Source organism: Equus przewalskii, chromosome 6, assembly GCF_037783145.1.
Source record: "Equus przewalskii isolate Varuska chromosome 6, EquPr2, whole genome shotgun sequence".
Taxonomy (NCBI): Eukaryota; Metazoa; Chordata; class Mammalia; order Perissodactyla; family Equidae; genus Equus; species Equus przewalskii.
The window spans coordinates 36943806-37087984 of record NC_091836.1 but is presented as its reverse complement, the minus strand read 5'-3'; the positions used below and the strand labels follow the sequence as shown (position 1 = coordinate 37087984).

Below are 144179 nucleotides of genomic sequence, written 5' to 3'. Positions count from 1 at the left end.
GCCCCAAATATTTGACATAACAGTAAGAACTTGATAAGTTGTCCTAAGTGAGTGATATAGAAAAATTACAAAATTTTCTTCTCCCTCAAAAAACCTAGAATTTATTGGAGACTTACAACTTAGCTGTAGAAAATGTCATTATGAAATAAAATGTTAAATCATACCTATGAACAGTAACTGCAATATGTATTTATTCATTTGTTATTTCTTTTATTCACTCATTTATCCATGAATTCATCCATTTAGCCAAAAAGTCCTTGCTGGATACTTTCTATGCACTAACTTCTCTTGAGTACTGGGGTTTCAAAGATGAAAAAGGTATTATTTCTGCCTTCAATGACATCACACTTAGTAGGGAAAAGAAGATGTATAAAGAGTTTAAAAAAGAGAGAAGTAAATATCGCAGACCATATATGTAAGCATCACCTCCTCACTCTCAATCAGCCTCCTCCCCATATAGACAGAATCCATCAAGGGAGAACTTGTATGTATAGACTTACAAATTATTATGTTCTTTCTTCCTAGAGGTTCTTTTTAGGTGGTAGAAGTTTGGTGTCAAAAACACCAAACATTTGGTTTATATTTACATTGGCTTATGTGAACAAGAGAAGAGGAGGTATAAGAAAATTGACTGACATATTTATTTTAGGAGTATGTATTTTCATCTTTTCCAGGTGTGTTTCCTGCTGCTTTTATGGTGAGACTGCCAATCATTCAAATTAAAAAACAAAACAAAAACATGCATTGTATTTCTCGTATAGCTTTCTATAAACCTAATTGAGAACTCACTTTGCAACAGAAAAAAATGGTATTGGCTGACTAAAAGTAGAAGTTAGAGGGAAAGAGAAAGAAAAGGTGTTATAAGATAGGGTAATTTTAGCTCCAAGTAAAAGTAACCCCAACGCAATATGTCTTAAGCACCAGTAGTCTAGATGTAGGGTAAGTTTAGCAATTCCATATCATGCTTGAGAAGCCAGGTTCTTTGCATCTCTCAGCTCTGCCCTTCCACGTATGGCTTCATCCTCTGGCTATTGTCATTGTGGCTGCATCAGGCCCAGGCATAACGTTTGAACCCAGCAACATCCAAGGGAAGAGGAGAGAGTGGTCTCTCTTTTCTGTGGCTGTGTCTTAAAAAAACAAAAATCCTCTAAAATTTCTCAAAAGGCATTCTCTCAAATCCCTGTGCTCAGAATTGCATCACACATCTATTCTTGGACCCATAATCATGGCAACAGAGATAGGGTTACATTTGGGAAACTCAGACTCCCTCTTGTAGCCATGATCAGAGTCAGACTCTCCTGAGGCACATGGTTGCCTAGACTTGGGAAAGCACCATTCTTTTAAGGAAGAAGAGGGAAGTGGATGCCAGGTAGCCTGGGCTGACTACATAATTTCTGGGGCCAGTGAAAAATTCAGGGAAGTCACCCTCTCTAACCTATGGCAGTGGGGCAAACCCCAAGGAGCCATCACCTTGCACTGGCATTGGACTACCTGAGATGTCACCCCCCATCCCCTTCAATGGGTTATCAAACACCCGGTGGCATTGCCAGCTCAGGGCAGGGATGGTCTCCACCTTGCTCCACCCCAAAAGGCTGCAGAGTACATGTCCAAACCTGACCCTCCCACATCCACATCCAAGACCCAACTCGGGGCAGAAGGCAAGGCTGACAGTGAAACTTCCCCCAACCCCAACTTGGAGAGCAGAGAGTATCAGGAGTCATCGGTCAGGGAGAACCAAGGAACAGGGAGCAGACAGCTGAGAACCCAACCCAGGAAAATTAGGAGGCAGCTGGAGGCAGGAATGTAGGAGCCAAAACTCCATGTCTTGGTGCATCCTCCATTGTCCCAGCTACTCTACTTCAAAGCACAAATTAAGAGAAAATTGTTAAGTTTTAAGATGGTGACTGTAGAGTATTAAACCCAAATGTGAACAAGGCCCTGTGTAATTGCTCTGGTTGCGTACCCATAAAGCTGACCTTAGGGGTAATCAGCCAACAGTTGTGTCAGACGTCAGGGATTTGGGAAGCTTGTGGGAAAACACCAGCAGCCAGGCAAAGAGGGGAGGCTTTGAGAAGAGACTGAACACTGAGGAGGCTGGGAAACTGGTGTATGATATTTACAGCTACCCTCATTGCCAACCAAAGGCTGAGAGGGAAAAGTGGCTTACCAAGATTTAGAGGGAGGTAACACAGCTAATCACATTTGTAAAATGAGGCGGAGCAGCTAGAATGCCCTGGAAATGCATAGAAGACTATTTGGACTCTGCATTTCCTCTCTGTTGTGACCTGGTACAATCCAGAAAAGAAAAAACAGATCATGCTATTGAGCCAAAATAGGTAAAAAGAAGGAGAAACGATTGCCAGCTCATAAGGAGAGAAAGAATTCTCTATTCAAAGAAAATTATTAATGCACTTCCAATATCCTGCCAAATATTGAAAACGTTCAATGCAATTTTGTATCAGGCACAGCAATATACAGTAATTCCTCCCATGCAGGCTTTGCCTGCTACGTCTGCATGAGAGAGATTAGTCATGTCCTACAGAGAGGGGGATTCTCAAGGTTTCAGTTTTAATCTGGTGGGCATGGAATGCTCTGAAATGTTTCCCCTGAGTTCTTAATGATGTGCTGTTACACACTTTCTATGTTAGAAAGTACTTGAGAGATACAAACACTACCCCTTTGCATTCCATATTTATAGGGTCCATCATAAAAAGAGGGAGCCCAACTCTTCTCAAGGGAACTCACATTCCAAGAGATTTGTGTTTGGCAAGGTCTATGGTCAAGCTGGGGTTACAGAATGAGATTCCAATCCCATTCTCATACCTCAGTCTGAGACTTGACCCTTAACTGAAAAAGATCTGAAATAAAGTATTTTTGCTTAACCTATAATAATAAGTAAAAAGAAAAACTTAGAGTAATTGAATGCCAGAAGGAAATACACTAATGCTTTAGCTGTGTGTGATGGAGCCACGGGTGATTTTTATTTTTCCTTTGCTTTATCTATTGTTCTTGTTTCTATAATAAGACTTAATTATTATTACTGTTATTATTATTATTATTTTGCTGAGGAAGATTCACCTTCAGCTAACATCTGTTGCCAATCTTCCTCTGTTTTGTATGTGAGCCACTGCCACAGCATGGCCACTACAGACAAGTGGTATAGGTCCACTCCTGGGGCTAAACTCAGGCTGCTGAAGCAGAGTGTGCTGAACTTAACTACTAGGCCACCAGGGCAGGCCCAAGAATGAGTTATTTTTAGTAGGAAAACCTTATATACATATATGTACATAGACATACATATATACACACAGCACATATATACACGCATACATATACTCACGTATTTATACACATATATATTTATACATGTACATACATACAAAATATGCACACACACACACACACACTTTTGCAAAATAAAACAAGCATTTTTATTTGTTTTCAGAAAAGTTAACTCAAAATAGTCAAGACATATGAAGCATCATAGAATCTAAGACTGACATGTGTTTTCTCCCCCAGCACCTACCAAGTGTCTTGCATGTTGTAATTACGCACTTTTTATGGAAGGAAGGAGGAAAGGAAGGAAAGAAGGAAGGGGGGTTGGGAGGCAGGAAGGGAGGTAAGGAGGAAAGAAGGGAGGGAGGTTACTCTCTTTTACTTTAACAGAGGATTAGGAAACACTTTAAACCACAGTACAGAGTTTAGAAAATCTCTAACATGGATGAAGTTGGGTTTTTTTTGTTTGTTTATTTGTTTATTTGTTTTCCAATGTGTAGTTTTTCTCAGCCCCCACCACTGCGTGGACGTGACTGTGGAAGGAACACTGCCTATGCTGTGAGAAGTTAGCACCTAGGCAGCTGGCAAGACGTGCAAGCAATAACTGACATTTGGACATAAATATAAAGCAAAATAAACAGACAAAGATTCCACTATCCCATCATCAGAATACATATTTACCCAGGGCCTAATCTTATTCAACACATACAGAAATTTCTATCAGCTTGTTTACCTAAGTAACACTCTCGGGGGTGGGGGAGCACAACACAACAGAACAGTTTTACACAAAGTGGGTCAAGATTGGGACTTCAGTAGCCCCAGAGAGAATCTCTAGCCTTGCAGTTTTTATCTGGACAAATTTATCTCCTTAGTGCCTCTTAATCCAGCATTAGCTGAGGTTACTGTTAGGGGAAGTAACAATGGAACTTGTAAGCCTGTGACCAGAGTAAAAGCCTTTCCTTCTCTGGGGTTTTCCGAGGAGGCTGAGACAGCACTGAAGATGCAGGACAAGGTGGGGAGACCTGAGGGGGACCGGGTGAAGAAAGCAAGGAGGAAGGGGCTGGGGGTGTTGAAAACTGACTGGCTTTCTTAAAATAAAAGGGAGACTGGGGTTCATTCTCAGCTTCAGGAAAACCATTAGTAGCAGGTCAAGGGACTTCCCCTTTACAGAGATTTCCAGAAAGACTTTTGAAGCAGTTTGTTTGGTGTGTATGTCTAGGTTAAAGGCAGAGGGCAGGGATGGGGGACAAAAGCAGGATGCTCTTGAAACAAATGGATACCCACCATGTAGAATTTCAAAATCCCAAGCAGTGACTTTAGGGAGAAGTGGGTTGTTTTTGGCATTGCCCCTCAGAGGAAAAATCCCAGCTCTAACACCTCCCATCTGGCTTCACACTGGGAATGCCACCTGCCAGTTCCCTCTTTTGCTTCTTCAAGCCTATAGATAAGATGGAGAGAGAGTTCTGAAGAGATGGCAAGATTTTCCTTAAAGTTTCAGATAACTGAATTTTCACACTTGCTAAACTGGGGGGAAAAAAGAAGAAAAGGAAGAGGAAGAGGGAAAAGATACTATTACTTCCAGCTGCCCTCCTCAGATCAAGGCACTATGGTCCACCTCACATCAACTGTTAGAACTAAGATTGTGCATGGATAGAAGTTATAAGTAATCAATTCACATTCCAGAATGGCTGATTTGATGATCATATCTAAATAAGCATTGACGATATTCTCACAAAGATTTCCTGAGATCCTTTAGGAATCTGCCTATGCCATTGGGCTCACGTGGGCCTATCTTAGCCAAATATTTTGGGGACTGAGGAAAGTGCAAAGTGAAGTGTTTATTTTAGCTATTACCAGTGTTCTGTTTGTTAATATCATCTAATGGTCCTTTGTTCTCTGTCCTCCAAATAGGGTGGAGTAAGGCTTTTACAGATTGCAGGAGACTCGCCTATGCTGCGTTGAGCACTCCTGCCGTAATTTTCCCCTCCATGTAGCACATGTCCCATCGCTGCTGTTCTTTGATTATGGATCTTAACCAACTATATAGGTCTGAGCAAATTCTTAGAACAAAGAACTGGGTCTTGGAATAACTGGTTTGAAGCTGCAAACACATATCAAGAGTGCCCTTTGTTATTTACTAGTGAAACTGGCCCCTGAACTAGCTGTAGTATCAATTCGATGTAAACACAAGTATTAGATAGCCCAAGCCCTGGCCAGAAAGAAGCGAAAGAATATGAAGGCAATATCATAACTGGAACACATCCACAATTCTCAATTTTGGCTGAACATTATTACAACCTGAAGATCTTTTAAAACATATCTATACCCTATCTTTACCCCTAAACAATTTTATTTAATTGCTTTGGGGTGGGATCAGAGACTAAAGAGCAGCCAGATTGGAAATCTCAGTTATGACCCTAGATAAGTAATGATGCAACATCAGTGAAAAGCAAAGGATGATGACTGCATACATTTTATGATGTATAAACTCCTGTAATGGGGTTGAGCTGCTAAGATGTTTTTCTTACAAGTCACTTCTCAATTATTCATGCAGATCAAAGGGCCAGTGAACCAGAAAATATGAGAGTTGATAAACAAAACAGCAATAAAATCTAAATTTGACTTGAGTAGTCAAATTCACAATTCAGAAGAAAACAAATGAACATTGGGCATATACCAGACACTGAGTTAAGAGCTGTATGGGATGCAGATGAATGAGTAAAATATAGCCACTATTTTAAAGAAGGTCAAATTCATTCATTCATGCTTGCACTAAGAATTGAGTTCTGTTCTAGGCATAAGATTAAAAGTGGTGAGGACAACAGAGACATTCCTTGGTATTGTGAAGTTTGCATTCTATTAGAATAAGAATAAAACAAATGTAATGCTGGGTCACATGTATGATCCATCCATTCTTGGAACAGTGGTACTAAGGTACACTGAGGAGCACAGCTCCTTCATTTCTCAGGTTTAGAAATGGTAGCACAAAGAGGTAAAATGGCTAACCAATTATGCTAACAGTGGGGCCACGTCTGGAGTCCAGATTAGTTCAAGCTGGTCGGTTCCACATCCCATCCTCTACTGTGGCTTTCTTTATATCCCTTTCCTCTGTCTCTGTTCCAGATAACCATTTTATATGCTATGTAGGGAGGTGTAATTTGTTGCCCTTCCTAATTCCAATTCCAAGAAATTTACCATAGTTACCCTGTAACTAGCCTTGCCTTTCTACCATGAAGAATCACACATCTTTTTTTTCAATGGAGATATAACTGACATACAACATCGTGTGAGTTTTAGGTATAGAATGTGCTGATTTGATACATTTTCATATTGTAATACAATTTACCATTATAACATTAGCTAAGTCTTCCATCATGTCACATAATTGTTATTATTATTATTATTTTTTGTTTGGTGAAGACTCTTAAGATCTAGTCTCCTAGCAACTTTGAAGTATATAATATGGTATTTTTGACTATAATCACAATGGTGTGCCTTAGATCTCCAGAACTTATTCATCTTCTCACTGCAATTTTGTACCCTTTGACTAACAGGTCCCAATTCCCCTATATATTTCACATCTTCTTTATCCATTTATCCATTGACAGACACTTAGGTTGTTTCTATATCTTGGCAACTGTGAAAAATGCTGCGATAAACATGGGACTGCAGGTATCTTTTTGACATCCTAGTTTCCTTTACTTTGGTTATATACCCAAAAGTAGGATTGCTGGATCATATGATAGTTCTATTTTTAACTTAAAATTTTATTTTAAAATTTTAACTGTTGTCCATACTGCCAGAATCAATTTACATTCCCACTAACAAAGCACAAGGGTTTCCTTTTCTCCACATCCTCACCAACACTTGTTACCTCTTGTCTTCTTGAAAACAGACATTCTAACAGATGTGAGGTGATACCTCATTGTGGCTTTTATTTACATTTCCCTGATAGTTAGCGATGTGGAGCATTTTTCATGTACCTGTTGGCCATTTGATGTCTTCTTTGGAAAAATGTCTATTCAGTTCCTCTGCTCATTTTTTATTGGATTGTTTGGTTTCTGTTATTGAGTCATATGTGTTCTTTATATATTTTGGATATTATATAATCAGATAAATGGATTGCAAATATTTTTTCTCATTCTGTAAGTTGACTTTTCATTTTGCTGTTTTTTTCTTTTGCTATGTAGAAGCTTTTTAGTTTGATGTAGTCCTACTTGTTGATTTTTGCTTTTGTTGCTTGTGTTTTTGGTGTCATATCCAAAAAGATGTTGCCAAGACTAATGTCAAGGATCTTTTTCCCCAAGTTTTCTTCTAGGAGGTTTACAATTTCAGATATTACATTCAAATCTTTAATACATCTTGACTAATTTTTGTGAGTTGTATAAGATAGGGGTCCAATTTCATTTTTCTGATGATATGATCTTATATATAAAAAATCCTAAAGCTCAACCAAAAAACAGTTGGAGTAAATCAACAAATTCAGTAAAGTTGCAGGGTAGAAAATCAACATACAGAAATCAGTTGTGTTTCTATACACTAATAATGAAATACCTGAAAGAGGAATAAAGAAAACAGTCCTATTCCCAATAGCATCAAAAACAATACAACATTTAGGAAGAAATTTAACCAAGGAAGTAAAAGATCAGTACAATGAAAACTGTATGTCTTTGATGAAAAAAATTGAAGAAGACACAGACAAATGGAAATATATCCCTTGTACACGGATGGGAAGAATGAACATGGTTAAAATGTCCATATTACCCACATCTATCTATAGATTCAAAGTAATCCCTTTAAAAATTCCAATGGTACTTTTTGCAAAAATAGAAAAAAAATTCTAAAATTTATATGGAACCACAGAAGACCTTGAATAGCCAAAGCAATCCTGAGAAAGCAAAATAAAGCCAGAGGCATCACACTCCCTGATTTCAAGCTATACTACAAAGCTATAGTAATCAAAACAGTATTATACTGGCATAAAAATATTCACATGGACCAATGGAACACAGTCGAGAACCCAGAAATAAACTCCCACATATATTGTCCACTAATGTTTTACAAGGGAGCCAAGAATATTCAATGGGAAAAGATAGTTCCTTCAACAAACGGTGTTGGGGAAACTGGATAATCACACATCTTTTCAGTATATCTCATATATAATGAGCGACAGTAAAAAAGTAGTATTTCTCAACCTTGGCTGCACATTGAAATCACCTGGGAGAGCTGTAAAAAAAATAATTAACATTGCTATATCTTAGTTTCTTATATTTAAAATGGAAAAATAATAAATCTCATAGACATAATGTAGAGTAAGAGAATGTATGTAAAAGTGCTGAGAAATGTGCTTGACGTAATTTTAAAAAGCGCTATATATTGTCATTTTCAGTGAAATTAATTTTATAATTATGTTGTCCATTGTGAAAGGCAATGCCTTCTTTCATCTGTCCTAAATTTCAAATTTCTACAGGCAGTTTTTCCTGGAACCTCTCCCCACTGCACTTCCCCCACCCACTACCACACACAAATACTCATAAAACAACCCCATATCACAGACACAAATACACACAGTAGCCCAGCATCCTAGACCATGGTAACACATTGCTCATGACATTTGCATTTTTATTAGCTGTTACTAGGCATCCCAACTGTAGTGATGGCCCCAGTATCAGAAACATCCCAATTGGTCATGTATTTCAGATTTTCAGAATTGAGGTACTTAGAGATTACCACATTACAACAGTCAGTTTCCATCATTTTCCAAGAACAAAGTCACCTTCCAGCTAGCCAAGTTTGGGAAAAAGAAGCAGAAAAGCTGATAACACATCTCTATCCCTCCTCCTAAATTCCTCCCTCCTCTGGTGTGTGCAGAGACTCTCATGGCCTCCACTACACACTTCGAGACGACTCGATGCACCTGTCTCAACTTTCTCTGCATGTACAGACTGTTCCATTTCCTCAGCCCCTGATCAGGTACTTTCCTTTCACTTCCTTCTGATTATGACCCACTACCATTCCCTCTGCCTGGGATTTTGCCACTGATTCACATTTTTTAATTAATTGAGTACCTTTTGTAGGTTTTATATAATCTTGAAAAGAAAATGCTGGTGATTGGTACAGAGTCTGGTGAGAAACCACTATCCTTTTCTAATACTGAAGAGTCCCAAAAGACTTAGCATCTCTCATTAATTTCTTTCCAAGCCAAATACTTTTCACTCATTCTTTTAGTCAATTTTCTTTTCCATCTGTCTATTCTTTCACAGGCAAGCTCATCATCGGTTCTGTTATGCTTGTCACTTGATGAAATAATAAGCATTAGAAAGAGAGATAGCATGGCCTATGGAAAACTGCGACTCAGAGGCCCTTCTAGTCCTACCACTGCTATTTTCACTAGCTGTGCAAATTTGAGTGACTCAGCTTGTCTTTCTGGAGCTCACTGGTAAAACTGGTAGATTAGAATAGATGACTTTTAAATTTGCTTCTAACACCCAGGAGTACCTTAGGAGTCAATTTATCAATTACCTGGTATTTCATAAGATCTAATATTTCAAGTCCTTTTCTTTGCGGTGAGAGAAATACAACGAAGAAGGCTCCTGTCCTCAAGGTACTTACAATTTAGTTGCAAAAATAGATCTATACATGAAAACTGAATTGATTAAATCTCATTCCTCTTTACTAGTTTAATCCCACTACTGCCCACCCTTCTCACTTATTACCACTAAAAACTCCAGAGAAAATACAAAAACCAAGTCGCTGGAGACTCTGGAGTTTTAAAAAAATGGGTGGATTGTGGAGTGAAATCAAAACTGAAGAAGAACAACAGGATGAGTTTCCTCTTTGTTTTTTGTTTTCTGGTTTTTCTCTCTTGCAGTTTTGCCCCAAGTTCCCAAACATGGAGGCAGTGGTGGTAGTGTGGTTGAGTAAAATTTCAATAGAAATTCTGTCTTTCTGGCCAAAGGAAACAGAAAACAAAAAGTCCGGGGTGCTAAAGAGTACAAGAGAATCCTAGCGGAGAGAAGCTGTCCCTTAACTCTGTGTATGAATCCACACAAGGATCAGGCAGCATTGCAAAATCTTTGAGAACAGAACCAAGATTTGAACCACTGCCCACAGAAAGTGAAACAGATCTTGAATTGAACATTGCTGAATTGACTGCCTGCTAAAACAAGCAAACAACCACAGCAAAAACGAAAATTCTCTACAGAACTGGCTGGCAGACTGCAGCCTGCAGGCCAAATCTGGCCAAGCACCTTTTTCATAAATAAAATTTTGGTTGAACACAGCTATATCCATTTATTTATGTATCATTTTATGGCTGCTTTTGCTCTACAGTAGCAGAGCTAAGAAGTCACATGGAGACTGCACAGCCAACAACCTAAAATATTTACTTACTGTGCCTGAATGAAAGTGTCTGCCAACCCCTGCGCTAGCAGATTATAACAGCACCCAGGGTTTTCAGGACATAACAGTCACAATGTCAAGGATAAAATAAAATACTTCTTGACATACAAAGAACCAGGAAAATGTGACCAATTCTGAAGAGAAAGTAAAATCAACAGATGCCCCGGATATTGGAACTCTTAGACAAAGATTTTAAAGCAGCTTTTAGAACTGTGCTCTATGAAGTGAAGGAAAAGATTCTTTAAATGAATAAAAAGATAGGAGTTTTCAGTCCAGAAATAGAAACTATGAAAGGAACAAAGTGGAAATTTTAGAACTAAGAAAATACAGTATCTGAAATTTAAAAAAATCATCAGATGGGTGCACTAGAAGAAAGGAAATGACAGAGGAACTTGTGAACTGCAAGTTAGTAAACCTGAAGGCAGATCAATAAAAATAATTCCATCTAAACAATAAAAATAAAGGATATTAAAACAAAATTAACAGAGATCTACTATACAATGGGAAAAGGCCTCGCATCCATGATATTGGAGTCCCAGAAGGAGAAGGGAAAGAGATTAGTTTAAAATAATTTTGACGATATAATGGCCAAAAACTTTCCAAATTTGGTGAAAGACATGAATTTACAAATCAAAGAAACTCAGCAAAACCCAAAATAGGATACAATAAAAAGAAAGAAAGAAAAATCCAAACATAATATAATCACACAGCTGAAAATTAAAGATAAAGAAAAAAATATTGTACAAACCCAGAGATAAATGCCACATTACATATAAAGGAACAATGATTCAAACGATGACAGATTTCTCAGTAGAAGTCATGGAGGTCAGAAGACAGCCTGAAAGAAAAGGACTATCAGTCTGGAATACTAGATCCAGTGAAGACATTCTTCATGAATGAGGGTGAAATAAAAGTACTTTCAAATACAAACAAAGACTTGTTTTAAAAGAGATGCTAAAAGAAGTTCTTCATGTGGAAGGAAAATGATGAAAGAAAAAAACTAGAACTTCAGGAGTAAAGGAAAAGCATCAGAAATAGTAAACACCAGAGCAAATATAATAGACTACTTCTTTTCTCTTAAGACTGTCAAAAGTAAAATTACAACATTGATAGATATTTCAATGTATTCACCGCAATAATAATGACAACTACAACATAAGGGGAGAAGGGCAAGTGGACCAATACTGTAAGGTTTCCATATTTTATGAGAAGTGGTAAAACTAACTCTGAGTTGAATATGAAAATTCAGGTATCCCAAGTGCAAATACAGATAGATAGATGATAGATAGATAGATAGATAGATAGATAGCTCCACAATGCGAAACATAAAAGGAATATTTAAAAATATTCAAATAAAAAAGCAAACAAAGGAAAATAGGAGAAGAAAAACAGAGAGAGCAAAGAGAAAATTAAGGATTAAATGGTAGAACGAAATTCAACTATTAGCTGTAATTATGTTAAATGCAAACAGTCAAACCACACCAATTAACAGATGTAGATTTCCAAATTTTATTTTTATTTATTTATTTGCTTGTGATTTTTTTATTGTATAAGTTTCATCTGTACAGCTTTATAATTTGACATCTGTATACTGGAGGGATGACACTCCCTGATTTCAAACTATACTACAAACTATAGTAATCAAGACAGCATGGTACCAGCACAAAAACAGACACATCGATCAATGGAACAAAATAGAGAGCCCAGAAATAAACCCATGCATATATGGTCAAGGAGCCAAGAATGCACAGTGGGAAAAGAGTAGTCTCTCCAATAAATAATGTTGAGAAGACTGGATAGCCATGTGCAAAAGAACGAAACTAGACCACTTCCTTATTCCACATACAAAAATAAACTCAAAATGGATTCAAGATTTGAATGTGAGACCTGAAACCATAAAACTCCTAGAAGAAAACAGGCAGTAAGCTCTTTGACAACAATTTTAGCAACACTGTTTTGGGTCTGTCTCCTCAGACAAGGGCAATAAAAGCAAAAATAAACAGATGAGACTACATCAAACTAAAAACCTTTTGCACAGTGAAGAAAATAATCAACAAAATGAAAAGGCAACCTACTAAATGGAAGAAGATATTTGCAAAGGATATATCCAATAAGGGATTAATGTTAAAAATATATAAAGAACTTATACAACTCAATAGCAAACAAAACAAATAATCTGATTAAAAAATGGCCAGAGGACCTGAGTAGACATTTTTCCAAAGAAGACATACAGTTGGCCAACAAGCACCTGAAAAAGATGCTCTACATCACTAATCATTAGATTTATTTTTTAAAAACAGACTCAGCTATAAGATATCTACAAAAATCTTACTGTAAGTATAGTGATATAGACATGTTAAAAGTTGAAAGATCTTAAAAAACACACTTCTAAATATTTAATGGCTCAAAGATGAAGTCTAAGAGTCTCAAGATAAATTAGAATATATATATAGTTATTGTCTATAAATCTATAAATTGGAATATATAAAAAATATATATATATACATATAGTTGCTGTTCTTGAGGAAGATTGGCCCTGAGCTAACACCTGTTGCCAATCTTCCTCTTTTTTGCTGAGGAAGTGTGGCCCTGAGCTAACACCTATACCCATCTTCCTCTATTTTTTTTTTGATGCTGCCACAGCATGGCTTGATGAGTGGTGTAGTTTGGCGCCTGGATCCAAACCTGCAAACTCGGGCTGTGGAAGTGGAGTGCATGAACTCAACCACTATGCCACCGGGCCATCCCCTCTAGAACATATTTTGAACTGAATGAAAATTAAAAAATACAACATAAAAAATCTGGGGGATGTTGTTAAAACAGTGCTCAGAGAGAAACATATAGCATTAGATACTTTATAGGAAAAGAAGAGTCTCAAATAAAAAATCCAAGCTTCTACCTTACAAAACTAGAAAAGAAAAGCAAACTCATATCAAGCAGAAGTAAGCAAATGTTACAGAAAATAGAAAAAAATCAAATTAAAATCAGAAAAACAAATGACAATATCAATGAAACCAAAGCTTTTTCTTTGTAAAGATAAATAAAATTGGTAAACCTTTTGACAGACCAAAAATCAAAACAGAGTAAACACATATTACTCATATTACCACAGTGGAACAGAAGATCCCCAGGTACAGCCCCATATACAGGAAAAGGATAATAACATCACACTGCAAAGAATGTAACCCTCCAAAATTTGACAACTCAGATGAAATGGACCAGTTTCTTGAAAGGCATAAATATCAAAATTCACATGAGAACAATTGATCGCTAGAATCTATTAAACAAATTGAATAAATCTATTAAATAAATTAAGTCATACTTACAATTCCTGAGGAGAAAATTACACACCCTTATATAATTCAGGGACAAATCCTTTTAAAAATCTAAGAAAAAAAATAACACCAATTTCACACAATCTCTTCTGGAAAATAGAAAAGGAAGAAACTTTTCCTTTCATCTTACGAGGTCAGGATAACCTTGATATCAAGATGAAACAAAAACAACAGAAGAAAAGAAAGCTAAACACCAATACCCCTCATGAACTTCTACATAAAAATTTTCAACAAAATATTAGCAAATCATGGTAATCAAGGCAGTCTGGTATTGACGGAAGAATACTCACATAGATAAATGGAACTCAATAGGCAATGCAGAAACAAACCCGTACAAATACCAACAAACGGTTTTTGGCAAAGGTAAAAAAGCCATTCAATGGAGAAATATAGTCTCTTTCAGCAAATGGTGTTGGAACAATTGGACTCCATTTACCAAAAAAAAAAAAAAAAAAAATACTAAAAAAACCCTCAACCTAAATTTCACATATTATACAAAAAAAAAAGAAAAAAAACACCTCGAAATGAATCATAGATCTAAATCTTTTAAAATAATAAAACTTTAAGAAGAAAACATGGGAGAATATTTATGTGATCTAGGGTTAGGCAAAGAGTTCTTAAAGTTGATACCAAAAGCACCATCCATAAAAGAAGAAACTGATAAGTTGGTAATTCTATCAAAATTTAAAATATGTTATATACAAAGAAAACTGTTGAGAAAATAAAAAGACAAGCTACGGTTTCAAAAAACATTTTCACATCTCTTGTTGGACACAAGACCTCTATCTAGAATACAAAAAGAATCTTGAGCAGACATTTAACCAAGGAGTAGATATGGATGGCAAATAAGCACATGAAAGGATGTTCAACGTCATTAACCATTAGGGAAATGTAAATTAAACCTATGCTGAGATACCACTACACATCTATTAGAATGACTAAAATTAAAAATGCTGGCAATCTTGAGGTCTTGTAAGGATGCAGTACAACTGAATCCAAAGCTGGTGGGAACGAAAAATAATACAGGCACTCTGGGAAATAGTTGGGCAATTTCTTGATCCAGCAATCACACTGTTAGGTATTTAATTCAGAAAAAATTAAAAATAAAAATAATGTTCACATAAATACCTGTACATGAATGTTCATAGCAGCTTTAGTTGTAATAACCAAGAACTGGCAACAGCTGAGAAGTCCTGGAGCTGAACTGTGGGACATCCATACAATGGAATGCTGCTTGGCAATAAAAGGAAGAAAGTTTTGATATGTGCAACAACCTGGATGGATCTCAAGGGACTTACACTAAGCAGAAAAAAGGCCAGTGTCCAAAGTCACATAATATATGATTCAATTGATATAACAATATCAAAATTACAGCAATGGAGAACAACAGCTCAGTGATCGCCTGGGCTTTAGGGCTGGAGGGAAATTGTAATTTCAAACCTGGTGGAACAATTTTGTATCCTGATTGTGGCAGTGGTTACATGAATCTATATAGGTGATGAAACTTCATGGAACCATACACACACATACAATTGCATGAAAAATCTGATAAAATCCAAATAAAGTCTGTAGTTTACTTAATAGTACTGTACTAATATCACTTTCTAGGTTTTAAGCATTGTGCTATGGTTATATAATTTATTATCATTGAACGAGGCTGAGTGAAAGATAAACGAATTCTCAGTAATATTTTTCCAACTTCTATATGATTCCAAAGTCTTTCACAACAAAGAACAATATTCAACCACTCCAATAAAATGACTTACTTCAGTATAAGTCTCACAACATATATGCAGGATCTGTATAATGAAAACTACAAAATTCCAATGAAAGTAAAACATCTAAATACAGGGAAAAATGTGTTCATGGATGAGAAGATTCAATACAGTTAAAAAGCCAATTCTACCAAAATTAATCTATAGTTTTAATGCAATCCCAATCAAAATCCCAGCTGAATTTATTTTCAACTAGAGATGTACAAGCCCATTCTAAATTTATGTGGACATATCTAATCCAATTTTTAAATGAATAACAAAGATGACTCACACTGTCCAAATTTAAGACCTGCTATACAGCCCCAGGAACCAAAACATTGTAGTATTGGTGAATGAATAGACAGAAAAAATGGAACAGAATGCAGAGTTCAGTTATAGATCCATATAAATATGGCAATTGATATTTTTGGCCTTTGACAGTTTTCATTTTACCTGAAAATTAGCCTTTTAACTCGAATTTTTTTAATAATGTATCAGGTGAAATTCACATAAGATTAACTATTTTAAAGGGAACAATTCAATGGCATTTAGCACATTAATAATACTGTGCAGCCACCATCTCTAATTCTAAAACATTTCCATTACTTCAAAGCAAAGCCCTTTACCCATTAAGGGATTTCTCCCCATTCCCACTTCCCATCCAAGCACCTGTCGGACGCCAATCTGCACTGCGTCCCTATGAATCTATTCTGAATGTGTGTCACACAAATGGAATTATACGTGTCGCCTTTTGTGTAAGGCTTAACTTAGGATAATGTTTTTGAGACTCATTCATGTTGGTGCACATATCAAGACTTCATTTCTTTTTATTAAGTTGAATAAAATTATACACATAGAAAATACAAGATATCAGTTGAAAAATCATTACAAACAATACGAAAATCAATGCGGTAGCTTGGTACAAAATAAATATATAGAAATAGACAGACTTGACATGTATAAACAACACCCAGTTAGAAGATAAAATGAAAGAGAGATTCACTTAAAACAGCAGCAGTAGCAAAACCAACAATAAGAACAACAAAAAATGCTAAAACAACTAAAAATAAACTCACCTCTGGCTACCCATTAGGATCATCACCTGGAGAGGTTAAGAAATAAACAACAATTATAACAAACAGTAGCCAGCCTCCAGATCTAAAAGTTCTAATTCTATTAATGCGACGTAGGAGATAGGTGGTATTTCTTTTATTGTGATAGAATATAAAATATGCAATTTCAAACATTTTTAAGTGTAGAATTAAGTGACCTCCTTTACATTCACAATGTTATGCAAGTACACCACTATTTACTCTCGAAACTTTTCATCACCCCAAACAGAAGCTCTCCAGGCGTTAAACAATAATTCCTCACTTCTCCCTCCCTTAGATGATGGTAATCTCTAATCTACTTTCTTTCTCTATGAATTTGCCTATTCTAGATTTGTTATACAAGTGAAATTCTACAATAGTTGTCTTTTTGTGTCTGGCTTATTTCACTTAGTATAATGTTCTCAAGGTTCATCCTTATTGTACCATGTATAAAAACGTCATTCCTTTTTTCTGGCTGAATAATATTTCATTGTACATATATATCATATTTTGTTTATACATCCTTCTGTTGAATACCTTTTGCTACTGTGAATAGTGCTGCAATGAACAGTCACATATGAGTATCTGTCTAAGCCCCTGTTTTGATTTCTGTTGGGTATATACCTACCAGTGGAATTACTGGATCTTAGAGTAGTTCTATTTAACTTTTTGAGGAACTGCTGAAGTTATTTCCACAGTGGCTCTACCATTTTACATTCACACAAATAATGCATGAGGGTTCCAATTCCTCCACATCCTCACCAACATTTGTTTTCCATTTTGGGGATTATAACCATCTATACTAGTTTGCTAGGGCTGCTCTATCAAAATAGCAAAAACTGTGTGGCTTAAACAACAGAAATTTATCTTCTCACAGTTCTGAAGGCCAGAAATCCAAGATCAAGGTGTCAGCAGATTTGGTCTCTTTGGAGGCCTCTCTCCTTGGCTTGCAGATGGCTGCCTTCTCTCTGTGTCCCAGGTGAACTTTCCTCTGTGCTCTCCCATCCCGGGTGCCTCTCTCTGTGCCCAAATTTCCTCTTCTTATAAAGACACTAGTCATATTGGATTAGAACCTATCCTAATAGCCTCACTTTAATTTAATTACCTCTTGAAAGGTCCTCTCTCCAAATATAGTCATATTCTCAGTACAAGGGATTAGGGCTTCAACATAGGAATTTTGGGAGGACATAATTCACCCATAACCCCCTCATAATGGGTGTGAGGTGGTATCTCAGTACAATTTCAAATTACATTTCCTTAATCACTAGTGATGTTGAGCATTTTTTCATGTGCTTATTGGCCATTAGTATTTCTTCTTTGGAGAAATGTCTATTCCTGTCCTTTGTCTACTTTTTAAATTGGATTGTTTGTCTTTTTTGTTTTTGAGTTATAGAAATTCTTTACATATTCTGGATAAATCCTTATCAGATATATGTTTGCAAATAATTTCCCCCATTCTACTGGTTGTCTTTTCACTTTCTTGATAATGTCCTTTGATGAACAACAGTTTTCAATTTTGATAAAATTCAGTTTATTTTTTCTTTTGTTAATCATGCATTTGGTGTCATATCTAAAAAATCCACTGCCAAATCCAAGGTCACAAACATTTACCCCTATTTTTTCTTCTAAGAGTTATATGGTTTTAGCTCTTATATGTAAGCTGTTTATCTGTTTTATGTTAATTTTTGTATGTGATATATAGACACACATGATGTATATGATGTGTGCATACGTATGTGTGTGTACATAAGTATATGTGTGTATATACGTACATGTATGTGTATATATTTGTGTGTGTGTTCATTCTCTAGCATGTAGAACCATCCAGTTCTCCCAGCAGCATTTCTGGAAGACATTATTCTTTCCCTATTCAATGGCGTTGGCACCTTTATTGGGATAAATCCCACTTGGTCATAGTGTGTAATATTGTTAACATACTGTTATATTTGCTTTCACTAGTATTTTGTTGAGAATTTTTGCATCTTTATTCAGAAGGGGCATTTGTCTGTAATTGTCTTTATTGGTGATGTCTTTATCTGCCTTTCATATAAGGATAATGCTGGCCTCATAGAACAAGTGAGGATGTGATTTCTCCTCTTCTATTTTTTGGAAAAATTTAAGAAGGATTGGTGATAATTCTACTTCAAATCACTGGTAGAGTTCACCAGTGAAGTCATTTGGTCTTGGACTTTTTTTGTTGGGAAGATATTTATTATTGATGTCATCTCCTTACTTTTTATAAATCTATTCATATTTCCTATTACTTCGTGAGTCAGTTTTGGTAATTTCTGTGTTTCTAAGAGTGTATTCATTTTGCCAAAGTTATCCAATTTATTGCCATACAATTGTTCATAGTATTCTCTTAAAATCCTTTCTAATTCTGTAAGATTGGTAATAATGTCTCCATTTTCATTTCTGATTTTAGCTATTTAAATCTTCTCTCTCCTTTTTCCTGGTCAGTCTAGCTAAAGTCTATCAATTTTGTTGATCTTTTCAAAGAACTAACTTTTGGTTTCATTGTAGTCCTTCTACTATTTTGTATTCTCTATTTCACTTGTCTCTACTCTAAGCCTTATTATTTCCTTCTGATAGTTTTGAATTTAATTTTCTCTTCTTTTTTAGTTTCTCAAAATATTACATTAGATTATTGGTTTGAGATCTTTCTTCCTCTTTAATGTAGGTATTTACAGCTATAAATTTCCCTCTGAGCACTGCTTTCTCTGCATCCTGTAAGTTTTAGTGTGTTCTGTTTTTATTTTCACTCATCTCTACATATTTTCTAATTCTTTTTGTGATTTCTTCTTTTACTAATTGGTTGTTTGAGTGTGGTTTTAATTTCCAGATATTTGTGAATTTTCTAGTTTTCCTTCTTTTATTGATTTCTAGCTTTATTCCATTGTGGTCAGAGAAGATGTTTAGAATGATTTTAATCTTTTAAAACTTATTGAGAATTGTTTTGTGGCTTAGCATATTTCTTCCTTTAATTCCGTCAATGTTTGCATCATACATTTTGAGGCTCCATTGTTTGGTGCGTATATGTTTATAATTGTTATATCTTCTTGATGAACTGACACTTTTATCAATATGTAATGTTCTTATTCATCTTTTGTAAAAGTTTTTGACTTAAAGTCTGATATTAGAATAGCCATACAAGCTCTCTTTTGGTTACTATTTGCATGGAATATTTTTTTCCATCCTTTCACTTCATCTTATTTGTGTTTTTGGAGGTAAGGGGCATCTATTCTCATTTGCATTGGAAAATTATAAAAAAGTACTTTTAAAATTATTGTTCACGTGTCTTTCTTTTTGCATTTTCGAAATATTCCATGATAAACTTATGCTACTTTTATGATCATAAATTGTTAACACAAATTCAAACAAGACAACTTCTATATTAGCATAGAGGAGGAAGAGTTAGTTCTAACAAATAATAAAATTCAAGTGAAAAATGAAAATAATTTCTCAAAGGTTAGTAATGTTTTTTGTCATGTGTGGAAATAGCCTATTAGTATTGTAGAAATTGAGAACGTTAGAGTATAATCTTAGATTTATGTAAACAGAAAATATTCATAGAGGAGTTAGATTTCATATGAGTCTGACAAAAGAAAAAAGGGAAGAAATTCCAGGTGTAGGGAAAAGATATGAGCAAAGACACAGATTGGGAATTAGAAGGAACATTTGGAGGGTACATGCAGACTGTGTGGTTTCTTTGTAAGATTACATCTCTGATTTTCTTTAAAGTATCTATTTTTTCTTAGGTATAGAAGTACAGTGGGATGATGTCTCTGGAGTATAGTCTACACTGAATCATTTATTTCTTTACTATTCTATAACAAGTAGCTCAGAGAGCTATTACCCTTTCATAACAAATTTCCCTTTCAATCTACCTTAGGCTTCATATAAAATTAAAAATTGGCGTACTGGTTGGGAATGCATGGTTAATATATACTTGATAATCTTTGGAAGGTCAAGGTTACCTGACAGACTCCAGGCTGGAGAAGGGTCAGAGGATCATGGACACTTACAATAGCATGTACTAAGTTGGATTACTCTTTCTTAGCCCCTCAACAGCTTTATTTCCAACTGCAAACCCTGGGAGGCTTATCTGAGTACAGAAACAAAGTCATGAATGATGCTGTCATCTTCAGAAGTCCTGACTCTGTGGAGAGGCAGCTTCAGCTAGATTGCGTAATGTCTAGCTGAATAAATTTTTCTTCTTATGATTATTTATTGTATCAAACCCTAAAACTTATGCATGTAGTTCATTTTGCATAAATTCCTGTGCTATGTGATATTCTCTTCTTTCCATAGATTTAACAAATACCTTTTTCCTTAGGGAACAGCATCTTTCTTTAGCCAACTTATTAACATAAAACTTTAATAAAATAAGATATTTTTATCCTGGCCTTTGGGTTTCAGCATGGCAAAGGCTGCTTACAGGCAGGAAAGAACCCAGACATAGATTATGACTTATAGAAGTCTCAGAAGATTCAGATTAACTCCAAACTGACCTTGTTTTCCTTCAGTTCTATCTTAGTGCTTCTCAGTGGTAGCCTTCAGCTTTCCCATTATTGTCTCATTTGCCTCTACATCAAAATAGCAGTCTAACTGTTAAGTCATGATGATATCAAAACACTGCCTTTTCTATCCCTGGAAAAGGCTTCACACACAAGGTGACATTTGATGAGGAGCTTGAAGCACAAGTTTAAAAATACCAAGAACTATATTTTATTGAGCACTTATTATATGCCAGGAACTAGATTCTCTCATTTAAGCCCCAGAGCAACTTGCAAGTATTATTAGTGTCCTCATTGTATAGATGAGGAACTGAGGCATAGACAGGTTAACTAAATTGCCTATAATCATTCAGCTAGAAAGCAGCCAAGCTGTACTTCACATTCAGCCAGCCAGGCTTTAGAATTCAAATTCTAGATAGAGTATTAAGAGTTTGAGGGACATTATGTATACAATGAAAGGAAAAATGGAGCTCAAAGATATCAGTATGTAGAGTCTTTGTGTTGAGCAAGACTGAGGATTTCAGTGCAACTCAAGTGTAAGTTATATTAAGAGAGAGGCTGCAGGCAAGATGAAAAGTTTTCTGGACAATAACTGGGAGAACAATGAGGATTTGGAAATATGCAGATAAGATTAACTTCTGAATGTTAAAATATGAAATAAATAGGTCATGGTTGAGATGTAAAACCATTTTAAATAGACTAATTCTTTCCAAGGTTAAGACTCGACTGTAGCCCGATTAAAGATATTAACTTATATTTTTAAAAAGTCAATCCAAATATTTTTTCAACAATAGAATTACACAGAGAGAAGAATAACAGAAGCAAACAGCTGCATTCTGTAACCAACACAGCTCAGTGGAGAGAGTATGTTTGACCCAAAAACACTCATCCGAATATCAGAAAATGATGAGACTGTTGGTAGAGTCACCAAACTAAGAAAATCAGTGAGTTGCATTTTTCATAGAAAGTTATCTTTTTTCCCAGTGCAATTTTATGCATAAAGTCAATATGCAATACAGACGAAAGTAGAGCTGTTTAGATAAGAAAGGCTTGGAGGACCTAGATCCCAAGGAATCCAGTTTCCTTTTACACCTATAATAATGATGTAATTACTTTTGCAACAAACTACATTTCTTTGTTGTAACTCAGTTCACTGTGAAACTTTCTGATTATGCATTTTCCTTTCACAAAGATTTGACTACAAGGATGCTATATGCTGAGCAGAAGACAGTCAGATTCTGTTCTTGGTGCCTGGGATGCATCTGCACAAAATATAGTCCATCTAATAGATATATTTCACATGTAAATTAACATATTAATATTCTAGTTTGTTCATTGGTCTTTTCTGAGTATAGTAAATTTGACTTAGTTTTATTTTCATGTACTCATAACTGCACCTCTAATCCTTGAAAACAGGAAGATGAGACCTTGCTCTAGGTCACTCTACACCAGATCATGGCTATCTCCTTCATATCAACACTTTGTGTGCCATGCTAAGAAATTTAAATTTAATCTGTGAGCAATAGAGAGCCAATATGTATTTTTTAAGTAAGGTATTTGCATATATCTATTTTATTAAGTATGTAGAACTATTAAATTGTGGCTAGAAAGAGGGTGGAGCGCATTCCATCTTCCTTCTATCCCACCTAACATCATTTGGCTGGAATCATGTGACAGGACCTTACGCTGACTATGTGCCCACACTATTTTGAGGGCTAGGGATACAGGAATGAACAAAACTGACAAAAATGTCTGTCCTCACGGTCCTTATATTCTAGAAGTGGCTACAGACAATAAAATTTTGTTGGAGCACAGCCACACCCATTAATTTAAATATTGCCTATGGCTGATTCCAAGCTACAATTTCAGAGTTGAATAGTTGCAGCAGAGACGATGTGGCCTGCAAGCTTCAAATAGTTACTATCTGGTCCTTTACAGAAAAGGTCTGTTGACCCTCGCTACATAATACTTCAGTTTGCAGAAAATGCAATGGAGTAAATAAAACAGAGAAAGGGGAAAGGATATGGGCGAATTGCTAATATATAAAATAACATAACGTAACATAATATATGCTGAATGAATGAATGTAGTGTTGAGGGAAAGCTCCACTAAGGTGTTATCTGAGCAAATACCAGTTGCCTTCCAAATCAATCAACGTGTTTTATGGCTAATCTTTCTGCAGATAATCTGTCCAATCCAATTCAATGATAAATTCTCTATATTGGTGCCGTATTACTTTGGACTTGTACAACTGCAATAGCACCGTGGCTTAGCTGTTCAATATCTATCTCTGTCCCCAGTGACCCATCCCACTCTATTTATCCAGATGAACATTGTAAAATTATTTCACTCCCTGCTCAAAAAGCTTCTACAACTTTTCATTAACTATAGGATGAAAGTCTAAAACGCCTTCTCAGCCACGTTTCAACATTCTTCAAAATCTGTCTCACAGTAACATTTCCAGAATTATTTATCTTTCTACCCCCTAAACCACAGTCAAACTGGACTCCTCATTGTTTCTCTACCATTTCTAAGGTTTCAGATTTACTTTGATGCCTGGCATGTCCTTTCTCTTCAAACCATGCAGGACACAATGAGAAGTATCAATTGAGCAGAAAATTGAAGGAGAAAAGTCGAGTGAAGTCTACAGAGATAGTCCCAGGGAAAGAGCAGTCCAGGCAGAGTGCATAGAAAGTGCAAAACTCAGTGGCAGAGGTGTGCCTGCTGTGTGTGAGGGGCAGCCAGGAGGCCAGTGTGGCTGGGGCATCAAGGTGAAGGGAGATTGGAAGGTTGGGTGAGAGAGGTAAGGGAAGAGACAGGGAAAAAGATGGTAAGAGCTTAGACTTGGATTCAGAGTGAGATGGGAGCCACTGAGGGTGTTGAGGGGCTTTGAATAGACAAAGATATGATCAGACTTCAGTTGTGAAAGTATCACTGGTGAGCCTGCCTGATGGCATAGTGGTTAAGTTCACATGCTTGGCTTCCATGGCCCGGGGTTCATGGGTTCTGATCCCCAGCACAGACCTACACACTGCTCATCAAGCCATGCTATGGTGGCATCCCACATACAAAATAGAGGAAGATTGGCACAGATGATAGCCCAGTGACAGTATTCCTCAAGCAAAAAGATGAAGATTGGCAACAGATGTTAGTTCAAGGCCAATCATCCTCACCAAAAAAAGAAAAGCAAAGCAAAGAAAAGAAAGGAACACTGCTGCAGTAGACTATTCAAGGACAGAGGTAAAGGAAGAGGACAAGTTAGGAGATTGTTGAAATAATGCATGCAAATGTTGTTAGCATCTTGGACCAGGTTGGTAACTGTGATAGAAAAATTGTTGGATTCTGGATAGTTTTGAAAGTAGACCCTACAGGGTTTTCTGGTGGAGTGGATATAAGGCATACAGAAAGAATGGGATCAAGGAGTTCAGAATTTTGGCCTAAGTAACCAGAACTACAGAGGTGACATTTACTGAGATGAGGGAAAGTGAAGGAGGAAAGAGGACTTTACAGGCTAAGTCTGAGGTGTCCTTTAGACCTTCAAGTAAACACATTTGCATAGGAATTTGGATATGTGAGTACTGAGATCAGGGCAGAGGTCCTGGCCAGAGCCAGAAATACATTGGTGCCTATGTATTCATATTCCTATCCTGGAGGTTTATAATTGTGGTGTGTAGGAGAGAGAGCTACTTATAATTATCTGAAATTAGACTCTAATTCAATTTTACATAGAAACAAAAAAGTATTTTGTGCACAGTTTTGATATATATTGAATTACCCTGGAACACACCTATTATGTAAATCAAAGAAACATTGCCCTTAGTTTTGTTCGGAATTTTCAAAAAGAATCATTCCCCATTTTGGAAAGTTATATTGCTGACAGCAATGCTGCTTGAAGTAATGAATCACCTACAATGAACCTATATGCTTTTGTACTCGGAGCTGTTGTTTTTAAGCCACTTTGACGTGTAGAAGCAAGGGTCTTGTTTCTAGACTCTAACGGCATTGTACCTCAGCACTCACGTAGTATAATCATAAGTATTTGTTTTGTTATATGATATTTTGATTTTTTAGTGTAGTTAGTATGTTATTATATATTAATTTTCTTTTATTTCTGTTTTATATCATGTCCAAGGCTTTCAAGTACTGATGGTTTTTCTCAACCACTGCCGCTTTCTGGAAAGTCCTCCTCTCCTTCTCTGCTAGAAACTGCGGTAAAGCATGCAGATGTGTGAATGGGTACATGCATTTTCTGGCCATAAAGTGGTCTTACAAAATATCTGTGATGGAGAGGAAGTGTTGCATTTCACGGGGGTGAAAACCTAGCGCGAGCCTGAACTCCCAGAGCGGCGCGTTCCAATTCCTCAGCACACAGCGCGGGAGGCCTCCAGCCTGCTCCTGGGAACCGCGCTGGACAGGGACCGATGACGAATGAGGCACACAGCTAATGAACCACACAATGGGCATTATCCAAACCATAAGGCTGGGCCGGTCTTGTGGGTTTTTGCTTTTGCTTCATTGATTTCAGCTTTAAGTAAATCTAAAAATGGCAAAATTAGCATTTCTCCAACCATTCTTCAAAGGCATAAATAAAAGGAACAGTTTACCTCTACCCTGTTCTCTGAGTTGAGCACAATTTATTTTTTAGCTCTTTTCTTCAATACCCCATCACTCCTCTCCTGTCAGCCCTGCTTTGGAAATAGCATTTGATATTTTTATTTTCCTTTGTTGTCGATTATAATTCACCAGCAGATGCCACAGGCCCCCTTGTTTCTTTAAACAGGAACCCGTAATTTGATAATGGATTCTCCAGGTTTCACCTTTTTTTCAGTGTCATATTTGGTGCTTTATTTCTCCTGCTTATGCACTGAAAGCCTAATGTACTTTCCCTGACAAATAAATTCATGGCTGCGGATTTGACATGTATTCAGAATGTACTTTCTTAAGCAAGGCTTAGCAAGCTCTCAAATCCTTTTTAGTCATTTGAGGTAACATTGCCTGTTTAGAAAAACTGGGGCTCAAGAAAGAAGGTTAATCCAAGGCCAGGAAGATCTGAAATGAAGTGAAACAAGCATGCAGACAGTTCACACCAAGGCAACGGAAACATGAGGGCTCAACCACCAGGTGGCCGTGAAAGAAAACAGCACATTCAGAACAAATTGTTGGCAAATCCATTTTACTCAGATCCAGAGCTCAGCATAGACTCTCTGTCTCTAATTGGGTAAAGTTTTAAAAATATCTATTCTTGGGCCTGAAATGTAGTTTCGAAATATGGCCGTGCAAATGCACTAGGAGAAGAGAGCTTTCAGTCGGCACAACAAGGCAAGTACAAGAGTGTGTTTGTGCTTGTGTGTGCATGTGTGCTGTGTGCGTATATGTGTACGCATGTCTGTGTTCATGTGTGTCTATGTGTTTTGTACACACATGTGTATGTGCATGTATACGTGTGTATGTGTGTATTATAGCAATTACAGGAATTTGGCTTTCAATCATGTCAAAACTGATTACATTTTTTACAAATTTTTGTCTCAAATTATTGCTTTTGTATAGGGACTGAAATATTATTTCATGCTTCGGGACCTTTGCACATATGGTCCCTTCTATCTAGAATGAAGTGACATTCATTCTTTAAATGACTAATCCCTACTCATTATTCAGGTTTTAGGAAATCTATAAATTTCTCAGAAAGAGTTTTATTAATTCCAATCTAAAATATAATGCCTCTTCTGTGCTCTTTTGTACAAATTTTTATTGTCTTGCAGCACTCTTATAGCAATTGGTGATGCTGATGCCTTTGATCATTTGTTAAATGTCAGTTTCTTCCACAAAACTTCAAGCATCATTGGGGCAGGGACTTCTTCTGCTGTGTTTATCACTCCCTCCTCATCACCCAGAACATCTAATAAATAGTATTTGTGATGCATAATGTAGGAGATCCAGAGGAATTAGGAATGGGGAAATGGGAATGAAAGTAAAAAATTATATTTTAGAGATAATTCTTTAACTTCCATATTTGCTTTTTTAAAATCTCTCCCTGAATACATTCAAGTTCAGATACAATAAGGGACTGATAATGTGGTATGATGACTTATTTTGTTTGTTTGATCTTTTGTGGACATTAGTTCCTGGGTTTCTTAACCTAACAGCCCAATTGCATTTCCTGTTAGCAACAACAGCACACACTTTCACTAACGCTGTCTGTGTAGAATGATCAGAGAATTTTTGATAGATTCCCACAACTCTGTCAATATAGATAACAATGCATTAAATATTTAAGCAACAAATGAATTTGCACCATATTAAATATTTTAATATTTATACACATAAGGAACCACATTTGTCAATGAGGGTTGATTAACCATTGAGATAGAGTTCTTTTCTGTGGAGTGGCTTTTTGTTTCTGATGTGAAGGAGGGCGTTTGAAGAGAGAAAATCTCATCTCTAGAGACTTATTACTACCTGTGGACCTTAATGAACATGGATCCAATTCCCATTTCCATTACTTCTTTGCCTGGGACTATGGATCAACCATGCAGTTCTGCCATTCTTCCAACTGTAAAATCAGGAAAACTCTGGGTTAATCCAAATATCTACCTTCTCCACTTCATAACCTGAGCTGCTAAGAACTGCTAGAGAAAAATAATGTAGACTGAGACCATGTTCAACAGAACAATTCAACACATTAGCTGGTATCCTGGTTACCTCTCCAGATCTTCCTAATCATCTTCTTTCATCCCCACAGCAACTTTTCTAAGCTTTCGTCAGTCTCTCTCATCACATAGTATTGGCCAGTGTTCTTAGTTGAAGATAACAGAAAACACTGCTTAATTTAAGTAAATAATATGTTGTTAAATCTAGAAATAATTCGTGGTATTTTTTGGGAGGGCTGAAGAACAGATTCTAGGCTAAGTTTCCAGGAATAACTCCCAGAATCACATCATGGACCTAGTCCATCAAAGGAGCTGCTGCCTCTTCCATGATTGGGGAGCTTTCAAATCAGAGACATATAACCTCAGTTGAGTCCAGAACTGTGCTGCTTCTGCTGCAATCCGTGTGGGAAAACTGGATGCTCTGTGTCCTGCCTCTTTCCCCACATAACTCTGTCCCAAATCAGTCTTTCATAGACCTAAAAACCTAAAACATATGTCTAATCCCTAACAGCAAGGGGAGCTGGGGGATGTAGTTTTGTGGGGGAGTCCTCCATTGCAGAAGTGGGATTTCTGCTATGAGAGACTATCAAAATACGAGAAGGGCCTTCACAATTTGAGAGGCTGCCTTAAATGACACATGTTCAAAATACTTGCCATAATGCCTTGTCTTGTAGTCAATATGCTCTCATCACTGCCCCTTCACAGATGTCCACTGAATTGCAGACAGGAAATGACATTTCCCAGAATGCCTTTCTCTCTGTGATACTGGCCATTTAGTATCTGCTGGTGGGGGGCACTCACGTGGGGTGAGTGGAGGGGAAGGAGAAGCCTTTACTCCCCGGAGGCACTAGCTGCCAATGTGCAGTTAGACACAGGATTTGCAGCTATTGCAGAACCACTCACCTTACTCATGTGGACCAAGATAGTTGATTGGATCTTTCTAAATGCTTTTGAGACTTCTAGAAGCGTCCATGCTGGCTCTTGAAAAGCTTGCCTTTTGTAATTGCGGGCTGAGATTTTTCACGTTGGTTACTTGACCTTCATTCCATCAGCATTTCCAATATTTGTGTAAACCACTAATTACTTGAAGTAAAATCCTTCATTCTTGGAATGAATAAAGTAACATTTGTTTTCCCGATTAAATCCAACTGATAGATTATCATTCCACCATCCACCCCCCCCCCAATAATTTCAACAATCCACAAGGAATAATCTCACTTCCCACTTATCAGAGAAGAAAACAGAGGTATACGGAAAAACTCCATGCCTCATGTCGATTATCATACGTGCATTTATATTCCATTTCAGCTCATTCTCTTTCATTGCAAAGGATGGGGTATTTCTCTTCCCTTTGAAGGTTAATTCTTCCATTAGTCCGTGATCCTCCAGACATTCTCTCTTCTGTATCTTTATTGTGAGTCTTCCTGCCTGGGATGTTCTTCCTCTGCCTCTTTAGCTGCTTTTTTCTATCATACAAATGTATAAAACCATCTCCCACGTTAAACATAAGCACGCAGACAACACACCACATTCAGCAGCACTCAGGGCAGCTAATTTGTGCTTTGAAAATAGCTCAAACACCTTAATGTTTTAAAACAAACAGGATTTACTTCCTATCATGCCACATGTCCGTTGCTAGTAGTCCCTAAGCTCTACTCATCCTAGTCTTTCAGAGACTGATGATGACAGAGGCGTCACCATTTTAATATGAGGCTTTGGGGTTTAATGCTGCAGACAAGGAGAGCGTGGAGATTCGTGCACTTATTCTAAATGATTCTGCCCAAAAGTAACATCTCATTTCCTGTTTTATTTTATGGCCAAAGAAGTCATTTGGCCATGTCTAAATTCAGGGGGAATCAGAGAGGGCAATCTGATTGTGGGCCTAGAATGGGAGAGGTTCTCAAAATATTGGTGAGTACTTCTAACCTCCCGCAAATGCCCACCCCTTCCTCACCCTACACAGGTGTCTCCCACGCTTCCTAGTAAATTGCTTCCAACAGTGGTCTGCAATGTACCACCTGCGTTTCCTTCCTGACAAACTACCATCTTGTCTTTTCTGGAGACAGAATTCTAGTTGGTAATAATTTCCTTTGAGAATTGTTAAAGTGTTGCTCCATTATATTCCAGAATCCAATGATGCGGTTGAGAAATTTGATGCGATTCTGCTTCTTGATCTGTTGTATATGATTTTTTTCTCTCCAATTTTTTTAAGGTTATTGTCTTTATTCCTAGTCTCCTAACATTTTGTGATATCAGTTTTTGTTTTTTCATAGTGTGAGTTTTCTTAAATTTATTGTTTTTGGTGCTTAGTGGCCCCTTTCAAGTTAAATTTTTAACAATTGTTGGATAATTTTCTTCTATCTGTTTTCTCAATTATCTAGTTCTCTAATTTTCTAGAATTCTTATTAGACTGATCCTTTAATCTAATTCTTTTTCCTCTTTTATAACTTCAATTCTGTCTTTTTATTCAATTTTCTGAGAAAGTTGCCTTTATCTTTTAACACTTCTGTGAAGATTTAATATCTTTCATAGTCTCCATTTCCAAGATTATTTATTCTACTGATGCTCCTTTTTATAGCATTTATTCTGATTTTATGACTGCAGTCTCTTCTTTTACATTTTGAGTATACTCCTGGGTACATAGTGATTCTGGTGAAGTTTTCTTTTGCTCTCTGCACTTTCTCTTGCATTTAATTTTTTTTCTGCACATTTTCTTTGTTTTTTGACCTTTATATTAGAAGATTTCTTTAAAATTTCATTTTAATCTTGGTAGTTAATTTCCTCAAAAGTGAAACGTTAAAATGTTTTGAGGAGGCTGTGTATGCACAGGCAGGTCTGGACAAGAGGTAGACATCATCACGGAATGATTGGGTAGGAATCTTAGAATTATATTAGGAAACCCACCGACTGTAAATAATGATAGATCTCTTCTCTTATGGTCAGGATTTCACCAGAGAGAAGTAGTCAGATCTCCTGCCTTGCTGATGTAACTCTGGCTGTCAGTGTCCTGGGAGTCTGTTTCATATCTATTCCTGCCTAACAATTAGCCCCCAAATTAGTAGCTTACAATAACAACACATTGTCTTACAGCTTCTGTGGTCTGGGTCTGGGTGCAGCCTAGCTGGGACTCTTGGATTTGGATCTCTCATGAGCAGATGAACAACCATCTGGTTTGCCCAGGACTCTTCTAGTCTTAGTCCTGAAAGTCTTGTAGCCCAAGAAACCCCTCAGTCCTGAGAAAACTAGGACATTTGGTCACCCTACAAGCCTTCTGTCATCTTAGAGCTCACTGGGAAGGCTATGTTTCTAGCTCACTTGCGTAGTTGTTGAAAGGATTCAGTTTCTCACGGGCTGTTGGATGGAAGCCTCCCTTAGTTTCTTTCTAAGGGGGCCTCTCCACAGAGCTTGCTTCATCAGACTGAGCAAGCAAGAAGTCAAAAAAGCACCAGCAAGAATGCGAGCAAGATAGAAGTTACAGGTTTTGTCAACTAATCATGGAGATGATATCCCCTCGCTTTGTCAAATCCTATTCATTTGAAGCAAGTCCTGAGGCCCAGCCCACACTCTAGAGAGGGAGTGACACGGGGCTTGGATAGTAGAAAGGGGAGAATATTGAGTGCCATGCCAGGAGCTGCCCACTGTGGAGTCTAGTCAAGGAGTGGAGCTGTGTGGGGAAGGGATGCAAGGGAGACTGCTATTTAATTCACATGATTTCAATATTGTCCTTCACTTGTAGCTATGTTCAGTGTCCCCAAAACAAAAATCTCTCTAATTCAACTCCTCCAGAGAGTAAAATACCAGTATTCTACAGAGGGCAGGGAGGTAGGGTCATCTGCTGTGTGGGGTGGGGGATAAGATTTAGGAATAAAATGCATCTTATACAGACTTTCAATAATCCTCCTGGTCATTGTCCCGCCAGTCACACTGCTTTCTGACCTGCTTTACCCTTCAACTCTCGAGCCTTTCCAGGGTTCTGAAACACAAATTAGCCTGCTTATTGTCACCGAGTAACCACCCACTCCAGAGGCACTGAGCTTTCAGCTTTCCCCTATAAGATCATCAGTTTTCTCTCATCCAACTATTTTCTGTCTGCATACCTATAAACCCATCTTTTGTCTTCTATTGTTCTCTATCTTGTTAACTTTGTGCTTGTGACCTTATGCTTTTATATCCCTTTTATTTCAAAATAATGATGTTTCAAAAGGAGGTGTGGAAAATCCTTGTTCAATCCACCAGGTTAAATGAGAATCCCTATTCCTTCCTTAAAATCTCTATAAGGCATCCTCCTTTTCAACTCCCACTGTCATAGTTTTCTTTACGCATGGCCAGTGCCTGGTCTAGTCACTAACAGATAATAGGTATTTAAAAGTAAATAGTTGGATGAAACCAAATCAATGTGACTCTCTTGAGCACATTGTGACCCAGAGTAATCAAGAAGAAATCTTGACATAGGAAACAAGCAAGCAAGCAAACCAAACAATGCCACTAATCTATTGTCCTCAAGTGTTAAGAAGAAAAATAAACAGGACATGGGAAACCTTGTAGAATGTTAGATCCATAAAGCCAAGGATGTTTGCCTGTTCTATCCACTGTTGAATCCTCTGTATCAACAACACCAACTGTCATATAGTAAGTGCTCAAGAAATGTTTGTCTCATGCATGGATGTGTAGTGACTGGAGTATTCTGTAAAATCAGAGGAACTGATGTGAAGTGACAACAGCTGGATTGCTTCAAGCAAGTCGTCATCCCACTGAGCCTCCATTTCTTTATCTCTAAAACATCAGCTATGATATTTGCCCAAAGATGAGGCTCTGCGGACGTTCTGGGATAACGTATGTCAATGCATATGGACAAATTCTCGTGCCTAGTATGTCTTAAAACATATATTTGTTTTCCTCTCCTAGTGAACAAAGATCACATTCAAAATGAACGGATACTGTTTCATACTTTCTAACTAAATACAAACTCAAAATACCTCAGATTACATGTCTTATTTTAGCCAAGCATGAGCAACAAATCTTTTCTTTCTTTAAGGATTGGGATGTGTGCAGCTGGGGAGAGGGAGCAGTCACCTGTAAGGATCTGAATGGTAAGTCTGACATGCCAAGTAGCAGTGGGAGATGGGACATTCCCTCACGCTGGCTAGAGGGTTGCAGAGAAATTTATTCTTTCCCTAGAATAAACGGTGATTTTTACGAAATTGGGGCCTATCGTTTCTTGCTGCCCATATAGGAAACTCGGTGCTCCTTGTATCCAAGACCCCGATGCAATTCCTTGGCACTCCCTACATGCCTCCACACTGACCACTGCTGACCTCAGCTGCATAAGTCAAAGTTGGAGCTAATAAAAGCTGGCAGAAACCTAAACTCTTAATTGAATCTCAAGGTCTTTATTGACTTTTTCCCCCATGTCCCTCCACCTTCCTTCTTTCTATCCCTCTTATTTTAGAAAGAAGTTTTTCATTAGTGAGTACAAAATATTTAGGTGTCTGGCATCTCCAGAGTAGATTGCCTTGTGCATTAGCTTGAAAGTTCGTTCCCAGCTTAATAGGCCTGAAGAGAAATGGACATACTTTGGCTAAACCAGGGAAGCTGATTGCTACCTAAATAACTGATTCATCTTCATAGCACATGGATATCAAAGATATTCAAGGGCAGAAACACCCAAGGTCATGCAAATTAGTTGTGGAGAAGAGCTTGACTAGAAGGTAATCTGAGATACAAACAGCCTTCATTTCCCAAACTGAAACTCATAATGAACACCTTAAGTAGTTGAAAGGCTTTAGAAAGACATCCAACCTCATCTAGGGCATGTGGGAACGAGGGGATGAATTCTGTGTAAAATGATGCATCCAATCAGAGGAATTACCAGCACAGAGGGAAATTATGGACTTCACACTTTCTCTTTAATTCTTTTGCTGATGGTTTTTCTTCTTTGTTTACCTTGTCAGACTCACCTTGATGCCAATAGACAGATGTTGATTCTTCAAAATGCTCAAGAAAGAAATGATGGATGATAAATTGAGAGGCATTAAACATCCATTATATATTTAGTTCCAAGATTGGGATGAGGCTAAACTCTAGAGGAAGTTGTGTATACTACCTCTTCAATAATCTCCTTTTAAAATTGAATACCAGTTTTCAGGGTTCACAGAAAGCATCCCATATAGATGAGGTCTCATCTCACAAGAGAAGACAGCTAGCTGCAAAGATCCTTAGCTCATACTATCTAACTCCTGGAAACTACTCATCCAACTTTGTCAGATAGTTGCTAACTATTAGTCATGACTAGTGATACATGTAAGATGCATGTAGGATATGTGATCACTTCTATTTAAAACTTTTGTTTACTTCTCTGGTATAAACAGGCTAGTAACCATCATCTGGTGATGCCACCCAATGGCTTTCCTTGCGGTCAAGATTGGGTGCCTCTTCAGTTTCTCAGTATCCAAGTCTGTTCCAGATAGAGGAGCATTTTCTGGACCCGGTATAAAGTCCCGAGAGTCCTTGATTTCCCTGGTATCATCTCAGACCAAGTGGGTAAGTTTGCCCAAGGAAGAAGATCCCAGAAAGTAGAACAAGCCAGAGCAACTCCTGAAGCCCAAGAGTATGAAGTTTTTCAGGAGGCAACATCAGCAAAAGCTTTTTCCATTTCCATTTTTCATAGATGGTCCCCTGCTGTGTCTACAGCCCAACATGTACTTAGGTTTTTCTATTTTGCTGGGAGCTCTGTTAGGCTAATTTGATATTTTAAAACTCTGTCACCACTGTTCTTATTTAATAAGTAACTAATCAGTTCTGCAGTCTGTTGTGCCCTGCTGTTACTAGCAAAGCTAAAATAAGACATTTTGATTAATTTTTCTGTTTTTGAGCAATATGTTCTGATAACTTCTAATATATTGACTCTAGGATATTTGAATGCACGTTCTGAGTCTAAAGTTGTGCCTTGTGGCAGGTGTTCAGTTATGAAGACAATGCATTTCTAGGATGAAAATGTCATCAGCATATAACATGCATGTAAAAACCTTTTCAAAACCCAGAGCGTGGATATCCAGAACATAGGACATGGGAAATATTTTACTGAGTAAACACCTCAACAACAAAACATGCTACAAAATTTCAGGAGATTTTCCTGAAGGGAAACAACTTCAAAATGTGTTGATGTTCCTGTTATAGTCATAGTTACTTCTCATATTCTCTAGAAAATTCTGTCACTTTGGAGCAAGTTATCCATTGATACTTTTTCCATTTTGAACTTGATGCATCACATATGGAAGACCTATCATAATTCTCTTATCCCCCTATTTTCAGAATACCTAAAGTAATAGAAAAAAATATATATTTGATTGGTGTGGGGATTATAATCATTTAATTTTGTAAAAGTTTTAGCTGTGGTTCCTTTTAGTATTCAACTTCACTACAGTCTTTAAACCTGTTTCATTTGTGGAAATATAATATGCATTCAAATGCTCAAAACTCCTGCATTGCACACAATGAGGTTAACATTGTTATAGATTATAAATAAGAATAATAATAATAATGGCTAAGATCTATTTAACACATTGTGCAGAAGCCTGTCGTGCAATATTTTGCAAGGCTAGATGACTCATTGGTTGACTCAAAATACCTGGTTGTTACATTGCCTGTTGAGTGGCACTAAATTTAACGTTCAATGAGATGAAAACGCATGATAATATATTGCATTAAATGGAGGAACACAAATCCTTGTTTAGGTTGCTCTTGCCCGAAGAAAGATCATTGTTAGAAATTATCTCTCAATCTCTCAGCTTCAGTAGACAAGAGACACTAAAATTGGGAAGAGACACATCTCAGGTAATGGAAGAGTTTGGGCCATCAGAGGCTTCAGAAGGATACTTTGAGGTAGTGTCACACCAACCTTCAAGTAGGACGTTCTTGAGTCACTAAAAATTAGTCACGATGCCTACAGACATGACATATACTCCTAGACTGACATACACACACACATACAAGGGGGTAGTTTAAGAAACACTGGGTGAAATAGATATATATTGCAGAACTTCTCATAACTCTTAAGGTACTCTTGTGAATCTTCAAAAAGTTGATAGACAGTTTTCATTTTAAACCAATTTCTTTCCCTCTTTCTCTGTGTTTGCAAGGCATCTGAATGACTAATTTTCTTTGGAATCTTACTCTGGGAAATGCTATGTTAGCACATTTGAGTATTATTCAGAATTAAACATATAATAGGATTTATTAGACACCTACTGATTTATTTATTTAGGATGAGACTGCATTTTGTTAAAAAAAATAATCAAATAGCTGAAAATGAATGATGGTGTAAAAGAGATTCTTCCTAATGAAAGAAGGGACTAGGACAAAAAAAAAAACAAAATGACAATGTGAACCTTACCTTCATGTTGCTCATAGAAATAATATCCAGCCTGTTATCTTGATGATTTTTATGAAGTCCACATGCGACGTATTATATAACACAGATTTATGAAATTTTAAGCAATGTGAAATTATTACTTATTCTTAGAAAGGCAGTTTGATATTAGTGATGCTTGAAGTTATAACATCAGAGCTAAAATGCCAGTACTACCAATGATCATGCAGTTGATTCTGGAAAGATAATATTACATATTACACAGGATTGATCTAAGAATTACGTGAGATGGTAGAAATGTGACTGTACTTGGTAAACCTTAAAGCACCGTGACAAGATTTCTCAAACTGAGGTTCACGGACATACACTCAAAGACCCACTCTAATCTTTGTTTTGTTTTGAGACGTATTTCAAAGATAATCTTACAAAATTTATTTTTTATAGAATGTAAAAATTTATTTTTACTCCACAAAACGATTTTACAATGATAATTTTCTATCAAAAGGCATTTTCAAAGTATCAGACCTTGTTTTCTTAAGTCCATGTTTCCCAAACTGAGATTCGTGGCTATATTCTTGAGGTCTGAGAGAAATAAATTTCTTTAAAATGGTTCTTGGAACACACAATTTTGAGAATCACTGCCCTATAACTAATACAAATATTACATTATCAATTGAAATTTTAAGAGCATCTGATGAGGATGCTTGTCACCAGGGAAAACAGCCTAACTTTCTCCATATTTCTTAAATGACTTTACAAAGCTGTTGCTTAGAAAATTTACTCTCAGAAATCATGCCTGGGATTTCACATGATTGTTAAACATACAACATGAGTAAAGTGTTCACTAATCAGAAGGAAAATGCCTGATGGGTCTGTAACTCAATAAACCATGATGCTTAGGATACTGTAACTTAATTTTAAAACAGTACTGAAGAAGCTCAGTACACAAGTGATGACTTAATAGCATCATCAATGAGAGAATTAACATTTTTTTCACAAATTCTAAATCAATTACCGCACTGTAGCAATGTGATCTTATGTTAAATGTCTAGCATTCCTCTGGTCTCAAAACCCTGGCAAACACCTGCAGTTTTCCCGTCCCCAGGTGGGACTTCTTCTTCATGAAGTACACAGGCAGAGTTCCAATTATGGTGATTACCAAGGTGCTCAGACTCCCTGGCACTGAGACATTAGTGAAGCAATGCTCTCTCCAGGTGGGCTTCTGTGTTTCCTCAGATCTGCCACTCCAGGTCTCTTTAGAGCAGGTGTGCTTCCCACAGCACACAGGCTATTCGCAGTAGGAGGGAAGGAGTCACAGAGGAGCCATGTCAACACCTTGCACAGGTGTGAGTGCCCTTGAGATCAGCCAATGACTTGCAGAATCTTTTAGAAGCTTCAATAATTCTAGCAGTAAAGGAGGGAATTCTTATACTATTAATATTTTACTAATATTATACTATTAATATTTAAATACTTAAAAATATTTAAATATTAATATTTAAAATTATCAGGTGTCACTCCTGATCTGAAGCTTTGGGTATCTTATGAATGGGTTCTATGATTCTGATATTACTCATGCACTGCATAACATATCAGTCAATGACGAACCACAGATACGATGGTGGTCCCGTTAGATTGGTACCATATAGCCTAGGTGTGTAGAAGGCTCTACTATCTAGGTTTGTGTAAGGACACTCTATGATGTTCGCACAATAATGGAATCACCTAATGATGCATTTCTCAGAATGTATCCCTGTCATTAAGTGATGCATAACTGTACATATATATTTTTTATTCTCTTTCTCATTAACAGTACACAACACAGTTCCCCTGAACTGCATAAGAGCAAATTATACAAGATTAACAGAGCCAATGATTTCTAGCTAATGATAACTATTTTCTTTGTAAGAAAAATTTATTGGGCTCCAAGGGACAGCATGTATTCAAAGCAGGTAAAACATCTGAATAAATACAAATATTAGCTAGATTTTGAAGTTTCTCTTGTTTCCATGCTGATTGTTCCCACTTTTCTGTTACAACTTTAGTGAGCCTAATGGGTTTATTTTTTGTGTGAAGGCTTACAGATTAAAGGACCTCCATAGTGGAAGAACAGATGATATTGCAATGATTTTAGACTCAATTCATTTTGAAATGTATCACCTTGAATAAGTATATTATCACAGCCATTGAAAACTAGGGCTAAACATTTATTGGGCACTTACTACAAGGCACGTTCTGGCTCAAGTACTTTGAATTTTACTCACACAATAAACTCAATTTCTAGATAAAGAAATTATGGTATTATTAGGTAAGAAAGTGTCAGAACTGGGTCCCAAACTTGAGCAATTAGGTTTCCATTGGTTTTCAGCAACAATAGTTTACACATAGCAGGATAGATTAGATTTTAAAACCAGTTTCTACTCTTGCTTTTACTCTAGTATTTTAAAAGGTGCTGGATCAAAGAAGAATGAGTATTGTACTCTGAAACTGAGAAGAAAACATGGATGTGAGTTTCAACAGTACCATTAATTGTATGATGTGGGGAAGTCATTTGACCCTCTGGGCTCCATTTTACTCATTTGAAAAATGAAAGGGTTGGGTTAAATCTTGGAGGGCAAATACATAGTTAACATGATGCTAATCCCCTAGTCTATATTCTTCTTATAAATCATTACCCACTCTTTTATACTGACTTTGAACATAGAATTACAATCTTCTTAACTTAGCTTTCCATGTAATCTCTTTTGATTGATTGAAGCCTGTATATGAGATAAAACCTAGCTCTCATCCCTGGACAATATGATATATAAGCCCTCTTCCAGTTCTAATATTTAATGGCTCTTTGTACTTAGTAATGTAATTATAGAATGGGCAGAAGGATTTGAGTGCATGCTTTAAAGTGGGGAAGAGTAGAGAGATCTGTGGATGGACTGGGAGGAAAAGAGACTGAGTACTAAGAAATAGGAAGACACCATCTGAGTCTTGAAACATATTTTCAAGGCTGACTCATGCCTATGTCTTGAGCAGTAGGAAGCCTTTCCCAATGAGAAGATTTACATCTCCATCTAGGCCTACTCAATTTCTCAGCATGAAGCCAGAACACTGAATTTATTACCAGTACAATGAATTATTTCATTTAATCACAGGCTTGAATCTTGCTGTTGCATCTTCTCTCTAATTGTTCCATTTCCTGTGTATGTGAATGAGTCCTTATCCAAAATCTCACATCCGCTTTCAGTCCAAATGCTACCCAAGAGCAGGAATGTTATCCTGTATTACATTTAGACAGCCACACGTACATGGATTCCTAATAAAGATTATTCAATGGCAATATAAGAAAGAAAGAAAAGGAGTCAGAGGAAGGAGAAGAAGAATTTTCATAGATGCATGATTCAAGATACTTTTGAGTTTAATGCATTGGAGAAGGCCTTACATATGATGAAAAATTTAACGGGTTTAAAATTCTAAAATGAATTATATGTGCTCTTATTGTTTTCTCTTTATTAGAACCCTTACCGCTCTGAAGAGAATCTTCTTATAAATTCCTTGCAGCTAATTTTTAAAAGCAAATGTGCCTCTATCTTGGATGAATCTCTCTTTGTGAGGTCAAGGGATAACTAGGATGAGGAATTGGGAAAAGGAGGCATATGTAAGACTGCTCAGATATGCCTGGAACCTTATGGAGACCAGAGTTTTCAGGAGTTTAGAAATAGCTTCTTTCTGAATGTATTGTCTTCTAGGTCTCAAAACAGTAGGCAGCTAGATAAAGATTCAGAGATTCGAGGTCATCATAACAATCAAATAAAAAACAAACAATACATGGTTTCTTTCAGGGAAGCTGAGAAAAGCAAATGGCATTAAAAAGAAAGGATGTCAGATTTGTTTTGGGATATTGTGGAGTAGTTTGTATTAGGTAAATCCATCAGCTGAGAATAACTATAATTAGTTATAGTTATATAGTTATTAGTTATAGTTATCTAATTAGGATTAGAAGGACCAGAGAGAAGGGACAATATTTAGCTGAGAAAAAATTTCTTTACTGTTTCTTCCACTTGGGGACTTTCCAAAGCATAGCATGAGGCACAAAGAGAAAAGAGAACACAACAGACAAAACCTTTTGGAAATGGCCTGGGACAGAGAAAAACTGTTAAGGATCATGGCTAAGAAGTTAGTCATGACTTGTGGAGCCAAGAACATGGTGAAAAGGACACTACAAAGATGTGAGATAAACATTCTGTGTGACTTTTGTTCTCAAAGCTCTGCTGTATCCTAGTTATATAGGAGTAAGGAAAACAAGAAGAAAGTGGTTGCCAGGAAGATAAAAAGCTAAGTAAATCTTTTGTCAGTGTAATAGAGCCGAGGAATCAAAAAATATAATTCAGAGTCCTTCATGGAGGATGATCTCTGGAAATATCCCCAGCTTTTATTGAAGATGCACGAAGTGTTAGGTCTTAGAATTAAAGGCAAACTAGAAATAAGCCCACTATCAAAAGCCTGAAATTTAGCATTTTATCATCTCAGTCTCTCAGTAAATAAAGTTGATGCACTTCTTCTCAAACTGCTAGTCAGAAGAAAATTACGTCCTCTCTGGAGGAAGAAACATCATTCAAAGGCTACACAATTTCCCATACATAATGTCCAATACATTATACAGGATGTAGGAACAAGTGACTAAAAACTAGTAAAAAGGAAAAAAGAATAATTTGAAGAGAATCATAAACATTCCTAAATATAGGAGTTATTTGACATAGACTTTAAAATAACTACCTTTAAAATATTCAACAAACCAATGGAAAGATATAGGATTCCCCCAGAGAACTATAATCTATGAAAAGTACACTGAAATAAAGCATTAGAAATAAAAATATAATTACTAAAATAAGACTTCAATAGATAGATATATCAGTAGATTAGACAAAATAAAAGAGAAGATTGTAAATCAGAAGATAGATAAGTAGAAAATATTCAGACAAAAGCACAGGGAATGGTAGAACCTTACAAGACACATCAAAAGTTTAACATATGTGTAATTGAAACAGAAAAAGGAGAAAAAGATACAATATTTGAAGAAATAGTTGCTGAGAATTGTTGAAAACTGATGAAAGAAATAAGGACACATATTTAAAGAATTCTATGAATTCCATACATAAAACTTACAAAATAAAACCACACCTAGGCATTTTATTGTTAAACTGCTGAATGCCAAAGGCAAATAAAACACACTGAAAACAGTCAGAGAAAAAGAGACGTATCACCCTCAATAAGTAAGAATAAGATCAACAATTTTCATTTAGCCAGAAATAAGTTATATTTATTATAAGGTTAAAAAAATTAATGGCCAATCTACAAGTCAGCAAGAACATCATTCAGTATCTTAAAGGTGACTTTCTGCTGCTTGATATGATGGAGTCACTGGCATAAGACTGGCTCCCCTGTTGTAAACAACTGTAAACTGGACAAAATATATGAGAACTGTTTGAAATTATTTGACAACACAAAGCACATAGACAATCCTTAAGAAAAAGGAAACTCATGAGTTGTGCCTGATGACTGCAATGATTCTTTACTTCAGCTCCATTTTCCAACTATAGCAAAGTGAGCTAGAATAAAACATGGTAGTCCTTAAGAGTTGAGAAAGCAAAAATCAGTATTCAGGGCAGCTGGTGAGTCTGGAATGTTCAAGGTGGCTCATTGAAAACTAGGGAGATGTATGGAGAGAAGTTTATAAAAGGAAGGCAAAGAATCAAGAATAAATCATTCTAATTCCCTACATTAACAAAATAAAAAGGAAAATCAAATAATCATATCAATAGATGCATGAAAGTCACTTGACTAAAGTCAATACTCGCATGAACTCTCAGAAAACTAAGAATAGAGGAGAATTTTCTCAGACTGACAAAGGATTACTCTGATAAACTTTCAGCTAACATTATACTTAGTGGTGGGTGACTAAATAATTTCTAGCTAAGATCAAGCAGAAGAAAAGCAGTAATTCTGCTTCAATAATTCTATTAATTATTATCATGGAGGTCCTAGATAATACAGTAAGGCAAGAAAAATAAATGAAGACACAAACACTTGGAAAGAAGTAACACACTTTCTACACGCAGATATTAAAACTTTTCCCTTTGAAATTAGAACCAAGACAAGGCTGTCAATTATTCCAATTTTTATTCATCACTGTAAGAGAGTTCCCACTGAGTGCATAAGGCATGGAAAGAAGGAAGGATGGGAACCAAAAATATAAAACAACAGTTATTCACAGATGTTATAATTGTAGATGTAAAAAATTGCAAAGTCAGCATAGATATAAACTACTACAATCAAGAAGTAAATTTATCAAGGGTTGGCTACAAGGTCAATATATAAAAGCAATTGTGTTTCTCTGTATAGAAACAAACAATTTGAAAGATTAAATTTAAAAATCTATTCTATTTATAACACCCAAGATGAAAATACACAGGAGACATTGGCTAAGAAGAGCCAAAGATAGTCTTGAAGAGGACTGCATCACTTACAACACAGGTTGTCAAGAGTTTCTACAGAACTCTTGAGATAATTAAGACAACACAATATTGCCTCAATTGTGGAAATATAGACTGGTTGATTAGAATATAAAGTCCTGAAACACACAGGCACAAGCACACACCCCCAACACATATAAGAATGTGGCTTAGAGCAAAGTTGTTATTGTAGAAAAATGTGGAAAGCATGATATGTTTCATAAGTGGTGCTGGATCAACTAGACATCTATTTGAGAAGAAAAATCTATTCCAGATGGATTATAAAATAAAGTATGAAATATAAAAAATAAAGATTCTTTATTTTAAAATAAAAATAAATTATATACCAAATACTGTTATAGCCAAAATATGAAATATAAATCAATAAAGCTCATAAGAAAATATCTTCATGAATTCAGGATAGGTGGTAAAGATTCCTTAAACAGAACACAAATGCACTAACAATAAATCTAAAGATTAATAAATTATACTACATTAAAAATAAGACCTTCAGATTATCAAAATAAGCCATTAACAGAGTGGCATTCAAGCTAAAGGGTGGGATAAGGCAATTGTAAAACCAGTCTGACAAAGGATTCACATTCAGAGTTTATGTGCAAAACACTTAAAAATCAAAAGAAAAAAGATAATCCAGAGCCAGCCTGGTGGCACAGTGGTTAAGTTTGCATGTTCCTCTTCGGCGGCCCAGGGTTCACCAGTTCAGATCCCGGGTGTGGACATGGCACCACTTGGCAAGCCATGCTGTGGCAGGCATCCCACATACAGTAGAGGAAGATGGGCACAGATGTTAGCTCAGGGCCAGTCTTCCTCAGCAAAAAGAGGAGGATTGGCAGCAGATGTCAGCTCAGGGCTAATCTTCCTCAAAAAAGAAGGAAGATAACCCAATAGAAAATGAGCAAATATTTGAACAGGTAATTCGTGAAAGAGTAAATCAAAGTTGCTAATTGACAAGAGATTTTCACATATTGAGGTATATGGGGTAACTGTTTGGGTTCAAAACTGATTTAGCTTGAACTAAAGAAGCCTGGCTTATGGCCTATCAAACACAGATGTACATCTGTTTAACGATTAAAGTGACGAATGCACTCTCTTAAGATAAGAATGCATACTTCCCCTCCTAGTCCTAATGGGAACACCCTATTGGTGACGCCTGTATTAGTACTTATAAAACAAGTTCCCTTTCCCAACACCAAGGTCATGTTGACCTGCCAATTTGCAACTAAATACCTCTTTGAAACTTTGAAGAAAATGCAACCTGGGTGTGTTTAACATACGTTCTTTGTTCTAAAAAGATATAAGACTGTAAAGAAAACCAAGTTTTTCTGGAATGCTGTCTTCTTTTCCAGAAAAGTCCTTCCTGGGTTATAATCCTCACTCTGGCTGGGCTAAAACTCACCTTACTTCTCTTATCTATAGTTATCGGTTATTTTGCATCGACACTAATTAATGTATAAAAAGATCATTTGCTTTATAAATCATCAAATGAATGTAAATTCCCACATTGCATTTCTACAATGCAATACCACTATAAGCCCACCAGAACGGCTAAAATAACAAAACAGGAAATGCTGTGTTTTAGAGAGTATGCGGGACCACCATAACTCTCATACAATGTTGCTTATGGTATAAATTGGTATCATTCATTCTGAAATACTTTTGGTACATAATCTTAACATATATCCCTGAAAAATACTATATGAACTAAAAGTGAATGTCCATAGTGCCATGTTTCATAACAATCAAAAAACAAATGAACAAAAAACCACAAATATGCATGAAATCTAGAGTGGATTTAAACAATGTGATATATTTATACACTAGAATAGGAACAATAGTAAAACTAAATCAACCACTACTAGAGTTATGAATTAATCACAAATATATTATTGAGTGAAAAAAGCAAAATATGGAAGAGAAAATTCATATCTATTACCATAAAAAAATACCATTATATAAAGTTGAAAAACAATACAAAATCCAGTATAACAAAATGGAAATTCTGTGGATCCACTCCCCAATGAAACTAGTGTATATTTTAAAAGCAAAACCATTTAAAGTCTCTGGAAATGATTCCAAGGACATATCACAAATGAAGAAACAGTTATTTTTAAAAAAATCAACTAAAATTCAGTAAGAATAGTGAGACTCTGTGTTATTTGAGCTGAAAGCCATTGCCTCTCTCTGCCTCCCAACTCAGCAAGATGGAAATGTCACTCCAGACTGGGTCAGACAAGAATACATGGCCGCCTCTCCCACAAGCTCCAAACTGGACATCTGTCTTCCTGGCCTGCTGGGACATCAGCATTTCTCGACCTTTCTCCAGTTATCTGTTCCAGGCACATTCAAGAAGTGAGGATTCTATTCTTCCACTCAGCCCCACTCATGGGATGGAGGCCCTATCTTTGGCATAGTTCCACTGAGAGTACTGGGGCCTTGACCACCCTACTTTTAAGGCAGTGATTCCACACTAGGAAAGATAAGCCAAGAAGAGCTGGGGCTACTGTCCCTTTTCCCACCAAACACCTGTATCCTAAAGTGAGAATGTCACTCAGAGAGAAGTGTAACATTGTTCCAACTACCAGCCCCAGGTCCCTAGCTCATAGATAGTGCCAGAGGGGAGGAGCAGGATGTAAAATAGATAGTTCTTAATCTCTTTACAAAAGATTTAATTTCATTTGCAACACAGTATAGAGAATTTCAAGCCTAAGAGCACATATCAACAGAGAATGCTATGGTAAAAGGCACTTAAGAGGAGATTGATTGATTCATTGGACATATAGGCTAGACTCTAGGCCAGATAGTTTGCCTAAAAGAACCTGGAAGAGAGAGTGGTGGGAAGAATCTACCTGGGGTCAAAACAAATCTTAAACATTCACCTCTGTAATTACCCTTTCAAAAGAGTCCAAATTTGATTGGTTCAGTCAGTGGAGCAATTTATGCCCCAGGGCACTGTTGAAAACAGTAGAATGTTCAGCCAGCAATCAGTGGTGCTTAACATCTGGGTGTGGTTAGGGAGTGGTTAAAGAGATAGTCAACCACTGTCATCAGGGTGACCATAAGCATAGCAGAGGCTGGGAACCCTAGGAGCAACATCAGAGGGATAACACTGTTAGGTGTGGAAGGTGAGAGAAGACTCCATTAAAATAATATAGTGTCAATGAAAATAATCCATAACCAATTTATAAATGAAAATTTGGGTGAGTTTATTCTGAGCTTAAATCTTAGGATTATAACCCAGGAGAGTCTTTCCACAAAGGAACAGAGCACCCCAAAGAAGTGGGGGTACACAGGGTGGTTACATACCCTCAAAGAGGGTGTTTCACATATGATTGAAATGTTCCTCCCACAATAGTCACAAGATTGCCCTGTCGGCACAGCACTTGATGGACACAGTAGATAGGTCTGCTGTCTCAGTGAATGCCGCGGGGTGGCAGGTGTGTTGCCTTGGGCTGGGGGGTCACAGATGAGCTCTGCAATCGGTTCCCAGCCTAAGGAAAGATGCTTAATCTTTAAGGAGATGCCAACATTGGGAGGGGGAGGGAAGTTGCACCTTTATCTCAAGGGCCTTTTGCTCTTGCCATAGGGAATCTCTAAAGCAGATATACAGTGCATGCTCAATGGCCTCGGTCAGGCCCTTTTGGAAAGACAAGGTCAGGCTGAATTAGGTTTACACAAAATGGCTTCCTCATATATTCCAATATATCCTATTACTTGCCATTTTTATTTGTCAATAGTCAGTAACTAAACAAATAAACAAGCATGTAACAGAACTATAAGAGGAGGCCTGGGGGGCAGTATATAGAGTTGTTATAATATATTATCTAAAATGTTCAGTTTTCAATAAACAATTACAAGGTATGCAAAGAAACAGGAATGTATTACCCATATACTGGGAAAAGACAAAACAAAACAGAAAACAGAAACTACCTGTGAGAGTGATCAGATGTTGGATTTAACAATAAAAGCCTTCAAAGTAGCCACTGTAATTAAGTTCAAAGAACTAAAAGAAAGCATGATTAAAGTAAAGAAAGATACGATGACAATGTTGTATCTAATAGAGAAAATTAATAAAGAGACAGAAGTTATAAAAAAGAATCAAATAAAAATTCTGAATCTGAAAGGTATAATAACTGAAAAGAATACTCACTAGAGAAACTCAATTGTGGATTTGATCTGATATAAGAAAGAATTAGTAAACTTCAAGCTAGATTAACAGAGATTATCCAACTCAAAGAACAGGGAGAGAAGAAGAAAACTGAGCAGAGCCTCAGAGAAACGTGGAGCACAATTAAGTGTACCAACGTACATGTAATGAGAGTAACAGAAAGAGAGGAGAGAGAGATAAATGCAGAAAAAATATTTGAAGAGATAATTGCTGAAAACGTCCCAAATTTATTGAAGAACAATAATGTACACATTCAGGAAACTTAACAACCTCAAAGCAAGATAAACGAAAAGAGATCTGCAGATACATCATAGTAAAAATGCTGAAAGCCAAAGGCAAGGAAAAGATCTTGAAAGCCACAACTCTACACTTACAAAGCAGGCTCAGTAAAATTAAGAGCTGACTTCTCAACAGTAACATTGGAGACCAGATGGTAGTTGAATAACATATTAAAAATGTTCAAGGAAATAATAACATAAAAAAGTAAAATGGTAGATGCAAATCTAACTATATCAATAATAACATTAAATGTGAATGTTTTAAACAATCTATCAAAAGGCAGAGACTGTCAGTCTGGATAAAAATGTAAGACCTAATTGTATGCTATTTAAAGGAGACACACTTCTGATTCAAAGATACAAGAGTAGATTGAAAGAAAGAGGATGAGAAAAGAAGTACAGTAGTCCCCCCTTATCCACGGAAGATACATTCCAAGACCCCTTCAATGGATGTCTGAAACCACAAAGTGTACCAAATATCATATATACTATGTCTATTTCTATACATACATACCTATGATAAAGTTTAATTTATAAATTAGGCACAGTAAGAGATTAGTAACAATAAGCAATAACAAAAAATAAAAATTATAACAAGATACTGTAATAAATGTTACCATAGATCTTAGGAACCTCAGCATATGATTTTTTTCTTTCTCTATTAAGTCAAGAACATTGGCTTTTTTCACTTAAAGGAAACACTTTACAGCTTTGGCATATCCAAATTGCCAGTATCACTTGCACTTTGTGGCCACTGTTAAGTAAAATAAAGGTTACTTGAACTGTGATACCACAATAGTCAATCTGATAACTGAGATGGCTACTAAGTGATGTATGGGTGGGTAGCATATACAGACTGGATATACTGGACAAAGGGATAATTCACATTCCAGGCAGAATGGAGTGAGATGGCATGAGATTTCACCTCACTACTCAGATGGTGCACAATTTAAAACGTATGGATTGTGTATTTCTGAAATTTTCCATTTAATATTTTTGGACCATGTTTGACTATAAAACTGTGGAAAGCAAAACTGTGAATAAGGGAGGAATTAGTGTATCATGCAAACATTGACAATAAGAAAACCAGAATGACTATCAACTAAATTAGACAAATATCAGAAAACATAAACTTTAAACAAAATGTTGCCAGAGATAATAGGGAACATTTAATAATGATAAAAGAGATAACACCTCAGGAAGATGTAACAGTTAGAAACATATATGCACTTAATAATAGAGAACCAAAATAAGTGATGCAAACATTGACAGACCGAAGGAAGAAATAGAAAGTTCTAAATAATCTTTGGAGACTTTAATACCTCATTTTCAAAACTGGATAGAACAAGTAGGCAGAAAATTAACAGGGAAACAGAAAGCTTGAACAACATTATAAACCAACCAACCCTAACAGATACCTATTGAACACTCCACCAAGAACAGCAGAATATACATTCTTCTCAAGTGTACATGGAACATTCTCTGGTATAGACCATATGGTAGGTCATACAAAAGGCTCAATAAACTTAAAAGGATAAAAATAATAGAAAATATGTTCTCCAACCATAATAGAATGAAATTAGAAATAAATAACAAAAAGAAATTTGGGAAGCTCAAAATATACAGAAATTAAACAACATGTCACGCAATAATGGATGGTCAAAGAGGAAAACAGAAGGGGAACTAGAAAATACACTTTGAGAGAAATGAAAATGAAGACACAGCATACAAAGACTTGTACTAAAATTTATATTGAAAGATTTATATTAAGAAAGAAGAAAGAAATCAAATCAATAATCTTCCTTCCACCTTATCACAATGGAAAAACAAGAGCAAACTAATCTTAAAGCAAACAGAAAGAAGGATATAATAAAGATTAGGATGGAAACAAATGAATTAAAGAATAGAAAAACAAAATAGATAAAATCAATAAAACCAAACATTGGTTCTTTGCAAAGATCAAGAAAATTGACAAATCTTTAGCTCTTCTGATCAGGAAAAAAAAGAAAGACTCAACGTGTATACATTAAACATATGCAAGTTTTTGCACATCAATTATACCTCAAGAAAGCTTAAAAAATAAGACGCAAGTTACTGGAAGCATAATTAAAAGAGGGACATTACTACCAACCTTAGAAAAATAAAAATAATTATAAAGGGACACAGGGATCCATTGTATGCCAATAAATTAGGTAATTTTGATGAAATGGTCAGATTCCTTGAAAAACATAAACTACCAAAACTAATTCAAGAAGAAACAGAAAATCTGAGTAGACCTATACTGAAGCAGCAATAAATATATAGTGATGACTAATAATGTATTTATACCAATGTTACTCTTCTACTTAAGTAAAAGGATGACAACAGTAACCCCACAGGAAAGGACTTCTTCCTTCAGACAAGATGAAGTATAGGAATTGGATTTACATTCCCAACTGAAACAACTAAAAACTGAATAAAAAATATATGGACACACAGCTGTCAACATATAGAGCATCAAGCACCAAAGCACAGTGATCCCTGAAAGATGAAAAAAAAAGATTAGCACTGCAATTGGCCCAAGCTTCCTTCCTGGAGAGAGTTTTCAGGCCACGGGACAGTAGAACCCAAGCAAAGCCTGTTCATTTATCTGAGCTAGGTAGATGAAACTGAAAGTCCTAGGATGTCAAGGAGGCTCGAATTTTCAGGGCAGAGTTTCAAAAGAGAAGAAATGAGCTCAGAACAGAAACTCTATAGATCTTCCCAGTATCCCTCTCAAGAATTCAGCTGAGTACTGATCTGTGCATAAGTGTGAGGAAATTATCGGAGACTAGGGAAAGAATCATGGGAAGGACGAGTAGAACAATTCATGGCACTCACACTGGGCTAAAGATAGAGTCTGTTTACATTAACCAGAATGCAAAATCGAATCATTCATGGGCTATTGTGTAGAGTACTCAGAAGGGTCATGCCTCAGTAGGGGGAAATAATTAGCCCACACTGATGCCAGATAGCAAATCTTAAAAAAAAAAAAAAATCCAAAAGATCAAACTGTTTCCAAGTAATTTAACTGCATCCCAGAATAAATCTCAAAGATATTTGTAAGTATACAAAAATATCTTGCATCTAACAAGGTAAAATTCATTCAACCAAATATTATTAGGTGTCAAAATTAGCAGGATATATGATCCATAAATAAGAGAAAAACATTCAATTGAGATGGAACCAGAATTACTAGAGAAGTTAGAATCAGTAGTGAAGGATCTTGAAATAGTGGTTATGACTATATTCTCCATACTCATAAAGTTAAATGGAAACATGGGAGATATAAAAGACTAAGTCAAACTTTTTGAAACAAAAATATAAAATGTCTGAAAGGAAATATGCACAAGATGGGATTAAAATCAGATTAGGTATTGTAAAAGAAAGGATTAGTGAACTTGGCCAGCATTAGAAACTATCCAAAATAAAACTCAGAGATAAAAAAAATCTGAAGAAATTAAAAAGCATCATTGAGCTGTGTGTCCAATCCACACAGCCTCATATACGTGTAATCAGAGTCCCTGAAAGGCAAGTGAGAAGATATTTGGAAAAATAACAGCTAAAACTTTTCCAAATTTCATGAGGAGGAGAAATATGCAGAATCAAAGTGTTCAGTGAACCCCATGCATAAGAAAACTACATTAAAGGAAGAAAATTACAGAAACTACATTCTGAAGAAAACTACATTAAAGAATATGAGAATAAAATTGCACAACACAAATGAAAAAGAGAAAATATTAAAAGCAGTGAAGAAAAAAAGAAATAGATTGCACAGAGGGAAAAATAAGCAAGTGGTGCCAGATTTCTTGTAGGAAAAAGTGCAAATGAGAAGACAGTGGAACAATTTCTTTAAAGAGTTGATAGAAAAACAAATATGTTAATCCAAAATCCTATACCCAGTGAAAATATCCTTTAGAGATAAGTGCAAAACAGAGAATTTTCATACATCCAAAGCTAAAAGAATTCTTCAGAAGAAGACTGCCACTACAAGAAATATAAAGGAAAGTACTATAAACAGGAAGAATCTAATACTAGATAGAAATATAGCAACAAAAAGCACCAAACCTGCATGAGTATATATATGATTTTTCTTATTATTTAAATATTTAAAGATATAATTGTTTAATAATAATAAAATTATATTGTAGAGCTTATAGCATATGGATAAGTAATACTTATAATAATAGCATAAAGGTCAAAGGGGAAAAATGAAAGTATACAACTGTAAAGTCCTGATACTGTATGTGAAGTGACATAATATCACTTAAAGGTGGACTTTGATAAGTTAAATCATATACTATAACTTCAAAGAAATCACTAAAATAAATGAATTATAGCTAATAAACAAAGAAAATAAAATTGAATCATAAAAAGATTCAATCAAAAAGAAGGCAGAGAAATAGAAAAGGGAAGCAAAGTACAAAGAGGACAAATAGTAAACAGATGGCAAGCTGATGGTCATAAACCTAACCACATCATAATCCCACTTAATATAAATAGACTAATTACTCCAATTAAAAGGCAAGGATTATCATTTTGGTTTTAAAATGTATAATCCAACTATATGTTGTCTACAAACACACTTTAAATATAAAGAAACAAATATATTAGAAAAAGAGGATAAAAAAAGTCAAAAGAAAGTGAAAGTGGCTACGTTAATATGAGACTAAGTAGACTTCAGAGCAAAAAATTTTACCAGGGATTAAGATGAAAATTTCATAATGAGAAAGGGTCAATTCATCAACAGGTAATAATACAAATTTTAAACATCTATGTGCCTAACAATGTAGTTTCAAAATACATGAAGCAAAAGCTAATAGGACTCTCTCAGAAAACTAGAAATAGAGGGGAATGTCCTCAGCTTGATAAAGAACATCTCCAAAAGCTCACAGCTAACATCATGTTTAGGTGGGAAACTAGAAGCTTTCTTGCTAAGATTAGGAAAAGTCGAAGATATCCCCTCTCACAAATCCTTTTCAACATCATACTGGAAGTCCTAGCTGATACAATAAGACAAGAAAATAAAATAAAAAGTATACACATTAGGAAGGGAGATTTAAAGCTATATTTGTTTACAGATGACATTATTGTCTATAGGTATACACTATGTTCATGGATAGGAAGACTCAATATTGTCAAAATATCAGTTCTTCTCAACTTCATCCATAGATTCAATGCAATCTCAAACAAAATCCAGGCAAGTTATTTGGTGGATGTGGACAAATGGATTCTAAAGATTATAGAGACAAAAGACCCAGAATAGCCAACGCAAAATTGAAGGAAAAAGAACAAGTTGGAAGATTGACACTACCTGACTTCAAGACTTACGATAAGGCTACAGTAGTCAAGAAAGTGTGGTTTTGGTCAAAGAATAGACAAATAGATCAATGAAACATAAAGAGAGTTCAAAAATAGACCTACATAAATATAGTCAACTGACCTTTGACAAAAGAGTAAAGGCTATACAATGAAGAAAAATGGTCTTCAACAAATGATGCTGGGACAACTGGACATACGTGTCTAGACACTACCTTACACCCTTCACAGAAATTAAATGAAAATGAATCATAGAGTTAAATGTAAAATCCCAAACTATAAAACTCCCAGAGGATAACACAGGAGAAAATTTAGATAACCTTGGGTTTGGAGATGATTTTTCAGATACAATACCAAAGGCACGATCCATGAAAGAAATATTTGATAAAATGGACTTCATTAAAGTTAAAAACTTCTGCTCTTTGAAGAATGCTGCCAATAGAATAAGACAAACCACAGAACTGGAAAAAAATATTTTCAAGGATATATCTGATAAAGGACTCACATAAAATATACAAAGAACGCTTAAAGCCCAACAATAAGAAAAGAAACATCCAAATTAAAAAACAGACAAAACATGTGAACAGACACTTCACTGAAGAAATATAGAGATGGCAAATAGTCATATAAAAAGATGCTCTACATCATATGTCATTAGAGAATTGCAGGTTAAAAGAACAATGAGATACCCCTACACACCTATCAGAATGGCAAAACTCCAAAACACTGATACCACCAAATTCTTGCAAGAATATGAAGCAACAGGAACTCTCATTCTTTTCTGATTTGAATAAAAACTTGAATGCCTACTTTGGACAGTTTTGCAGTTTCTTACAAAAATAAACATATGATCCAGCAATTGCACATCTTGGTATTTAGTCAAAGGAATTGAAAACTTATGTCCACACAAAACCTGCACACAGATGTTTATGGATTTTTATTCACAACCGACAAAACTAGCAAGCAACCAATGTGATTTAGTAGGTGAATGGATAAACTGTTACATCCATATAATGGAATTATATATTCAGTGCTAAAAAATGAGCTATCAAGACATGAAGGAACTGAAAATGCATATTACCAAGTGAAAGAAGCCAATCTTTAAAGTTTATGTACTATATGATTAGAATTCTATGACATTCTGGAAAAGATAAACCCATGGAGACAGTAAAATAGATTGGTGGTTGCCAATGGTTAAGGGGAAGGAGGAATAAATAGGTGGAGCCCAGAGTATTTTTAGGACATTAGAACTTTTCTGTATGATACTATAATTACTCTAATGGTGGATACATACCATTATATATCTGTGAAAGCCCATAGAATGTACAACACCAGGAGGGAACCTCTACGTAAGCTGTAGATTTTGGATGACAATGATGTGTTGATGTAGGTTCATTGATTTTAACAAATGTATCATTTTGGTGTGGGACATTGACAGTGGAGGAGGCTGGGAATGATGGGAGGATATGGAGGAATATGAGAACTCTCTGACTTTCTGCCTAATTTTGCTATGAACTTAAAACTTCTCTTAAAAACAAAAAAACTAATAGATCCTCAAGGAGAAATAGACTAATCCACAATTATTGTCAGATTTCAACATCCCTCCCTAAGTAATTATATCAATAACTGATAGAACCATTACATAGAAAATAAGAATCTAAGCACTTGAATATCAACCAATTTGACCTAATTGACACTCCACCCAAGAGGAGCAGAACACAAATTTTTTTCAAGTTTACAGTGAACATTTCCAAGAGAGACTATATCCTAATCCATAAAATAATTAAACAAATTTAACATATTTCAAGTCATACAAAGTATTTTCTCTAGCCATAATGGAATAAAATTATAAAATGAAAGCAGAAAAATCTTTGGAAAATCTTCAAATATTTGGAAACTAAATACTACACTTATAAATATTTGGAAACTAAACAGCACACTTCTAAATAGCCAATGGAGCAACAAAGAAATAAAAAGGAAAATTAGAAGTGATTTGAACTGAATGAAAATACATCAATTATATTTCTATATACTAGCAGTGAACAATCAGAAATTGAAATTAAAGCAATAAATACAACTTGCAATAGCTTCAAAAACATAAAATTGTTAGAAATAAATCCAATACAAGATATGCAAGAAGTGTACACTGAAAACTAAAATACAGTCTTGAGGGAAATTAAAGAAGAACCAAATAGATGGAGGGATAAACAATATTCATGAGCCAGAAGATTTGGTATTTTTAGAATACTAATTGCTCCCAAATTGATTCTATATATTAAATACCATATTAATCAAAATCCTATCGGGCTTCTTGGAAATTGAGAAGCTGATTTTAAAATAATTATTTAAATCGAATGACCCAGGATATCCAAAACAACTTTGAAAAAGAACAGAGTTGGATAATTTACACTACCTGACTTTAAGACACCATAATATTGGTATATCAATAGCACAGAATTGAAAGTTCAGAAATAGACCCACACATGTATGATCAATTAATCTTTTACAAGATGCAAACAACTTAGTCACAAAATGACTGCCTTTTCAATAAATGATGCTGGAATAATTGTATATCCATATGCAAAAATATAAAGTTTGATCCATATCTCACAACATATATAAAAATTAACTCAAGACAGATTATAGATCTAAATGTAAAACCTAAAACTCTTAAACATCTAGAAAAAAATGGAAGAAAACCATTACAACTTTGAGGTAGCCAAAGAATTCTTATATATAACATCAAAAGCACAATTTGTAAATGAAAGATTTATAAATTGGATTTTATCAAAATTAAGAACTCTCTCTTTGTAACACATTATTAAGAGAATGAAAATAAAAACTATAGACTAGGAGAAAATATTTGCATATCACATAAACAATAAAGACCTTGTATCCAGACTATGTAAAGAGTTCTCAAAATTCAATAATAAGAAAACAAACAACTCAATAAAAATAGCAAAGTATTTGAACAGACACTTTACCAAAGAAGATATACAGATCATAAATGTGTGCATGTAAATATGCTTAATCTCAGTAGTCAATGGAGAAATGTTTTTTAAGTCCACAATGACATACTCCTACACATCTCTTAGAGTGTCTAAAATTTAAAACACTGACCATACCAGATGTAGGAGAGGATGTGGTGTTACTGGAACTCTTATACACTGCTGATATAAATGTAAAATGGTACAAACACTTTGGAAAACGGCTCAATATTTTCTTTAAAAAGTTAAACATTCACCTAACATATGATCCAACCATTAAAATCCTAGGTGTTTACATAAGAGAAATGAAATCATATGTCCATGCAAAGACTTGTTGAACAATGTTCATATCAGCTTTAGATATAATTGACAAAATCTGAACACAAATCAAAAGTCCAACAAGAAGTGACTGGATTAACGGACTGGGGTAAACTGAATAATATATTAATACTCTTCAATAAAACAAATGGACAGGATGAGTACACAACGTGTAATTCCATTCATATAAACCAATAGAAACGTAAACAAATCTGTAGGAACAGCAAGCAGATCAATAGTTGCCTGGAGATGAGCAGGTGAAGAGAAGATGGGCAGAAGGGAAAGATTACAAAGGGGCTCAAGGATATTTTTGAAGTCATGGATATTTCATTATCTTGACTGTTGTGATAGTTTTGAGGGGTATGTATATGTTTGTCTCAACTTATCAAATTGTACATTTTAAGCTTGAGCAAGTTTTACGTATCAGTTATACCTCAATAAAGCTGTTTAAAGAGAAACAACAGTGGCAAACATATAAGTTTATCAGCAGAATTGCAGGCTTGGAATATTTTGTACCAAGTAAATTCAGGTAAGTAAATAAATATCTCTGAAAGAGCATGAATTGAAGTATTTGTTCTGTGATTTTGATACAAAAGAACAGATGCCATAGCACATACTGTTTCTCATTTTTAATAGTTATTTTAACCTTTAATAATGATTTTTAAAGTTTTTAATAAAACTTGAGGGAAGAATAAAGAGAGGCTGGGAAAAAAGCTTTATTTCTAATCCGAGATTTTTCTTATTTCTATTATGAAGTCACCATATTGATTCACAAATCTGGTTTGCCACTTTTAATTATGAAGCAAATGTGAGAAGTATTCAAGGGATATAGTTTTTCCTTCAACTTCACCATCATCCATACATTAGATCAACTTAACGTAAATAAGGAAAATCTAGCTGGTTGACTTGAGACAACTCTTAGATAATTTAGGCAATATTTTGAATGAACTAAAATCAAATCAATGATGTTTGACTACAGACTCCCTTTGCTCTATGTGCAAATGCACAAATAAAATGATATTCAGAATTTTTAACTAATTGGATTAACAAAACAAAAAGTAAAACACCAGATTGGAGGCATTTTGAGGTCCGAGCACAACTAAATGTCAGATGACTACTGCTCCCTGATGAATATCAATCCGCAGCCTAATTCTATTAGGAGCAATTCCCAGCACTCCCTGGGGCTGGCTGCCATAATCCATGTTACTCCTAGTGCTCAGTAGACTCTGTCGACTGGGAAACTCCCTGTCTCCTGCTGATCACTCTTACTCCTCTATTCTTCTGGCCCCCGCAAACCTCAACAAAAATCTTTACTTGTATAATAGAAATCAGTAAGAAATTTTTTTTTGACCAAGTTTACAATGATGTGGCCACTCCCAAAGATGAACAATGCTCCCAATATCTCAGGACGTAGGAGGAAACTGAGTACCTTTCTTTTCTACTATATGTTTCATATCAATAAAGAAGCAGGAATACAAGCCACAGAATAGAAGGGCCCTCCCTACACCAGGCCTCAGACCTGAAAAGAAACCTGAAACCTGAACCTGTTTCTGGCCCCTTTCCAACCACAGACCTTTCAGCGTTCTTTCATCCTAAACTGTGGAAGCAATGGAGCTCTCTCCTAGAGAGGAAACTCATAATCTTCCTTTGTTTATTTATTTTTTGAAGTGCCTTAAGGGAACTGAAAACACATGCAAATGGTTAAACTCCTACTGAGACTAAAATACCATTTCCACAGTTTATTAAGCATGATAATATCACACAGATTTTATTTTTAATTCATTTAAAGAGAGATTTTCATCCTCCTCCTTTCTTGCCTCTCTCTCCCTCTCTCTCTCTCACACACACATTTTATATTGCATGGATATCCTTATTATTTTGTTCTTACAGGACTGAAATTATACAAGTAGGACTCATAGCCAAGTTAGAGACTTAAAAATTGAAGAGAGAATGAAATAATTACAAGAATGATTCCTTTTAACCAGGAGTCTCTCATTTCTTTTTCTATCTCTTATAGAAAAGAAGGTTTGTGCAAGTGAATTCAAGCAAGCTAAACAAGTACAGTTAAATAAAGCGTTAAGCTCTAGCAATCACATATGAAGCATGTTTAAAGCTGATATTTCAGTACAATGTTTATGAATTGACCCAAACAGGCATGAATGACCACTGAAACAAAACTGAGCTGGTAGATTCCACCTCACAGTGCATTGGAATCATCGCGCAGCTGGAAGGACAGCCCAATCTGTGCACCGCATGCCTACCTTAGAGACGATCTCCATCTTCTAACGTGATTTATCAGTAAGTTTATCAGTACCAATTTCAATTTAGCTTTCCAAAATATTAAGCCATGTTATTTGTTTGTTTTAATTTGCTTTTGGTTTTGGTTTCCCTTGTTGTTGAACTAAAAGGCAGATGCCCACCACTTTTTGTATACTGTGCTGTCCTAGGCTCTGAAGCTTATGTTTAAGGTAAGCTTCAACTTTTCCAGATGAAATCATCAAAGCAGCATTCCGTGATGCCCAACAATCCCAGTCTCCATATTTCATCTTCTCTCATGGGTGAAAGGGCTTAGAACATCATCGTGAGGTGGTCACTACGTGGCAGGCCTATGAGTAGGCTATCTTTTCAGACTGGAATAGTTGTTTTTTCTTTCCTTTCAGGTCCCCTTGGTAATGCAGATCATTCATTGCCACCTGCTCAAGAAACTCAGAGGTCATAAAATGTTGAAAATCTAGATTCCTGTGGAAGAAACTTACGGAGGGGGAAGACAAGGGGCTATTCAACTGCCTAGGCCTTGATAGTTTAGCCCAGCATCAGATGTTACCTTTCATATGGGTCCTTAGAGAAAGGGACCCTTCCTGGTCCCTGGGTCATTGGTGCTGGTGCTTCCTAGTTTGGCTGTGCAGCTACAACAGACGACATGCAACACCAGGTATTTTCCACTCAAGGAACTTGGAAGTAGAAGGCAGAGCTCACAGAGGAAGTGTGTTGAAGAATATTGCAACCCAGGGATGCTGTTCTTCAATAGAAATCCTAGGACAATGTGTCAGCAAAGTGAGACAGAGAAGACCTCACATTATATGCTACAAATGTTCTCTAAAATAGAAACAAGATTCCAGCTCTCCATGTTCTACCATGAAGGTCATATGCTCCTTACCCAGAGAAGTCTGGTTTCCAAAAATAAGAGATAAGGTGCTGCTCTTAGGGACAGCTTCTAGTAGCACAAAATGCTCTGGGCTCTGGAGTCAGAGATAACTAAATTCAAATTATTACTATGCTTATGCTACATTCTATCTCTGATTTTGGACTGCTAAATCAATTAATCAATCTCTGTGAGTCTCTCTCTTCTCCTCTGTAACATTAGTAGAACGATAACCTGGAGGGTAGTTATGAGGAGAAAAGTAGCTAATATAGATTAAAGATCCCTTCTATAGTGCCTGTCTTTTGTAGTAGGCACTAAATAAATGTTAATTCTCCACCTTCCTAAACAAGTCGCTTTTCCTTTTCCTTTTAAAATTAAAGTTTCTGCTTTAATTATAACTTGGAGACTTTCTGGATCTAAAATCAAGCAAGAGTATAACCCTTCTGTCATCAGTCTCATTCCCAGAGTGCCATGCTTTTCCCAGCGTGTCTAACTCTAGTAGAGATCTGAAGTTAGGACAGTCTCCCAAGGAGAGATTAAACACTGCATTCATTATGGCAGCTGGAAGGCTGCATTATTGCTCTTCCAAGGGGAGAGCTTCATGGCTGTACTTAATGAATGCTAATAGTTTTCTTATCAGTGGGTAGCAATACAAACATTTTTGTGTATGGTAAGGTTAAAGTAAACCTTCAGAGTAGCTTTACAAAACTTGAAAGCTACTGATTAGTTCTTGACAAGCCTGGCTAATAACAGGAGCTCCAGGAAGGCTATATAGGTCTAGCTTAGCCAGAATACATTATTCTTCAGTGTTTTATGATTTCGCATCTGTCCTCTCAGAGCGGGGCTGTCACACAAATGCATGCAGCCTTTGTGCTTTTCTTAAACCTCAAGGCAGTTGTACTCTAACCAATGTAATCTGGTTGCCAAGTGACGAAACACCAGAAAGCTTTCCTAATCAGCAGAAAAAATGTTCACATACTTAATTTTGCTTTGCAAATAGATTCAGATTCAACTAACATTTACCAGGCACCTATTATTTAGGGAAAACATTGTTAGACTCATTCACGTATATATGCCAGTATCCCTTTAAGATTTGGCTTCTGAGGAAACTGGAACTTGGAGAGGATGTATGAGTCGCCCAAGGTCATTTTGTCAAACTTCTAGCTGACTCCAAGTCCAATGCACTCAACCCAGGCTGTTCACAGTGCATTTTAAGGGCCATCAGCCTGCTCCTTCAAGACATCTATGAGTGGGACATGGTAAACTGAGGCTGGGGAGCTCAAATTTAAACAGTTCCAAGAGATGATACTTCCTAAGAGCCTATATTCTTCAGATTTTGTAAAGATGAAGGCATACATGTCTCAAAGCTAAAAATGAGTTTTTTATATAGATAAACAATAAAGTCATATCAAACAATTTATATAAATTGTATACTGAAATAGATTTTAAATAATGTTCTCTAATGTGCAGTTATAATAATAACAGCTCAACAAAATAATTACACCTAATAGCCTTGGTCTTCCACAGTCTCTTTGACACCTCCTATGGGGGTTATGATTCAACCTGATAAAAGTTAGATAATTCATGTCAAAAAGCCCATTACTCCAAAAATCACCGAGCTAATTCACTTCAAATTTTGTAGCTTTTTTCATCTCCTCTTTCAAGAAAGAAATTAATAGGGGAAAAAATACTACTGGTGTGAAAAATCTTAGCTTCAGTTTCAAAAAGTGTTTCTACCTCTAGAAATTGAATAACTTTGGCGAAGTTACTCAGTTTCTCTGAAATAGTTCCTTTATTTTTCAAGTTTGAACGATGGCATCTACTTCCTAAGGATGTATTCTGCAAAAACATTGGTCAAATTTCAGTTTATGGCCTGGAAAACATCTGCCAACACCACACAATTAATGATTTTTCTTTTCTGTGGAGGGACAAATGAAATTAACAAATCATGACTGATTTCTATTATGTTAAAGTGAGTCACACCAAGACCTCAGCGTGGCTTTCCCAGAAGATAAATTCCACACTTTGCAACAAGTGGAACATGCAGTTCCTGCATAGTGCTTAATGTTGTTTCTTTGTAATCAAGGGCTCCGCCAGCTGACTGCCCTGAGATAAAGGGGAAGAAGTCATGAAGGAGCCCTGAGGCTGCCAATCATTTCTGTACCCAGGCAGATAATAATAGAAGTCAGGATATCTCATGGAGGAGCAGTCCCCTAGTTTGGACAAAGCTCAATGTCTGTACCCGCCCCGCCCCCACCAAAAAAAGTGGATGGCCTGGAAGTGCTTGGATGTTTGATAGAGAACAATCTCACAAGCAGAGGGACTGAAATCAATGTAAAATCTATGTAAAATCTAAATGTTGTTTAATCCTATTTTGTGCAGACAACAAAGAATCACAAGAAAAACACTTTGTTTCAACTCTTAGAGTCCCAAAATGTCTGCCTTATTGCTTGTTTTAGAACACCAAGAATACAAGAATCATCCGGAATTATGGCGTAAACTGAAAACAGAAGTAACGTGCGCACCTCCTAACTTAGTGAAGGCCGATAATTAGGCATTAAGGTAAAGGTAGTTGCTTTCTACTAATATGGAGGTGAGTGAACCCTTCTCAGGATAGATAGGTACCATCTAACTGGCCAGTCATTCTAGTTAAAAGGGGCTCTCACTATGTCACTAAGTCCTTAGCAGGAAGGGAGTTGAGCTTGCTGTAAGCTAGCCTAGAGCCAGCCCTAGTGGTTAAGATTCAGCATGCTTACCCCTGTGACCCAGGTTTCTTTCCTGATCAGGTAACCACACTGCCTGTCTGTTGGTTGTCATACTCTGGTGGCTGTGTGTTGCTGTGATGCTGAAAACTATGCCACTGGTATTTCAAATACCAGTAGGATCACCTGTGGTGGACTGGTTTCAGCAGTGATTCCAGACTAAGACAGACTAGGAAGAAAGAGTTGGTCACCCACTTTTGCCATGAAAACCATATGAAAAGCAGTGGAGCATTGGCTGATACAGTCAGAAGATGAGAGGATGGTGCAAAAAGACCAGGCAGGGTTCAGCTTTGCTGTACACATGGTCACTAGGAGTGAGAATCAATTCGACAGCACCTTCAAAACCTAGCCCAGAGGACGCACCACCAACTGCAACATGATCTGGGTGGATCTATTAAAGAGCTGGAATTTGTAGGGTGAAGACCTGCTGAAATTGCATTTATCCTTGTGACCACTAGGCGTCTCTGCCATGAACTCAGTAACCTCTAAAGTCAAAAGCACGTTCAAAAGCACCTCAACTATCTCAGAGGTCAACACGGGCTCGAAAGGACCTGACTGGACTGTCTGACTTAACTAATTCATTCTTTTATCTCTATTCTTTCTAAGGCATTCAAGCATAGGGGCATAGTTTTTCATGACCACGTGCAAAGATCATCAATGCAGCAGAACATACATCCACAGACAAAACATTACCTTGGAGAATGCCAGCAGTCGTCAACAGCTGCCTCCAAGTGACTTTGCCACTTTAAATAGCTCCCTCGCCTTCTTTGTGCTGTTGTTAGAGGCAGTTTGGTTAAATTCATAGGATAGTGAGGCTTCCAAGAATATAATCTGCCCTGCAAACCAATAGATTTAGAAGAAACGAAACTTCTGCTGGTAGATGACAGAGTCAGGGTGTCAACTCAATCCATTAGAAAAAGTTTGTGTTTTGAAGTCCTTCCATTCTACTTAAAAGATATGGAGTTGTCATATCCTGAACTCAACTCCACTCACGATCTTTTCTCTCTTAATGAATCAACCACTGTATTATTCTTAGAGGTGGAGTCATTTTGGAAGTGGAAGAAAATTATCCTTGTACGTGTCAAAGTTTGTCAAATATCTCAAAATCTCTGGGAATGAGGATGGCAGACATTAAATTTAAGACAAATATAGAAACTTGACAATAATGCCTCTTGAGTGGCGAATCTTTCACCTTCATAATCTGCCAAAACTCAAATTTTGGAGACCTGAAACCTGAGGACGTGACAATGAAAATAGACTTTACTTGCTGCAAGAGAAACTTCAGCTTCACCACCACCATCTCACTACCATCCTTAACTCCTCTTCTCTGCCCAACTTAACCCTCAAGAAAACAAACCCGGGTCAGCAGCATATGCTTGGGGTTAGATTGCCCAATTTGCTGAAGCCTCTGAGGTAGAAATTGTGTCTAGATTAGAATCTCCACCCTCTGTTTTCTATCTAACTGTCAAGGCGCTTCCTGTCTTTGTCCAGCAGTGCTCACAGAGCCCCTTTGAAGAGGACAACATCCCGACGCTGCTGAGAGCAGATAAACGCCTGTTGTTTTACCGGGCTGGGCGGGGGAGAGGGTGGAAACCTCTTTGCCGTGCACAAAGGCAGCCTGATAATAACAAATTGCCTTGTCAACCACAAGAGATACTTAGTTATTAATGGAAATAATAACAGATTATATCAGCTTGTGCACTGTAATCAAAAGGAAGATCAAAGGGAGCTAATATTACGAACCGTTAGCGGTGGAGACATGCTAATGAGATAAAAACCACTTTCATTTCCCCCGTCCCAAACGCACCAGTAGAATAATCATTGATAATAAATAGCATCATTTAAACTTGGACAATATATTTAATACCCACAGTCCAGCCACACCAGTGTGGCTTTTTCCTATTAGATAAAATTGTTTTCAATGTTAAAAAAATACTTAATTTCATTCCGCTGGTGTTAGAGGACTAGATGATTGCGAGCCATCGAACTAATCTCAGCTGCTTCAGGCTCAACTCCCCTTGCCTTTGGTTGTGATTGCAAACATTTGAGCAGAGAGCTATTCCAGTTCTTAATAATCCAGCAAGGATACAGAGCCTGACAAACCACTCTCTGATTTGTCATTAGGAGACTATTGCTATCGCAGTAGAGTACTTCTTGTATTTCCCCAATCTGCCCCACCATTAAGTCAGCCCTCTGTTACTTTGAAGCACTTTACAAATATTAGGGTGTGCCAAGGCCATTCTCAGGAGGTACACAGGTATTTCTATCACCTTTCCTCCTATAAAGAAAATGACAAAAGAGATCACTGACCATGAGTTATTTTATTCTTACAAAATCTTGATTTGATTTTCCACATTCAAATTATTAAATTTGCCTTACTCCACAACAAACACATAATATTTGGCTAATAATTTCTATGCGTTACCAAGGATACTTAATATTCCCAACTTTCTTTACAAAAAATGAAGGTAAGAATGACTAACATAAGAGGAACAGAGCTGGCTAAGAACTCATTCAGACATAAAATCTCAAAGTGCTGACAATACACTGACTTTACCTTCCAAAAAATAAAGAAACTGAAGCCCAGAGAGGTCAAAGGCAGAAGCCATTGATTTTAGCCCCTGGCTGCATCATTTGCTTACTTTATGAACTTAGAAATACAATGATTACATTTAATCTCAAAAATCTTTGTTTTCTAAATTTAAGGATAATAATTCTTATCCTTCTTTCATCAGAGCATAAAGACAGATTAAAAGATTTCCCTTTGTAAACTGTAAAACATGCTGTGTGAATATGAAGTTATGATGCAATATTGTATATCAATCATAACAGTAAACATGCTTCAAAAGTAGGGATTGTTTTTACTTTCAATAAAAAGTGGAGTAGAGATCTTCTGCAGGAGAAAAACAGAAATATTCCAGAAGACAGAACGCAAAAGTGTTCTCAAGGAGGGATGAAATCAGAGTGGAGGGAAGGGACATCAGCAGAAAACAAAAACAGATGGCTGCAGGGGTGAGAGCTATTCTTCCAGTCAGAGTTCCAGGGATGCTCTGAGTTCTACCCTGGCAGGTGTGGGGAGCATGACTGGGCTGTGGGTCAGAAAAACATTAATTATAAAGATTCCACTATATGAAATATTTGGACCATTTCCCTACGTTTTCTCCTCCTTCCCCCTCAATCTCTGTCCATCCAGTGAAACAAGCAACAATCTACTTGCCCCATAGAATAAAGTAGACATATCAAAAGGATGTGAAGGCCAAAGACAGAACAATTTGAACATTAAAATAATTATTGAAACAGATTATAACATATTGAGTAAAGTAGGAATGCATGAGCTTGCACTGATATGAATAAATAAGGAAATAAATAAGGGAGAAAGTGAAAGTCTACCACACAGTAAAATGTCAAATAATATTAATAAGTAAAAATACTTACCAATTAGCATTAGAGTGAAAAAACCTTGCAGATAACATCTTAACCATGTGATAAAATTAATATCACCAGTAATGAGGCACAGTGTCCCTGAGAATCTTCCAGTGGGGTCAACCAGCAGCCCTGTTGTGGTATGCCTACCAAAGTTTTACAACCTGAATCTGACCGTTAGGAGCTTCACACAAATCTAGATTGCAAGCTATTCTGTGACGTAACTGCTCCGTACTATTCCAAAGGGTCAAGGTCATAGAAAACAAGCAAAAGACTGAAAGTATTTTCCAAAGCGAAGGCTATCAAAGAAATTAGACAACAAACACACAGGAATTTGGATAGAATCATCAATCTGTCAAAAAGATTTTGAGGACAAACAGCAAAATTTGAATGGGTCTTTGAATTAGAAGGTAGTATTATCTCAGTGTTGATTTTCTGATTTGAATGATAACACCATGGCTTTCTAGGAGTGTATCCTTCTTTTTAGGAAATGCACACTGAAGCACCAAGATGTAATGAGGATCCACACTGGCAACTTACTCCCAAATGGTCAGGAAGGAGAAAGCAGCAATATGTATGAATAAATAGAGTAATAAGAGAAGTGTGTCAGTTTGTTAATGCTGGTTGGTGTGCCTGGACTGAATTGTGTCCCTCCGAAATTCCTATGTTGAAGCCCTCTCCCCCGGTACCTCCAAATGCAGCTGTATTTGGAGATGGGGCCTCTCAGAAAGTAATTAAGATTAACGAGGTCAGATGGGTGAGCTCTAATCCAATCTCACTGGTGTCCTGATGAGAGAATGTATGTTACTTAAAAATAATATTGACAATATATTCAAAAGAAAAATAATTAGTGTATAGAGGTTAGCAATCCAGAATAAAATCGCCTTATATTGGTATTTGAGGTAAATGTGGGGCACAACCAGCCTGCCTTCCCTGTGTCTACACACTCTAACACACCAGTCAACATGGCCTGTCCCCATTCATGGAACAATGAAGCACACAGCAGCATCTACTTTATGCAGAAATATACATCTGTAATTATTAACTTCAGATATTTTCAAAAATATATTATATCTGTAAAACAAGAACAGGCTACTACAGAAAAGGACCAATGGAAAAAAATAACAAAGTGTTGAAAATGTGAAATGTGATTGCTTAAATTAAAAACAAAAAAGTCAGTAGAAAGGCTGGAAGTTGAAGTAAAGAAAAATCTCCAGGATATAGAGCTAAAAGGAGACCCAAAAGAAAAGAGAAGATGGCAAAAATGAAATAATATTTAAGATACACAGAGTCAGTGTAGGATCTTCAAAGAGTTTGAGAAAAAGAGAGAATGGGAGGGAGGGAGGGAGAGAGGGAGAGAGAGAAAGAGAAAGAGAAGGGGAATAATGAAGAGCAAATGAATGGAGGAATGACGTTAATCAATGTAAAGGTAGAATATAATTTCCTAGGCTGGAGAGAGACGTCAATTTTTAATCATTTTAATTGCTTTAATTTTTATGTTTGAGTATTTTAAAATAAGCTATAGGCATTCTGACAAACCACCACTATGTATTTCACTATTTATTTCCAAAACAAGAGCATTTTTCAACATAGCCAAAAATTTATTACTCCTAGAAATGAATAATTTCTTCCTTTAATCTAATACCACATCAATATAAAATTTTTGCCAATTGTTCCAACACGTATGTCTATATCTCTTTCATCTAAATATCTATATCTCTCTATATCTATGTCAATTCTCATTTTTCATGGTAGTTATGCTCTATAAAGTCACCATGAACACTGACTTAGCAAACACTGAACTATTGCTTTTGCTGGAGCCTCTGGTCACAACATTTACCACCATTTGCATAGTATTGGTTTGTTTGCCAGTGTCCTTATAAAACAAGCCAGTCTCGGTAGTGTTTAAAACCTGCCTTTCTATACATAACTCTTTTTCTTTGTAACACTTAGAAGGTATTTTTGTAAGTTCTTCTGCTGCCTTCTGATCACAGAGCCTGCCTGTCCTGCAAGTTTAACATTTTTCACGCCACATTATCTTTTGAAAAGTGCAAGCCAGGCCATACTAGCTGAGAAGGGTTTTAGGTTTTCCTGACCCAGGGTAACATAGCTGCAAATATCTTTGATTCCTGGCCTCATTACAATGCTGCCCCCTCAACTTTTCTTATCTGTCATCATCTCATGAATCCACAAATTTAGCCACTTTTCCAGCGCTTCATCACACCCTATAGATGTTAACTTAAGCACTTTTCAGAGCAGCCTCATGTACAGATCCGTAAATTTCCTCTTCCTTTTTTGGATGTACCATATTTTTGATTCATTAACATTGAACTCACAACCAACAGCATTATAACTTATGCATGAATGGAACTCATCTAAGCCACGTTTTTGTTCGCTGTAAGGTACATCAGTCTTCCTGCATTTAGGACCCCAGACGGTACTCCAGTACTGCTCCTGGAAGCCATTTTAAACAGTAAAATCAGCATTTAAACAGCAAAATCATCAAAGAAAAAGCACAAAAATGTGAAAAACGTGACTTTAAATAGGAAGCAGAAAGGATGCTAGTCTATAGTGTAAGAGCTTAATGGGAAGGCAGGCACTGCCTTGTTTGACCTTAGCTGGGAAATGCCCGAAGGGCAACTCGAAGTTTCTGTTGCTCTGGTATAGCTGTGAATGAATCAGGAAGTGCTCCAACTATTGATTTGGGGGTTACAAAGAAATTTTGGCAAGTAGGTGAATTCACAAATATGAAATTTGCAAATAATGAGGATAGCCTGTGTGTGTCTATGTGTGTGTGTTTTTGCAAACTAGTTTGGCTCAAGCTTTGATATAGAATGGTGTTGCACACTTGATGAACTATATGATTTGAGTGTTACTGGACAACATTTACTCCTTTTGCAGCTCAAATTATGATATTTAATTTTGTAATTAATAACGTTTATAAAATATAGTGTTGTAAATACCATTTATTGGCTTTTTTAATGTTAAAATTAACTTAAAGACAAAACACGGATGATCTAACGACAGTATAAATGTTATAAACAGACAGTGTAAGCTCTCTCTCACAGAAATTGAATGATGGATGAGAAAGGTCAGTTAGAGAAAAGGTTAGGGATGCAACAGCTCTCATTTAGTCTAATTGGGAGTCAAGATAATTTTTATCGGGTAATCAATCAAAAAATATAAGCTAAACTACATTACAATAGTCTCCCATTTTCAGCAAAATCAGTTTAGATAATCTGACAAATCATCCATCTGAACCATTAAACATGCTGAATAAAATATACTTTTAAAAATATTTTTAAATGTATCAATAAGTAGGGAAGAAAATAAATACTTAGAGCCTGAAAACTAAATAAAAGAATCTAACAGAGGAAATCAGAACACTGAAGCTGACTTTTGCCTTAAAGTATTTGTTAAAACAGGTGAACTTGGGCTATACCATTTCAGCCAGGCAAGATACAGAGGAAAATGTACAGAGACTAGAGCCAAGGAAAGTGGGGACTATGAAGAAACATACCCAAAGGGCTGGACCTAGGCAGTTCTGGGTTTTGCTAAGCTTATACAATTTTTAAGTGTGCTTTTAAGAAAAAGAATACATATTTACAAATATAAGGTTGGTCCTACGCAAGTAAGGGAGTCTGAAACTTAAGCTTTATTGGCTTCATAAAAGAGCTTCCTCTAGCTTAAGTCTACGTAGTTTGGGAGAATTAGTGATAAACTACCAGAGGACTTCCTTGATAAACTATATTTTCTTGGTAAGTCATAATATCAAACTGCTCTCCTTAAAGGTGTGAGTGGTCAAAAAAAAAAAAGTTGAGCTGAGAATTTAGAAGGGTCCCAAGTTGGTAGTGTTTCCATTTACCTTGCAAAACCACCTTCAACCAATGTTAGCCACAACTAGGAGATGATATTTGAGTTCAAAAAAAGTGAAACAAAGATTAGAGCACAAAATGTGTAAAAGTAACTTCTTAAAATAGAAAGAAAAGAAAAATCAAAGAAACAGGAAAAGACATCACAGAAAGGAAATGTAAATAGCAAATAAATATATTAAAAGATTATTGATATTATTATAATTCAGGAAGATAAGAATTTAAGATTTATGCCACAACATGAATGAACCTTAAAAACATTCTGTTAAGTGAAATAAGCCAGTCACAAAAGAATGAATACTGTATGATTCCATTTATGTAAAATACCCCAAATCATCAAATGCATAGAGACAGAAAGTACAATAATGGTTTCCAGGGTCTGCAAGGAGGGAGGAACAGGGAGTTATTGTTTAATCTACATAGAGTGGGGAAATCAATAAAAGAACACTTAACTAAACTGGAGTTGGGAAGACTTGTAGGGAGAACTCTCACGCCCTATCATACATCATCAATTACACCAAACAGGAGGAGCTGAACACTTGCATCCTCAACAAGAACTAAAACTATTTTACTACTGAAGGAAGATTTCTCTCCCCACCCAGTCAATGAGAAAAGCTGCAGCTCGGCCAATGAGAAGGCCATGCTGCCCTGAACTGTTACTTTCCCCCAATGAACTTTCATTTAGAACAGCCCCTCCCTACTCCCCCTTTATCTCTATAAAGGCACTTCCCTTCCTTTGTTTTCTGTGTTTGCCTATGGATTGCTATAGCATGAATATCCCATATTGCTATTCCTGAATAAACTCATTTTGAGATAAAATAATAGGCAAATTTGCTTTTGAACTTGACAAGAGTTTTAGTTTTGGAAGATGAAAATAATTCTGAAGGAGGATAATGATGATGGTTCCACAAAAATGTGAATGTAATTAATATGCTTATAAGTGGTTAAGATGGTAAATTTTATGTTACATATGTTTTATCACAATTAAAAATTTTTTCATTAAAATTAAGATGAGATACCTTGATATTCTAACAGAAAGGCACACTATAAAATTTGGACAAAATTACTTGCAACAGGGAACTCATATACTTCTGATGGGAGTACAAACTGCTATGTCTACTTTGGAGAGTAATTTGCCATTATTTGGTAAAGAGGATGTAAATACCTTAGGATCCAAGAATTTTACTCCTGAAGCAACGTTTTTCCAACTACATGTCTGGATGTTTTTGTGGGTTGCAAAATTAATTGAACGGGTAATAACCCATATTTTCTTCTAAAGGATAGAATAGCAACATCACATGTATTGAGCATAGATACGGTTTAATTTGTGTGTGTGTATGCATATAATGGCATTGTGATATAAAATGTTTTACTTACTGTGAGTCATTTTGAGATGACTGAAAACATTGGCCCCAGAGAAGGGGTTAGAAAACTATGGTCTGGGGTCAAACCCAACCTGGGAACTGTTGTTGCATGACCCAGGGGCTAAGGATGTATTTTACATTTGTAAATGGTTGTAAAAATCCAATAAACAAAAAACAAGCAAGCATATGTGACAGAGACAATGTGTTGCCTGCAAAGCCTAAGATATTTACAATCTGGTTCTTTACAGAAAAAGTTTTTCAACTTCTGCCTTAGAGAAACTCTTGGATGTGTGGGCAAGGAGACATGCTCAAGAATATACAGTCAATCATAATTTGTTTTTGTAAACATTGGAAATAATTCAAATGAGCATGTATAACAGAATGGATATATACATTGTTTTAATCATATAAAGAAATTCTGAAGTTCATATAAAGAAATGAAGAATTTCTTTCACTTTAAGAAATAACGTATTCAAACTTTTCTAACATGTGGAAAGAAACAGATATCCAGATTCAGGAACCCCTGAGAGTTTCAAATAAAATAGACTAAAGAGACCTGCTGGAGACACATTACGATTAACATGTCAAAAGTTAAAGACAAAATGAGAATCTTACAAGTAGCAAGAGAAAAACAACTTGTTACATACAAGGGAACTCCCATAAGACGATGTGCAGATTTTTCATCAGAAACTTTGCGGGCCAAACAGATGAGGCATGATACATCCAAAGTGCTGAAAGAAGAACACCACCAATCAAGGATACTCCACCTGGTCAAGTTGTCCTTTAGAATTGAAGACAAGATAAAGAGTTTTCCAGAGAAGAAAAAAACTGAAGGACTTCATCACCACTAGACCAGCCTTGCAAGAAATATTAAAGGGACTTCTTCAACTGAAACAAAACTAATTAGTAATAGGAAAGCATATGAAAGTATGTCTTAGTGATAAAACTAAACATATCGCTAAAGTCAGAATACTCCAGTGTAACAGTGGTGAGTAAATCACTTATAAATGTAGTATAAAGATTAAAAGACAAAAGTAGTAAAAATAACTACAGCTACAATAATTTGTTAATGGACGCATAAGGTAAAAAGATGTAAATTATGACATCAAAAACATAAAATGTGGGGAGCAGGATGACTAAAAATATAGAGCTTTCATATACATTCAAACTTAAGTTCTTATGACCTTAAAATAGACTGTTATAAATGTAAGAAGTTGTATATAATCCTCATGGTAACCATAAGGCAAAAACCAATAATAGATACACAAAAGATAAAGAAAAAGGAATCTAAGCATACCACTACAGAATATCATCAAATCACAAAGAAAGAAGCAAAGAGAAGAAGAAAGGATCAAAGGAGTTATAAAACAGCCAGAAAATAATTAACAAAATGGCAATAGTAAGTCCATATCTAGCAATAATTACTTTAAAAATAAATGTCCTAAATTCTCCAATCAAAAGACATAGTGGCAGAATAGATTAAAAAACAAGACCCAACTATACGCTGCCTACAAGAGGTTCACTTCAGTTTTAAGGACACCCACAGACTTAAAGTGAAGGAATGGAAAAAGATATTCCATGCAAATGGAAACCCAATAAAAGCAGAGGTAGCTACATTTATATTAGACGCAATAGACTTGAAGCCAAAGAGTATAAGAGGAGACAAAGAAAAGATTCAACCCAAGAAGAGGATGTAACATTTTTAAATATCTATGCACCCAACAAAGAAATACCTAAGTGTATAAAGTAAATATTAACAGACCTGATGGGAGAAGTAGACAGCAATGCAAAAATAGGTGACGTCAATACCCCGCCTTCAACAACGGATACGTCATCCAGAAAAAAATCATAAGGAAGTAGAACTTAAATGTTCACATTAAAAAAAGGTAAATATGCAAGGTGATGGCTGTGTTAATTAACTAGATGGTGGGCATCCTTTCACAATGAATATATGTATATCAAACCCCCATGATGTACATTTTAAATATCTTCCAGTTTTATTTGTCAATTATACCTCAATAAAGTTGTAAAAAAAAAAGGTACTTCTATACAGTAGGAAAAATGAAAGAATTATAACCATCTAGGTGAAGCTCAGAGACAAGTTGAGCAGCAAACGCAAGCTGCAGAGAAATGCATTCAGGGTAAGTCCACGCACATAAAGTTCAAAAGCTGATACAGATTATATTATCTAGAAGCACAGATATTTGGTAGGATTACAAACCAAGCAGAGAAAGATAAACAATATATAGTGCAGAATAGGAGTTACTTCTGAAGGGATCAGAGAGGGTGTGGGATTGGGGAATGGACATACAGGAGATTTAAAAATTGTACATATACTTATACATTTCAGATATTTTCACACATTTTTTTCGGTTTTATTCATTATTCAGTAAAGAAGAGGTTCTAATAAAAAATATTAAAGTGATTATTGAGAAAATTTTAAGTCCAATAACTAACATTGGAAGAAGAAACAAGAGGTGTTTGAGGGAGGCTAATGCACACAGGCTAAAATTCTCATCTTTTACGCCAATGAAGGAATCTGATAAATTGAAATAAGAAGGAAAAAAATTATATTTGTAGGTGTGGCAAAAAGTTCTAGAACCAAAAGTAGAAAGAGTCAAAAGTGGTTATCTCAGAGCTATTAGACTAAGCATGGAGAAGTTTGGGCAGGAGAATTTTCTTTTCATTGTATACCTGTCTATTATTTTTTAAACCAACTTCATACTTTAATTTATATTTATATACACACACACATACACAGGTGTACAAATACAGTTATACAGTTGCTTTAAAGATATTATTACTGTTAAAATTTTCAAAGTAAAAAATGTATCTCTATATGGGCTTAGACGTAAAAAGAATCTATTACCTTCGATATTGACTGCTAACATTAAATCTTTAAACTTCTGGTGATCAGATCTTCATCTATGGAAGCAGATAAAGCTGCCTCTGGAGGTTCTCCCTGTGTCTGCTCATGGCCTGCTGGACCTCTCTGTTGACCTTTCTGGATGTGAATCCACTTCCTCCTGCCCGATGCCTCCTCCCCAACCCCCATTTCTGTGTGACCAAAACGTACAGTCCTCTAAGGCTCAAGTCAGCTGTTACTGCAACCACAATGGTTTTCCAGTTCTACCCCAGGGTGTTTAGACCCCCTCCTTCAAACTACAGAAGTCCACGTTCTTCCTCTTTTAGGAGATATTATACTTTCTATCTCAAAAACAAATAAAAGTGACAAACCAAAACAAAGCACCATTTATATAAATGTTTCATCTAGTTTTTTAGATGTTACACTACTTAAAGACTATGACGGTTGATTTTATCTGTCAACTTGACTGGGTCAGGAGTGCCCAGATCTTTGGGTCAACATTATTTCTGGGTGTGTCTGTGAGGGTGTTTCCAGGTGAGATTCGCATTTGAATCAGTGGCCTCAATGAAGCCCATGGCCCTCCCCAGTGTGCATGCAACTTATCTAATCTATTGACGGCCTGACTAGAACAAAGGCTGGGGAGAAGAGAACTAAGCCCTTGGCCTAACTGGTTGAATCAGGCCTAGTCTTCTGCACTAGAACTGCGATTTACACCATCAGCTCCCCTGGTTCACAGGATAGCTTTCCTGGGTCTCCAACTTGCAGGTGGTAAATCATGGGACTTCTCAGTCTCCACAATCACATGAGCCAGTCCTTATAATAAATCTCTCTCTCTCATTGTGCTTTAATAGGAACTTTTCCTTGGATAGAGAATGTTTAATGACTCTCTACCAGGAAAATTCAGAAGGATTCAACAAACCAAGATGAATGTGACCTGAACAAAGCTATCTGCAGCCCTTCCTTGGAGGACTAATCAGGCTCTGTATGACTTTTCCTTTGAGAGCAAAATCCAGTTGACATTTATATATCTGTTTCTTTGGGCATGTAGGCTACTCAGGATAGATTCACCAAAATTTAGTAAACCTTATTTCGAAAGCCATAACTGCTGAGGATTTTTAGGCTGCTTAATTTTAAAATGGCTTATGATGAGGATTTTTAGGCTGGTTAGTTTTAAAACTAGAGATGAGATTCAGGCTCCAAGGAGTGGAATTTGTTTGCCCCTTTGTTGGGAAACATTTACATTTCTAAGGGAAACCTCTATCTGTGAAGATGCCGCCCTCTCTGTGCCAGGAAGAAGGGGGGATGGTCTTATCTCTAGAGGCTCTTGGTCAATGCCAGAGGCAAGAACTTAAGTTGGTTGCTGTCTGGCAATCTCATGTAACTGGTTTAGGGTGGTGGTGTCTAACCTTTCTAACCTTTACTTAATCCGATTTGATTCTTGTCTAAAAGTCATGGGATCACTCAATGACCAGACCCCACCCGCACTGATACCATTTTAACTTTTTTCATGTTCTTTCCTTTGTCTTGTAAAGAGATGAATCATATACCTATGCCTTATAAAATTAGCCCTAACCCTCAACTCGGGGCAGCAGCAGGAGCTCTGACTGCCCGTGGGTCCTGTCCCCACGCACCAGCTCTGCCTGCCCATGGGTCCTGTCCCCATGCCAGCGGGGGCAGCAGAAGCGGCGGCAGCAGAAGCTCTGACTGCCCATGGGTCCTGTCCCCATGCTATTCTATACTATTCTCTAAATAAAAGAGCACTACTGCCAGATCTTGAGAGTCTAAGAAATCTTTCTTTCGACTCCTCGGCTCTCCGACCCCGCATCAATAACTATACAGAAATATGGTACACATACATACATACATGTTCACATGAACACAGAGTGATACACAGACACACAAACATATGTATTGATTCATATGTATATGTATATGAATACACATATGCATATATACACACACACGCTTGCAGAACTCTGTGTGTTTGGGTAAAATAGCAATCATTGTGCTTTAGTAGGAACCTTTCCATCAGTAGAGAATGTTTAATGACTCTTTCTCTACCAGGAAAGTTCAGAAAGATTAAATAAGTGAAGATGAATATGAATTGAACAAGGCTATCTGTGGCCCTTTCTTGGGCACAAGCTTTCCAATGACTTTTCCTTTGAGAGCAATATCCAGTTTATATATTTTAAACAATATTTATATCATAGTTGGAAAAAAGGTACAACAGAGAGTTCTCTTTCTTTGGAATTATTTTAGTGTAGTATCTTTTAATTTCACAGAAAGGAATACCTATATGTGAAAAACACAAAATAATATCAGTGAAAGAAAATATGGTGCTGACTACTCTCAAAAGAAAGAAAAATTATTTCTAATCTTTGAAAACAAGCTACAAAAAGTATTCCCAAATATTTATTTTTCCAAGCATCAAAAAACATGTTATATAATACATTTTGATAATTCACATCCATGAACAAATGACATAATATCTTCTTTCTTAAAAAGAAAAAGAATAAAAACACAAAACTTTCCTTTTACTCCACATCTTCTTCCAGCCACTGCTCCCCTGTGCCAGTGAAAGAACGCTCCTCCAAAGAACTATTTCAAAAGAAACTGCTGTGCTGATGTCTCTCCTTTCCTCTCTCCAATGAATTCCCATCAGATTTCACCCCACCTCTCTACGGAGCAGCCCCTTCAGGGTCACCAAGGATCTCAGGTAGGTGAATGCAGTGGTCACTTCTGAGTCGCTCCTCGTCTCCCTGGCCAATCCGCAGCCGTTGACCCAGCTGCTGACTCCAAACTTGGAAAGCATCTTCACCTGACTTCCAGGACCCGATTCTCTCTTATTCGTTCTCCTACAGCGTAGTCTCCTCCTTCCCACCTCCCCAACCTCCAACCTAGAGGCCCTCACATCTCATCCTTGAACTCCTCTTCATTTCACAAGAATACCCCCCGGCGAGCTCATCCTGTCTCATCAGCCCTGGGGAAGGGGGAGTATTTATGCCATTTCGCAAATGCTGTAATTTAGGACTTTTGTTTTTGGAGAGTATACATCTGCCAGCAAGCCATAGGAGGAAGGAGAATTTGTTCTATACCCCTCCGTGTAGAGTCTCCTCAGGGCTGCTGCTTCCCTAGGCTGGAGGCCACAGATCCAGCCAGGTGACCCCCTTCACACGGCAGCCCTCTGTGGGTTGTGGCAATAGCTTCTTTCCCTCATCCCTTTGGGTCTAAGGGAGATTGCAGCCCACATCATCACTAGCCTTAGTGTAATACACATCCTACCCATCCTTTGTAAATACCCTAATTTAAATACTTTCCGTATTATTCTGTCCCATCCTCACATTACCCAGGTTGAGTGTGGTAGAGTGCTGACTGGTGTGTCTATATTTGTGCATAAGTAATTAATTTTCGGTGTTGCATAATATTTCTCCTGTATGAAGTCACCAAAATTATCCACAGAACAGTTGTTAATGGACATTTTATTTTCCTTTTATTTTCTGATTGTAAATAATGCTGCTATAGCTATCCCTGTATATTATTCTCGTACATGTGCAAGGTTTTCTCTAAGATAAGCATGTGGTAGTACAATTGCTAGATTGTAGGATGTATGCAATCATCCTCCAACATTGATGATTCAAACTGCTTTTCAAATAGTTGTAGCTGATTACACTTCCGCCAGCAGTGTAATAGATTCCATATTTCTCTTCAATGTCACCAATATTGGAACTGGGAGACTAATCTTTGGTGGATATCTGTTTTCAAAATGGTTAACTTCTTATAGTTTGAATTAGCTTTTCTTTATTTTACTAATGCAGTTTAGCATTACTGACTATTTGAGTTTGATCTTCTAAGAACAACATTTTATATTCTTAGCTCACTTTTGTGTTGGGGTGCTTGCCTTTTAAAAACTTACTCTGAGAAATTACTTACAAGTTCTAGATATGAATCATTTGTCACTGACATGTGTGGAAAATATTTCTTCTTAGTTTTTGACTTACCTTTTCACTCTCTTTACAGTATATTTTGATCAAAAGAAGTTCTTACCCTTGAATGTAGTTAATTTATCAATGTTCTCTCAGGCTTAGTGTTTTAGGAAATTGCTTACAATACCCTATCTATATGAGATCATTAAAATATCCCCTATGTTTGTCTCCTAAATTTTTACAGCTTTGCCTTTTACGTTGCAGTCCTCAGTTCATCTGGATTAAAAAAATAATTAAATATTCCATCTCTGGATGCAATCTCATCATATTTTAAGTTCTGCATTGTCATCGCCATCATATTTTAGGTTTTCATATAAGCATAGGTCTGTTTCTCTATTCTCTTCCATTGGCCAACTTGTCTATATTCTTAATAGATCTTGATGAATTGTAGGGGGAAAAACCACTATTTTTCTTCTTCAGAATTAAGTCTTGGCACTTCATTTTTCAAATAAATTTTAGAATCACCTTGTAGGTTTCATAAAAATCTTGCAGGTTTTTTTGGTTGGAATTGAATTTAATCTATGAGTCAGTATGAGGTGAAGTTATATTTTTATGATATTGCCTTTTTCTATTAATGTATCTCTCCCCTTGCTTAGGACTTCATGAATACCTTTTACTAAGATTTATGATTTCCTATATCACAATAATCTCAAATATATTTATTAGATTTACTCTTAGTTTTCTTACCTTTTGTAATTTTTTTTCTTAATATGAAATGACATATGGATGATTATTTTGCTGTTAAATGTAAATATGCCAAAATTGCCCCATTATTTTATTAATTCAAATTATCTGTTTTCTGTTTTTTTGTTTTGTTTTAGTTTTCTTTGACAATCATACCATTTAAAAATAATGGCAGCTGTTTTTCCCCCTTTTAACTCCTAACTTTTTAAATGGTTTCTTTTGTATATTAAAAGGTTTTTACAGTGTTAAATAGAAGTGATAACACTGGGCATTCTTATCTTCTTCCTGCATTTCAAGAGAATGTTTTCAATGTTTCACCACCAAATGTGATTTTTTTAAAAAAAAAATTTAAAAAGTAAATACCTTTAATCAATTAATTCTTAGTTGCTAATTTTTTTAAAATCATGAATTGATGTTGATTTTGTCTCATGTTTTTGTTCATCTTTTGAAATCATCATGTGGTTTTTCTCCTATCATCTATGAATCTGGTCAATAGTATTGATAGAATGTCTAAAGTGGAGTTGGCATTGCATTCTTCATGGCCGAGTGGTTTAGTTTGTGCCCTCTGCTTCAGTGGCCCAGGGTTTCCGTGGTTTGGATCCTGGGCGTGGATATGGCACAGCTTATCAGGCCATAATGAGGTGGCATCCCACATAGCACAACCAGAGGCACTCACAACTAGAATATACAACTACGTACTAGGGGGCTTTGGGGAGAAGAAGAAGGAAAAAAAACACAAAAAGAAGATTGGCAGCATATTAGCCCAGGTGCCAATCTAAAAAAAGAAAAAGCCAACTTCCTTTCTTTTATGCAATGCTATATTTGGTTTGCTAATATTGTGTTGAGGATTTTTGAATCTATGTTGTTGAATGAGATTGGTCTGTAAGTTTTTTTTTTTCCTTAAGTGATGTTTTTCCAGGCTTTGAAATTTATCTCAGAAAATAGATGTTCTCTTTTTTCCTGTTCTTTAAAGAATTTGAAACTAATTAGAATTATCAGTATTTTCTTTTGTGGGAAGGTTTTTTCCTATTCTTGATCAATGTATTTGCATTCACATTTTATTTAGTCTCAACTTATTTTGGTAATTTTCTATTAAGAATTTTCCCATTGTATCCACATTTTCTATTTTTTGCACATAGCTCTGCATAATATTATTTGTCTATAATTTCTGCTACATTTGTCCTGAAGGCCCTTTTAAAAATTTCTACTACTGGTCATTTATGTCTTCTTTCTTTATCTCGTGATCAGTCCTGCTGGACTTCGCAAAGGGCCAAATCTTGGCTATGTAAGCCATATCTATTTTATCCTTATTTTCAATTTTGTTAATTTCTGGCATTTTGTTTTTCAATAATTTTATTGAGGTCATAATGGTTTATAACATAGCGTAATTTCAGGTGTACATTATTATTTATCAGTTTCTGTATAGACTGTGTTGTGCTCACTGCCAATAGTCTAATTTTTACTTGTCACCATACGTATGTGCGCCTTTACCCCTTTCACCCACTCTACAACCCCCTTCCCCTCTGGTAACCATTAATCTGTTCTCTTTATCCATGTGTTTGTTTGTCTTCTACATATGAATAAAATCATGCTGTGTTTGTCTTTCTCTGTCTGGCTTGTTTTACTTAACATCATACCTCATGGTCCATCCATATTGTTGCAAATGGGATGATTTCTTCTTTTTCATGACTGAGTAGTATTCCTTTGTGTATATATATACCACATCTTCTTTATCCTTTTGTCTGTTGATGGGCACTTGGGTTGCTTCCATATCTTGGCTATTGTGAATAATGCTGCCATCAACATAGGGGTGCATAAATCTCTTTGAATTGTTGATTTCCAGTTCTTTGGATAAATACTCAGTAGTGGGATAGCTGGATCATATTGTATTTCTATTTTTATTTTATTTATTGTTTTTGCTGAGGAAGATTCACCCTAAGCTAACATTTGTTGCCAATCTTCCTCTTTTTTCTTGGAGAAGATTCTCCCTGAGCTAATATATGTGCCAATCTTCCTCTGTTTTCTACATGGGTCACCACCACATCATGGCACCTGAGGAGTGGTATAGGTCCATGTACAGGAACCGAACCTGGGCTGCCAAAGTAGAGTGTGCTAAACTTAACCACTGGGCCATGGGGCCAGGCCCTATTTTTAATTTTTTGAGAAATCTCCATACTGTTTTCCATAGTGGCTGAACGAGTTTGCGTTCCCACCAGCATGGTATGAGGGTTCCCTTTTCTCCACATCTTCTCCAACGTTTGTTATTTTTTGTCTTGTTGATTATAGCCATTCTGACAGGTATGAGGTGATATCTCATTGTAGTTTTGATTTGCTTTTCCCTAATGATTAGTGATGTTGAACATCTTTTCATGTGCCTGTTGCCCATCAGCATATCTTCTTTGGAAAAATGTCTGTTCATATCCTCTGACCATTTTTGATCAGGTTGTTTTTTGTTGTTGAGTTGTATGAGTTCTTTACATATTTTGGAAATTAACCCCTTGTTGGATATATGATTTGCAAATATTTTCTCCCATCTGGTGGGTTGTCTTTTCATTTTGTTCCTGGGTTCCTTTGCCTTGCAGAAGCTTTCTAGTCTGATGTAGTCACATTTGTTTATTTTTCCTTTGGTTTCCCTTGTCTGAGTAGACAAGATATTCAAAAAGATGCTGATAAGACTGATTTCAAAGAGTGTACTGCCTATATTTTCTTCCAGGAGTTTTATGGTTTCAGTTCTTACTTTCAAGTCTTCAATATATTCTGAATTAATTTTTGTGTATGGTGTAAGATAATGGTCTACTTTCATTCTGCTGCATGTGGCTGTCTAGTTTTTCCAACACCAATTATTGAGGAGACTTTCATTTCTCTATTGTATGTTTTTTGGCTCCTTTGTAGAAGATTAGCTGTCCATAGGTGTGGGGTTTTATTTCTGGGCTTTCAATTCTGTTCCATTGATATGTGTGTCTGTTTTTCTCCTGGTACCATGCTGTCTTGATTACTGTAGCTTTGTAGTATATTTTGAAGTCAGGGATTGTGATGCCTCCAACTTCTTTTTCTTCAGGATTGCTTTGGCTATTCAGGGTCTTTTGTTGTTCCATATAAATTTAAGGATTCTTTGTTCTAGTTCCATGAAAAATGTCACTGGGATTCTGATTAGTTTGCATTGAATCTGCTTTCTGTAATTTGGACATTTTAACTATCGTTATTCTTCCAAAGAACATGGAATATCTTTCCATTTCTTTATGTCATCATCAATTTTTTTCAATAATGTCTTATAGTTTTCATTGTATAGGTCTTTCACTTCCATGGTTAAATTTATTCCTAAATATTTTGTTCTTTTGGTTGTGATTGTAAATGGAATTGTGTTCTTGTCTTCTCTTTATGTTAGTTCATTATTAGAGTATAGAATGCAACTGATGTTTGTAAGTTGATTTTGTACCAACTTTTCTGTAGTTGTTGATTGCTTCTAATAGTTTTCAATTTTGGATTCTTTATGGTTTTCCATATATAAAATCATGTTGTCTGCAAACAGTGAGAGTTTCACTTCTTTCTTTCCAATTTGGATCTCTTGTATTTCTTTTTCTTGCCTAATTGCTCTGGCAAAAACCTCCAGTACTATACTGAATAAAAGTGGTGAGAGTGGACACCTTTGTCTTGTTCCTGTGCTCAGAGGGATGGCTTTCAATTTTTCCCTGTTGAATATGATGTTGGCTGTGGGTTTGTCATATATGACCTTTATTATGTTAAGGTACTTTCCTTCTATAGCCATTTTATCTAGAGTTTTTATCATAAATTGCTGTTGGATCTTTTCAAATACTTTATCTGTGTCTGTTGAGATGATCATGTGATTTTCATTCCTGATTTAGTTAATGTGGTGTATCACATTGAGTAATTTGCAGACGTTGAACCATCCTTGCATCCCTGGTATAAATCCCAATGATCATGGTCTATGATCCTTTTAATATATTGCTGTATTTGGTTTGCCAATATTTTGTTTAGGATTTTTGCATTTACGTTCATCATTGATATTGGCCTGTAATTTTCCTTCTTTGTGTTGTCTTTGTCTGGTTTTGGTATCAAGGTAATGTTGGCCTCATAGAATGAGTTAGGAAGCATTCTATCTTCTTAAATTTTTTGGAAGAGTTTGAGAAGGATAGGTCTTAAGTCTTCTTTGAATGTTTGGTAGATTTCTCCTGAGAAGCCATCTGATCTTGGACTTTTATATTTTGGGAGGTTTTTGATTAGTTTCAATCTCTTTACTTCTGATTTGTCTATTCACATTCTCTGTTTATTATGATTCAGTTTTGGGAGATTGTACAAGTCTCAGAATTTATCCATTTCTTCTAGGTTATCCAATTTGTGTGCATATAGTTTTTCATAGTATTCTCCTATAATCCTTTGTATTTCTGTGGTATCCATTGTAATTTCTCCTCTTTCATTTCTAATTTTATTTATTTGAGCCTTCTTTCTTTGTTTCTTAGTGAGTCTGGCTAAGAGTTTGTCTATTTTGTTTATCTTCTCAAATAATCAGCTGTTAGCTTCGTTGATACTTTCTACTGTTTTTTTAGTCTGTATTTCCTTTATTTCTTGTCTAATTTTTATTATTTCCCTCCCCTGCTGACTTTGGGCTTTGTTTGTTCTTTTTTTAGTTCTGTTAGGTGAAGTTTAAGATTATTTATTTGAGATTTTTCTTGTTTGTTAAGGTGAGCCTGTATTACTATTACTTCCCTCTTAGAACTATTTTTGCTGCATCCTGTAAGAGTTGGTATGTTGTATTTTCATTTTCATTTGTCTCTGGTATTTTTTTTTTTATTTCTCCTTTGATTTCTTCATTGATGCAATAATTGTTCATTGTATCAGTTGTTGCATATTGTTTAATCTCCACATATTTGTGACTTTGCCAGCTTTTTTCTTGTAGTTGATTTCTAGTTTTATAGCATTGTTGTCAGAAAAGATGCTTGATATGATTTCAATCTTCTTAAAATTATTGACACTTGCCTTGTTTCCCAACATGTGGTCTTATCTTTGAGAATGTTCCATGTGCATTTGAGAAGAAGGTGTATTCTGCTGTTTTTGGATGGAATGTTCTATGTATATCTATTAATTCCACCTGATCAAGTGTTTCATTTAAATCCACTATTTCCTTGTTGACTTTCTGTCTGGATGATCTATCCATTGATGTAAGTGGGGAGCTGAAGTCCCCTACTATTATTGTGTTAATTTCTCCCTTTAGGTATGTTAATATTTGCTTTATTTATTTTGGTGCTACTGTGTTAACTGCATATATATTCATAAGTGTTATGTCCTCTTGGTGGAATGTCCCTTTTATCATTATATACTGTCCCGCTTTATCTCTCATTGTCTTTTTTATCTTCAAGTCTGCTTTGTCTGATATTAGTATGGAAATTCCTGTTTTCTTTGTTTGTCATTTGCTTGGAGTATCGTGTTCCATCCTTCACTCCCAGCCTATCTTTGTCTTTAGAACTGAGATGTCTTTCCTGGAGGCAGCATATTTTTGGGTCTTGTTTTTTAATCCATCTGGCTACTCTGTGTCTTTTTGATTGGGGAACTCAATTCTTTACATTTAGAGTTATTATCGATATATGAGGGCTTAGTACTGCCATTTTATTTCTTCCAATGATTCTATGTTTCCATTGTTTTTCTTCCCTTATATTTCTGACTGCCATTTCAGTTTGGTGGTTTTCTGTGATGCATTTCTCAGTGTTCTCTTTAGTTATGAATTGTAGCTTTGCTCTGATTTTTTGTGTAGTGGTTACCATCAGGTTTGCATAAAAGATCTCATAGCTGAGATAGTCCATTTTTTGATAGCTTCTTATTTCCATTAACCTAAGCAGGTTACATCACTTTCCTCTTCCCCTTCTGAGCTATTGTTGTCACAAATTATTCTGTTTTGTGCTTGAGTTTGTAGCTAAATTGAAGTGTTTATAGTTATTTTGATGCTTTCCTTCCCTTTATCTTTTATGTTGTAATTAAGTGACTGCTGACCTGTTCTGATAGACAGCTGAAATTTTCTAATTTTGTCTGACTATTTATCTCCTTGCTCAAAGCTTTGTAAACCTTGACCTTTTTGTTTCAGGTATGAGGACATCCTTCATTTCTTGTAAGAAAGGTTTAGTGGCCATGAACTCCCTCAGCTTTTGTTTATCTGGGGCAACTTTTATTTTTCCATTGTATCTGAAGGATAGTTTTGCTGGATAGAGTATTCTTGGCTGAAAGTTTTTGTCTTTCAGTATTTTGAATATATCATTCTATTCTCTTCTAGCCTGTAAGTTTTCTGCTGAGAAATCCACTGAAAGCCTGATAGGGGTTTCTTTGTAGGTTATTTTCTTCTGCTTTTCTGCCCTTAATATTTTTTCTTTGTCGTTGACTTTTGCTGGTTTTAGTATTATATGCCTTGGAGAAGGTCCTTTTGCATTGATGTAGATAGGCGTTCTATTGACTTCATGCACATGTAAGTCCAGTTCTTTCCTCAGGTTTGGGAAGTTCTCACCTATTATTTCTTTGAACAAGCTCTATGATCCTTTCTCTGGCTTTTCTCCCTCTGGAATCCTTATGTTGCATTTCCTAACTGAGTCAGATATTTCTCAAAGAATTTCTTCATTTTTTAAAACTCTTAGTTCTCTCTCCTCCTCCACCTGAAGGATTTCTGTATTTCTACCCTTGAAATCAGTACAAGATCTTACATTAATGTGATTATGAATAGATTTAGAACAAGTTTTATTGTCTTATTCTGTTCTTTATATTTATACTTCTTTTTGTAGGTTTCTTTTCTCTCCCTTAACTATTGCTGTCATCTGGATGGAGTGATTTTGTTTGTTTGTTTTTGTTTTAGTTTTTCTTTCTTGTTTGGAAATTACACACTTGGTGTTTACTTTTTTAGTGGTTACCCTAGAAATCTTAACAAATGTATTTACCTCAACCAAATATCTGGTTTCTCTCTAGCACATTACTTTTATTTTACCCCTACAATTGCTGCTTGGTTATTGTTGTTTACCTCAATGTGTATGTTCACTATTTGCTTACTTACCATTCTCTTTGCAGCCATACCTTTTTTCTAGCATCCTATTCCTTCTTTCTGAAGTAAATTACTTAAAATTCCTTAAATAGTCTGTTCTTGGTAAACTCAATTTTTATCTTAAAATATCTTTATTTTGCCCTTATTTTTATCTCAACATTTTGAAAATGATATCTCACTCTTTTCTGGCTTCCACTATTGCTATTGAGAGTGAGCCACCAGTATATCCTCATCCCTTTGGAGAGAATGTCTTTTCTTACAAATGCATTTCAGATTTCCAAGATTTATTTTTCTATTCTATATTTTCAAATTAAAGGCTACGGTAATGGGTTTCTCTACAACTTTTGGAGTGTGATCCATTAGTCTTCCTATATACTTAATTAAGCATGAAAATTTTCTTGTCATTTTCTCTTCAGATATTGTTTCTTTCCAATTTTTCCATTATTTCCTAAGACTTAAGCACCCTATCCTCCATGTCTCAATTTCTCTTTCATACATTTCATTGCTTTTTTCTATATGCTCTATTTTGAATTATTTCTTTAGCTCCATATTCTGGTTTACTAATTCACTAATCTGCTACTTAGCTAGGTCAGAAAATTTTTATTTCAGTAATTATATTTTTCCTCTCTAGCTTTTGTCTTTTTTTCTTTATCAAGTATGCCAGTCTATTTTAATGATCCATTTTTCTCTAGCATATTTTAATAGTCTTTTCATTTCTGTTAACATATATAACCTCCTATAGCTGTTTTCTGAATATTCTAGTCTTGCATATCTGGTGTAGTGATCTGGTGTTTTTGTTGGCTCCTTTTCAGTGTGGCTTCATTCCTTAAGTATTTTATGATTTTTGATTGTATCCCCTTTCCCGGAATTTGATCTATTTGAAATTTTAAAGCCGATGTTTAAAGCACAGTTTCACTAGAGAGGATTTATTTTTATTTCTTCCAGAAACAGAGGCCATTCCCAACACAGAACGATTTCAGATTAAAATTTTGGTAAGACGTTTTTTTGAATTCCGGAAGTGACTTAGTAAGTAAGAGCTTGTGGTTAGGAGTTTTTGGTCCCTCCCCGCCTCTCCCCAGTTTCTGCCTTCTGTCCTAACCCAAATCCAAAGCAGAAAGGCATCCCCACATCGCCCTCTAGTGGCCAGGTTTATGTTTTCACCTATTGTGGGTAAAACTGTCTGAGTTCTCCAGTCAACCCAACTTGGGCAAGTTGTCTCCTGTTCCCAGGACATGTAGTCCATTAAATTCAGAGCTCTAAGCCACCAGCAACTGCAGGATGCACTCAGAACACACACTGGTAAAGAAGTGGCTTACTTTGTTGAATTTCTGTTTGATAATACAATATTGACTCCTAAAGATTTCCTTTAAATATGCACACACATACATACACGTTGTAATCGCTTTTTTTTTTTAAAGATTGGCACCTGGGCTAACAACTGTTGCCAATCTTTTTTTTTTTTTTAAGGATTGGCATCTGGGCTAACAACTGATGCCAATCTTTTTTTTTTTTTCCTGCTTTATCTCCCCAAACCCACCCTGTACACAGTTGTATATCTTAGTTGCAGGTCCTCCTAGTTGTGGGATGTGGGATGCCGCCTCAACATAGCCTGATGAGTGGTGCCATGTCCACGCCCAGGATCCGAACCCTGGGCCTCCGCAGTGGAGCGGGCGAACTTAACCACTCGGCCATGGAGCCAGCCCCTGTAATCACTTTTGATGTTTTATCTAGAGAAGTTTTCTCTAGATATCTAGTCCATCATATTGCAGGGAACAGAAATCAAATATTTGACTCAAGAATTTTTAAATCAGAAAGTGTAGTTTTAGTAACACATCAAGATCAGTCTTATAGCATGATTAATGATCTTCTGTGCATAAAAATTTACCCTTTAAAATGCATTTTTATGTTTTTCTGAGACATAGTAAAATAAAAATAATAGTGGATCTAGTGTTCATTTGTTTTCTGACTTTGCTCTAATCTTGTTTTCCATTTGGTTTGAATTTTTTAATCTATAAAATGAAAGAATAAAATATATATTTTTTTCCAATGTCTTCTCATTAGTAGGACTAGTAATTGGTCCAGGAAATTTGGTCAATCTAGCCTGGATGATGGAAAGGACCCCTCCCTGGAGTGTGGGGACTCAGTATTCAGAGAAATACATTCCACTAAGATATCAGGTTGAACAAAACCAGGACAGAACTAAATTCAAGAGAGCAGAATTAGATGGTGAAAGTCAGTTTAATAAAACAGATATTAGAAGGTTAGAAAGACAGAAAGTGCTTCAGTTTGAAAGTAAATTGGCCCAGTAAGTCAAATTCTGTTATCTGAGGCTGATTTATAGGTGTCAGACCTACCAAGATGTGTAGAAGGGTCAACCAGATTCACAGGGTGAGAGGTGAGGGCAGACCCAAATGATCTCCAAGGTTTTAAACAACCCGTGGCTTTACTTTTAGTTCTAAGTTTTCATGAGACAGAGATAAAGAATGCTTTATCAAGAGGAAGCTAAACTGAATAGTTGTATAATACAAACTGAATGCTATTAAAAATGGTCATTCAGTACTGCAAAGGGCAGACACGAGGTTGGTGATTCTCCTTTTTCCATGTTGACATCTCTGTTTTACAGAGCACCTAGAGGTGGCAAAACACTACATTAGGGTACAGAAGGAATTATTAGAATTTTTATTTTATTTATTTTTACGGCATCTTTTTAAAAGAATTTCTATTTTGTGTAAAGTTTATAATACATGTAATTTGTAACTCGTAGTAAATATACTCATTCATTTATTCATTCATCTGCTTAACCATACTGAATCCCTTTTATGTGTCAAAGACTATTTTGCTATTTTAGCCCTGAAGTTATAAACATGAGCAAAAATGGCAAAATCTCTGCTCTCATGGAGGCCAAACGGGGTGAGACAGACAATAACCAAAGGAACATGTAAATATACATCAGGTAATGATATAGAATTTTTCAAAACCTCAGAAGCAGTCAGTCATACAAACAAACAGAACAGGGCTAGATCCTGACTGAAGGGAGGAAGCTGCACTAGGAAGGGATGTTGCATCCAGTCTCTTTGAAGAGGTGGCGTGTGGACCAGAATACAGACGATGTGGTCCACACATCAGATGTGATCCACAATTGGAGAAGCCTCCCCCATTATCAACACCCCAGAGCGGTACACTCAACTGGAGTGGTACATTTGTTACAACTGATGAACCTACATTGACATGTCCTTATCACTCAAAAGCCTTAGTTTACATTAGGTTTACTCTTAGTGTTGTATATTCTATAGGTTTGAACAAATATATAATGACATGTTTGCAACGTTATAGTACTATACATAATATTTTCATTACCTTAAAAATTCTCTCTGCTCCACCTATCTGCCTATTCATCTCTCTTTCCTCCTTAACCCTTGGAAACCACTGATTTTTTTTTTTTCTCCACAGGTTAGCCTTTCTTAGAAAATCATATAGTTGGAATCACATAGTATGTAACTCTTTCAGATTGCCTTCTTTCACTTAATAATATGCATTTAAGTTTCCTCCATGTCTTTTCACGGTTTGATAGCTCATTTCTTTTTAGCACTGAGTAATATTCCATTGTCTGGATGTACCACTGTTTATACCCATGTTTATATCAGGCAAAGATCTAAGAAGAGAACACTGACTACAAGGCCTTGAGGCAGGACTAGCTTGGACATGTGAGGAAAAGCAAGGGAGCATGTGGCTAGAGCAGAGTAATAAGGTGATGATTAGTAGGTGATAGATTCAGAGAGGCAACGGGAGCCAGGTTATGTAGGGGCTGGTAGGCCTCAGCAAGGAATTTGATCTTATTCTAAGTGAAGAGAGGCCGTCAGAGGGATTTGACCACATGATCTGGTTTATGTTTCAGAAAGCTTACTCTGGCTTCTGATAGACAGCAGTCTGCAGGAGGGAGGAGCAAGGAGATCGCGAAGCAGGGAGGCTACTGCAGAGCAGGGCAAGAGATGGTGGTGGCTTGCACCAAGAATCATAAATAAACAGTATAGGTTGTGAAGCTGTGTGTGCATATTTTTTTAGAGAGTTGTATAATCAAAAAGGCTTGGAATCTAGTCTAAAAAAGATTTGCAGAACAGTAAAGTGGTTGCAATACAAGCTGGAGGCAATATTTCCTAAAATTTTACTGACTGTCCAATTCCTCTAGAGCTTTCAATTCATTGCTGATAGTGATTTTTAGAAAGACATGCCTCTCTTTAAAGACTTGAAAGAAAAATATAAAAATATGCATAAAATATTCAACAATTTGTAGGCAAGTGGGATATGTCTTCATCTCAGAAGTTTAGGTTGATCTTGTTTAAATTTGTAAACATTTATTGGGATACAGTCTATGCTCGTAAAAGTTTTGTAGGCAGGTCTGCTTAAGTATGGGGAGATCTTTGGGTTCTAAGTATCATATAAAAGGAATAAAATGTGAGTTTTATTTTTTGAAATCAATGGAAATGTGTGGGGGAAAAATGCTCTTGGTCTTTTAAGGATCCATTGCACAGATCAGGGAATACAGCCAGTTGTAAATCCTAGGATTTGGCCTCAGTCAAATCTGGATTTGTTTCACATGTCAACTTTGAGGAGTATTTGGTTTTGGGCAAGTTATTTAAGCTCGCCAAGCCTCACTTTTTTTTTTGTTTGTTTTTTGTTTTTAAGACTTCATTTTTTAGAGCTGTTGTAGGTTCACAGCAAAATTGGGGAGAAAGTACAGAGATTTCTCATTTGCCCCCTTCTCCCACACGTGCACAGCCTCCTCCATTATCAACATCCCCCACCAGAGTGGCACCTTTGTTACAGTTAATGGAACTACATTGATGTGTCATTATCATACAAATTCCATAGTTTACACTAAGGTCCACTGTTAGTCTCGTACATTTTATGGGTTTGGACAAATGTATAATGGCAGGTGTCTATTGTTATAGTACCATACAGAGTATTTTCATTACCCTAGAAACCCTCTGTGCTCCACCTATTCACCCCTTTACCCTTCTCCCCACACATCCCTGGCAATCACTCATTTTTTCCTCCATGGCTTTGCCTTTCTCAGAATGTCATATAGTTGGAATCATATAGCATGTAGCCTTTCCAAATTAGCTTCTTTCACTTAGTAATACGCATTTAAGTTTTCTCCACGTCTTTTCATGGCTTGATATCTCATTTCTTTTTAGTGATAAGTAATATCCCATTGTCTGGATGTACCATACTTTATTCATCCATTCATCTACTGAAAGACATCTTGGTTGACTCAGAGTTTTGGCAATTATGAATAAAGCTGCTATAAATATCTACATGAAAATTTTTATGTGGACATAGTTTTCAACTCCTTTGGGTAAATACTGAAAAGTGTGATTGCTCGATTATATGCTGAGTATGCTTAGCTTTGTAAGAAACTGCCAAACTGTCTTCCAAAGTAGCTGTACCATTTTGCACTCCTCCCAGAAATGAGTGAGAGTTCCTGGTGCTCCATATTCTTGCCCACATTTGGTGTTGTCTGTTCTGGATTTTTGCCATTCTAATAGGTGTGTTGTGATATTTCATTGTTGTTTTAATTTGCATTTTCCTGATGATATATGATGTTAAACATCTTTCCATAAACTTATTTTCCATCTGTATATCTTCTTTGGTGAGACGTCTGTTCTAATCTTTTATTCATTGTTTAATCAGTATGTTTGTTTTCTCACTGTTGAATTTTAAGTGTTCTTTGTTTATTTTAGGTATCAGTTCTTAACAAATGTGACTTTTTGCAAGTATTTTCTTCCAGTCTGTGGCTTGTTCTTCATTCTCTTGACAGTGTCTTTTGCAGAACAGAAATTTTTAATTTTAATAAAGTCTAGCGTCCAACCCTGTGGCTGAGTGGTTAAGTTCACAAACTCTGCTTTGGCAGCCCAGGGTATTGCCAGTTCAGATCCTGGTTGTGGACATGGTACTGCTCATCAGGTCATGTTAAGGTGGTATCCCGTATAGCCCAACCAGAGACACTCATAGCTAGAATATACAGCTATGTACTGGGGCCTTTAGAGAGAAGAAGAAAATTAAAAAATAAAAAAAAGATGGGCAACAAATGTTAGTGCAGGTGCCAATCTTTAAAATAAAATAAAAAAGAAAAGAAAAACACAATCTAGCTTATCAATTTTTTTATTAATCCTGCTTTTGGTATCATATCTAAAAAGTCATTGCCAAAACCAAGGATATCTAGGGTGTCTCCTATGTTATCTTCCAGGACTTCCAAAATTTTGCATTTTAAATTTAGGTATGTGATCCATTTTGAGTTAAATTTTGTGAAGTGTGTAAGGTATGTGTTTAGATTCAATTTTTTTCATGGGATATTCAGTTCTAGTATCATTTGTTAAAAAGGGTATTTTTTTCCTCTGTTGTAGTGGCTTTACTCCATTGTCAAAGATAAGTTGATTATATTTATGTGGTCTATTTCAAGGCCCTCTATTCTGTTCCATCAATCTATTTGTTTATTCTTCTGCCAATACCACACTGTCTTGATTATCATAGCTTTGTAGTAAGTCCTGAAGTCAGGTAGTATTAGTCTTTCAACTTTGTTCTTTCTTCTCCTTCAATTTTATGTTGGTCATTTTGCTTCTTTTGTCTCTCCATTTAAACTTTAGAATCAGTTTGTAAGTATCACCAAATAACATGCTGGGCTTTTGATTGGGATTACATTGAATCTATGGATCAAGTTGTGAAGAATGGATATCTTGATAATATTGATTTTTCCTATCCATGAAGATGGAATATCTCTCCATTTATTTAATTCTTCTTTGATTTCTTCCATCAGAACTTTTTAGTATTCCTTATATTGATCTTGTACATATTTTATTCAATTTATACTTAAGCATTTCACATTTTAGAGTGTTAATGTAAGTGATATTGTATTTTTAATTTCAAATTCTACTTGTTCATTCCTGGCCTCATGTGTGGCACAAAATAAAACCTGAGTATGAAGTGGCTATATTGAGAGGAGTGATGTCAGCACCATAGCAGAGTGAGCTCTTCCCTTGGACTCTCCCTTCTAAAATACAAGCAAAAGGACATTCAAACACCAACAGAGGACACACATACACCACAGGAGACATTTGGGAGACACACGCAGCCATAAACCTGAAAGTGGTGGTGTGGCTGGAACCTCTGGAAGAAGTTGAAGCTGCTGGGCAGGAGCTCTGTGGAGAGAGAGGGGCCACAGCTTGGAGAGGGGAGCAACTGAGGAGAGGTACCTGTCCCTGTCCAGCACACCAGCCCCATGTTCGCAGGGAAAGTGGCATAGTGAGAGAGGGGCTGATTAGGAGAGGTGCACAGCTGGGGAGAGGTGCTCTGTTACTGCCCAATGCTCCAGCCCCATATTGGCTGGGAGAGCAGTGTAGTGAGAGGGGGTTGGCTGGGGGAAGGGTACAGCTGCGGAGAGGTACTCTGTTCCTGCCTGGTGCTTCAGCCCCACATTCACTGGTAGAGTGGCACAGTGAGAGAGGGAGCCTGTTAAGGGAGGTGCACAGCTGGGGAGATATGTCCAGTCCCCATCCAGATCTCCAACCCCATGATTGCCCAAGGCATAGCGCACAGTGAGGGGGGCAGACTTGGGGAGGTGCACAGCTGGGGAGAGGTGCCCTGTTCCCACCTGGTGCTCCTGTCCCACATTCCAGCCCCACATTTGCCAGGAAAGCAGCACAGTGAGAGTGGGATAGGCTGGGGGAGGTGCACAGCTGGGGAGAGGTTGCCCTGTACCCACCCAGTGCTCTAGATCCACCCTCCAGCCCCATGATCTCTGGGAGAACCACACGGAGAGAAAAGCAGTGGCAGATGGAGCCCCATGAATGTCCAGAGCACCATGCAGAGAGAGAGGCATTGGTTGGGGGAGGCAAGCAGGTATAAGAGAGTGCTCCTTACCACGCCTGGCACTCCAGTTCTGCTATTGCCCAGAGCTCAGCACAGAGTGAGAAATGGAGGCTGAGGGAAGCAGAGAGGAAGGAGAGCACCCCTCCTCCTGCCCAGTGTTCTAGATCTGCCATTGGCGAGAGCACTGCACTGTGAGAAATGCAGCCTGTGGCCAGAGCTTTGGAACTCCTGGTCATGCTAGGGCTAGACTACACAGCACCTGACTCTCACCCAGTGGAGAGAGGTGGCAGCTGTGACCAGATAATAATGCCACATGGATGCAAAAATCCACATCATAAAACAGTATGAGAAAGTATATTAAATCTCCAGACAAGAAAGAAAATGATAAGTACCCAGAAACCAACCCTGAAGACACAGAAATCCATAACCTAAATGATAAAGAATTCAAAAATAGCCATTATAAAAAACTCAATGAGTTAGAAGAAAACACAGAAACACAAATGAACAAATTCAGGAGCTCCTTTACAAAAGGAATTGAAACTTTAAAGAAGCCAGTCAGAATTGTTGGAGATGAAAAACATGGTAGATGAGATTTAAAATAATCTGGAATCCCTAAACAACAAAACCGATAACGTGGAAGACTGAATTAGCAATTTATAGGACAAATAATACAGAGATGCTCCAGAGGGAGGAGAAGAGAGAATCAAGACTGAAAAGAAGTGAAGAGGCTCTCAGAGAAATATCTGACTCAATTAGGAAATGTGACATAAGGATTATAGGTATTACAGAGGGGAAAGAGAAGGAGAATAGAGCAGAAAGCTTGTTCGAAGAAATAATAGCAGAGAATTTCCCAAACCTGGGGAAGGAAGTGGAAACCCACATAAAAGAGACCACCAGACCTCTCAACTATGTTAATGTAAAAAGATCTACTGCAAGGCATATAGTAGCAAAGCTGCCAAAAGTCAATGACAAAGAGAAAATATTATGGGCAGCAAGGCAGAAGAAAATAACTTACAAAGGAACCCCTATCAGGCTTTCAGCAGATTTCTCAGCAGAAGCTTTACAGGCTAGGATAGAGTAGAATGATATATTGAAAATCCTGAAAGACAAAAACTTCCAGCCAAGAATACTCTATCCAGTGAAAATCTCTTTCAGATATGATGGAGAAATAAAAACTTAACCAGATAAGCAAAAGCTAGGGGAGTTCATCACCACAAGACCCCCTTCTATAAGAAATCCTCAAGAAGGCCCTCATACCTGAAAAGAAAAAAAAAAAAAAACAGGAAAGGGACTACAAAGCCCCGAGCAAGGAGATGAATAGGTAGGTATGCAACAATCAGAAATCAACAGCTCTCTATCAAATAATGTTGGTAAGCACTTAACTCTTACATCAAGGATAAAGAAGAGGAAAACAGCAAAATAAAAATTATATCATCACCTTAACCACAAACTCACAACACAAGATGGAATAAGTATAACAAAAATAACTTAGAAGAGGAAGAGTAAAGGGACGGAATCAGTATAGTCTAAGGAAATAAGAGGCAATCAGAAAATGGACTATCTCATCTGTGATACTATTTATACAAACCTAATGGTAACCACTAAACAAATAATTAGAACAGAGACGTATACAATAAACAAGGAGAAAATGAAGAAAACCAACATAGAAAACTACCTAAGCAAATCAGTAGTCTGATATACACAGGACAAGAAACAAAGGAAATGCAGAAGAACTGGGAAACATGCAATAAGATGGAAGTAGTAAGCCCTCATATATCAATAATCACTCTAAATGTAAATGGACTGAATTCTCCAATCAAAAGACACAGAATGGCAGGATGGATTAAAGAACAAGACCCAACAATATGCTGCCTCCAGGAAACCCATCTCAGCTCCAAAGACAAACAGGCTCAGAGAGAAGGGGTGGAAGACAATACTCCAAGCTAATGGCAAACAAAAGAAAGCAGGTGTTGCCAAACTTACATCAGACAAAGTAGACTTCAAGATGAAACAAGTAAAGAGAGACATAGAGGGGCAGTATATATGATAAAAGCAACTCTCCATCAAGAAGACATAACACTTATAAACGTATATGCACCCAACACAGGAGCACCAAAGTACATAAAGCAACTATTAACAAACCTAAAAGGAGATATCACCAACAACATAATAACAGTAGGGGACCTCAACACCCCACTTACTTCAATGGATAGATCCATCCAGACAAAAAGTCAACAAGGAGACTGTGGAATTAAATGAAAAACTAGACCAGATGAACTTAATAGATGTATAGAGAGAGTACTCCATCCCAAAACAGCAGAGTATATATTCTTCTCAAGTGCACATGGAACATTCTCAAGGATAGACCGTATACTGGCAAACAAGGCAAACCTCAAAAGATTTAAGAAGATTGAAATCATATCTACTATCTTCTCCGACCATAATGCTATGAAACTAGAAATCAACTACAAGAAAAAGCAGGGAAAGGAACAAAAAGTTGGAGACTAAACAACATTCTACTGAACAACCAGTGGTTGTCGAAGAAATAAAAGGAGAAATCAAAAACTATTTGGAGACAAATGAAAACGAAAACACACCATACCAACACATATGGGCTGCAGCGAAAGCAGTCCTAAGAGGAAAATTTAGAGCAATACAGGCCCATGTTAACAAACAAGAAAAAGCTCAAATAAACAATCTTAAACTACACCTAACAAAATTAGAAGAAGAAGAAAAAACAAAGCCCAAATTCAGCAGAAAGAGAGAAATAATAAAAATTAGAGCAGAAGTAAACAAAATTGAAACAAAACAGACTTTAAAAAGGATCAATGAAACAAGGAGTTGGTTCTTTGAGAAGATAAACAAAACTGACACACCCTTAGCCAGACTCACCAAGAAAAACAGAGAGAAGGCTCAAATAAATAAAATTAGAAATGAAAGAGGAGAAATTACAATGGACACCACAGAAAGACAAAAGATTATAAGAAAATATTATTAAAATCTATATGCCAACAAACTGAACAATCTAGAAGAAATGGACAGATTCTTAGACTCTTACAACCTCCCAAGACTGACTCAAGAAGAAATAGAGAATCTGAATAGACCAATAACAAGTAAAGAGATTGAAACAGTTATCAAAAACAACCCCCAAAACAAAAATCCAGGACCAGATCGCTTCTCAAGAGAATTCTACCAAACATTCAAAGAAGATTTATTACCTATTCTTCTCAAACTATTCCAAAAAATTGAGGAAGACAGAAATATACCTACATATTCTACAAGGCCAACATCACCATGATACCAAAGCCAGACAAGGACAACACACAGAAAGAAAATTACAAGCCAATATCGCTGATGGACATAGATGCAAAAATCCTGAACAAAATATTGGCAAATCAAATACAGCAATACATTAAAAAGATCATACACCATGATCAAGTGGGATTCATACCAGAGACACAGGTATGGTTCAACATTGGCAAATCAATCAGTGTGGTACACCACATTAACAAAATGAGAAACATAAACTACATGATAATCTTCACAGATGCAGGGAAGCATTTGACAAGATCCAACATCCATTCATGATAAAAACTCTCAATAAAATAAGTATAGAAGGAAGGTACTTCAACATGATAAAGGCCATATATGACAAACCTACAGCCAATATCATACTCAGTGGGGAAAACCTGAAAGCCATTCCTCTGAGAACAGGAATAAGACAAGGGTGCCTACTCTCACCACTCTTATTCAACATAGTACTAGAGGTTTTGGCCAGAGCAATTAGGCAAGAAAAAGAAATCCAAATAGTCAATGAAGAAGTGAAACTCTCACTGTTTGCAGATGACATGATCTTATACATAGGAAACCCTGAAGAATCCATCAGAAGACTATTAGAAATAATCAACAACTACAGTAAAGTTGCAGTGTACAAAGTCAACTTACAAAAATCAGTAGCTTTGCTATACTCAAATAACAAGCTAACAGAAGAAGAACTCAAGAATACAATCCCATTTACAATCGCAACAAAAAGAGTAAAATATTTAGGAATAAATTTAACCAAGGAGGTGAAAGACCTATACAAAGAAAACTATACGACAGTACTGAAAGAAATCGATAAGGCCATAAAGAAATGGAAAGATATTCCATGCACTCAAATTGGAAGAATCAGCATAGTTAAAATGTCCATGCTACCTAAAGCAATCTACAGATTCAGTGCAATTCCAATCAGAATCCCAATGACATTCTTCACAGAAATAGACAAAAGGAACTTAAAATTCATCTGGGGCAAGAAAAGATTCCGAACAGCCAAAGCAATCCTGAAAAACAAGAACAAAGTTGGTGGCATTGCAATCCCTGACTTCAAAATATATTGCAAAGCTACAGGAATCAAAACAGCATGGTACTGGTACAAGAACAGACACGCAGATCAATGGAACAGAATTGAAAGCCCAGAAATAAAACCACACATCTTTGGACAGCTAATCTTTGACAAAGGAGCCAAGAACATACTATAGAGAAAGGAAAGCCTCCTCAATACATGGGGCTGGGAAACTGGACAGCCACATGCAAAAGAATGAAAGTAGACCATTATCTTTCCCCATGCACAAAAATAGACCCAAATGGACCAAAGACTTGAAGCTAAGACCTGAAACCATAAAACTTCTGGACGAGGGTATAGGCAGTACACTCTTTGACATCAGACTTAAAAGGATCTTTTCAAATACCACATTTATTCAGACCAGAAAAAGAAGTGGGACTTCATCAAACTAAAGAGATTCTGGAAGGCAAAGGAATCCAAGACCAAAATTAAATACAACCCACCAAGTGGGACAAAATATTTGCAAATCATATATCCAATAAGAGGTTAATCTCCATACTATATAAAGAACTCACACAAATGAACTACAGAAAAACAAACAATCTAATCAAAAAGTAGGCAGAAGACATGAGCAAATGTTTTTCCAAAGAAGATATACAGATGGCCAATATGTACATGAAAAGATGCTCAACATCACTAATCATCAGGGACATGCAAATCAAAACTACACTTAGATATCATCTTACACCTGTTAGAATGCCTATAATCACCAAGACAAAAAACAGCAAATGTTGGAGAGGTTGTGGAGAAAATGGAAACCTCATCCACTGCTAGGGGGAATGCAAACTGGTGCAGCCACTATGGAAAACAATATGGAGATTTCTCAAAAAATTAAAAATAGAAATACCATATGACCCAGCTATCTCACTACTATCTACCCAAAGAACTTGAAATCAACAATTCAAAGGGCCTTATGTACCCCACTATGTTCACCGCAGCATTATTCACAATAGCTAAGATGTGCAAGCTACCCAAGTACCCATTGACTGATGAATGGATAAAGAAGATGTGCTATATATATACAATGGAATACTATTCAGCCATAAAAAATATGAAATCGTCCCATTTGCAACCATATGGATGAAGCTTGAGGGCATCATGTTAAGCAAAAGAAGCCAGACAGAGAAAGACAAACACCATAAGATTTCACTCATATGTGCAATATAAACAAACTTGCGGACAAAGAGAACAAATTAACGGTTACTGGGGGAAGGGGGTGGAGGGTGAGCACAAGGGGAGAATGGGCATACTTATATGCTGTATTACAAATAATAACATACAACTGAAATCTCTCTATGTTATAAGCTATTATGACCACAATAAAAAAAGTAATAATCTAAACAACAACAAGTGACTATAATGGTTATCACCATATTATTATTAGTGTTAGTATTACTCAACTGTTAGAATTGCAATTCTCAGGGAGTCTAAGCAAATGAGGAGGCCTCAACTATGCCTGAGCTATACTTGAGAACAAAGAGATGTAAATATTTCCAGACCTCTGATTTCTTGAAAAGGGATTTTACCCACTATCTCTTCTATTATTTACAGAACATTTGCTCCATGTAGACATGTTGTAGACTGAATGTGTCTCCCCCAAATTTGTATGCTAAGGCCCCAACTGCCAATGTGACTATATTTAGATATACTGCCTTTAAGGAGGTAATTAAGGTTAAAGTAAGTTCTAAGGGTGGGTCCCTAATCCAATGGGACTGTTGTCCTTATAAGAAGAGGAAGACATACCAGAAGCGCACACACACAGAGAAAAAGTCACGTGAGGATAAAGCTAAAAGGCAGACATTTGAAAGACAAAGAGAGAGGCTTCATCAGGAAACAATCCAGCTGGCACCCTAATCTATGAGAAAATAAGTTTGCATTATTTAAGCCACCTAGTCTGGTATTTTGTGATGGCAGCCCTAGCAGGCTAACACAAATCGTGGTACTGAGAGTGGTTCTGGAGGAATGGAATCTGAAGGATGGATTTCCTGAATTGGTTCTCGGATTTCTGGAATTAGCTCTCTAATCTAATTAGATATAAAGAAGCTAATGACTCTATTTCCAGAAGTAGTTAAGAGAGTCCTGATAGTCCAAGGCATGATCCATCCATAGAGATACTCTGATCAAATGCATAAGATACGAGGATCTGAGTGACCATGTATATAATACTTTCAAACGTTTGTGGCAAATTAACAAGTATAATGAGATTGGCCGGTTGCTCATAACGTCACTGGACAAAGTGGTGAAGGAAAAAGATGAGCTTAGAGATTCGAATTTCTACCTCAAGCACCACATAAATGATCTAAAGCCTCCGTGTCTGTCTTGAAAGAAACCCTTATTTTCTGTAGCTGCAGAGCTGATTGTTGAGAACCAAGCCCCGAATTTCATCCTGCGAGTGGCTGCCTTACAAAGCAAATTGAATTCTCAGCCTCACGGTCTGTCTACTGTCAAAGTGAAGGCACTGATTGGGAAAGAACGGGGTCCTGAAAGTTGGAATCGGAATATGTGGGGAGACCCTGATGATGCTGGGGACATTAAGCCCCCAAATTCTGATGAGTCTTACTCTGATGAGTGGAAGTGGCCTTCCCACCTCTGGTGGTAGTGGCTCTGGCTCTCCATCCCTTCTGAGAGGATAAACCCTGCATTGACTGAGGAACCTGCAGTGGCCTGCCCTGAGGCAGTTGTCATGCAAGACAATGCCAATTCTCCTCAGGACCCACCCCCACCAACCCTCTTTGCTTCTGGACCTGTAACTATACTCTGGTCCCAGCAGGCCCCTAAAGGTAAGGCACAAAGTGTGACCCACAAGGAGGTGTACCACACTCCAAAAGAACTACTTGAGTGTTCTAATTATACAGACAGAAGTCCAGGGAACACATGTGGGAGTGGATACAAAGTGTGCAGGATAATACCAGAAGGAACTGTTGGATCAGGTTGAATTTATTGATATGGGCTCACCAAGCAGAGATTCTGCATTTAATGTTGCAGCTTGAAGAGTTAGAAACAGCTCCAACGGTTTAGCTAACTGGCTGAAACATGGGCCAAAATGAGCCCACAGTGAGTGAGCCAGAAATGCCAGACCTGCCTTAGTTCCCTGTAGAGGAAGGAATTTAATGGCTTAGGGAGACTGGAATCTTAGAAGGGATTTGTCACTTAAGACCTACTCACCCACCGAGGGAGGGTCCAGAGACACAACTTTCACCAAGACTGTGAGAAATAAATTTGTGAGGGGAGCGCCCATCCTTGAAGAGCTCTGTGATTGCTCTTCTCTGTAGACCAGACCTCACAGTGGGAACTGTGGCCACTGAACTAGGAAACCTAAATGCAATGAGAGTAATGGGACCCTGGAGTGGCAGAGGGCAAGTGGCAACCTCGACTGCCAAAAGCAAGGTAGGTATAGTTACTGTAATGGACAGCAGAGTCAAAACAGCAATCAGAATAGTCTGAATTGCCCAGAACTAGGGCTTGGCTAGTTAATTATGGTATTCCTAGAAGTGAAATAAACAGGAAACCTACTAAATTCTTACTTAATCTATCTAAGCAGAAAAGTTTTAAGCAGAGTGAAGAAAGTCTAACCTGAATCATAAAAGCAGAGAGTCATAGCCCTTCAGTTAATTCCCAGACTTGAGCCAGTTTACAAACCTAGAACTCCTTGAATGAAGGTGAGACTGAGTCCCCTTGAGGAAGGCCTGTGTACATTGCCCCAAATTTATATTGTTAATCTTTCTTCTTGTCTTCCCCAAAGGGACTTGTGATCTTTTACCAGGGTAACTGTTCACTGGATTAAAGGAAATAATCAGACCTTTCAGAAATTACTGGACCCTGACTCTGATCTGAGATTAATGCCAGGAGACCTAAAATGTCACCATGGTCCCCCAGTCAGAGTAAAGGCTTATAGAGGTCAGGTGGTCAATGGAGTTTTAGCTCAGGTCTGTCTCTCAGTGAGTCCAGTGGGTCCCTGAACCCTTCCAGTGGTTATTTCCCCAGTTCCAGAATACAAAATTGGAATAGATATACTCAGCATCTGGCAGAATTCCCACATTGTTTCCTGACCTGAGGAGTGACGGCTATCACGATAGGGAAGTCCAACTAGAAGCCACTAGAACTGCCTCTACTTAGAAAAATAGTAAGCTAAAAGCAACATGGCATTCTTGGAGGGATTGTAGAGATTAGTGCCACCATCATAGCCTTGAAAGCTACAGGGATGGTGATTCCCACCATATCCATGTTCAACTTGTCTATATGGCCTGTGCTGAAGGCAGATGGATCTTGGAGAATGGCAGTGGATTTTAATAAGCTTTATCAGGCGATGACTCCAATTGCAACTGCTGTGTCAAATGTGGTTTCATTGCTTGAGTAAATTAACATATCCCCTCGTACCTTGTATGCAGCTATTGATCCGGCAAATATTTTTCCCCTATACTTGTCAATAAGGACCATCAGAAGCAGTTTGCTTTCAATTGGCAAGGCCAGTAATACACTCACTGTTCTACCTGAGGGGTATAGCAACTCCCCAGTCCCATGTCATAATTTAGTTTGCATGGGTCTTGACCACTTTTCCTTTCCACAAGATATCACACTGATCTGTTACACTGATGACATTATGTTAATTGGACCTAGTGAGCAGTAAGCAGCAGCCACTCTAGATGTATTGGTAAGATGTTTACATGCCAAGAGGTGGGAAATAAATCCAACAAAAATTCAGGGGAATTCTACCTCAAAAAAATTTCTAGGGATCCAGTGGTATGAGGCATGTTGAGACACCCCTTCTAAGCTGAAGGATAAGGTGATGCCTCTAGTCCCTCCTACAACAAAAACAGAGCCACAGCATCAAATGGACCTTTTTGGATTTTGGAAGCAACACATTTCTCATTTGGGTAAGTTACTTTGGCCCATTTACTGAGTGACCCAGAAAGCTTCTGTTTTGAGTGGGACCCAGAACAAGAGAAGGCTCTGCAACAGGTCTACAGTGATGTTCAAGCTGCTTTGCCGCTTGGGCCATATGATCCAGAAGATCCAATGGTAGATGACATGGCAGTGGCAGATAATGTTGTTTGAAGCTTTTGACACGCCCCTGTAAGTGAATCATAGCACAGGACGTTAGGATTTGGGAGCGAGGCCCTGCCATCTTCTTTAGGTAACTATTCTCTTTTTGAGGAAAAGCTCTTGGTGTGCGACTGAGCCTTAGTAGAGACTAAACACTTAACCATGGGTCATCAAATTACCATGAGACCTGAGCTTCCCATCATGAACTGGGGATTATCTGACCCATCAAGCCATACAGTTGGGCATGCACGGCAGCACTCCATCATCAAACAGAATGGTGTATATGAGACTGGGCCTGGATAGGCCCTAAAGTAACAAGTAAGTTACATGAAGAAGTGGCCCAAATGCCCATGATCCCCACTCCTACCACACTGCTTTCTCTCTCCCAGCCTCCATCGATGGCCTCATGAGGTGATCCCTATGATCAATTGACAGAGGAAGAGAAAACTCAGGCATGGTTTACAGATAGTTCTGTACTATATACAGGCACCACCTGAGAGTGGACAGCTACAGGACTATAGTTCCTTTCTGGGACATCCCTGAAGGATAGTGGTGAAAGGAAATCCTAGGTGAGTAGAATCTCAAGTGGTGCACCTGGTTGTTCATTTTGCTTGGAAGGAGAAATGACCAGATGTGGAATTACATACTGATTCATGGGCTATAGTCAATGGTTTGGCAAGATAGGTAGGGACTTGAAAGGATCGTGATTAGAAAATTGGTGACAAAAAAGTCTTGGGAAGAGGTAGGTGGATAGATCTCTCTGAACGGTTGAAAAATGTAAAGATATTTGCATCCTCTGTCAATGCCCACCTAAGTGTGACCTCAGCAGAGAAGGATTTTAATGTTAAGTGGATAGGATGACCTTTGTATGGAGAGCAGTCAGCCTCTTTACTCAGCCATCTCTGCCCTTGTCCAAAGACAGACATAACTCACAAACAAAGTGGCCATGGTAGCAGGGATGGAAGTTACACATAGGCTTAGCAACGTGGCCTTCCACTCACCAAGGCCAACCCAGGTACAGCCACTGCAAAGTGCCTGATATACCAGCAGCAGAGACCAAAACTATGTTCCTGAGGTGGCACCACTCTCCTGGGTGATCAGTCAGTGACTTGGTGGCAGGTTAATTACAGTGGATTGCTTCTATCATGGAAGGAACAATGTTTCGTTCTTGTTGGGATAGACACTTACTCTGGATATGGATTTGCCTTCCCTGCATGCAATGTTTCTGCCAAGACAACCATTCATGGAGTTACAGAATATGTTATCTACAATTTAGTAATCCGCACAGCATTGCTTCTGATCAATAAAATCACTTCAGAGCAAAAGAAGTGTGGCAATGGGCCCATGCTTGTGGACATTCACTGGTCTTAACATGTTCCTCACAATCTGGAAGCAGATGGAATTAACAGAACAATGGAATGCACTTTTGACAACTCAGTTACAGTGCCAGCTGGTGCCAATATGGGTTTCAGGGCTTGGGCAAGGTTCTCCAGGTGTCTCTGTATGCTCTGAATCAGCACCCAATATGTGATGCTCTTTCTCTTCTAGCCAAGATTTGTGGGTCCACAAATCTAGGGGTAAAAATGAGAGCAGCAACATTCACCATTACTCCTAGTGACCTACCAGCAAAATTTTCATTTCCTATCCTGGGAACCTTATGCTCTGTTGGCCTAGAGGTCTTAGTTCCAAAGGGTGGAATGCTTCCACCAGGAGACACAACAATGATTCCATTGAACTGGAAATTAAGATTGTGGCCTGGCCACTTTGGACTCCACATGCCTCTGAATCAGTAGGGGTAGGAGGGAGTTACTGTGCTGGCTAGGGTGATTGATCCTGACTACCAAGGGGAAATTGAATTGCTACCCTACAATGAAGGTAAGGAAGAGTATGTCCAGAATAGAGAATAAGATACCCTTGGCTATCTCTTAGTATTACTATGTCCTGTAATTGAAGTCTGGAAAACTACAACTGCCTAATTCAGGCAGGACTACTAATTGCCCAGACTCTTCAGAAATGAAGGTTTGGCTCATCCCACTAAGTAAAGAAGCATGACCAGCTGAGGTGCTTGCTGAAGGCAAAGGGAATGTGGAATAGATAGTGGAAGAGGATAGCTATAAATATCAGTTGTGACCATGTGACCAGTTATGGCAATGATGACTGCAATTGTCATGAATATGTCCTACTTATTTCATTATGAATATTTGTGCATATGTATCAAATATCTTTTTCTTCCCTCTCTTATCCCTTTATCGTGTAATATAAGATGTTTTGACGTAAGGTAGTTAAGTATTGTTAACTTTACATCATAGTATTTAAGTTATGAAATATCAAGGAAAAGAGTAAACAAAGATTCTTCTGGGGAAAGAGCTTGTATTTTTTCAGTTGTATGCAGGATAGTTTGTCCTGTTAAGCAGAAGTATGACCTTGTTATTTTCTTTACATGGAGATTACATATGATTCAAGGAGATGTATACAGGTGCTAAGTTGACAAGGGGTGGACTTCTGATGGTTAATTTTATATGTCAACTTGGAGGATGTTTTTGGATGAGTTTAACATTTAAATTGATGGATTTTGAGTAAAGCAGATAGCCCTCCATAATGTGAGTGGACTTCGTCCAATCAGTTGAAGGCCTGGATAAAACAAAAAGACTGACTCACTGAGCAAGAGGGAATTATCCAGCAGACTGCCTTTAGACTCCATCTGTACCTTCAGCTTTCCTGGGTCTCCAGGCTATGCCTTCAAACTGGAGCTACACCATTGGCCCTCCTGGGTCTTTAGCCTACAGGCTCATATGAGTCAGCCTCTGTAATCACATGGGCCTATTCCTTATAAGTCTTTGTCTCTCTCTCTGTATATATATATATATATACATCTTATTGTTTCTGTTTCTCTGTATAACTCTTAATACATGACAAAATATACTCTGGGCAAGGGGAAAATATTTATCTCAGCAAAATTAAATTTCAGTAATATATATCTTTCAATTCAATAGTTTCTTCATACTATTTAAGAAGTTCTTTATGTGGTAAAAAGAAAGTAGGATTTGAATCCAAAGACTGAAGTTAGAAGCAAGATTCTCTCCCCCTTGCTATCTTGTGTCACTGGGGAAGTCACTTCACTGAGCTTTACTTTCTAAATTAAAAATTATAATATTTACCTAACAGAGCTCTTAAAAGAACTATATACCAAGACTGATATATATGCAGCTTTAACTATTTGTTGAACCAAATGACGTCACAATTTTTCTGGTCAGAATCACTTAATATCAGCAATTTCGTATAGCCCAACCTAAATATATTTAAAAGAAACTATTATCCAAATTCTAAATCAAGCAAAACAAATGAGGTATAAGGCTTTGTTATTGGCATCAAGTTGTGTGTGTAATTCTCGCTCATTAATAAGTATGATTGGTATTGCTGATTGAGCATTTATTAGGTGCCAGATGCTGAAACTCACTATCTCAGTTAATCCCCCAACACCCTTGTAAATCAGTGAAATCAACCCCTCTTATATCATGGAGGAGGAAACTGAGAAACAAAGATATAAAACCACAGACCAAAGGGCCACAACTTGTAAATGGTCAAGTCAGAATCTTAAACCTCGGTAATCTGATGCTAGAGTCCAAATTCTTAGTGATTCTACTTCACTGCCTCTACTGCAGGTTCAATTACAAGGGCAAAGAGGACTTATTTTTAGATGCCTACAGTCTCAGTAGGCAGTTAGTCCTCTATCCAGCCCTGCTGCTTTTTCTAAACTGTGCCTAAAATTGAGTTAAACCCAACTTATCTCACCTCTGCCTCTATCCACTTATGAAACAGCATCCCCTGCCATCCATCTCCACCCCTCCTTCTGTCAGCACTACAGAAGAGCTTTGGTGTTCTTCACACAAATGTAAAAACTCATTTTGGTTTCTTAACCACAATAGAATGGCCTGTCCATTTTACAGTTTCATTAGGAAATACACCCTGAGGCTAGGATGTGATGAGCTCAGGTGATGCATATATCCAGGGAGGCAGGAAAGTGCTGAGAAGAGGACAGACATCGCTTGCTCTAGAAATGTGAGGAGCAGGGTTTAGTGAGACTAGATGTCTGTAAAAGCCATAAGGAAACTCTCAGTGCAGACCTAAAGCTCCCGTTGCTTCAGAAGACTATAATTCACAAGTTCAATAATAAAGGCCACAAGGCAGAAGCTAAAAATAAGAGGAGGAAAAGTAAAGTTCTCTAAGGAAAATTAACTCAAGTTCAAGGATGTTGGTTGTCCGTGTTGTGGAGAGTAGAGCAGGAAGAGTATATTTTCTCCTATTTCTTGGTAACCTGAAATCTTTAGTGTAATAGGAGAATGTGAAGATAAACATATTTGTATTTCACAATGCCCTTTCTCATTGGTAGTGAATACAATTTTACAGGCTAAAGTAAGGCTAATTTTGCCATCTCTAGTCTAAACCAACTCAAAATCAATGGTCCACTGCAGATCTCCCATGGGGGAAAGTGAAGGCAAGAGAGACTAGCATGGCAAAGTAGGTCATGGGTGTGCTCCCAAGCCAGCTCCTCTATCCATCTAGCTGATAGGCACAAATAAATAAATAATAGAAGGAATAGCTCTGTGAATGGTTCCTGATTACCGCAGAAAGCATTGTTGAGAAAGAAAACGAGGTGTGAATAGGAAAGAGATTACAATTTGTCTACCAGATGCACTATAGGGATTTGCATGTTCCGTATTCACTTTCTCAGGATTTTTTTACTTCAGCAAATAGAGCAATTCTATTGATGAGCTCACCCGTCCTCCTCTATCCTATCCCACAGGTGGTTTTCAAATGATATTGCCCATAAGAACTACTCAGGATAGTTGTCTAAAGGCAGATTTCTTGGCCTCAGGCTCAGAGATTCTGACTGGGTCAGTTGGGGGTGAAGCCTAGGAATCAGTATTTATCAAGCATCCCAGCTATTTTGATACAGGTCATTTGTGGACCACACTTCTAGAAACACTACTAAGAGTGATATATGTGTGTATGTATATACGTACATAAAATTGATATTATTTGTATTTTTTTCATGAAGTAGTGACTATTTATTATTCAACATGAATAATATCACAAGAAAGCTTATCTCAGGCTCCCTACTCTCACTACCACACCCCATCACCACTGTGCCCAGAATGGGAACAGGATTGACTGTCAATCACAAATGATAAATCTGCATTATCAAAGGTAATTTTCTTCTTAGTTTAAGTATTTGGGATATTGAAATATAATTTACAACTGAATATTTGCCATGCTTTCTAGGTTAACTTATCTCTTAGCCAATTTCTGAATATTAGTTGCTGATGTAATTGTTGACCATCAAATTTAATTTAAGGCTTTTATTTCAGGACCATTGGCATACTAAGGCGAAACTACTTACCATTTACTATTCACTCTTCTTTGTTTATTTTTTAAAAAGCAATTAATCATTTATTGCAGAAATACTTTTATTTAAAATGCTTTCTCACTCCAACCTCAGAAATATATGAAACACAAACAAAGCAAATTGAGAGTGAAAACTAAAAGTTTTGACAACGCAAGTGTGTATCACCCGAGTTCTGTGTGTTTGCAAATCACCACATGAAAGTAAAGCTAGATGAGTGATGAACACAGAAACAGAACAATCCTATAATCTCTTAGGAAAGTTTTTGGTGAGTCCTCATTTCGTTTGAAAATTTAGGAGAAAAATATTGTTTCAGAACACACTTACAATCCATATGTAATATTTTTTAATCCACCAATGTCCCTCAATATAATGGCAAGAACCACGCCTCTTTTTTTCTTCCTTATATGTCCAGTGCCCACCACACAGAAAGTGCCCAATAAACATGTATGATTAATGAAGAAACTCACTAATTTAGCTAAGTGAAGGAAATACAGTTTGAATCTATAAAAATTTTTTAATATGATTATCTTACCTTTTATTATATTCAGTGTCAGAAATTAGTAGATACCAAGTACAAGTCTTACTGGGTATGATTAATAATAAAGTTAATTTTTTTTATATTTGCAGGTTTATGTTATAGAGTCTCTGACCTTCAAGGATTCTCAAACTGCCTGATATGAAAAACCAACCTCAGGTCCACCTCCATCCCCTATCTGGAGTCTGTTCAAGAACCAAAAATACAATACCCAGGACTAGTCAGAAGGCAGCACAGGGAAAGCTGGGGGATAGTCAGGAATGAACTACAGAAGAAAACCCCATGGGCATCTATGGGGCTGGCATGGCTGTGGCACTCTTGCTCTAATTAGATTAGAGGAAAGCAATATCTCCAAGGACCTTGGTTCTAAATAATGGGAATTTCTTACACTTCCTATTATTGTATTCTGTAGATGGAAGAATGATAAATGACTTAGCAAAGTGGAGAAAGATTGAAACTAAGTGCCTACAAAGACACGGACTAACAATAGCAAGTCGATTTCCCTGTGGCACCCTGTATGGGATCAAAAATTAGAGGCAAAATTTACCAAGGAAAATGAGGGTGAGATAAATAGTAGAGATGGAAAGAAGGCTTACTTAAAGATCTATAGAAGGTGCTTCAAAGCTCCCAGGTACCAGATCTACACAGCAAAAAGAGACAACTACTCTTTTATCAATCTCATAGGAGTTGGGAAGTATTCACTCCAGAGCAATTAAGCCAAAATGGCTTCAGGTCTAAGGACAGCAAACACAGGAGACAGGTGTGAGGTTCTTGAAAGAACAGAGTCATTAAATTAAAATTGTATTCTAAATGGAGATAACAACATTACCCTTCCTCAAGCAGCTCCAGAATACTAACCACAAGATATGTACATACCTCCTTCCTACACAAAAAGAAGCAAGAGGATATTTTCTGATAAACTGAAAATTTCTAAGAAATGAGCTATAGATATTGATATGTGGGAGCATTTCATTAAAAAAGAAAAAGTTGGACACCCAGTTGCCACTCTGCAATGATGCTCACAAGTCCACAAGACATTCCCCTATAAGACATACGTTCTAACATCCATTCTGTCTCCAATCTACATTTTAGTATTTCACTCTAAAATGTCTTTCTATCATCTATCTATCTATTCATCCATTCGTTAATCCACTAAAAGTCACCAGTTGACAAAAGCTTCTAACAAGAAAAAAAGAAGAGCAAAATAAAAAGGAAAAATAAATTTGAAGGTAAGAGAGATAAGACATGGAGTAGAAGGAAATTATATACATATAAAAAAAAAAAACCTCCTATACAGATCTTCCTCAACGTACGTACGATGGGGTTTCATCCTGATAAACTCATCCTAAGTTGAAAGTATTGTAAGTCAAAAATACATTCAATACATCTAACCTACTGAACATCAACATGCTCAGAACATTGACATTAGTCTACAATTGGGCTAAATCATCTAATATAAAGTGTATTTTATAATACAGTGTTGACTATCTCATCTAATTTATTGAATACTAGACAAAGTGAAAAAGAATGGTTGTCTGGGTATAGAATGGTTGTAAATGTATCATTGGTTGTTTACCCTCCTGATGGCAGGGCTGACTGGGAGCTGCGACTTGCTGCCACTGCTCAACATCACAAGAGTATCGAACCACATATTGCTAGCACGGGAAGAGATCAAAATTCAAAGTAGGGTTTCTACTGAATGTGTATCACTTTTGCACCATAATAAAGTAAAAAAAATTGTAAGTTGAACCATTCTAAGTTGGGAATTGTTTGTAATAATTCTCAGAAAGATAAGAGAAGAAGTTTTTTCATTTTTCAAAAAGGATAAGAAGACAGAAAAAGAGACAAAAATGTAATCAATACAGAAAAAAGCATAAGAGCCAAGTGAGAGATAATGAAAAATTCTAACACATGTAATTTGTGTATCAAAATGAAAAGAGAGACTAAAAAAGGGAGAAAGCAATATTTTAAGAGACTCTGATTAGAACATTTTCAAATCTGATTTTTAAAATATCAAGCAACAGATTCAAGAAGATCTATTAAAGCCCCAAATGTAAAAGTATAAAGACTATCACATGTAGGAATATCATAGTATAACTTCTGAAAACCAAGGAAAAAGAGAAAATCTTAAAACCAACCAGAGGAAAAGAATATATTACCTTCAAAGGAGAAACTATAAGACTGGCAGCTCCTTTTTCAATAAAAAATGGGAATCAGAGGACAATGTAATGATATTATAAATGCTAAAAAGTATAATTATCAATGTGGAATTCTATACACAGTGAAAATAAATTTCAGAAATAAAGGCAAAATAAGACTTCTTAGAAAATTAAAAACTCCGAGAGTTTACCACCAGCATATCTACAGAGAAACAAATTCTTAAAAGAGGATTTTGTGCAGAAGAAAAATGATCTCAGTTGGATATCATTAATGAAGAAGAGAAAATGGTGAATATTTGATTAATGCTAAGTGACTATTAACTATTTAAAACTATAGTAAAAAATGTCCTGTGAGGTTTAGCATAGGTAAGAATTAAAACACATGAAAACATAGCATAAAAGTCAATAGGGAAATAAAGTGTTATAAAATATTTAGATTATGAAAAGTGAAGAATAAATATTAGGTAGACTTTAATATATAAAGGATGAGAAGATTGTAAATAAAAGAATGGACAATGTTCCATGCAAACACTAACCTCCTCCCCTCAAAACCCCACACATGTAACTAATCTAATAGCAGATAATTAGATTGTAGGGAAAGAAGTATTACTAAACATAAAGAAAGACATTTCATGGTGATATAGAGTTCACTCTACATGGGAAAATAGCATTTTTAACTTGCATATATCCAAGAACATAGCCTAAAAATGTATAAAGCAAAAGTGAATGCACAGAAAGAAGAGATGAACAAATCAAAAATCATAGCTGAAGATTTTAACACATTTCTCTTACTTCCTAATTAAAAGCTCATATAAAAATCAGTAAGCCTAAATGAGATTTGCATACATATTCACAAAATTACTCTAACTGACAAAGATAGAACACCACACCCAACAACTGCAGACTCCATATTTTTAAAGTGTGCACAGGATGTGTTCCAAAACAGACCATATATTGAGCCATAAATCATGTGTGAAAATTTCAAAGCATTGATATCATATAGCATATTCTTTTATCACAGTGGAAGTAAGCTACGAATCATGAGCAAAATGTTCACCAGAAAATCTCCAAATGCTTGGAAATTAAAAAATACATTTCCAAGTCATAATATAAATTAGAAGCTACTTTGAACTGAATGATAATGAAAATTACATGTAGCAAAACCTCTGAAATGCAGCTAAAGCTGTGCTTAGAGAGAAGTTTACAGCCTTAAAGGTATATATTAGAAAAGAGAAAAAACTGAAAATCAATAATGTAGGCATTATATAAAGAAAGTGGAAATAAAAGAGCAAATTGAAACCAACTAAACTAGAAGAAAAAAATAATAAAAATAAGAGCAAAATTCAATTTAATAAAAAACAAATATAGGATAAAAAACATCAAAAAAGTTAAAAGTTAATTCCTTGAAAAGACCAATAAAAATAATAAAACTCAGTGAGATTGACCAAGAAAAAGAGGTAAAACACATATTATTAGTGTCAATATCACTATTGATCTATAGACATTCAAAGTAAATAAGAAGATAATCTGAATCTATTTGTGTCAATAAATTTGAAAATTTAAAATAAATGAGTAAATTCCTAATAAAGAGCAACTGACACAAGAAATAGAAAAATTGAATGTTCCTATAAGTACTATAGAAATTGATCTCTAATTAAATTCTTTCCCATAAGGAAAATTTCAGGCCCAGATGGTTTCACTAGCAAATTCTTTCAAAATTTAGCAGAGGAAATAACACCCATCTTTCATAAAGTCTTGCAGAGAACTGATAGAGAACATTTCCCAACACAATTTTTAAAAGTCATTTCAAAAGATATCAGACGACTTTAAAGAACACCAACATTGACAGAAATATTTAAGAAAAAAATAGACGCAATTTATTCTATGAGTATAGTTGAAAAAAATTCTAAACAGAATGTTTACAAATCAAATTCAAAACTAAGATATCATATCTATCCAAGTGAAGTTTATTCCAGAGATGCAAAATTATTTCAACATTAAAAATTCAATCAGTATAATTCACCACATTAATAGCATATAAAAGAAAAACACATGATCTTCTTAATAAATACAAAGAAAGTATTTGATAGAATCCAACCTCAATTCATGATTACAAAAAAATGCAACCACTCAGCATTTTTAGGAAAATAAGAGAGCTATTTCTTAACATGATAAAGATTATTTTTTTAAAAAAATTTACAACAAATACTAGACGTAAAAATTATTTTTAGAATTCTTTCCTGTTGAGACTGGATAAAGATTGCTATCCCCAATCCTATTCACCATGGTAATTATGGTTCTAGTCAGTATAAGGCACACACACACACACACAAATAAATAAATAGAAAGTTTAAGCATTGGGAAAGAAAAACAAAAATTGTCATTATAGGCAGATAACATTATGCATCAGACATTCAAAAATAATCTGCAGATAGCCTATGGAATTTCAATGCGAATTAAACAAGGTATCAAAATGCAAGGTCAAAACAAAAATACCAATTGTATTTTCTTCCATATAAGCAAAAATCAATTTTGACATAAAATAAAAGCTGTACTGTTTACAAGAGCATGAAAGAAACATCAAACAGTAATAAATGCAATGAAGGTATTGAAGATCTCTATACATAAAGCTAAAAACATTATAGAGAGAAATTAAAGATGACAAGTGAATGCAGGAATAAAGTGCTTATAGATTAGAACAAACAATATTATACAGGTGCCAGTTCTTCCCCAACCAATCTATATATTCAAAGGCATTTCAAATAAATCCAAGCAGTTTTTTTAAAGGAAAGTGATGAGCTCTTTTTAAAATTTATATGGGCAATATATGGAATTTATATGGAAATTCTTAGATAGAAAAGACAAAGTTGAAATATTTGTACTGAGAGATATCGAGATATTATTTTTTAATAAAGCTACAGTATCGGCACAAGCCTAAACAACTCATCCAATGGAAGAGCAAAGGTGATGGAGAACAGACCCTTACATACATGTTAACCAGATGTATGGCAAAGTGTCATATGATGATGTGAGAAAATGTGATCTAATTAATAAAGAATACTGGATTAATTGGATTTCCATATAAAAAGAAATATAAACTTGCTCCTCTCTGATATCATACAAAAGTAAATTTCAGATAGATCGAAATAGGAAAGATAATACTGTAAAGTTTCTGGAAACTTTATTAGTAAGTCGATTTCTTAAGCAGAACCTCAAATAGGCATTAACTATTTACGAAACAATAGATATAACAGACTCTATTAAAATTAAAAACTTTTATTCATCAAAAATCACCAAGAAAAAAGAGCCTGAAAATAAGCCATAAATGGAAGCCATTTGCAATGTATATACCCATCAAGAGATTTTTTGCAAAATACATATAGAATTCTTAAGACTCAATAAGAAACTTCAGAAAAATCCAATACATTGAACATCTTTTCACAAAAGAGATAACCATGTGTCCAGTAAGCATTAGAAAAGGTGTTTAATCTCTTCTGTTACCAGATAAACACAAATTAAAGCCACAATTAGGTAAACATACACACATAAACACAAACCCACAAACCAGAATGGCTAATATTTAAAACAGCAGACAATATCAATGGGTGGGATGTGTTCATATTCTGACTACTCATGGAAGTGTAAATTGGTTCAATCACTTTGGAACTGCTTGGCATTATTTACTAAATCTGAACATAAATTTATCCTATTACCCAGCAATTCCACTTGTAAGTTTATTCCAAACACAAATGCATACATATGTTGACCAAAAGACATGTAGAATAATGTGCATAGAGGCATTCTTCATGGTAGTTTCCAAGTGAAAACAATGCAAGTATCTACAAATAGAATAGATGTTTGTGACATATAAGTAAAATGGAATCCTATACCAAAGTACTAATAAATAGACTATTACTATAGAGACAATGATATAGATGAATCTCATAAACATAATTTTGAATGAAAGAAGCCAAATATAAAAGAAATCAAACTGTTTGATTCTGGAATATATAACAATATAGATAAACCTTGAAGACATTGTGCTAAATGAAATAAGCCAGTCACGAAAGACAAATACTGCAGGATTCCACTTATGTGACGAATCTAAATAGTCAAATTCATAGACTCACAAAGTGGTATAGGGGTTGCCAAGGGCTCGGGGAAGAGGAAAATGGAGAGTTACTAATCAATGAGTGTATTGCAGTGAAGCAAGATGAATAAGCTCTAGAGATCTGCTGTACAACGTTGCACCTATAGTCAACAATAATGTATTGCACGCTTAAAAATTTAAGAAGGTGGATCTCATAGTAAGTGTTCTTCATAATAAAATTTTTAAAAAATGTAAATTTCAGTGAATGAATCTATATGAATTCAAATTAAAATAAAATTCAGCTAAGAGGGTGGAGGATCCCAGGATGTAATAAACACGGTGACAAAAGAATCTAATTGTATTACAAATGCATGACACAATCCTGCTGATGGAAGTGGGTAAAAAGTAACCTAAGTAACTTGGAAAATGACCAACAACTACAAGACTAAAGACTAAGGAACTATACATAAGCGTTGTATTCTGCTGATAAAGTTATTTCTCATGGAGGTGCGAGTTAACGGTTCTTAAACTGCTATAAATGTACATCAGAATTGAACAAATAAGTAAATGAATGGCAGATGGGGGCTCCTTGTTTCTTAATGTTAAAGCAGGAATTTACAGTTAAGCAAGGATGAGGGGAGTCTATAACCAAACATGCAGTGCAGGATTAGAGTCCGAGACATCAGTGTGAGCTCATTTTAGCTTAAAATGGACACTGATGGATGGATATAGAAATAATTGTAGATATATGTGTCTACGTGGTCAGTATATATACACGTATTTCCTAGCTCCGTCTGCTGAGAGGACCTAGAAGCCATGACACCCTAGTAACAGTGAACACACCCAGTGCTCCAGTGTGTTTTTTTTAATACTATTCTCCAATAAAAGGGATAAAGGCTTCTTGGAGAACTGGCAGATTCTAGGGCAGGGGAACCAATATACAGACGAGCCTGGACCATCTTGTAGTGCCAGGAAGCAAGGAAGAGCTAAAACAAACCAACCAACCAACCCAAAAAGCACAATGATGGGCTATGTCAAAGGGGCACAAAGTCAACAGAAAGAACTCCCAAATATACTGTTGGATCATAACGCAAGTATAAAATAAGCATCCATGTGACAACACTGATATAAATAAGTGATGGAACATTTAGCTAAATGGGGAAGAAGAAACAAATCTCTCACGGCGAATTCCAAACAATGTATTTAGATCCTACTCCCTCAAAGAGGGGAAACATAATTCCCATCCTTTGAGTGGAGATTTTTCTTAGGGACCTGCTTTCAAAAAGCATAAAATGGAAAGGAGAAGAAAGCAACTTTACAGTAGAGAAACATGGCAAACTGTGCCTCAGCCAGGGGATCAAGGTTAGCATCATTGTGATAAATCATATTACGTATACCCTCGATGTGATTGATGTGTGGAAAACGGTACTTCGCTTCTGTGATCCTCCTCCCCCAAATTTCTAACTCCAGGGTAACTGTGAGATAAAACACCAGACAAACCCAAATGGAGGGACGTTTTATAAAATACTTGATCTGCACTCCTCAAGGCCATCACGAGTGGTTTCAAGGTCACCAAAAATAAGGAAAATCTGAGAAAATGTCACAGCCCAGAAAAGCCTAAAGAGATATAATAATTAAATTTAATATGGTATCTTGGATGAAATCCTGGAATACAAAAATAAGATTAGGGAGAAAACTAATGAAATATGAATAAAGTGTGGGGTTTATTTAATAATGATATGTCAATATTAATTCATTACTTGTGACAAATGTACCATACTAATGGGAGATGTTAACAATAGAGGAAATTAGATGTGGGGCATTTGATAATTCTCTATGATCTTTGTATTTTTTCCATAAGTCTAAAAATATTCTAAAATAAAAAGTTTATTTCAATAAAAATATAATTAAAAGCATTTGATAAGTAGAGAAAATCCTCAGGGAAGTAGAATTGTTTAAATCTACAATCAAGGATAACAATTTAAAAAACTACAGCGCAAATTCAGAAGTTTCTACATCCGAGTAATAGGAATTCCACCCACTTTCCCTCAGGCCAAAAAAAGAAAATTATTAGAAGAAATTATCAAAAAAATTCGTTAAATGTAAAAATTCCTAGAACTTTGACCAAAAATTCAAAGAAAACTAAGAGGAGGAAAAAACAAGTGTTAACTTATTTGGGGAAGGGGAGGTTGGTGGTTGTATAAGAAAGGGATTATACCAGTAGTGTTCAACAAGGCTCCACAGTAAACAACATTTGTATGGTCGTAAAAACCAATATAATGAATATGGAATTAACCAAAAGTTGAAATAGTATTATGTTTTCAGGATGAGGGAAGTGAAAGGAAGATTTTAATAGAACTACCACAGTAGGTAGTTTATTGACAATGTCTAAATTTGGTGAATAAAGAGATTGCAGCATAAACATAATAGGTACAAATATTAAGGTAAAAACAAGAAACAGCTTAAAGAGTTGAAATTAGTTTCCCATAAGACACAAGAAATAGGTGAGGGTGATAAGGACAGAGGATTGCTGGTTTTGTCGTTGCTGTTATTGTTATAAACTATTAGCACCTTTTGACTTTTTTTAAAACTATGTCCACGTGTTTACTTACATACAAAAATAATTAACATTAAATATAATAGAAAACAACAGTAGTAATAATAATACATTTAGTGCTTTACCTATGAAAGGGTCATGTACCACAAATGTGCCATGGTATATCAGTTGAAAAACAAATGAAATTGTTTTATATTTTTTCACAGTAACACAGAATGTTTCCTCAGGATTCAGATGGAAATAGTTTCTTATGATCAATCCAGCTAACGAATTAGTTACCTTCAATGGTTATATGGAAACCATATTTGCTACTTTATAAATGGTGAGATTGTCAGGTAATATGTAGGTGTTAACAATTCTTTGTACTTCTGAGCATTCATTTACCTAATGTTTTTAAAAATTAGTCTGAGCATTTCTACAGAGTAATGGTAATCTCTTTTCTTGAACATAATACTGTCCATGAAATTGTTTATAATGAGCATAGGCATTTCTATGCCTGATAGGGACCAACTTTTGATAGAATCTACTTATTTTCTCTGAAACCTGTGTTTAATCATGGAAACTCTATTTTGTTCTCAAGAATTAGATAATTGGACTCATTAAGTGGTGTATCAGAGAAGAACAAGATTTCTAATTGTGTTTATTATGAAATATGAGTTAATAAATAAAATGTGATATAGTCTATTAAAATGATTAAGAACTTCTAGAATAGAGTAGGCTATACCAGGTATATTAGAATGTATTTGTACACATAAACATCTCTATATATAATGTGTTAAAGCCAATCTTTGGGATTCAAACCAATGGCCAATCAGCCTAGTAAATTGTAAATGATAAAAAATATTAAGGTCAGAAAAGCCCAAAGATTGATTGATGCAAACTTTAAGGTGTAATATTCTCTCAACTCTGGGCTTTTGACATTCACACAGACCAAACTTTCATGCACTCTTTTTTGATCTCACATAAGACACTTCACATCAGCAGAATCACACTGGAGGGATGATCTTTTGTGCTATCCTTTGGTGGACCTATCTGCTAGGAGAAGGGATCAGTCCACAGCCCAAGTGGAGAGTTTCTGTGTCCATGTGTAGTCATCAAGAAATAAGCATTTCCCTTCTCCTTGTGGGGTGTTGAAATTTGTTTCAAGGTCATGCCTTTTCCAGAGAGAGGCTGTTTCAGATTTGGAAGTGGGGTTCAGTGTGTGTGTAGGCTGAATATCAGCTAAAGTGGTTATCACCTGGCCATGGGTTTCTTTCTTTATTTACTTTATGTAACTTACCTGAATAACTTTAAAAAAATCTTGACACTGAACTTTCTTTGTATTTAACAGCATCTATTGGCACCGTTGCAGGTATATTCCAGTTGAAATCCTCACCTTTCTGAATTTCATCTTTAAATGTATTCATACTACATATGTTTACACACACATTAGAAAAGAATATAAGAATTACTGTCTGAGAACTTGGGCTTGAATCTTGATTCTACCATTTGTTGACTATATGACCTTGGGCACACTTAAATGTTTAAGCAGCTGTAAAAGACACCCGTTCACCTACATGGCACAAGAATTAAGTTTTCAAAGAGAAAGTATATTTTAGAGCATTTATAAGCTACAAAGTGTTGTTAAATATTAGTTATTTTTAATCGTTCACTGGTTAGCTCATTTTCAGCTTTAGTTTACCTTCTCTACTTCGCAGGAGGAATTCACGCTCTTTAGAGCTGTTCCCCAAGGCTCATTACTGTTGGAGGCCATGTCAATGTAGTTCCAGCTATGGGACTCCCAACGTTTTCTATTTCCCATTTGTCTTTTCACATATTTTCTTGAGTATATGTTTTCCTTTTCTTCTGATGGACTTATTTTCGCCTGTATCTTGTCTCCCATTCACTGCTAAAAATACTCACTATTCCACCTAGATTTTTGACATATGTGTCTTCTTTCCCCCCTATATTTCCCCAGCAGTACAATGAACAGGCACTTTGCAAACCTAACTTGTAAAGGAGTGGCTTGTATTCAGTTAAAATTTTGCACTGTGGTGCTTAAAATGAGTTCTACATCTCTCCTTGGGCCTCTAAAATATCTAACCCACTCCACTCATATGTCATTGGCCCAATGCCCATTAATGGAAATCACCCAAAACAGCCTTTTACTCTGAAAGTGCTCATATTCTATCTGGTCTTCGTCTCTTGATTCCAGTTCCTCTCATATCCCTTGGATTGGGTAGTTCTCTGTCTTCAACTTCAAGGCTAAAGGTTCTGGAAGTCTCCTTTTCAATATCTTCCTGCTCCTGGTCACGTTTCACAGACTACCCCACTGTAACTCCGGCTTATTGGAATTTAAGCCCTGACATTGGACCTCTACAGTAGCACCCTGTTTACACACACACATGTATATACGTTATATACATGGATACTTATAAAGTGAATGAGGTTCATGTGAAATGGCCAAAGTATTATCAAATTTAACAAGTGAGTAGCCTAAGGGACCCGAAATGTTCTCTATTCCACCCCCTAAATCACCTTGTAAATTTGTGGGGTCAGTGAGAATTCATCTGTGCCTGATGGCCTCCTGAAGAGATTCCGCAGCCACCTCTGTAATCTGTTCCAATGTTTAACAACTTTCATTCCTTAGAAATTTCTTTTTTTTTAAGAAAAAAATGCAACCTGCAGAGCATGTGAATAATTCATTTTTTGCATTTACAAACTTTCCCATTTGGTTGGCTTTTCCTGGCTTTCACTTTCCAGCATTTTCAGCCTTAGTTGTTCTTTAATTAATGCTGAAATAAATATGGGTGGTGATGTGCTAAGTAAAAAGGCAGGGAATTCTTACTGCTGAATAGGGTTTCCAATACTGGAAGTTCAGTCAGAGATCTTCTCCCATTATGAAGATAAAATATGCAGTCCACGAGACATTAACTTAGTACTGAGTTGGCCAAAAGCTTTACATGACTACTCACATTTTACTTCCTTTCTCACCTATTTGGGGTATGCAATACTGTGTGCAGCCCTCTTTCCATGCAGCAGGAAAAACCTCAAGAATGGAGATACAAATACCAAAGGGAAACAGGAGAAACTAGCCTCCTCCTACTTCATCTTTGCTTTCTAATTTGGATTAGACACTAGGAACTAAAAGTTGGTTGGCATGGGTGGAAGGACTCAGTAAGTCTGCCATGATAATAGTAAAAAGCCATATTATGGAGTACCCATCTTGGGAAAATAAATAGTCATTAAGAATTCTGGATATACAAGACATTCAATCTCCAAATATCTCCCAAGCAATTTCGTCAGTTATCCTGTTTTTCTTGCATTGATGGAGGACCCCCTGTTAGAAAGAGATATAACCTTCACCCCAGAATACCAGACACTTTGAAAACCAGTGCAGACTCTCCCTTTCAAGGGTAATGATTGTGTGGAAATTAGTAGGGTCAACTGAAATAAAGAGTCTGGGTAAAGGTTAATTAAAGGAGTTTATTTGATAACCAAAGTGAGGAATTCGAATGCCAGAGAACAGTCTAACAGAGTATGCCAAGGAACGACTCTGACCTCTACAGATCTGAGTGCAGTTTATCCACTTTTTTAACAAAGCAGCATACGTGCAGAAAAGGGCTTACACATCTAATAGTCATCTAGTCCAAGGATAACAAGAACTTTTGGTTATACATCAGACAAGGGCTGTAACGTTGGTGTTATCTATATGTGGAGGGAGGCAAGGACCAGGGTCATGACTTTTTCCCGATCTCTAAGAAATGCAGCTGGGAAATGTGAGAATGAAGTACCCATTATATCTTTCTGTTACTAATTCATCCTGCTGGCATCTTCAGTCATGAGACAAGCAGTTGCAAGGTCATTTAGACACAGGCTTAGGAGTCCTGCATGGCTGCCTCACAGCACAGCATGGATTTTTATACTGACTTTAAGCTTGTCCAGCTTGCTTGCTAGATTTGCCTGTTAGACCAAGGAGAGGGGTTCCAGACTCATTCACAGTAGCACAAGCTTTCATAGGTAAAACTCTCTCTTCTGTGAGCCAGTCCACCAAGTATTTCTGACCTTACTCCTTTGCCTACACTTTCTGACATGATTGAAGTAGAGTTTATCCAAACTAGGAAGTTCTGAGCACTCACCTACATGTACCTTGGAGGGCTAGCTGCTGTTTTGCTTTTTCATTCAAGAAAAAAAATCAAACTTCTCAATTCCTTTGGGAAAATCAAAAATAGATGGGGAAATTTAGGACACACTTTGTGACATGTACATGGTGAGGTGGCTCCAACTTTCCCTGTGATGATGACTCAACTGAGTCAAATCATTTACCCAATTTCCACAGGAGGAGCACAAGAAGTTATTCTCCAAATAAAAGTCTGTTTAGCCTTATCCATTCTTGATTATCTTATAGTAGCTTTTTTGCATTGTAGATTATCTACCACAAAATTTTAATACTGAATTACTTTTCCTCTTGACACCCAACCAGCATATCTTCCCGTGAACACAAATTTATTTTAATATTAGGCTCAGTAAAACCATATAAAAAAGGGAAAAAATTGTCATTATACTCAAAAGCCAAATACAAATGACTTTGGGATTAATCTTCATCTTTATTCCCTTCTGTTAGGGCAGATAACCAAATATTGGCAGCAATTTCACAGGAAAGTTGGAAATGATATAAAAACATGTTTTTGTTTCCAGAGCTTCCTGGCCAATTCGGTGCCACAGAACTAGAAATTGCCATGATATAAATCCCTTTGGATGAAAATGCCTGACAGTTACTAAACTAGCAAGAGGATTCCCACTCACCCTTGTGAAAGAACCCAGCATGGCAAAGAGGAAAGATTAGCGTGGAAAACCATGTTTGGGCTTCTGGTGTCATTATAAATTGTCCACTCCTTTTGATGATTCTTTATATTATTGTCAACTAAGGGACTGATTTAGAAATTGGGCCAATAACCAATGGTGCAGTTAGATCCACCACATCATTATTTTTCAGTGCTATCGAGATGTCTGTGTGTGCGTATGCATGTTCAAGAGCACATGTGCATGTCATGTTTTAATATAAATTTGAAAAGTTATTTGGTCTAATGGAGTATTTCTCACTGTAGTCTGGGAACCTACTGGTTTCCTGTTGTAGTCACATTTCAAATGTCAAAATACCCAGATTTTAATCTCTGGCATCAAATTATATTATATTAAAAAAATAGATGTCACTCTACTTCTAAAATACCTGTCCTAAAAAAATTCATCATTGCTATGGATCAGTGACTACTCTGTGCTACCTATTTTTTCCTTTAAAAAAGGGACTTTTTATTTCCTTATATTGGTCCCGCTTCACCTTTTTATATTAGAGATATTTAGAAGATGGATAATATACTTTGGTTGATAAGTTATCAGATCAGAAAAGCCATATATGGACCTGATAGAGAGCTCTTGGACTTTGAACAGGAAGCAGAAACTGGGTTTGATTTTGGGTTGCTCACCTTTGTGGATCATATATTCTATGTATGGGAAAAAGGGTACACATGCATGTTTGGTGGCTGAAGGAATGAATATTGCAGAGACAAATAGCTGTCAATCAAACATTCATGTTTGTTTTTTTAGTGCTGAAAAGTGGCTGCCTATCCAGGGAATATATTTCCTGACCTCCTTTGCATAATTTTGGGCCATGTAACTAGTTCTTGCTGATGTACGAGCAGAAGTAAAGCACGCCAGTTGCAATTTGAGGTGACCAAGCAGGTGTGACTGCTCCACTTTCTCTTCTCCCATTGGCCACTTGGATGGAAAAGACTTAGCAGAAGACCAAAGGCCTTAAGAGACATCAAAACCAAAAAAGTCAAAGAAGGCTGGGTCCATAAATAACAACATGAGGAAAGCTGCTCATTGATTAGAAGCACCTCTTTTAGACTCAAATAAAGTTCTATGAGTTTCAACCATCTTAAATTTGGGTTATAGCAGCTAACGTTACCTTATCCAACTAAGACATCATACCACTTGCCTTACAAAAGTCATTCTGAATATCCTCTGTAATGTCTTTTAACACTAAATCAAACTCTAAAAATGTTCTATAAATCTCTTCAATCAGCAAATATTTGTTGAGTGCTAAATATGAGTTAAGTTATTAATATATTAATTTTTCTTTAGCAAAATAGATTAAAAATACAAGAGTACAATCCTAATAATATACACGTATATTTTGAAGAATCAAAACAGTAAATTTAATACTACAATGTATTTGTTTCTATTTCTCAAATTCAACCCTTATATCTACTTCCCTGTTCCTACCCATCCACCATTGAAATGACATTCTTGCGCCTTCCCACATCAGAAACTAATTTTGCCATTTGATGAAACTGAGAGAGAATGACATCTGTTCCTTGATACTTACCATTTCTAATCTGCACAAATCCTGCTAAATCCTTTCAATGTCAATGGGATGGGGTTGATCCTCCATGTGTTTTTCCATTATTAGCAAATTAAGATGCCCTTTGGGATCTAATTTCATCACATAAGTCATCTAAATACTGTATGGAGAACAGGTTTAACCTCAGTACTAATCTATTTGTGTCTGTGTTAAAAATCACCAATGTGTACTCTCAGTCTCCTGAAATTCTCTGAAGTCCTGACTTTCAAATGGAAAAATACATGTTTCATGATCAGAGTCATATTCAAACTCGATTAGATAAACTCTCACAACCTCACGAAGGTAATATCTTTCACTCTCAAATAAAAATTTGTCAACTTAGCAAGCAGAAAATAAAATTTTTTTTTAACTCCATTTCCAGTTTGGATAATTACAAATAGACTCACAGTGCCTCTAAGTCAGTCTTCTATGCTGGCTGTACAAATAATTTCTAAAGTGTCTAAGACATCAATTTGAAGTTAACTGAGCTGTTACTAATTCTCTCAATCTTAAGAAGGTTGAAATTAAGACTAGGCTCCCCTCACAGGTTATTACAATAATGCTATTACTAAGAGTTTGCAATTTTCCATAGCTCCATTCAAAACATGTTTCCCACAGGATTGCAAAATAACTAACAATTCTATTTTGTCACATTCCTGCCAGGTGGAAAAGAGCAGCTATCTCCAGAATTAGCGTCTCAGTCAGAGTTGCATACAAGACACATAGCCAAGTAAGGCTCTCACTCTCCTTTCTCGTCTGCCAGCACCTTGCTGTCTCCTTCAACATCGCTCCGGGTGATTTGTGCCTCAGACTATATTCCAGAGGTTCTGGTCCAGTAGAATCGCAAAATGGTTTTTGCCAGGAGCATTTTTTCTCATTCATTTGAAAGGAAATTGCAACCACACATTTCTGACTCATCATCAACATTTTGGCTTCTGGGAGCTTTCTGATGTCCAGCTAGACACGATTACCTTGGAATGAGCTTTTGAAGCACATTTTCCTTAAAAACCAAGAAATCACAGAGTGCTTACGATCTTATTTATTATGCAAAGTAAGCATAGTTCAAATGTGTAGTAATAATTTTATATTATGTTCAATGTCTATTTTTTCCATAAAATCTATTCCCTCAAATTTATAAGGCATTTGCTATTATGTTTTCCCTCCTGATTTTCATCTATCTTCCCATTCCTTTTGGCTTTTGTGAAAAATGTAGAGCTCATCCTTATGGTTCATGTTAGATATTTCAGTAATTTCAACATCAGGTACAAAATATCATGACTTCTTCAGCCTTTGAGTAACGTTGTCTAGGACCTTTGCACTTTTTAGGTCAAGGTACTGGGCTTCACTCAAATTTTCTTCATCTCATTCTTTACTTCAGCCAAGGTCCCATCCTGGCCTCTCGCAAGAGAGTTGCTCTTTCAGCATCACTCTGCCTGAGCCACTGTGTCTTTGGTGAGGCAAGTAAGAGATAACGGAAATGAGATGAGATGAATTGAAACTGAAATGATCCAGAGTCACTGCAGGCATTTATAGATGGTGGAATTTCTGTTGAATGAATAGTTCTATTCCCTGGTTATCAAAGGGAAATTGTTTTAATCCATCCACTACTCAACCCAATTGAAACAAATTTTTTCTCATGAAGAAATACTTTTACTTATCTATTTGAAATGAATCTGAACTGGGAATTAGACTTGGATTCTAGTTCAGTTCCTGCCATCGATTATCATTGTGACTTAATAGTAATAGATGACATTTAATAAGCATCTACTATACTCCAGCTGCTGCAGAAGCACTTACACAACTTCGTGAAATAGATACTATTACTATACTCATTTTACAGATTAAAAAGCTGAGGCTCAGAAACATTAGGTAAATAGTGAAATTGCAATTTGAACCCAAGCATGCCAACTCTAGAGCACTTGAACTAACCATTATGCACTAATCTCCCATAATCTCCTTACGTCAGAACATCAGCACACTAACAGATAAAATGAGGGCATTAGGCGAGTTACATTCATTCTTTCACTCAGCAAGCATTTATTATACACCTGCCATGTCCAGGTATAGTTCTGGGAAATGGGAATAAAACAGCAAACAATATAGACAGAGTTTCTGTGGTCATGGATCTTACGTTCAGAGGACCATTTAAGGTCTTTCCGAGTTTAATATTATCTATTTAATGATTCTGTGTGAAACCCACTTGTCCCTCCATGTTAACTCAAGTCCTACATCTTTTATAAAAACTTATTCTGACTGTGCTCACTCTCGCTGATCTTTCTATTTTGAACAGTTATTGACTATTTTGCATTATACTGCCATTTACCAGTTGTATTTAAACCAAGTCGCCATAATAAAATTTAAAAGTTATCGGAGAACAAACACTTCAAGGCAAATAAAAATGCCTTGCACACCGCCAGTTTCAATAAATACGGTTTGGGATTCATTTGATGATGGGAGTTTCTAGGATATTTAAACTTGTTCTCTGTTTTTTTCCTAGATCATCTCCCTTTGTTTTATTTTCATTTCAGCTTCTGTGTGGTTAGCCATGCCCCTTGACTCCCTTCCAAAACTCTATATATTCCACAAATTCTTAAATTCATTCATTAATTCAGCAAATCCTATCAAGTCTCTCTTAAGGGCCAGATATCATGCAGGGCGATGCAAAGACAAATGAAAAGTGCTGCAGATGTTGAGGAACTCACAGCTTAGCGGGATACAGATACGTAAGTAAATAAATAAAGCAAATAAGTAAATTGTAGTGTCATGTGGTATGGACCATATAAGATGCAAGTAAAGTTCTAAATCGGGAAGGGAAGAATGACTTCACTCAAGAGGTGCTATTTAAGTTGTCTTCTGAATGATAGATGGAAATTTGCTTGGTGGAGAAATAGGGCCAAGAGAATTTTAGGTAGTGAGAAAAGAGAGAGTGAAAGAGACTGATGTGGCAAGGAAACTGTTTGGCAGGGATATAGCATTTGTGGGTGGCTGGAGATGAGACTGAAATTACATGTTGGGGCATAGTTAACAGATTTTGTAAGATAAATCGAATGCAGTAAGCAGTGGGAAGCTAAAAGAGGTTATTAAATGGAAAAGTGCCATTGAAAAGGGCACCGGAATTTTCCAGTTTGGAGCATTATGTAAATGGTAATGTTGCTACTCATCTAAATGAGTCACTGCCATGAACTCCAGCATAACATCTTGCTTTTTACCTCAGCACTAAATGCTCTGGCAACAAGGTCTGCAGAAAGTACTGGAATATCAGAGGTCAGGGCTGGGAGCAGTGGGATACATGCTGGACTAGAGTTAAGAGAAAAAACACTTGGGAAAATTCCCATGCCTGCTAACCAAATTTACCCACATACATGAAATTTCAAAACAGTAACATAACTTTAAAGACAGGATTTTAGAGATTCTCCTATCTTACTCAGATAAGGAATCAGGGACCTTGAAAGATTCCTCTTTGATGAGTCTAGATTCCAATTTATAACTACTACATGCAACAGAGATAGCCAAGTTCTTGTTGTAACGAAGACTTGATATTTGTAATCATTTTTTGCGATTTCTGGGCAGGTATCTGACCTACTCTTTGATCTACAATGTTAGTTTTTGCGTAGGGATCAGATCCGCCCTCTGTTTTCCATATCTATATTAAATTCCAGAGAAAGTAGCTTTCTCTGACCTACCTCTTTCACTCCTCTTTTAGGGAGCAGTATTTATAGGTATTATTTGCTCAAGTTTACTAATGGATGAATTTGGGGTTATCAATAGCTTACTGAGGGAAAAGTGCTTCTCTTTGAGTTTGTTTAATTTTGTGTGATGAGTGTGCATTGAATTTGTCTTTCTGTGAATCAGAGAAAATCAGATGCCTATATTTGACAGTGGAAGGTGAGACGAACGAAGCTGGTTTTTGTCTGACTATCACAGGAAACACGATCCTCCGTTTAGTACAGTCCAGGTACTAAAGCTGTTGACTTGAGTTGAGTTTGGGGTATGAAATCTCAACCCATAAAACATTATTTGGGCTTCCATTTACCATTATATCATTATTTTGACATTGTTCCTCATGTATTTTACTCAGGTGTTATATTAGTCAAGACTTTGTTTTTGTTTTTTAAGTTAAAAAAACCAACAACAAGAAGTAGTTTAAGCCAAACTTTTACTGTCTCACACAGTTATGAAGTTAGAGACTGTTAGGCACAGGATGGATTCAGGAGCTTCAACAAGGTCATGATGTTTCTTTCTCTTTCTCTCTCTTGGCTCTGCTTCTCTCTATATGTTGGATTCATTCTCAGGCTGGTTCTCTCCATATGGTAGAAGAGATGGCTATTAAAAACCACAAGCCTATACTCATATTACCTAAGAAACTAAATGAATAGACCTTCTGCCTTCAAATGTCTGTATGTCAGATCTTCTCAAATAAGGACTATGATTGGACTGCTTTGGATATCTCCCTAGCTTACGTATCACTCTATTCATAGAACAATGTATTGTACACTTCATCCAGGTACAATGTGGGTCTAGCTTAGATGCTGCATGGCTGTGTTTGGGAGTAGAAGGGAAGAGTAGGGCTGAGATAGATGGTCCTGCAGTGGAGTAGTAGTTTCCCCTAGGAACAGAGTCTGGCAGACTTAATATCATCTGCGTAAAACCTAATTCCAAATATTTCCTCCTCTAACTATCTCTCATAGCATAAACAACCACCACCACACAAAAACATCTGCTCCCTTTGCATTCCCTAACAAAAATCAAAGACACATTCTTCTGTTCCATTTAGTTTCATATCCAGAATCTCTGAGTGCGGTGCATTGCACTTGTGAGCCCTAGATGTAGTTCATTAGCATCTAGCTATCTGTGGATGGATAAATGAAAACATTACTCACTCCAACAATTCACAGTGATAACTCCTTGGAAGTGGAGTGAACTCCTTGATAGTTTATCAGGAAGATTTCAGCAGCAGGTAAAGGAAAGCCCTGATTGAAATCAGTTTAAACAACAAGGGGATTTATTCTTTAACAAAACAAGAAACCTATGGGTAGTCATAGTATTTCAGGGATTCAGATGCCATTGTCTTGGATTTGCCTTCCTCAGTGTGACGGTTTCATCCTCAAGTTTGTGGAAAGTGGTTCCTGTAATTCCAGGTGTCACATTCAGGTATATGCTGAGATTTTATCTGTCTGGGAGTCCAGAGTAGCCATCTCTTTTCATGCCTCTTCCTTAATAAAAAGAAAATTTTCTCCAGAATTTTTCCAACACAGCTTCCACTTGAAAAAATTTAAACCTTTAGTTTCCAAGAATTGTTCTCACACCCATACCTAAATAAATCACAGTCAGTGTTAGTTGCGATGCCTGGGTCAGACTGCTCAAGCTGAAAGACTGCTCAGCATCCTCTCAATTACACAGTGTGGGGGAAAGCAGGAACACTTGAACAAAATCAAGATTCTGTTAGGAAAAGACAGGGAGGTGGAAAGGATGTCATATGCACAATCTAGAGTGCCAGCCACTTACTCAATTTGGCTGATCCAAGTTCTACACTTTAAGAGGCTCTCCAGGGTTTATCGTTCTTAACAACCATACCGGGGGACAAGGTGGCCATTCATGGGTTTCCAGATTACAGTCACACATTCTTGTTTACCAGACTTGGGAACAAATCTAGCAATACACCTGCTTGAAAACTGTAAGGGTAAATACTTCACCAGATTTCTGGTGGTGAGGTATTCAGCCTTACAGTTTCAATCTTTGGCAGCAGGCCTTTGGGTTTTGACCACTGGCTAAACTTTCCATTAACGGTTTCCATCCTGAAATCACCTGAATGTTTAAGGCAGAGATCATCTGTCCTCTGCCACCAGATTGGCTTAGAGTGGAGAATGCTTTGCAGGGTAATATTTTCTACCAGACTATGAGTTCATGCACACAAGAGGTTTAGGGAGGGTCCACGTGTATCTAACCTCTCTCATTTCTTTATCTTCTGGTTCTACATCTTCTCTCCTGGTTTGTTTTCCATCTTCCCACCTTTGCTCATATCAACTGCAGTGTACCACAGAGAATCTGGTGCTCACTAATTATCATCTGGCCTTTAGTAGTAATGTGTCATTTGCAATAAAGAGAAAGCACCATTCTGATACATACTGTTCCTTTTCAAACAGGTCAACTGAGAACAATAATTATCTTCTTATTTTTTCTCCGCACCTTACCAGAGGCTATAACAGACTTTGGCATCTCAATGTTTTTTACCAAATATCTCAGTGATCTAGCCCAAGTAGCACTTAATACAAGTTAAATAAAATATTGAGAGGTTTAACTGATTTCTTCACTATTATATGCTAAAGATTATTTTCCAGCTGAGAATGGGGGACTACCCCTCACTGACCTTCTCCTCATCTCTACCTAGTCTAGTTCCTATTAGAGGCTCTATCACTTGCAATACCTTACATGGAAATATCAGTTTCTACATTAATGAGAACCCTTTGGGTTGTAATTTTTTAAAGTTTTATTAAAACTGGTTTTCCAAAAATTGAAATTTATTATCCTACTTGACCAGAATTTTTAAGGATTGTTCAGGGTCTGGGCACAATTGAATCCAGGGATGCAAGGACTGTCACCAGGGTGCTGACTTTCTCATGTCTTGGCTCTGCTCCTCTCTGCATTTTGGAGTCATTCTCAGTTAGGTTCTTTCCCTGTGTCAGGAAAGATGGTTTCTGGCAGCCCCAAGTCTACATTTTTATGTCTCGCAATCCAAAAGGAAGAGAGACCATCTGTCTTCCAAATCCATATATAGAATCTATCCAAATCTCCATTCGGGTGAACTTTCTGGGGTCACAGGCTTCCACCTGCACAACTCACGTTGATCAAGGGGAGAAACGCATATGATTAGATCAGTTGGTCATGCAGTACCCACTCTTGTGGCGACCATGGTGTGACACCTTGACAGACACATCAATATCACATAGAAGTTAGAAGCAGGTTCACAAGGCAGAAGCCCTGGGATGACAAAAGCAATGTTCTCACCACAGGTAGAAAGGAAGGGTAGCTTGGCCAAGGCAAGATTTGGCTACTGCATTGTCCCCTATCTGTGGTATCATTTAAGGACACAACATTATCCTACTCTCTCACGTTCAACAGCCAACTTATGTTATGTGGGAAGATGCATTTGCCCAGTAAGTGAAAACAATCATATGGATGTATCTTAAAGAGTTTTTCAGATGAATGCTGCTTTCCAAGTGTGAAATGTTGTTATGAGAAAACCTCTGCAACTTGAAGTTAATTTATGCAAAGGGTAGGTGGGGGTTAAAAGCAGAAATACACAGCCATTTCTCAAGCTGTCTTTTTCACAGCTTACATTAAAAGACCCTCTCTAACTCCCCCAAAAGGAAAAAAATCCACCACAGAATAAACCTCACTGGTATTTTCTTTCCCAACAATATCACTTTCATCTCCCTGATTTTTCCAGTGAACAGATCATGTGAAAGCATTAATGATTACACAATGCACAGGGTTAGTAAGGTAAGAGGAGCTCATAATTACCTCATTTACATTCTTTTATTCACTGAAACAGAATTCTTAATGACTTTTATGTGAAACGCAGGGTAATCAGCACAAATGGAGCTCTCTGGTACAGGGTAGAGAAGTGAGCCAAGTCACTGGCTCTCAGTAGAAAATGCCTGATGAATGGTCAAACAGAAGAGCCCAGCATGGAGGCCCTGGAATTTATGTTTTAAGAGACCAAATGAGATGTTATAGTTTAAGAAACTAGCACAACTAGGTGGAGATCTAAGGAGCAGGGCTTAAAGGCAGAAAGAATCCGTGTATTCTTACCACCCCCACGACTTTATGTAGGAGAAAGACCAGCTGTCTTTGCTCAAAGTATTGTGGAAGAAAGAAAACTAGTCAGCAAATGGGGAGACCTGTGTTCTAGTCCTGGCCTGTGCACAAGCTAGTGGTGAAATGCTAAATTACTTCACCTCTCTGGACTGCAGATTATCCACTCGTAAAACAAAAGGTGCACACTTCAGAATCACCTAGGGGAATTCCCTTAAAGCAGCTTCATTTGGCCTTTTCTAGACCTAGCAGTTCAGCATCTCCTGGGAAAGAATTATAATTGTGTTTTGAACAGAATCCCCAGGTGATCCTTAAACAACCAGCATGCAAAATGAAACCTTAAAAGAATTTCATGTGCACAAAACACTCCTTAAGTGAATCATTCTTGATGTTCAGAAAAAAATCTCAAAATATGGGAAGGATAAAAAGAGTGACCAATTAACAAGAGTAACTATGACAGCACGGATATTTAAAAAACAAAATGAAATATCTCAAATGTGTGGCAATCATACTGAATTATAGTGACAGTATGAGCCAGCCAGTGTGGAAAACAGAGACTACTTCCTGACATTAAGGAACCCTAATGCTGGTGGAACTCTCCATGAGAAGCCATTATCTGGGTGGACTAAGATAGGTAGTCATCTATATCAACATTTCAACCCAATTTCTGTACCTCTCTAGAGGTGCTCAGAACAATCAGCCTTGTGTTCCAGATTTTAACATCATGAAGTGCTTGGATCTCAACCTACCCATCCTCTGCCAGTGTCTATAGACTATGTAAATGAATCTATGTGATTTCTAGATCCTTTCCATCTCTAATATATCATTGCCATGTTGGAACATGAGTGCAGTGTTGACAGATATTCCAATTATTCTGGAGATATTCTTGATTTTCCATGACATGATGCTGATTTTTAAATGTTGGGAAGTAATTTAAGATTATTTCAGGACACAAACTTGTGGGGCCCCAAACTTTGTGAGCAAACAAATTTTATTTTGTGAATCACCTCATATTTCTATGATAATAATATTCCTTAAAATCTATCCTGACATTTTAATAAATAATCTCTGGCAGTTAATTTTCTCTCTTATTTCCAAGAGTTCTGCAAGGTGGGGTATGACTCGTATCTCTTCTTAATACCCCTGGCCTCCATGATTTTATCTGAACTGTTCATGGGGTAAATTGCTAGCATCTATTGTCATTGTGGCAAGTGATATCATCCATATGCAGAGAAAAATGCACTAATACAGCCTGGTAACCAAAACAGTGAATAGCTCAGTCTTTCTCTCTTTAGGTAAGTGTTAGCGTTCCAGTTTTAACATAAAGGTTAGGATCACATTCACCACATGCTGAATTAGTGTGCGCTCCTCCCCGCTGTTTTCTACTTTCTCCTCCCCACAGAATGTCTACTTCATTATCAAAGTTTGTGTGAATGACTATTTTATTTCTGTCTTTCTCCTCTGATCGTTATTTCCTTCCTATTTAAAACACTCCATTATATCTGCAGGGCACAAAATTTAAATATACACTGTAGCCTGGTGCTCCCTAACCCCCTTTATCCATCAGGGCTACCATTCAATAGCTTTGGTGCCCTGAAGCAGGCAGATATGAGACTTTGAAGCTGGGCTTGAAAGAGATTAGGCAGTGGTCAGGGGACCTGCAGAGGGGCTGCATGCAGCCTTGACGTCCCAATCAAGCAGAGTCAATTCAGTCTTGCTATATATTGAGTCTGACCTACAGAACTTGGCTATGCCTGCAAACTGATTATAGGAAGGAGTTCTCTTTTCTTCTTTAATGGCTGCAAAAATTGCGGCAGAGGATGCTTGTTCACCAAGTGGGGTGAACATGAGTAGAGCCTTTCTTTGCAGCAGGCAGCTCAGCAACAGCTTAAGGTAGAACATTCATGTGCAAAAGCACCGCATCCTTACAATTCTGAGGCTTGTTACCACATGGATTTTGGATGAGGCTGTCGGCACATAGACTATTAGACTATGTCTACTCTGCAGTCCAAATACTTCAACTGTCATGTAGCCCAGACTGTCTCTTGTGTTGCCTAAGTGGCTAAGTCTCTTACAAATACTTCTAGAAGTTGATAGGTTACTGTTCCACATTTGTTTCGGTAAAACCTCCTTCTATGGCACCCATACACCTTTGCCACGTGTTGCTTCTGCTGTGGCCTGCACTTTTGGGTGTCTCAGTTTCCCTAGGCTCTTCTGTCAGAATCAGCTATGTCCACTGGTGTTCATCACTATTCCACCAGTCATGGAATTTCCCAGTAGACGTGGCTACTGCTAGCTGCTATGCATCCTCTCCCATCGTCCTTGACGTCCCTTAGTCTCTGTACTGTACCCATTCCCATTCCTAAAACATAACAGCTTCCTGGAGACTCTAAGCCACCAAAATTTCAAGTTGGACTCTAGCCCCAAGTGGGGAGAATGTTCTTTCCCATTTGTGGTGCACTTCTCTAAAAAGTCTGCAGCAACTATTGTTTTGGCTTCATTGGATTAGAGAATTCAGTAAAACAGATCTTTAAAACTTTAAAATCTTCTTTCCTCCTAGTCCTTAGACATGTGCTCAGTGTAATGAGCTGCTGGTGGGTTCAAGTAGCAGCTGCTCTTTGGTTATAAAAATCCCTGGTCTCCAACATAGGGGTTCAGGATTCCTGTGTCAAGTTCCTTGTGCTTAGCTCTGTATTACTTTAGGCTTATTTTCTCAAAGGATTCTCTCTCAGGCTCTATACAAATAGACATTCCACTTGTCTTGTACATCCCCTTTTTTAGCTAAGCATACCAAGGTGCATTCTGAACCCACCCCACAGAGCAGCAGAAAATCTCTGGAATTAGAGGCATTAGCACCTCTAAAAATGGGATAAAGTACAGGGCTGAAGAAATGAGGATTTATTTTAAATCTTTAGAGGAAAGAAGTAGACTCCTAGATGTCCTTCATTTGCTAAGCTAAATAACTACTCCTCTGTTGGCAAGAGGCAAGAGATTTATCCTCAGGAGAAACTGCATAAGAAGGTTGAGTGACGATAGGCATAGCAGAGGAAGTAGGCTCATTAATAGAAATAAAAGTGTTAAGTGGGGGCTGGCCCCGTGGCCGAGTGGTTAAGTCTGTGCGCTCCGCTGCAGGCGGCCCAGTGTTTCGTTGGTTCGAATCCTGGGCACGGACATGGCACTGCTCATCAAACCACGCTGAGGCAGCATCCCACATGCTACAACTAGAAGGACCCACAACGAAGAATATACAACTATGTACTGGGGGGCTTTGGGGAGAAAAAGGAAAAAATAAAATCTTTAAAAAAAAAAAAAAGTGTTAAGTGAACATCTGTGTAACAAGTCATGAGAGTCCCCTTCCAACCTGCCACTGCATGTCCCTTTCCTTTTAGCCCTGGAAAAATGATAACCAGGTACAATTCTCATTCTCGGCCTCAGCAGGACTTGTAGGTTTCTTCCAATTAACTTTTTAATGACCTACTCTTAAATATATATACCAGTAGATACACATATTTAAGGAAACCTCTAACAGGAAAAAAAAAACCAAAATAACAGAGGAAAAGAACTAAAGACATAGAGACACTGCTTGGAACTGAAGAAAAAAGAATCAAAGAATACATTACCATTTGTTCAATCAGATAATTTATGGCAACTATTGAAAGAATAAAAGGATGCTATGAAAAAAACACAGAAAATAAGTTTTAAAAATGCTCACAAGAATAAAATACTTAATAGCTGGGTTGGATGATAACTGTGAGGCCATATCAAAAAACAGCAAATAAACAAAAGAAAATAAATGAGAAAGGACATGGAAATCAAGGATCAATGAAGCAGGTCACACAGACAATTTAAAAGAGTTTCAAATAAAAAAGCAAACAAAATAGAGAAGAAATTTACAAACAAAATAATATTTTTAAAAATTGCAAGAGTTGAAGAACATGAATTCTGGTTTGAAATGACCCACTGAGTTATTTACTTCAGTTTACAAAAAGTTCTACTCCAAGCCAGACCATCCAGAAATTTCAAGGAAAAGGGGAAAAATTAAAATATTAGAACTTTTCAGAGAGACTGAGTAAAAACGTCATCACATAGGAAAAAATAAGAAAAAAAATTGCATTGGACTTCTCAATAGCAACACTAAACGTGAAAAGACGATGGAGAAATGCCTACAAAATTCAAAAGGAAATTCTATTCCACACAAACTATCCAAGTAAGAAAAATAAAGATATTTTCAGACATGTAAAATCTTGAAAATTTGTATCTCAATACCCCTTACCAGAGAATTACTGGAGTTTGTGTGTACAGTTAAAGCTAGGGAGTAAATGAAGTTTGGGGAGAGATTAGATCAAAAAACAACCTACCTAAGGTGATGGGGAAGGTAGATCCTGAATCAACAGCTGTGCAACAACCAGTCTAGATTATGGAGGACAACTGGGAAAGAGAAGGAAAATGCCTTATCATTTTCAGAGTACTCGATTACTGTAAACCTGAAAATCTCAAGAAAGCCAATGAAAAAATTATTAGAAATCTTGAGAAAATACAGGAGGTGGTTGGCTACAGTTTTATGATGCAAAACATAAATAGCTGTCTTAAATTTAAACAAAAATTACTTAGGAAATAAACACAAGATGAGATACCATGGATAATATCAGTCAAAAATGGTAAAGTACTTAGCAAAATACCTAACAAATTTGCAGAATCTATGTGATTAAAACTTTAAAATTCTACTGGAGGTTATAAACCAAGACTTGTTTCCTCTTATTTAATAGAAGAAATCAATATTCAAAAGACTTCAATTCTTTCTAAGTTAATACACAAGTTTAACAGAATCCATTAAAAATACTGATTGGTTATATATTCATGAAACTAGTCAAGTTGATTAAAATTCAAATTCAAATGGAAAAAGAAAGAAGACTAGCCAAGGAATTTCTTAAAAACATGAATATTTAGGAAGTATTCACTTTACCAGATATTACAATTATTATAAAACTGTAGCAAATAAACAGTTTGTTACTGAGACATAAATAGATCAATGGAACAGAGTAGATCCACACAGACACAAATACATAAGGGATTTAGAGAATTATAAAGGCCATATTTCAAAGCGATGGAGAAATAATGGAATGTTGTTTTAGTAGGAGAAAATAAGAGTTTTCATGTACCACACCACTAGTTTCCTCTTTCCACTAGTTATTACCATCTCACATTAGTATAGTACATTTGTCACAATTAAGGAACCAGTTTCAATACACTGTTAGCGTCCATACTTTATTCTGATTTCCTTGGTTTTTACCTAATGTCTTGTCTGTTCTGGGATACCAGATTACAATTAGTCATCAGGTCTCGATAGACTTCTCTTGACCATGACAGTTTCTCATGCTTTCATTGTTTGTAACGATCTTGACAGTTTTGAGGAGTGCTAGTTAGGCATTTTGTAAAATATCACTCAATGTAGATTTGTCTGAAGATTTTTCTCATGATTAGACTGGGATTATGGATTTTGAGGAAGAAGACCATGGAAATAGTGTCATTCTCATCACATCAAATCAAGGTACATCCTATCAACACGATTTGCACAGTTGATGTTAACCTTGACCACTTGGGAGATAGAGTGCTTGCCAGGTTCTCCACTGGGAAGTTACTCTGCCACCCCCCGCTTTTCACTCTGTATTCTGCAAGGAAGTCGTTCTGTGCAGCCCACACTTACACGCCACCTCTTTGAGGGTAGAATATTTACATAAATTAGTTAGAATTCTTCTGCATGGGAGATGTATCTCTTCTCCTCAAGTATTTTTTAAATTTTAATGAATTTTTATTGAGATATAATTGACATGTAACATTGTGTAAGTTTAAGTTGTACAACATATTGATCTGATATATGTATATATTGCAATATGATCACCACCGTAGCCAGGGCTAACATCTCTATCATGTCACATAATTATAGTTTCTTTTTTTGTGTTAGGAACAATTAAGATCTAGTTTCTCAGCAACTTTGAAGTTTGTAATCCAGTGTTGTCTAAATCACTATGCTGTGCATCAGCTCTCCGAGACTTATTTATCTACTAGTTGCAAGGTTGTACCCTTAAACAACATCTCCGCCATTCTTTCCCCCTACTCCCTGCCCAGTCCCTGGTAACCACCATCCTACTCTCTATTTTTCAGAGTTAGTCTTTTTCAGGTTTCACAGCTAAGTGATATCATACACTATTTGTCTTTCTCTGTCTGACATTTCCCTGAGCATAATGTCCTCAAGGTCCTTCCATGTTGTGGCAAATGGCAGGATTTCTTTCTTTCTCATAGCTGAATAATATTCCATTATGCACACTTATAACTTCTTTATCCATTCATTCACTGATGGGCACTTAGGCTGTTTCTTATCTTGGCTACTGTGAATAATGCTGCAATAAACATTAGTGTGCATATATCTCTTTGATATCCTGTTTTCATCTCCTTTGGATATGTATCCAGGAGTGGAATTGCTGGGTAATATGGTAGTTCTATTTTAAATTTTTGAGGAACCAACATACTGCTTTTCACAGTGGCTGAACCAACTGCATTCCCACCAACAGCATACAAGGGTTCGCTTTTCTTCCCATCCTTGCCAACATTTGTTATCTCTGGTCTTTTCGATGATAGCCATTTTAATAGGTGTGAGGTGATATCTCATTGTGGTTTAGATTTGCATTTCCCTGATGATTAGTGATTCCAGGCATCTTTTCATGTACCTGTTGGCAATTTGGATGTCTTCTTTGGAAAAATGTCTATTTAGTTCCTCTGCGCAATTTTTAATCAGGTTGTGTTTCTTTGTTGTTGAATTGTATGAGTTCTTTATACATTTTGGATGTCAACCCCTTATTAGACATAGGATTCACAAATATTTTCTCCCATTCCATAAGTTGCCTCTTCATTTTGTCGATTGTTTCTTTTGCTGTGCAGAAGCTTTATAGTATGATGTAGTCCCACTAGTTTATTTTTGCTTTTGTTGTTTGTGCTTTTGGTGTCATAGCTAAAAAATCATTGCCAAGACCAATGTCAAGGAGCTTCTTTCCTAGGTTTCCTTCTAGGAATTTTACAACATCAAGTCTTATATTTAAGCCTTTAATCTATTTCTAGTCAATTTTTGTGAGTGGTTTAGTATATGCATGGGTTTATTTCTGGGCTCTCTATTCTGTTGCATTGGTCTAGTACCATACTGTTTTAAATAGTATGGTTTAATAGTATAGCTTGAAATCAGGAAGTGTGATACCTCCAGTTTTGTTCTTCTCTCTCATGACTGCTTTGGTTACTTGGGGTCTTTTGTGGTTCCATAAAATTTTAGGATTGTTTTTTTCTATTTCTGTGAAAAATGCCAATGGAATTTTGATAGGATTGCATTGAATGAATCTATAGATGGCTTTAGGTAGTATGGACATTTTAAGAATTTCTACTCTTCTGATTCATTAACATGGGATATCTTTCCACTTGTTTGTGTCTTCTTCAATTTCTTTCTTCAAGGTCTTATAGTTTTCATTGTACAGATCTTTCACTTCCCTGGTTAAATTTATTCCTAAGTATTTTATTGTTTTTGATGCTACTGTGAATGGGATAGTTCTCTATTTCTTTTTCAGACATTTCGTTGTTAGTGTATAGAAACACAACTGATTTTTATATGCTGATTTTATATTCTGCAGCTTTACTGAATTCACTGATTGGTTCCAACCATTTTTTATTTGAGTCTTTAGAGTTTTTTACATACAACATCATATCATTTGCAAATAATGACAGTTTTCTTTCCTTTTTTTTTCCAATTTGAGTGCCTTTTATTTCTTTGTTTTGCCTAATTGCTCTAGCTAGAACTTCCAATAATATGTTGAGTAAGAGTTGTGACAGTGGGCATCCTTGTTTCATTCCTGATCTTAGAAGAAAAGCTTTCAATTCTTTATTGTTGAGTATAATGGCAGTGTGGATTTCTCGCATATGGGCTTTATTATGTTTAGCTATATTCTTTCTATACCCAGTTTGTTGAGTGTTTTTATCATGTATTTTGTCAAATGCTATTTTGCATCTATTGTGATGATAATATGATTTTTATTTGATCTATTAATGTGGTGTATCACATTATGATATGCATATGTAGAACCATCCTTGAATCCCAGGGATAAACCCCACTTGGTCACAGTGTTTAATCCTTTTAATGTGTTGTTGAATTTGGTTTGCTAATATTTTGTTGAGAATTTTTGAGTCTATATTTATCAGGGATATTGGTCTATAGTTTTATTTTCTTATAGCATCCTTATCTGTCTTTAATATCAAGGTAATGCTGGACTTGTTAAATGATTTTGGAAGTGTTTCCTCCTCTTCAATTTATTGGAAGCATTTGAGAAAAAAAATGGCATTAATTCTTCTTTAAATATTTGGTAAAATTTGCCTGTGAAGCCATCTAGACCTGGGCTTTTCTGTGATGGAAGTTTTTAAATTATTGATTCAACCTCTTAACTTATTATTTGTTTGTCATATTTTCTATTTTTTTCCACATTCAGTTTTTGTAGGTTGTATGTTTCTAGGAACTTACCCATTTCTCTTAGGTTATCCAATTTGTTGGTATATAATTGTTCACAGTAGTCTGTTATGATTCTCTGTATTTCTGAAGTATCAGTTGTAATGTCTCCTCTTTTATTTCTGATTTCAGTTGTCTTCCCCTTTTCCTTGTTAGTCTAGGTGAAGGTTTGTCAATTTTGTTTATCTTTTTGAGAAACTAGATCTTAGTTTTGTTGATTTTTTTCTACTGTTTTCTAGTCTCTATTTCACTTATATCCACACTGATCTTTGTTATTTCCTACTTTCTGCTAACTTTGAGCTTAGTTTCTTCTTCTTTTTCTATTTCCTTGAGATGTAAAGTTAGGTTGTTTGAGATCTTTCTATTTTCTTAATATATGCTATTATTGCTACAAACTTCCCTCTTAAAACTGCTTTTGCAGTATCCCTTGGTTTTAGTATGTTGTGTTTCCATTTTCATTTTTTTTTTAAGAGTTTTTTTTCCTTTTTCTCCCCAAAGCCCCCTGGTACATAGTTGTATATTCTTCATTGTGGGTCCTTCTAGTTGTGGCATGTAGGACGCTGCCTCAGCGTGGTTTGATGAGCAGTGTCATGTCCGTGCCCAGGATTCGAACCAATGAAACACTGGGCCGCCTGCAGAGGAACACGTGAATTTAACCACTCAGCCACGGGGCCAGCCCCTTCATTTTCTTTTTTTTTTTTGAAGTATTTTTTAATTTTCCTTTTGATTTCTTCTTTAACTCATTGGTTGTTCAGGAATGCATTGTTTAATTTCCACATATTTATAGGTTTTTTCAGCTCTCTTCTTATTGTTAATTTCTAGTTTTATACCATTATGGTCAGAAAAGGTACTTGATATGATTTCAATCTTAAATTTGCTATGACTTGTTTTGTATCCTATCATATGGTCTATCCTGGAGAATGTTCCATGTGCACTTGAGAAGAATGTGTATTCTGCTTCTCTTGGATGGAATGCTCTATACATGTCTGTTAGGTTCATTTGGTATGATGTGTGGTTCAAATCTAACATTTCCTTTGTTGATTTTCTGTCTGGCTGATCTATCCATTGCTGAAAGTGGGGTATGGAGGCTCCTACTATTATTGCATTGTTGTCTGTTTCTCCTTCAGATCTGTTAGTATTTGTTTATTATATTTAGGTGCTCTGATATAGCATGTGTATATATTTATGATTGTTACACTTTTGTGTTGAATTGACCCCTTTATCATTATATAATGACCTTCTTTGTCTCTTGTTACCATTTTTTGGTTTAAAGTCTATTTTGTCCAATACAAGTATACCTACTTCCACTTTCTTTTGGTTTCCATCTGCATGAAGTACCTTTTTCTATCCCTTCAGTTTGAGCCTATGTGTCTCTAAAGCTGAAATGAGTCTGTTGTAGGCAGTATACAGTTGGGTCTTATGTTTTTTTAATTCATCTAGCCACTCTGTGCTTTTTGACTGGTGAATTCAATTAATTTATATTTAGAGTTATTATTGGTAGGTAAGAACTTACTGATGCCATCTTAATTCTTTTGTATTTATAGTGTTTCTTTTTCCCTCTGTTTCTGCCTACTTTTGTAAATTGGTGATTTTCCATTGTAGTTTGTTCTGTTTCCTCTTTCTTTACTTTTTGTGCATTTATTCTGGGTTTTTGCTTTGTAGTTACCACAAGGCTTACACAAAGACCTTTCATAGATAAAACAGTCTTTTTATTTTAGCCAAGCCCTACCTCCTCTAAAAGCCTTCTTCAATTTCTCCAACCCATTCACCTAGCTCTCTTCTCTAAATTCTTATTCTACTCACCATCATGAACAAATTTTCTAAATCTTCCAAAGATGACTTTAGCATGTCAGTCTCCAAATAAAAATCCTTCAATAGTACCGTATTTTCAACAAGGAATACCTTCTGGGCATTCCACAAGGTGCACTCTGCTAGGTGCCAGGGAAACACAGATGAATAAACCACAGCAACTGTCCTACAGGCATTATGGACTGATAGGTTATTCACATCTGGGGCTCACTAGAATTTTCAAATTGTCTACCAAATGAACAGGAAACAAGTTCAAGTCTCTCCATGATCTGTCCCCAATTTACCTTGTTTTTATCCCCCAATTATACCCTTTCCTTTGATCCAAATAAGCTGGGCAACTTGCCACTTCCCAAACACATCTGCTACCTTTCTCCTTCTGTTACATTTTGCTCTCTGGTCCTGAAATTACCTCCTCACTTCTCTACTCACATCAATTCAGATATATCCTTATGGAATCAGATTTATAATGCCACCCTTTTCATGAAATATCAGGATTGCTCATGAAACTTCAAATAAGTCAGCTTTCTTAAAAAGAACCCACATAACACCAAATGCAATGACTGGTGCTTGATTAAATCTTGGTTTAAACAAATGAACTGTAAGAGATAGTTTGAGGTAAATTAGGGAAATTCAAGTGTGAAACAGTAGAAAATAATATTAAGGAATTATGGTTAAATTTATCAGGAATTCTAACGATATTGTAGTTATGTAAAAAAGTCATTATTTTTAGATAGGAAAATTTAATTAATTAGGGTTTAACGTTATGATGGTTGTAACTTAAAAAGGAAGCAAACAAGGCAAAAATGTGAAAATTTGGTAATGGGAATATAGATGTTTTGGAATTATTCTTTCCACCTTTCTGTGTATTTGAAAATGTTTCTAATCAAAAGTGAAAACAAGAATTCCAAATTTTTTGACTATGAAAGTAAAATATGCTCACTAAAGAAAATTTGGGGAAAAAGAAAAGTAACATGAATAAAAAGCAATTATTATCCTACCATACAGAGATAATCATTATTTATATTATGACACATTTTCTTCTGTACATTTATAAATTTAATTCTTTTAGTTTTACAAAACTATGAGTACTCTGGACGTATAGTTTTGTATTGATCTCAGATTTTATTTATTTTATTTTTTAAAATTGAGATATAATTGACATATAACATTGTGTTCATTTCAGGTATGCAACATCATGATTTGATATATGTATATATTGTGAAATGATTACCACAATAAGTTAAAAACAGTCCATTTTAAGCTGAGTGCATGTTAACTTTGCTCATCTACAAAAGCTCCACCCTTTTTGTCCTCCTCTTTTACATTTTCTATGTCATTATTAACTCTTTTTATATTGTGTATTTGTTAAGAAATTATAATGTCTGTAATTATTTTTAATTCTCCTTGCCTTTGACCCTTATACTAAAATTAAGTGGTTTACACACCATCCTATTACAGAAGTCGAGTTTTCTATGTCTGACTGTATATTTACCTTTACCTGTGTGCTGCATACTTTCACATTTTCATGTCGTTGATTAGCATCTTTTCATTTCAGCTTGAAAAATTCCTTTCATCATTACCCCCAAGGCAGGTCTAATGATAATGAACTCCTTCAGCTTTTGATAGTCTGAGAAAGTCTTGATTTATCCTTCATATCTGAAGGATAATTTTACCAGATAGTGTTCTTGGCTGGCAATTTTTTTCTTTCATCACGTTGAATATGTTATTCCACTCTCTCCTGGCCTATAGGGTTTCTGCTGAGAAATTTTCTGATACCTAATGGGCATCCTTTGTAGGTTACAATCTTCTTTTCCCTGACTGCTTCTAGGATTCTCACTTTATCTTTGATTTTTGTCAGTTTCATTATAGCGTGTCTTGGAAAAGGTCTTTTTGCATTGAAACAAAAGGGTAATCATAAATTTGGATTTTTAATTCTATTCTCAGGTTTGGGTAGTTTTCAGCTATTATTTCTCTAAGTACACTTTCTGCCTGTTTCTCTCTCTCTTCTCCGTCTGGACTCCCAATAATTCTAATGTTTATTCTTTTGATGGAATTTCATAGATCACATCCACCTTCTTCGATCTTTTTTATTCTTTTTTTCTTTGTTTGCCCCTAACTGGGTTATTTCAAAATTTGTATTCTCTAACTCATTTATTCTGGTTTCCATTTGCTTTAGTCTACTGCATGTGCTCTCTCTTGCAGTTTTCATTTTATTCATTGAGTTCTTTAGCTCCGTAATTTCTGTTTGGTTCTTTTTTATAATTTGTATCTCTTTTGCAAAAATCTCATTTTAAACATTTTATTATGTGTGATTTCATTGAATTGTATTTCTAAGTTTTCTTGTAGCTCATTGTTTCTTTAAAACAGCCATTTTGAATTCTTTATCTGCTAGTTTTCAAAATTCCATGCCTTTGAGCTCGGTTATTGGAGAATCATTTTCTTTGATGATATGTTTTCTCGACTTTTCATGTC

The 144179-nt window shown here is 36.4% G+C and overlaps 1 long non-coding RNA gene across 2 annotated transcripts; it reads left to right on the top strand.

The window, feature by feature from the left end:
• The first annotated feature begins 26371 nt into the window (after positions 1-26371).
• LOC139083887 (uncharacterized) lies at positions 26372-109540 on the top strand. 2 transcript variants are annotated; one of them, XR_011540956.1, is made up of 6 exons: positions 26536-26693; positions 33057-33111; positions 34390-34561; positions 58152-58296; positions 75983-76143; positions 108452-109540. It is a non-coding gene; the product is annotated as an uncharacterized lncRNA (long non-coding RNA). The 2 variants fall into 2 exon arrangements; XR_011540955.1 differs by lacking the exons at positions 75983-76143; positions 108452-109540 and adding an exon at positions 58659-65304 and having other exon boundaries at positions 26372-26693.
• The last annotated feature ends 34639 nt before the right edge of the window (positions 109541-144179 follow it).